The 144,179-nt window shown below is 41.4% G+C and overlaps 5 protein-coding genes across 10 annotated transcripts in view; 2 read left to right on the forward strand and 3 right to left on the reverse strand.

Moving 5' to 3' along the window:
- Positions 1 to 8,549: 8,549 nt before the first annotated feature.
- RARRES1 (retinoic acid receptor responder 1) lies at positions 8,550 to 20,252 on the forward strand. The gene is made up of 6 exons (XM_074834368.1): positions 8,550 to 8,819; positions 15,895 to 15,957; positions 17,985 to 18,159; positions 18,822 to 18,958; positions 19,627 to 19,689; positions 19,784 to 20,252. The coding sequence occupies exons 1-6, from the start codon at positions 8,598 to 8,600 to the stop codon at positions 19,940 to 19,942; spliced, it is 819 nt and encodes a 272-aa protein (XP_074690469.1). The 5' UTR covers positions 8,550 to 8,597; the 3' UTR covers positions 19,943 to 20,252.
- Positions 20,253 to 22,660: 2,408 nt separating this feature from the next.
- GFM1 (G elongation factor mitochondrial 1) lies at positions 22,661 to 47,004 on the reverse strand. 2 transcript variants are annotated; one of them, XM_074834365.1, is made up of 18 exons: positions 46,887 to 47,004; positions 46,089 to 46,241; positions 45,280 to 45,412; positions 44,865 to 45,069; positions 43,979 to 44,095; positions 43,265 to 43,415; positions 39,153 to 39,307; positions 38,142 to 38,226; positions 37,028 to 37,165; positions 36,244 to 36,345; positions 35,564 to 35,620; positions 35,022 to 35,159; positions 33,974 to 34,056; positions 26,990 to 27,152; positions 25,756 to 25,900; positions 24,838 to 24,998; positions 23,898 to 23,951; positions 22,661 to 23,104 (listed from the first exon to the last, which is right to left on the reverse strand). In XM_074834365.1, exons 1-18 carry the CDS (start codon positions 47,001 to 47,003, stop codon positions 22,973 to 22,975), a joined length of 2,289 nt encoding a protein of 762 aa, XP_074690466.1. In that variant the 5' UTR covers position 47,004; the 3' UTR covers positions 22,661 to 22,972. The 2 variants fall into 2 exon arrangements, with proteins under 2 accessions (XP_074690466.1, XP_074690468.1); XM_074834367.1 differs by lacking the exon at positions 46,887 to 47,004 and adding an exon at positions 46,374 to 46,631.
- Positions 27,722 to 34,449, forward strand: LXN (latexin). Its single transcript, XM_074834369.1, has 6 exons — positions 27,722 to 27,898; positions 28,740 to 28,802; positions 29,370 to 29,544; positions 30,122 to 30,258; positions 32,272 to 32,334; positions 33,640 to 34,449. Exons 1-6 carry the CDS (start codon positions 27,770 to 27,772, stop codon positions 33,733 to 33,735), a joined length of 663 nt encoding a protein of 220 aa, XP_074690470.1. The 5' UTR covers positions 27,722 to 27,769; the 3' UTR covers positions 33,736 to 34,449.
- A 1,385-nt stretch (positions 47,005 to 48,389) lies between the features above and the next one.
- Positions 48,390 to 65,124, reverse strand: MLF1 (myeloid leukemia factor 1). 5 transcript variants are annotated; one of them, XM_074834361.1, is made up of 8 exons: positions 65,017 to 65,124; positions 59,559 to 59,721; positions 56,535 to 56,579; positions 54,378 to 54,464; positions 53,397 to 53,525; positions 52,147 to 52,306; positions 51,439 to 51,571; positions 48,390 to 50,522 (listed from the first exon to the last, which is right to left on the reverse strand). In XM_074834361.1, exons 1-8 carry the CDS (start codon positions 65,061 to 65,063, stop codon positions 50,420 to 50,422), a joined length of 867 nt encoding a protein of 288 aa, XP_074690462.1. In that variant the 5' UTR covers positions 65,064 to 65,124; the 3' UTR covers positions 48,390 to 50,419. The 5 variants fall into 5 exon arrangements, with proteins under 5 accessions (XP_074690462.1, XP_074690461.1, XP_074690465.1 ...); XM_074834360.1 differs by having other exon boundaries at positions 54,378 to 54,467; XM_074834364.1 differs by lacking the exon at positions 65,017 to 65,124 and adding an exon at positions 60,303 to 60,374 and having other exon boundaries at positions 54,378 to 54,467.
- Positions 65,125 to 75,906: 10,782 nt separating this feature from the next.
- RSRC1 (arginine and serine rich coiled-coil 1) overlaps positions 75,907 to 144,179 on the reverse strand; it is a 173,479-nt gene continuing 105,206 nt past the window's right edge. Inside the window, exons 7-10 of the mRNA XM_074833870.1 lie at positions 110,077 to 110,145; positions 79,481 to 79,587; positions 78,445 to 78,591; positions 75,907 to 77,611 (exon numbers count right to left, since the gene is read on the reverse strand). Coding sequence (XP_074689971.1) covers positions 77,519 to 77,611; positions 78,445 to 78,591; positions 79,481 to 79,587; positions 110,077 to 110,145 — 416 coding nt within the window. The 3' untranslated portion in view covers positions 75,907 to 77,518. The remainder of the gene's footprint in view (positions 77,612 to 78,444; positions 78,592 to 79,480; positions 79,588 to 110,076; positions 110,146 to 144,179) is intronic.

Below are 144,179 nucleotides of genomic sequence, written 5' to 3' on the forward strand. Positions count from 1 at the left end.
CCCACTCAAATTTAATGGCAATGGAAGCTGAAGAACTTTCTCCTTGTAGTCTCTCCAACTGGAATTAATGTCGCTGAAAATTACTGTTTAGTGCTCCTCTACTGTTCTTCACAAACTGGTTTTTCCTTGAGCTTTAAATGGCTGAAAGTCTTTTAGTCATTCTTATTATGGGATCAAAGCTTTTGGTTGTCACTTGGATTTTTTTCAGTATAAACACTGTTTCAGTGACTATAATGCTCATGAAAAGTACCACATTGGCCACGCTGAAGTCTGTGCTTTGTAAGTGATGTTTTTTCTCCATATTTTCTTTAGCCCTTAAACCTAACAGAGAGATTTCCATTTTGACTCCACCATCATCCTGCTGATTAAGCCCAACTACACAATGTGGAGAAATAAACACAATAGTTCCTATACGTTTACATGAGGAAACAAGTACGTATTTGTCAAAACAGTATGACTAATCAAGAAAAAAAGATCATTTTCTCAGAAGATCTGGGAACATACAGTGATGCAGGAAAGGACAAAGAAGGAATTATTCCTAATCAGAACCAAGAAAATGAGATTATCATAAAATGGAGCAATGATAAGAAAACTGTCATTGACCAGTGAGAGACGTGCTGAGAAAACAAACCAATCTTTAGTACATAAAGGACATAATATATATATATATGAATTACTTAAAGAACTGGAGACAGTTGCTCTGATGATGTTATTTCATATTTGTCTAATTCTCAGAGTAAAAACACAGTTCCAGTTTATTTTTTATGTCACATTAGTAGTACCTACAATAACCAAATATGACCCTTGCAATGAAAAAAAAAGAAATATAATATGGTTTTTGAAGGTCCTGAAGAGTAAGCTGCCTTTATTGCTATCAGGGTGGTCAATCTGCTTCAGGCCTGTATCACCTGGTGCTACAGGAAACCCCACAGAAGAGTAAAATTAGCAACCTGCAAAGTATCATCACACCCTTTTATAGGTGTGAGCTGAAAATTGGGTAATTACTAACATAAATACAGATTACAGAATTTAACTTTGAGCAAATCTTAAAAAAAAAGAAGTACAAAGTTCAGTGTGTGAAGATAAAATGCCACACATAAATCAGTTAATCTCTGAAATGTCTCCCTGCAACAAAACTTCTTGCCAGAGAATTAACAGTAAGTTCTACCTGTTTTCCAGCCTAAATAACACCCCTAGCTAATCAAGGGAACCCTTCAAGGAGGAGTATTTTTTTGTGCGCATTTCATCTTTTTTGTCTGAGACATGTTATAAATTATGGGGGGAACATATTTAAAAATTAGGATCACCTTTTAGGTTTGTCTGCCCAGAATGGTCTGTGCAGGAGTGACAGTGTAAGGATTGTCCCCAGCTGTGCTTCTACCAGTGTTTTGCCCGTTTTGGCTTTTGGTGAGACAAGCCAGGGACCGTGCAGCTCCGCATCCCCAGCTCCTGGGGAGAGCAGACCCCTGGAGATGGTCGCTGCAAAGGCCAGAGAGAACAGCAGTCACAAAGGAGAGGGCAAATGGGAGGATACAGTGAGCAAGACATGGAAAATGTGTTTCCTCTCAATTGTTACTTCTGCTGGATCCTTTCACACACGTCACCTTGCGAGTAAGACGGTTTGTGATACAATGTTGTGGAATTTAGTGTAAGAATTCGCTCATTCGTCCACACCTTATTTAAAACACTAACTGAACCGCCTTTCCCTTATTGTGCAAATATTTAATGCCTTGTTTAAACATTGTGCAACTAAACACTTCAAAAATTATTGTTCTGTTGCAATAGTTATTTAACAGTGACATACATTGAATCTTTATAAAACCAGTGTCCAAAAAAGGCAGTATTTCAAGGGGATTTTTATTGCTATCAGCTATGAGCAAATGTTAGCCTCAAACAAATCAAAATAGTTAGTGTGTGGGGCAAGGGGTGGTGACTTAGCATCCATCTGGGTCTGCCGGGAGGAATTTAATATGAACAGTGCTTTAGAAGCTCCATTTTAGACCCCATCTCTTGGAGATCTGGAGCACTGTCCAGACACCTCTGGAGAGGCAGTACAGCTGTGAGAGCTGTACAAAGCAAGGAAAGACTCTAATCCAACCTTTCAGCCCAATCTTTCAGCTGAGTTCCTCTCTGGCAGCCATCAGTGGTACAAAATACTCAAACAGGTGCATTTCCTATCAGCATTTCATCTTTAAATGGCTGCTTTAATTTCTATTTAGCTTTAAACAAGCCTGAGCATGTGTTCAAGATCCATTTTTACAGTTTCACAAGGCAGAATTGTGATTTTGGTTTATTAATAGGTATTATTTATTGCTTGTGTTTATTCTTGGCTCTGTCTGATTATATCTCACTGGGCATGTAAGGGATTTGTTTGCTGGGGCTGCCTATAAACTAAGATTTCTCTGTTCCATACCTGTTCCATAATAAAAAAAAATATCCAAACAGGTTAGCAAAATGTTCTGTGTCTCCTTTTAATGTTAGAATACCAGTGATAATAATCTGCAATGATTTACTCCCCCTGGTTATAATATATGGGCTTTTGCTTTTCTTGAGGTCATTTCATATATATATTCCAATTTTCTAGCAAAATACAATTTCTGATTCCATTATTTCTTAAATTTAGCCATCTGCTATAAGCCTGTCTCATTTCTGAAGCCCAGCAACCCCCAAGCAAAGTCCATCCCAAGAAATACCCTCCAAACCTTTCCTCACTCTTCGGCCAGACAGGCTCCAGAGACGCTGGCACCGCAACACGCACAGCATCCGTCCTGTACACCTGATAAATGTTAAGAAACTAAAAATAACTGTAAATGCAGTCAGTCTTAGCTTTGGTGACTATTCCCCGAAGCAGATGACTTTAAATGTGGTCCTATTATGAAATACACCCTTAAGAAACCCCCGAAGAATCAGTGGTGTGTATTGCATTAGTGGGTTGAAGCGGTTGAAGACGCAGCCTGGCGACAGGCTGTTTCACCCTGAATTTCCCGTAGGTACCTCCATTACAGAGAGAATCCAAACTGCACATGCTTTGGGTTACTAGAATCAATGCTGGCACATTTATACTGCAACCACTGTTAGTATTTGGGGAAGTACAATAAAAGAGGATGCTATAAATGCTCATGTGCTTGAGAATTTTTGTGCTTCTCTGTTTCACTGGGTTCACAAAGTTTTTTTCTGCACTGAAAAGTTTGACACTGTAAAAGGTATTGATTCGATACACTAAGGTTGAATGAAACACCATGTGGCTTCAGACACCTTCAGAAAAAAAGAGTACAACGGGAGATTAAAGGTGATTTACACCATCAAAGATTGATTTTGAACTGCAGGAGCCTCCGAGCAGCAAGACCAGAAGTCCTGATGGATAGCTCACTGGAAAAGTTTGCCAACAGCACAGGGGTGGTTAAAAGGAAGCTCTGAAGCTTACCTGTGACCGTTTCAATTTTACAGGATGGTGACATGTGTTTTAAAAGCAACATAAAAATATACAAAATAATGGAAACAGATAGCATCAATCAATTTGCAGGTTCTGGGCCAAAAGGCGTTACTAGACTTACTTGACTGACATAGATATCGTAGTCCCTTACATGTCAAGTGGTGTCCCTGCACTGACCCACATAACTTGCATTTAGTGGTGGCTTTCAAGTCCTTTCACTTCTCTTCATTTCCTGGCTCTAACAATTCTGGTCAAAAACAATCCGGTAAGTTAACAGGAGACCAAGTCAAAGGCCTTGAAGGTAATTCATGTCACAGTGCGTATTTATTGGCTTCAACTGCTTTCTCTCTCCTTATTTATTTTTCTGTTAGTTCCCTATGGAACTATTACAGCTGCACAGCAAACTTCCTCATAGGCCAATTGATACACAGAATACACAGGTTTTTAGAAAACTTGTCTACTGTACACTCACTCAAAATACAGGAGACTTCATTTTGGCTTTAACATAGCCTGCCCTTTTGTAAAAATGCAACATATCGTATATTGTGTGCACTAACACCTGCAGAAAAATACAGTCTGTGTTGAGTCACATGTATAAAACCCACTGGGAAAATTCTGGTACCTGGGTGTACAAGAATGGCATCTGTCGCTGCTGACACTGAACATATACATTTGTCTTTTTAAAAAAATCCTATCCATAACCAGAAAGATTTAAAAACAGTCAGAAGCCTTCAAAACCAAATTTCCCTGAAAAAATGAGCCACACTAAAACATACATATTTTTATGCCTATGCTTAACCATAGGCAAGGTCAGCCCAACAATGCATTAGAAAATCACCTATTCAAAGCTTGATAAATCCAGCAAAAAAACCTGGAGACTAATTACACAGAAAATAAGCTCTTGTGATTAATTATTGGGAATAAAATCAAGTCATAATTATTGATGGGGGGGGAAAAAAGCCATAAACAATTCACTTAAAATCAAGTAACAGAGCTTGTTTTTAACTACAGCAAGTTGCTGAAATTAGAACTAGAAAAGTTACAAAACAAAATAAACTGAAGTTTGTCCAAATTCATTGTATTATATTACAGTCATCTGTTAGTGATTATGAGCCAGTGAGGTCTGTTGTAAAATGCTTACAAAGGATATAGAAATAGTCTTCAAATATGAAGCAAATTAGGAATAGCTGGCCTCTAAACAAGCATTTGATGTACGAAAAAAGACGGTAAGAAAATGAAAACCTCAGAATGCTTTTTAGACCAGCTGCTGCAAACAACCCTCATTTCCATTTCTAAAGGGTCCAAGTCAGATGTGACATAAGCGTGATGCAAACCACCGCACAATCTTAACATTGGGAAATTTGCCACGACGTACAGTTTGCTAAAGGAGAACAGAGAAAGGAAGAGTGAGAGAGGCTTATTAACATGTACCACCAGCACCATCCTCTTTGAGTCTGGACCGACTTAACTGGAATGAGAGGTAAAAAGATATTCTGGAAGGACAAAACCTACATGCATCTCATTCTAGCTAACCAGAATATATGTGTCACTTCAAGTTAGATCACTCACTCTGGTTCCCTTTGTTCAGATGGTACATGCTGTAGAGCTTCGTTTTCACTGTCACCAAAAAGTCTGAAGCACATGAGCAGAGTTGAGCTTGAGGCCTGGCTGTTAGAGTATGCACTTGCAGCTTTTAAGGGCCCCATAAAATCAGGGCTTAAAATAAATACATTTTCTAAATGTTGCGGAAGCAGCAAATGCCTGTGTTTGTACATATTTAGGAACATCCCCCCAGCCCTGACCTGGACCTGTTCAGCAGTTGAGCTTTTATTTTCCCAAGTCGAAATGCTTTGTAAATTCAGAGTCATGTTTGATCAACAGCAAATTATAGCAACATAATCTCTGCAGCAATTTAGGAAACTGCCATGGAAATTCTTTTTTGACCCTGCTTTGTGATACAGGTCCTCTGTCCTTGTCATACTGACCCTCGGGTCTCAGTTACTCACAACCTCTTTGTTGCACTCGGGAGGAAGGAAACAACCACATCACTGACAGCGATGCTGACTGAGAAAGCAGGAAAAGGAGGAGAACATATGAGGGAAAAGGAAGTACATCGAAAGTTACGGATGGGGTCAAAGCCTGGCAGCTCAGGCATCACGGGTTTGCACGCTTTTCCAGTACGAGCAACAAAGAGCCAGATCTACAAGCTCTTACCTCTTTTTAAAGTCTTACCTCTCATTTGAACTCCCACAAAACCTGAGGCATCAAAACTGTGAGCGTGAAACTTCTGTGCAGGGTGGTTTTACTCCTTTCCTTGGACAGGGAGAGCTGCAGAACATGAGTAGACCCATGTCATGAGTCGGAGAAGCTGGCCCCTCACCTCCTCCCTCCTCACCCTCTGCTACACATCCTGCGCCAGAGCTTTCCTCATCAGCGATCCCTGCTTCACCTCGCTGCTTGCCCTTCTGTGGCCTGTGCCTCCCCTGCTCCCACGACATCCTCAGCCGCTCCAGAGCGCTGCTGTCAGAAATGAAGTGCGTGAAGCGAACTGGTTGCATCAGGAAATGATCGGCGCTGCTCAAACCCCTCCAGTGTCAGCTAAGGAGAATCACGCTTTGTATTTCATTTTAACAGTAACATCGGAGCTGTCATCGCAGCGAGAATAAATGAGAAAAGACTGGATCTTGGTTTCTTCCAGCTAAACAGAAAATATTAGAGACAAACATGGCCAGTGTCCCAATAAGGAAAATATTAGCCTGCTCCCTCTGCAAAATGTTATAAACACTTCCTCATAAAAATATATGAAAAATGCCGTTACCCTCTAATAAGCAGCTGTGTGACTCCAGATACATTAACTAAAGCAGTGCATTGTAAAACTGGGAGACCTGTCAAATTAATCTAAAGTTAACCTTTCTATATGGGCTATAACTCAGGTGCAGATGGAAAGTTTGGTCCCTAAATTAGATAAACTTAAGTTGCTGCATAGGTTATTGGCAGTGTCAGTTAAGACTGAAGGCAAAAAAACCCCAAACTGCTTAACTCCACATTTTCTCTTGGATGCTGAACTTACTGAAATTGAATTTACCAAAACTTTACTGTCTTCTAGTATGACTGGTATGACAGAACAAATTATTTTATTTTCTTTCTTAATACAAGTCCTGGAGCCAGCTGTCACACGGGTTACACAGACTCTCTGAGGATGCAGACGGAAAGCTAAACAACGTCAAAGAAAGAGATGGGAAAAGAACACGTTTGCATTTTTGTCTGGAACCAGTCATAGCGTATTACAGAAAAACAACCATTAATCAGCAAAAATAAAGATGAAATTAAGTAGTGTTCAGAGCCTGGCCTGCGCCTTGGGGAAACTGGACTAGTTTGAGGAAGAGAGATCTGCTGAAGGTTACTAACTGCCCAGAAAATACCTCTACCATCTCAGGAAATCACAGAGCCAGAAGTGGTGGGAAGATGGGAGAGTACTCCTGGGAAGCACTGCCTATCCTTGCCTCTTCCTTACAGTCTTTGCAAAGCGAAGGTGCTGTCAAAGGAGATTGGGCTAGATGAGCTCTTGGCCTGCCCCGGAACGGCTGTCTTCATCTTACATTTTCACTCAAAACACGGCCCATTTCTCTTGTGATACTTCAGAATTGGTAACAATTTGTTAACAAGTGACAAAAAGGAATAAAGGAAGCTGCAGAAGGGACAAAACAGAAACAGCACGGGGTTTCTGGGAAGGGAAGGAAAGGAAAAAAGAGAGGAACTACCTTTGCATCTGCTACCCCAATGTAAAGAAAGAAAACAGCATGCCAGAGAATATGAAGATAAAAACTATTACTTATTGAAAATATTTCAGGAAGGAAAATCATAATCACCAACAAAGTCAGGGCAATTAAATGAGTTGGGTGGCACAGACAATGGTCTAAAAAAGAATGTTATTATACCTTTATTGTAATAATTCTCTCCCTCGCTTAGGAAAACCTCAGAAATACTGAATTTCAAGTTCTATGAAAAGCATTACAGTAATAAAGGCAACTTAATGCTCCATGAGAGGCGGTTTGAGTCTTTAACCAGAGTTCTGATTTACTTCTTTGACATCCCAGCCCTGAAGTATGCCCCAATACACACGCAGAAGCATAAAAATAGATTCCCAGCTGTGCATATTAATACCCATCTGCTCAGATGTTAATAGACTAGGTCATTAAAAAAACAGCATTTTTTAACCCAGGAAGTACTGCAGTCTTTTACGTTAAACCACATTCAGTCTTTCCGAAAGAGATGCTTCCAGGAGTAGCAAGGCAGAGGGCCAACTGTATCCTAAAAATCATCTTAAGGGAATCTGGCTGCTGGGCTGCTGTCTCAGTTCATTTTCTTCACACTAGAAGAGATATGACCATACAGGTTCCAAAAAACTTTGCTTAGTGTGATTTATTTCAGAGAGGAATGCTTCCTTCTGCTCCTTGTATGCAATTTTTGGAATATTTCAGCTGTATCTCAGGGAAACTGTGTCTCTCTCTGAGCAAGCTTGTTTAAGTTTTGGAAGCGTTGAGTAGTAACACTGAGAAGGAATTAAGTCGTTTTTTTCCACATAATTACCTGTATTTGTTCGGATATGTTATTATGATTGCACATCTCTCTTGGAGCAGCAGTCTCTCACCTCACATAGGCTCCTCTCCTGGATGAGAGGGCTGGGGGCTGTCTGAGGGGAGCTGAGGGGCCTCAAGTTTTAGGAAGTCTTGAGTTGTTGCAACACTAAGAAGGAAATAAGTGGGGGTTTCCACATAAATACCTGCATTTCTTCTGATATGTGTTATTATAATCGCACATCTGTCTCGAAGCAGAGTCTCCCACCTCACATAGGCACCTCTCCTGGATGAGAGGGCTGTCAGACAGCCGGGTCCCGGCTCCCCTCAGACAGCCCCCAGCCCCCCTTCAAACGCTCCGGCTCCTCTCAAGACTCCCCCGGCCCCGCCGAGGCAGGTGGGAGGGATGAGGGGAAGGGGAGTAGCCGAAGAGCCAGGAGTTTCCCCGAGCGCTTCCCGACACTGACAGCGGGCGGAGGGAGGGAGGGCGGGAGGTAGCGGGCCGGGCCCCCCGCTATTAGTACCGGCCCTCGGCGGAGCCCGCCTCAGTGCGGAGCCACCCCGGTCGCTCGCCGCCTCTCAGCACCATGCAGGGGCTCAGCGCCGCGCCGCCCGCCGCCTTCCTCCTCCTCCTCCTCAGCGCGCTGCTGTCGCCGGCGGCCGCGGCGCCGGGCGCGGAGCGGGAGCTGAACCCCAGCGGCCGTTTGGCCGCGGGGGCGGCGCGGGTGGCACTGCACTACCTCAACTTCCAGGCGGGCTCCCCCGGGGCGCTGAAGGAGCTGGGGCAGGTCCGCAAGGCCACGCTGAAGGTAGGGGGAAGCCGGCGGGGCAGGACGGGGAGGGGAAGCGGGGTGGCTGCGGCTCCGGAGGAGCGCACCGCTGGTGAGGGGTGAAACTCCCCAGCCGCGGTCTTTAAAACGACGCTGAGAAAAGTACAGTCTACAATAATTATTATAATAAAATAATAATTATTATAATAAAAGAGTGGGGCAGCGGTGCGGGGCTGAGCCGCCCTGAGGTTAGGGCGGCCCCGCGCTGGGCGCCGGGCACCTTCCCGCCTCCCTCAGGGAGCTGCTGTCCCGCTGCCCCTTCCCTCAGGGAATTCGGGGCACCCACGTCCCCTCAGAGAGCTGCTGTCCAGCCGCCTCTTCCCTCAGGGAGCTCAGGGCACCCAGTTCCCCTCAGGGAGCTGCTGTCCCGCCCCCCCTTCCCTCAGGGAATTCGGGGCACCCGGGTCCCCTCAGGGAGCCGTTGTCCTGCCACCCCTTCCCTCAGTCACCTGGGTCCCCTCAGGGAGCTGCTGTCCCGCCACCCCTTCCCTCAGGGGGCTCGGGGCACTCAGGTCCCCTCAGAAGGCAGTGGGGATCCACCTCGAAAAGTCATGATTTAAACAGTACCCAAATCCAAGCCCAGTGCCCCGTAGGGTGGTTGAGGTTGCTCTGAGTGCCCTGTCCTGCAATCAAAAGCAGCATAGCGCAGATGAGAGAAAGAGGGAACCGAGGCACATGGCAGGCACGTGATGGAAAGAAAAGAGTTTGATAGGGAAACATTTTTAGCAGAATCGCTTCTGGAGCGACCATCTACTTTGTGTGAGTAGCGACAGAAAGGACTTTGGCTTTCTACCTCTGGAGACCAAGAGTTTCAACTAAAAGGCAGTGCAGCTCCCATCAGAAAACCTGCCTTTCTCTTCCAGAAAAACATGTCAAATTGAGGTGACAGAAAGAGGTGGGAGTCCTAGATAGGAGCAGCTACAGGGGCAGAGCTTCCACATCACCAAGAGCTTGTCAAGGATGCTCAGAGCAATGCCCAGGGTAGGCCCAGTGTACCTACATCCTGTGCCCCAACGAGCAGGGCCACTGCCCATGAGCACCGTGCCGTGCAGCCCTTCTCTTCCTCTGGCCATGGGTTTGGGTTTTTTTTTTTTACAGCTTACTCAGTTTCTGAAAGTAAGAAAACAGGCAAAAATTTTGGGGGAACATTTGTCCAAGGCTGTAGATCCTGGAAGGAAAGCACTACCTTCCTGGAGAGCTGAGGAGGGTCTAAGCTATCGCAGTGGATGAGATTTAAAACCCAGCCCTCTCATCTGGTCTTTCTCTCCAGGCTAGTGCTGGGCAGCTCCCAAAAGCGAGGGCTGGTGGTTTTGGATTCCCAGTCTGAAGTCCCAAATGCATGACTGGATTCTGGCTCTGGCATCTGAAAAGGAGATATTAACTTTTCTCCTTCAGCATCTGCACAGCTTGTTCACCCTCACTCCTAAAATTGAGAATAAGATGGTGTAGTGTAAAATTTTCCCTTTCAAGAAAGAAGTTCCAAGCCAGCCTAAAGTGGCTTAGGATGGATTGTTGCGGTCCTTAGAGCATTGAACTTGAGCCTCGATCTTTCACATACATCCCAGCTGACTGTGGTTCCAAAACAATTTCAAGTCTGCGTTGCACACAATATTTACCAGGCCAGTATAATTTCCAGTTAAATTTGACAGAACACAAACTACTGCCTAACCATTCCAAATTTGAGTATTACTTTGTGTAACACAAGGCTGAAAGATGGCATCGGTCATGCTGCCTGTTTGGGAAGGCAAGCACGATGTCCTGCTCTAGATTTATCTGAGACCATACCCTTTAGGTTATCTCACTTCTCATCATCATTCCCAACACAACAGTACACATATAGTGTGATAGGTGCTGCTCACGGATGTGCTAGTCGGGCATTTCATTCTTCCTGTGAAATTGCTGCAGACACCCATGACAAAAATTGGTATTTGATACTTCTCTCGAAACCTGCAAGTGCTCCTTCTGTATTTACTGGGCACTTTATTGGGTAGTGCACATACATATATATTTACATATACAAATACCTGTGCCTCTTTTAAAGCACAGCAGCGTGGCCTCTGGGAGCAGCGTGTGCTACTGGAAGCTACTGGTCTAGTAGAGACATATCAGAAGTACAGGGTTGGTGCAGATCCTCTTTCCAACCCCAGTGTAACTGACTAGTTGTGAGGTAGTTCTGGTTGCGGGGAGGGAAAGGGATTTTTTCTACCCACTATCAGCCACCTGCCTTTTAATATAGGAAAGAAAAAAATTGGTTCATTATAGAGAAGTGAAATGCTTCATTATTTCCTCACAGTACTCAATGCTGTAGGAGCACACTGTAACCACTTTCTGCACTTTATTTCCCCTTTTTCTTTGCACACTCTGTGAAAACAAGAGGAGAAATGTACTAGACGTGGTGACTTCCTTCTTTCCTGTCCTCCACTGTGAAAAATGAAAAGAATTTCCTGGAAGGAATGTGCTATATTATGTGAATGCAAGAGACAGAAATGTTGGGGGCTTTGGGGTTTTTTTGTTTGCTTGTTTTTTAATTTTTTTTTTAAGAAGGCTAGTTTCCTATTGGTTAGTATATTACTGGATCTAGTAAAAATAGGATAATTTTATCATGGAATTTAATCAAGAGCACTGTATTTTAAAACTAACATTATTAGCCCACTAGCCAATGAAACTGTGGTAATCAGAAACAGGACTGGAGACAGTCACCGGTACAGTAACTCTTAAATGTGAAGGATTTTTCAAGTTCAGGTAAAATGAGACTTCAGTGCTTTTCTCTCCCAGCAACAAACAGCAGGGATACACCAAACATGTAATAATTCCTACCTTGCCATTGGCTGCAGTTTTCTTTTTGTTGTCCCTTCTCATTCATGTGGGTTTTTTCTTAAGTGAGTATCTTCTAGGAGACAGCAGCATGCATCTTATGGAATTGTTGACAGCTGCACTTTAAAATACATTTTTGAGAAGCATTAGTGTGTGCCAGCTGAAGATCCTAGAATTCAAGAGAGAAACTTTCACAGCACTGACGTAGCAGTCTTCCATACCGAGCTGTCCTGGAAATCCTAACTAAGCAGTGAACCAGGAGAAGTGTAAAGGTAAAGCTAGGTAATCTCTTGACTAAACTGCAACATTTGCTTAAATTGGGCTACAAAATACAATTTTACAGATGGATGTTTCACTTCACAAGCTCACCGTGACAGAAAACAGTGCAATACCAGAGCTATGGTCCTAATATTAGAAGTCAATTAAAAGTTTTCTACTTATTTCCAAGAGCCAGGACCCTACGTTAGGGTGGGAAAGGTAAAATCAGTGGCAGGATAGGTAAATTGTCTAGGGCAAGCTAGAGAGGTCGAGAAAATACCCATCTCTGCTGGTTTTTCCCTCCCACCTGGCGCAGCCCGAGGGCTCACCCACGTCTCCAGCACGTCCGGAAGCCCCAGGCCACCTGGGTTGGCTTGCGGGGACTGTGGCAGGGCTGCGAGGGGGGAATCCCACCAAACACCTCTTGTACTCCTCTCCAGCAGTGCCAACATCTCCGTGCTCAGCGATCGGGTCAGCGCGCTGGTCCAGAGACCGCAAACTGGTCCTGGGGAAGAAATGCTGGTGGGAGAACACACAGAAACCTGAGCAAGGGGTGAGAGAGGGATTGTGCATTTCCGTGCCAGTGAGGAGTCTGAGCAGTGTAAACCAATTGCAAAACCACCTCCTTTGGGACCTGGAATGAAACTACTCTTAAACAGCTCTTCTGGCCTTTATAGTATTAAAACTCTGTCATGAAAGTTGCATTGATTTTGAGCCCGGAAATAAAACAATCCCATGACCCAGATATTCAGTGGAAAAATGAATTACTCACTTGTTTTCTTCTCTTTTGGACACTTCTATCTTTGGCTGCTTATCAGCCCGCCATCACTGTGTGACGTCAAATATTCCTGAGCTCTTCTTTAACTCACACTCTGTGATGGCTTATAGTGATGCACTTTGGGATGGCAGTGGAAAGTAACAGTGAAAATAAAAGCAATGTTTTTCTTAGAAACTAGAAATACTTTTGTAAAAGTTAAAATTGTTTCATGCCAAACATACCTTCTCCCTCTCCCCGGTAAGGTCAGAGCAGCCCTCTGGTAGACATACCCAGACTAGTATGTGTTTTAGCTGTGCAGCACCACTCAGAAGTGTTCTAGGCGAGTGGTACTGCTGTGGGGGAGTTGTTGCAAATGAAGAGACAATATCCACTTCAAAACCCACATCAGCACAGAATTATGTATTTAAAGCAAGTATGTACCAGGTCATTTGTCAGGAAGCTTTCCTACAGCCCTTCTATTGAGAGGAATCAGAAGCTGAATAATTAGTTTATAAAAAGTTCCAACCGATTTTGTTTTCTTCATTAGTGCTTGGTATCAAGGAAATGCAGTGAAACTGCTGAGATGTTTTGTCAGAATCTGATTACTATTCTCAAAGTTATCACAGCTCTAAAAATGATTTTTTTCTTTAGCACAACAGGTGACACCAATGCAAGAAAAATAATATTGGAAGAATAGTTGAATATATTTTAAATGACCCAATGTGCTGGACAGAAAAGATCCAGCTTAACTCCAAAAAAGCTTCCGTTACTAAGACCCTGATGTGATGGGGCGTGTGCAGCCAGGCTGCTGCACTCTGCCCCTCGAGGAGAAGGTTCAGCAGGAAACCCCCTCCGCTGTCACCAGCCAACTCAGAGCCGAGTCTCTCCCGCTTCAGGAGCGGTGTAGTCCTGCCCACTCTTGCAGGTTCTCTCATCTGTGGTACTGACGCCAGGAAAAGGAATAAGCCTAGGTCAGTGCGCTTAAAAAATACCCTTACTTGATCAAATGAAGAATGTGAGAAGCAACAGTGATAACACCTCTTGGGTAGCTTTACAATAATTAGAAATTTAAGACTTAACTGCAGTGATTATCACGAGAGATTAGACTCTTCTTTCAGCACAAGTTACTGATTCTTTTGTAAACCTGCATTCCAGAAAGCTAGTTTTTACCATTTTGCTATGCTAAGAGTGTCTGCTCATGTCATAATCTCTGTCATTTTGAGGACAAGGTTTTAGCCAATACACAAAATGGGGACAGGAGAGGTGGGAATGAGGAAGCAGAGAAGAGATGATAAAGGTCTGACCTCATCATTTCTCCCTTTCCTCCATCCCCTTCGTGGTTGATCTGGGTCCAGCTCCAGACTTGCCTGATTGTAAAGCTTCAAGAGGGGCTTTTATAAAAGTAGAACAAGTGACTAAACTGATTTCTGCTCTTATCTGCAGCATGTAACCCTGTGTACATACTAAATGCAGGTGCAGGGCTGATGGCCTTGCCCTGGGAGGGAAATTTGCTGACATCACGCTATTAATAGCTTCCTGAAAGAAAGTGTGATGGGAACACAAAGGCCCAGGTTTAGATAAATAAAACATGCATGTTTGCTTTGGGTTCTAATCTTCAAAATTATGCAAATAGCCAGAATTCTCCTCCTGTTTATCTGAAGAGTATTGATTTAAAAAACAAGTAAGACTGACAAATGAATGCTGTTGCTGGAATACAGTAATTTGACTTATGTACACTTTAGAAGGCAGCTTGTTCTCCAGTAAAATACAATTTCTACACACTACATCACACGTGCCGCGCAAAGGCACCTGTGTAACTATATATCCTCCACTAGCAGCAGACAGAAGCAAGAAGAGGCTTGAGAAGGGAGAATGCCTCTTGTTAAACCAGGTTTAAAAAGAGGTTTATGACAAGGGAGAATGCCCCTTATTAAACCATTAAATACGCAAAAGGAATAAACTTTCAGGCATGGAAGTGACCTGGCTTGTATATCAGAAAGCTTGTCTGATAAATCACAGTTTAGCATACAGAAAGACTTATTTTCTTGCATTCATTTTTGACTGCTTTCAGCAAAGGAAAGGCTTGGAAACATACCAAACAGTTAAATGACACATAATGTCATTGTACAAGGAATTAGTTGAATAAAGTTTTCTACACTGTTTGTTACTCAGACTCCCCAAGTCAAACATACAGACATTTCAAAAATTAATGTAAAAGTTGGTAGGAAAGTAAGAGACTGACTAATGAAGTAAAGAGCAGATAATGCACATATTTTTTACTAGGCTCTGCTCTTACACTTTTGAATGAGACATTGATCTTGTTTTAGGATAATCGGTATTTTTCATGGCCAACGTTAAAAGCTAATTTCTGTTCTGGCATGCTTGGGGCCAGGACAGTCTGTCATATCCCGCACCAGAAATACAATTTGTTAACTAAACCATTTCTGTCAGAAACAGGAAAAAAACCCCAAACAACAACAAAAAAAAACCAAATCCAAGAAAATAACGTATTTCAAAGGTGTACATTTCTAAGGCTTTTCTGATGTTTTGGGCTACAAGAGGTACTTCTGGGCTACTGGCTGCCTCCCATCAGCAAGGAGTATTCTTTAATTTTTCCTTAACAATCATCATCTTGGTTAGTTGATTGGGCAACTTAATGACTGGTATTTTCAGGGCAAAACAGAGCAGGCAGATCAGAATCCTGCTCTGACATGTTGTGTAGCGAAATTAAGTCTTTTTCCAGTCACAGCAGAAAAAAAACTACAAAGGTTAGCATCCCTAAGATTAAATTAGCCTGTGTAATTCCTGTTCAGCTGTGAATCAGTCAGCAAGAGTTGATTCATTTATCTATTCAAGGGCACTCTGATAACCTGTGCAAAAAATACCTCCTTGGAAGCTGAACACTGCCTTGTAGTTTTATTATTTTTAAAGTTACTCAGTATCAATCTGTCCTGTGAAGGACTTTGAGCTGCGTTTTTCTTCTTGCATATCTCTGTGAGGAAAGGCTTTAAAACAGCCCTTAATTTAAGGCTTATTTATTGCTGGTGTGAAGACCCTTTGTGTCTGCTGCTAGGATCATCTCATCTGACCGATTTCCTGACGCAGCAAGGCCACGAGGTAGCCATTTCCTGCCGTTTCCCCCCTCAGCGCTCATGGCCACACCTCGGCGAGTTACAGTACGTAAGGATGCAGTGACACTGACAGCTGAACCCTTCTCTCTTCCAGAGCATCCCCGACTCCGGTCACAAGTACTACCTGCAGTTCACAACCGAAGACTACAAGAACGGGGTGAGTTGATGGTTCTCCACACTCCAACACTGTGTTAAATGAACATCAACATCTCCAAAATGGGGGACGTTTTAGTGCTCTTGCAAATGGAGCTTTCACAATGGTGAAATATGCTTCTACCTGCTTTCTACGGGGCACGGGTTGTTCCTAGGGTCACCCACAGAATCCCAGAATCATCTCGGTTGGAAAAGCCCTTGAAGCTCCTCCAGTCCAACCATGACCTCACCCTGACTGTTCTCAACTCCACCAGATCCCTCAGCGCTGGGTCAACCCGACTCTTCAACCCCTCCAGGGATGGGGACACCCCCCTGCCCTGGGCAGCCCATTCCAATGCCCAGCAACCCCTTCTGGACAGAAATACTTCCTAAGAGCCAGTCTGACCCTGCCTGGTGCAGCTTGAGGCCATTCCCTCTTGTCCTGTCGCTTGTTCCTTGGTTCAAGAGACTCATCCCCCCTCTCTGCACCCTCCTTTCAGGGAGTTGTAGAGGGCCATGAGGTCTCCCCTCAGCCTCCTCTTCTCCAGACTAAACCCCCCCAGTTCCCTCAGCCGCTCCCCATCAGACCTGTGCTCCAGACCCTGCACCAGCTCCGTTGCCCTTCTCTGGACACGCTCGAGTCATTCAATGGCCTTTTTGGAGTGAGGGGCCCAAAACTGAACCCAGTCATTGAGGGGTGGCCTCACCAGTGCCAAGCACAGGGGTCAGATCCCTTCCCTGTCCCTGCTGGCCACACTATTGCTGATACAAGCCAGGATACCATTGGCCTTCTTGGCCACCTGGGCACACTGCTGGCTCATTATCAACCAACCCCCCCAGGTCCCTCTGACTGGCAGCTCTCCAGCCACTCCTCCCCAAGCCTGTAGCACTGCTGGGGGTTGTTGTGGCCCAAGTGCAGCACCCGGCATTTGGCCTTAGTGAAACTCCTCCAGTTGGCCTCAGCCCATCGCTCCAGCCTGTCCAGATCTCTCTGCAGAGCCTCCCTACCCTCGAGCAGATCAACACTCCCACCCAGCTGGGTGTTGTCTGCAAACTGACTGAGGGTGCACTTGATCCCCTTGTTTAGATCATCAATAAAGATGTTAAACAGGAGTGGCCCCAAAACCCGGCCCTGGGGGACACCACTCATGACCGGCCACCTATCAGATTTAACTCCATTCACCACAACTCTTTGGGCCCCGCCCTCCAACCATTTTTTTACTCAGCGAAGTGTGTGCCCATCCAAGCCACAAGCAGTCAGTTTCACCAGGAGAATGCTCTGGGAAACGGTGTCAAAGGCCTTACTAGAGCCAAGTCACCCGAGTATCTCCTCCACCAGTCCTCTGCTGCGCTGGGGCTCAGCACACCGGCACTCCCCACTTTGCTCAGCACCTGAAGAGGTGGCCTTGTTTCACCTCAGGCAACCAAGCACCCCAGTGAAACTCTGCAGCAGGGCAAAGCCAGTGTCACAGTGTGGTCCTCATTATCCAGTCGGGGCTCCTGCTGTGTCCACACGCCAAAATGAGAATAAAGAGTTGACAGCTGCACATTCTTTTTAATTATAACCCCCCTTCATTCTGTCAGACAGTTGTCATTAGCAATTTTACTGTAAGCATCTGCTTTTCCGCTACACGCGTATTTTATGAAATTCAGATTATTTTCAGAATTTAATATGGAGCATTAGACTATTTTTGTTTCAAGGCTGACGTATCATACCACAAAAGTCCCTGTTATCAATTAATGTTACTTCCTGAGAACTCTCAAACATATTTCCAAGATGACTTAGTGCATTTCTGCTGCACTTTAATTAAAAACTTCTGTTAAATCACTTTAGCCTTGTGGTTTTAACCTATTCACTTTTCTGGGAAAAAAATTATATCCTTCTAAAGACTTCCTTGACCCCTGTACAGCTTCATACAAAGCACCCCACTAAGACATATATGTACTCCACATGTATACTTCACCTGTTAATACCAAGAGCTTTTTTAAGAACATGTTGCTGGTAAATAAAATCTTGCTTAAAGATAACACTTTTAAATTCTACCTTTACAGGAAAATGCTGGGAGCTGCCTTGCTACAGTGCTGTATCGGAGGACAAAGTTTCCGCCTGTCGTCAACATCAAGTGCATGCATACCAAGGACCAGAAACAAATCCAGGAAGAGGACAACAGACTTTACCAAAAAATTAGGCACCAAACCAAACCAATCATTGGGAACAATATTCCAGGTATATTCCTCCAAATAATCAACTGTATTTCATTTTATCTTAAAGAGCCTGGGCGCTGTTAAGAACACAAGCAAACGTAGACACATTTTAAAAAGAGACATGTATTTACAGTAGCACCCTAAACCATAGAGCTAACTATCCAAACAATTCCACCTCACCAGCGATTCTTGGGCAGAAAAAAAAACCTGCTGTGTTTAGCAACAACGGTGGTCAACACGATGTTGTGAAGGTGTTTGAGACTTAAAAACAAGCCTGTGCCATTTTATATTCAACTAAATGCAAAATGTCCTCAATAACAGCTCCCCTAACCCACACACCTCCCCCAGCGTGGGTGGAACTTCCCAGGGGATGACTAACAGAACTTTTCCATACTGGAAAGGGAGCGCTCCGGTCCCGCTTGTCCTCCCAGCCAGGTAGGGATGGCGGATTTCTCACCTCCCGGGGGGACCCTGCAAATAGTCTCTCTTGGCAATTTCCGTTCTGTCACGCTTTTACGCTTGTACCGTGACTGCAGGTTTAGCATCATTCTCCTCCCTGTTCAAGACTGTAAGATGCTGGGGGGAACAGTCGCTCTGCCAGGCAAAAGCGCTCTGTGAATTATAATTTTTCTGCTGAACAGCCAGAATTAATCATATTTCTGTTACTCTCTTTCCCCCTTGCAGACAGCTATGGCCACATTGAACCTGCCCTGGAGCCAGCATGGGCTTTGGCTGTTGCTGGCAGCAGTTACATCATGTGGGAAAAGTCAACAGAGAGCCTGGGTTACTTCCTGGCACAAGTGAAGTCCGTGAAGCAGTGGGTAAGCGAAGTGGAAATTACACCTCTGTGTCACAGAACCTAACAGTTTACCAAGCAGCAGAGAGTAAACCAGCCGCCCACAGCTCCCGCTCTCTGCAGCGGGTACGATTCTCCCCGTCCCCTTGTGGGGCATCTCCACCTCTGGACAGGTATTTTATCCAGGGTTTGGTGGAAAAATGTTACTCATTTGGACAAAATGTGGTTTTCCTTTGCGCGAGTGGATCTGTTGGCTTCTGGGGGTTTAATCGGGAGATTTGAACGTAGGGTCCTGCAGTTCAAGTCGCTCCTCGTGCCCATTGCCACATGCAGAGGCAGCGTCGGGTGGTGCCTGGCAGACACTGGGGGAGCAGCTCTGGCACCACAGCAGCAGTTCCCAGAGCTCTGTTTCCCTCAGGCACCCGGGATTGGCAGACAGCATTCCCTTTGTGCTCCCTAGTTATTTTGAATGCCATTTTTCCAAAGGAGGGATTAATAGGCAGGTAAGATTCTCCAATTTATCTGAGGGTTAAACTCTCCTGTCAGAGGGCTGACGCAGAAAGTGCTCCCCATCCCAAACCTGCCTCGCTCCCTGCACGACCTAAACGCCCTCAAGTAAAGCAGAGTAGGCTCTAAACTTCAACAATGTAACTTGTGTTCGTGACCATTTTCTTCTCTTTGATCCATGCCCAGATAAGGAAAGATGATTTTATTGAGTTTGACTACACTGTCCTACTCCATGAAATTCCAACACAGGTAAGAAAGCACACATGTGTTAGTATCTCCTTTCATCCCCAGAGAAACAGCATAAAGATCATAAAAGATGTGTATTTTTAAATCTCTTCTCCAGGAAATTATTTCATGTCACATGCGCCTCACTTGGCTCCCGGGTCACCCTCTGAAAGTGAAATACTTCTGTGCTTCGGAGAATCAGGGGCTCGAAGATGGATCGGGAATGGAATCTGGATCAGCTGCTGGGATTTTACATGGAAAAGGAGCAAATTTTTAAGAGAGATTGTTGGCTTTATGTATAAGTATTAAATGAGAAAATCCTTGTGTTAATAGACCTGGAGTTGTGATAATTTTTCTGTACAAGTCGAACAGTGAATTTGAATGCTTTCACTAGTCTGTTCTCTTGCAAAATTAATTCCTGTAATTTCTTAAATGGCAAGACTCACCTTCTGGAGTTCTACCTAAAAACTTTGCTACTACACATATACACAGATAAGCACACGCAAGTTGATTTTATGTCACTAACTTAGAGTAACATTGTTTGTAAACAAAGTTAATATATTTGGATAAAAATCTTGAGAAAAGTATTAACCTGTCGCTCTATTTGTCTACTAACTTTTTCTCTATGTTTTGGGATGCATAGATGCTGGTTTTTAACTTACATCTCCAATAAAACAAGCACCATTACGCAGGGTCGAGGCTGCGTTTTCTCTCATGTTGCTGCCGTTTGGCCCCGGCGCTTGTTCCAGCTTCGCCCCAGCGTTCATTAATTCCAGCTTCGTCCCTTCGTTAATTCCAGCTTTGCCCCAGCATTCATTCATCCCAGCTTCACAAGGCCCCACAGAAGCCGGTGACCAGCGTCACCATGGCCCTGTCCCGACGCCGTCCCTTGCAGTGTGAGCCGACATCAAAAGGAAGCTTCTTTTCTCCTATTTGTGAAGGTAACTCTGAAAATATTATCGATGGAAGGAAAACATGTTTTCTCGTCTCCCCACATCCGCCACTGAACCCTGCAAGCAACCGGGGTGTCCAGGAACACCTTTTCCCCCCTTCACCCCAAATCCTCCGCTCGGTTCCCAGCAGACCCGCCGTCCCACCTTCGGTCCCTGAGATTGTGCCAAACTGGCCCCCCGCTGCCATTTTCTTGCCCGTTAGAAGATTTCTACCAGGTGAATTAACCCCTTCCAGTGCGTGCACCTTCCTCAGGAAGCCAGGCAACGGTTCTGGGACAGCCCTGTCCTTGGGAACTCGCAGCACACCGTGCTCTCCCAGATCTGTAATCGCTAACGATGATTGAAGAATTCACCACAAAGCTCTAAATGGGGGATATTTAGGCTGGGTGATTTGTTAACCCCCCAAATTCAGGCATTTTCCGCAAGTGTATTAGAGTCTGAAATACGTTTTCTGACTGAAGCTTTTGGTCACAGCACAGAACAGGCATTACAATAAACTCAGTGAAGCAGCATTTCACATCCTCTTGGTGTTTTGTGCTGGTAAAAAAAGAAAATTCTCATCATCAAAGCATGAAATCAGAGCTTGTAACAGCAACATTTCTGTAAGAAACTGGTGACGAAAATATCTTTTTAGAATTGAACCAAGAAAATAGTATGGATTTTGCACTTTGGGGCTCTACTTTACCACAGTTTTGCTTCCTTACCTTGGTTTTGCCTCCGCTCTCCAGACTGGCAACAGGATCGGGCACTTCTGGCGCATCAGAATGATTAATTGTGCTAATGAGCAACACAGACTCACATCCATTAAGAAACTGCACATTAACTTCTGGACAAGTAGCAAACCTATTGGAATTCAAAGGCAAAATTTCCTCCAGCTTTGTTAGGGCCAAGACTTCAGTCAGTGGATCAGAACCTAAAATTGTACAGTTTTTACTCAAGCAGAATTCTTGGTGGCAGTTCAGACGGGTTCCCAGTGAATTCTTCACGCTGTAAAACCACGTGTGGAGCCCTTCTGTGAGACACGGGCAGAGAAGAGCAACAGTTCTCTCCCATCTTTGCTGCGAGGAAGAGTCCAACTGTGCCAGATATACCAGGAGCGCTGCCTAAAATCCGGTTAAAGAGAAAAAAAAAAGAAACAAAATCCAGGGTGCCCCAAAAACGAGGCTCTTACTAGTGCTTCTGTCCTCCTTCCACTGTCCCGCAGACCCCTTCAGCCTCGCCCTCGCCAGTAGATTTTTTTAAGAAAATCTCCAAATGCCAGAGAACCTGTAGGGCTTTTCTTGAAACGAGTTCCAGCTGAGGATTTTCACAAAAACAAAGCTACAAATGTAAGGGAATTGAGAAGGATTTGGCCCAAAGCAACGTCTTACTCACATACAACCGATGCAACCAAGTTCGCAGTTACATACCCCTGACAAATCTCTAACACGGTACTTTTTTTTTTTCCAAGGTTAAAATAAATAATTTTCAGTGTCTTTCTGTGAAGGCTGAGGAGCAGCAGCCCAGCCATTACAGCTCTATCTGTGTCTGGTAAACATCAGGCGCAATCCCGTGCCAGGAATGTCGCTGGTTTTGAACTGGAACTTCATTCTCTGTTTACTGGAAGTCTGGACAAAATGCTGTTAGGCTGAGTCGGGCAGGAACAGAGAGCACACAAAATTCAGCGTGGATCTTCTGGTAGCAATTAAGAAAAAAAAAAAAATGATGCTAATATCATCTCTTTCTCCCCTAACTATAATGTCCTTGTTATATCTGTTTTCTGCAAGTGAGCAAGATCTTTTCAACTGATTCCTATCATCGGCAACACGCCCTCTGGACTGTGAGATTTGGGGAAAAGGCATTTTTTTGTTGGGTTTTCAAACAAAGAGCCACGAAAGCAAGCCCACAGACTAAATCCATGTTGTTCAAAGCTTTGGAAAGAGTTAACATCTACGTACGCCATCACCGACTCCTTCCCAATGCCTTGCACCGTCAGCAACCTCCGCGTGCCGTTCCCGAAATTACAGAATTACAAAACAATGCCTAATTACAAAACAATGATGTAGCAAGTAAAAAAATAAAATTATTTTAATACAAATGGATTAAGACAAATTTCAAGACAAAATATCATCAGTGTTTTAACATTTATATATTTTGTTCTTGAGCAGCATTTACATGGGAACAATTCCGTTGCAATCTCCCGGTGGGTTCTGAGAATACCACAAAGGATGATTATGATTATGATGAAATTACAAGTCCAAGTCCCAGCGCAGCCAGCACTTACCCAGCCGGCCTCGATTGCTTCTGCGGCTTGAGCCACTGAGCTTTCAGAGAAAAGCGTGAAAAACTGTTCAATATGCTCAAGAGGAGAAAAGTCAGCTCTTGGCTTTGCCCTTTTTTGCAGGAAGTCGCCCTGTTGCTTCGAGGTATTTGTTAATTATTTCTTCTTGAGTGCTGGGCAGACATGGTTGATATTTACAGTATTCCATTGTATATTCACCCTTTCCCTGGAGAGTTGGAAAAAGACAAAGGGAGGATGCTAAATGTGCAATCCTACAGCAGCGGGCCACACCTCGTCCGTGAGGTAACACCCAATTATCACTTCCAACGATGTACGCAACCGCCGTGTACGTGCAATACATAAAACCACACAAGCAGTATCTGAGCATTACTTCTTTGACACAAGAGTGTAAGATTGCCCGTGGTCCCCCTCTCATCAGTGTGACAATTCTGCTCAAAAACGGACAACGATCATGGTGTTAACAACCAACCCCCCGGGGCGCTCACAAATAGCGGCGCTTGCACATCACGAGACATGGAACAGCAAATTGTACGTCGCACAAACTCACCCTGTTCAAAAGCTTTCCACGAGCACGAAACTACAGCCGTATGTACATCTTAGTAATGCAAGCACTGCTGTCAAAAATCTTCTACGGGCACTTCTGTCACTGAAGGAGTACACCTCAACTTCTCTAGCCTGTGAACCTAACATCTTTACTCACACCTATCACTTCATATTACTTACAACTCTGAATCTCTTCCCTCCTCAAAGCATGACAGGAATTTTTGGCCAGAAATGACACAGCTAATGATGGCTATGTTAATTAAAAAGCAGTTAAAGCAACAGTAAAAACTCTAAGGTTATTCTCCTATTCTGCGTTTGATTTTTACCGCTTTTACTGCTGCGTATGCTAGGTGTGTGCTGATGCAAATGAGCATTTACAGAAATAAAGATGATTTACAGAATTAACTTGATTTACAGAAATAAACACGTTCTAGCAAAAAGTACTGAGTACCTACCTCTGTGCAAGACCTCAGCTCCGTGGCATATCCAAACATATCGTTCAGTGGCACCTAAAATCCAAGCAGACTATTCTTGTAAAAACAAGATATTTCTCCATCAGCTTTGGGTTATCCAGTTAATCTCAATTACAATATAAAGAGTAAAATCTGGTGCTCTTTGTAAACAGCACTGACCTAATTATCTATTTTTGTAAGATACCTCTTATTTCAACAAATTTATATCCACGATGTGTTTTCAGCGGGAAACCCCACAAATCTCAGAGTCTGAATGCACCAGACACTGAAGTGTCCTGAACTCAGTGATGTGTCGCCCAGCAAGAGATCATAAATCGTCTGAAATATCTGATGACTGCGGCTCTAAACACGATTTAGGGAGCAGGAGCGACGCAGCATATCATTTGTCGTTAGCTAAGGATTTGCTGAGGTGATTTCCCCTACCCCTGCTGTTAGACGGACACTTCCCTACGCCCTGACACGAGAACAAACATGGTTTTGGAAGGGACATAAAAGCAGGAACACTGAAGACAAGTCATTTGCATTTATCTGTAATTATTACAGTCAATGCAGGTAACAGCTGAGAAAAAGATCTTCCCCCTGAACCCTGTCTTGCCACACAGGTTTCCTTCACTCTGAGGTAGCACCCTCAGCCCATCTCAGGAAACCTGAGTTCTGCTCCTTTCTCCGCCACCCTGGGATTTCGGGTTAGTAAATCGGCTTCTCTGGAGCGAGATTTTTAAAAGCTTCACTGATACTGCACAATACGCTGCCAGGAGCTGAAAATTAATGTTATGCTTATCCACTGAAAAACGGATGTTATGTTTATCTGGAGAAAAACCTGGCTGCAAGTTTACGTGTATTAGTCAATAAATGAAACAGTAATGGAGTCGAAAGGCAAAGTGGGAAAAGAAAAGGTCAGGAACCAGCGAACACCACAAACCTCAGCGTAGAGAGTGAAGTAACCCTCTATGCCATCTTGTCCTGTGATCACTCCATGCCGGCGATTAATTCCAGCTATCACTGCTCCCTGGAATTCGGTGGGTGCCATCACCTCCACTGCCATAATGGGTTCCAGTATACGCACAGCGGCATTTTCCATAGCTGCAGAAAAAAACTTAACTAAATAACCAAACATCAAGAACAAGCCTGGTGTACTTCGAGATACCCCTATGCATAGCAAAGGAGTGTGTTGTGTTACATCAGTGGGGGAAAACAATAACTGGCTATGTGGAACTCCACCTCCCCGGCTATTTATTCCTGAGACTGCAATGCTGGGAGGCACATGGTTTGAGAAAACGTTCTTTTCATACCCGTGTAAGGATGAAGCTGTTGGTGTTTCTTTATTCTAGGAAAACAGGATTCCCTTCATACAACTACAGGAATTATTGCGCCTCCCTCAAAATTTCTATAAACTCTCACATATATTCCACTCTGCACAACCAGCCAAACTTTAAATGTCTGTATGGATACACCAGGAAGTAAATGAACCTATAGAAAGGAGGTCCTGGAGTCTCCTGAGCCAAGGAACAAGCGCCAGGACAAGAGGGAATGGCCTCAAGCTGCGCCAGGGCAGGGTCAGACTGGCTCTTAGGAAGTATTTCTGTCCAGAAGGGGTTGTTGGGCGTTGGAATGGGCTGCCCAGGGCAGGGGTGTCCCCATCCCTGGAGGGGTTGAAGAGTCGGGTTGACCCAGCGCTGAGGGATCTGGTGGAGTTGGGAACGGTCAGGGTGAGGTTTATGGTTGGACTGGAGGAGCTTCAAGGGCTTTTCCAACCGAGATGATTCTGTGAGGTCATTAAATGTAGCTCCAACAACAAAGTAGCCAGCAGGACTACGCGTTCAAACGACTGGCTCCGTACCTTGCTTTAGGGCTCCTTCTCCTGCTCTAATGAAGGAGATTTCATTGGAGTCCACCATGTGATGTGCACCATCATCCAGGACGAACCGCACTCCCGATATCCTGTGCCCTGATAGCAGCCCTTTTTCACAGGCTTCTCGGAAGCCCTGTCAAATAACAGCTCCAAGTTAGTAGTTTGTTGACCAAAGCAAAGCTTAAAAAAGAGTAGCACTAACAACAGCCTGTGAAAGACATTAAACTTAAAAACCAACAAGAACATAAAAAACCCAAAACCTTTCACAATTTTTAACAGCAATTATGTATCTCCCCAACGGACCCTCTTGCTTGATAAGCTGATGGAAGAACATAACAGTGGGGAAAAACCTCTCATTCCCAAGGATTTGAAAACTTTGTACTATCACTCTTTGGCACCTCAGTTTGATACTGATATTTTTTAAAAACAGAAATCCCGTAACAAGCGAAGAACAAGAAAAAAAAATGTATTCAGGATTTTGCTTTGTTAAGGGACTGTATGATCAAAACCCAAAAGCATGCTCCATGTGGAAAGAACTACTCTAACCACTTGACTGAAGAACAAGATTCTTTTAAGGCTGCATGCTTTTTCCAGGATTTGGCAAAAATCTTTAAGTGTTGCATCATGGAATAATGAAGGAATTATTTTTGGTTGTTCCATTATGATAGGAATTCAGAGATCATGGTAGGTATTACTTAAAGCAGTATGTGATAAATTATACAGTTACAGAGAGGCAGACACAGAGGAAGCCTGCAGAAGAGATGAAAAAGAGAGAATATTTGGCAATTCATGCAGAAAATCTAGCTTAATTACAGTTTTCTACAAAACTGGCCTCAGAGAAGTCACCAAAAAAGTCACATATTTTGGGGTTAAAGATGAGAATCGTGTGGCCACAATCAAGAGCAGAAGAGGGCCATTAAAGTTGGATGCAACAGAAAGAGGCTTGTTTGTAAGAAAGGAAAGCTCACCTTTTGCACTGAGGCACTGCTATGGAAATAGAGCAAGCACACACCACCAAAGAAAACAAGCAGCAGCTTCTAAATTAAGTGGAAAACCTAGGAATGTAAGATATTAAGCAAAGCCACGCAAATTTGATTCTGCTTCCACTGAAGTAACGGGAAAAGCCTCCTTGCCTGGGGCGAGACGGTCTCAGTAAACGTGGACAGTATAGCAGGAAAACAAAAATCAGTATTTCTTATATACACACAAAAACGCTTTGTACCTTTTCAACAGCAGGTATGAATTGTTTTGGAATATTTGTGCCAACGGTTCTGTCTTCAAACTCTAATTTTGTGTAGTCCTCTGGATCCAGGGGCTCAAGAACACCTATAACTTTGCCATACTGGCCTGCTCCACCCGTCTGCTTCTTGTGCGTAAATTCAAACCTAAGAACAAACAAGTTTCCCCAGAATAAGACGTTACTCATTAAACAAACCATGCTTTAACCACAGTCTTCTAAGGAAAAAGTTCCCATTCTGCATTTTGTTTTATATTGCATTTGGCGACGTGTAACCAAAACGGCTGAATGCCATGACAGCGGCTGAAACAACAGCTGAGGATATTTAATGCCCGAAGAGGGAACTCCACGATTCTTCATCTTGCCACTGGGAAGCTGTGAGATCGTGATGAGTCAAATCACTCAGAAAACCACCACAAAAACAAGCTGCTTCTCTGTGTGGCAAGCAACGCTCATAAAGCCTCCTCACCTTTAGGCTTGTGCTTTTTATTGACTGAATAACAAGGTTTTTTTGGTTGTTTCTGCACACACCTAGAGTTTTGAACAAGAGGATCATCAAGGGGAAAAGCGGCGAATGTGAACTGTTAAATACTTTTTAAGTGAAACTGAAGGGATTAAAGGTCTCTCTGAACAACCCCCCCGCGGGGTGCCCGGCCCAGCTCCGGGCGGGCCGGGCCAGGGCGGGGGCGGGAGCCGGAGCCGGCGGGGCCGCCCCGCTCCGCCCCGGTCGCTTCCTGCGGGAGGAGGAAGCGGGTCCCCGCCGCCATGGAGCTGCTGCCGGGGCGCTCCACCGCCACCCGGGCGGCAGCGCTGGCCGCCGGCTACATCTGCTACCGCCGGGGCGGCCCCGGGCGCGGCCTGGCGCTGCGGGCCCTGCGCCGGGCCTGCGCGGAGGTGAGGGCCGGGGAGGGCCCGGGGAGGCGGCGGCCCCCGGGGCGGAGCGGGGACAGGGCCGCTCTCCGGTTAGCTGCACGGCGTCTCCGTGGCGGGATAAACTGGCGGGCTGTGAGGGGGTGAGCCCGCCAAAAGCACGTCCCACAGAGCGGACTATCCCTGCTCCCTCAGCTCAGGCTGACAAACCGACCCTGGCCGCCCACACTGCCCTGGGTGGGTCGGTGGTTACCAGCTGGTTAGTTACCCGCTGGGTGGTTACCAGCTGGTTCGTTACCTGCTGGGTGGTTACCCGCTGGGTGGTTACCTGGGCGGGTGGTTACCAGCAGGGTGGGAGCGGGGCTTCATCAAGGCAGCAGCCCCCACTGAACCAGACTTAGGGGGAGGATGATCTTCTCCTGACCAGGACAGGCCAAACTCTGTCCCTCCTGAGCTGTTCTAGATTTGGTGGTAAACCTGCTAAAACAGGGGCCATAGCTAAATGAACCTGCTTAAGTCATTACCCAAAAAATATGATGCCCTGATACAATTCATAGTGAAGAGCAAAATGGACTTAAGGCAAGGAGCCTCATTAACTCTCACCTCAGTGTTTAACCAAGCAGCACGTTATTGCACACGATCACACAGGGAGCCCAAATATGACAATTAAGTAGTATCTAAGACTAGCGACAGGCGAGCAGATACTCCTCAGGGGATATTAAATGACCGATCTTAACACAGCAGCCAGAAATAAAAGAAGATCCTAACTTTGCACGAGCACCAGCGTGTTTCACAACTACAATCTTTTCCACAACACAAAGTAATGTTTTAGGAAAGCATTAAGAACATTTATTTTCTTTTTTAGGACATCGATGGTGTTGGGCATAAGTACCATCTGGAATTGGAGTTAGAAGATGTCCTTGACAAAGTGAGTTCAGATTTATCTCATACATTCTGGGGGCAGAAGTTGGCACTACTGATGTGTAATAAAAGCCATCGCTTTGTGCTGCTGATCCCAGCTGAGGCCAGCGGACACAGCAGTTGATAATGCTTGGTATCGTGTTTCAGATTTTACTATATTGCAAATCAGGCAAAAAAAAGGCTCAATTTTATCAAAAGGGAACCCCCATTTCTTACACCATAAAAGCCCCGAATGTCTGGTCCCTACCACTATGAGACAAGAAAATGCCTGAAGGATGACAAGGACATTTCAGTGTCATTCAATTTCAAAGTGAAGTTATTTGAACAGCACAAGTGACATTCTGCACCACAAACATTGCCTTTTCTATCACTGCAGAAAGAAAACTGCTCTTATAGCATATTCACAGAAATACTATGAATTTAACCTTGTCTTAAATAATCACAAATCTCTATGGGCCAGTCTCACAGGAAACAGCAACTACATAAAGAAAAAAATACATTTTAGAAGTGCAAGTTACCAATATTATCTATGTATCTAATCAAATATTAATACACCTAATTATCTCTCTAACAGGACAGTACTGTTAACTGCACTGCTGAGGTTCTTTATCATCTGGGCAACAAAAACATTGCTCCAGATGTGCAATTCACACTTGAAGGAGAACTTAAGAACACAGATGAAGCAGATAACGTATTCTACAATCGAATCAAGAGCCTGGAAAAAGAGCTTGTGGCAGAAAACATACCAGGTACAGAGAAGGGGGCTGGGTGAGAAGGAAATTCTTGAGCCCACATCCTTCATGGCCAGAAGCTCAGCTGGTGGTGGTCTGTGTAGGAAGCCAGGACCGAGGGGGATCAGGCCATCAGCCCTACTCTGAACACGTGCTGCTTCACTTTCTCTTACTCGGGGTGGTGTGTCAATCACAACGCGACTAAATCTCTTCACCATTTCTGAAACTAGAACCGACGTGTGATTTGCATGTGCCTGTTCTTGAAAATCACCTGCTACTGTTTCCTCTCTCTTTACCAGCACCCTGCTCACTGTTGTGGCTGGCCCTGGCAACAGGGCATCAGACACCCCGAAGGTAGTACTAGGGTCTGCTCTTACTTTAGAGCAACCCCTGCCTTGGAGACCTTACAGAATATATGTTAAGAGAAAGAAGTGGGAGGAAAACGCAGTGGTGATGTAGCAGCTCTTCCAAGATGCTATGGAAGATGTGTGACACAGCAAGGAACGTAAGGGAGTGACTTGAGGTGATAAGGTTCTATTAACGGCTGCAACTCCCTGAATCTTGCTTAAAGGATATCGTTCCATTTTGTCTGCAGACAACTACGGCAACGTGTCCCCAGAAATGGAGCCCATCCACCTGCTAGCGTGGGTCGCCTCTGGCTATGTGATATGGCAGAACTCGACTGAAAACACAAAGTTCCAACTTGCCCAAATTAAACATGTGAAGCAAGTGGTAAGTTACCATCAACGCCCTGCAATAAATATAGTACGTTGGAGCTAAGCAGCTGTGTGTGTACTGGACTACAGCTGAAGCAAAGTTCTTAAGCAAGAAACTTCAATTTTGTCTGAATTTCTTGGTCTGGTTCATTTTTAAGCCGGTGTTTGCTTTTCCTGCCCCTTTCCTCTACCAAATCATGAAGGCTTTCACTGATGGCTGGAGTGTTTATTTCCATCACCACTCCTCTCCATAAATTTTGCTTATAGAATCTGTGTCTTCTTGGCAAGAGCAGTATTCTACACTTATTTAGTTAACATTGACTCTTCCACTCGGAGGTCATCACGTTGATTACAATTTTATGTTACTTTCCTGCCTCTCATCTGTAAGTGCAGGCCCAGCTGACAGTATTCTTGTATCTGCATAACCTGCACTGGAATACTGTCCTTTAGCTCTTGATCTGCACCTGATCTAGCAATCAGTCACAGTAATACTGCTAGACATCTCTGCGTCTAGACAAATACCAACGGGCTGCACCTCAAATTCAATAAAACACAATCTGTGTTACTTTTGTTTCCAGTATTGCAGTCTCCATCCATTTGCTAGTTCACCTCAGAATGCTCAGAAAATATTGATGTAATTCCTCTCTCTTACCAGCTTTTAAAATTCTGTTTTTCTCAGACTTACTAATTTTAATTATTTTGGGGGAGGGTAGAGGAGGGGAAGAAACCTAAAATTAATTTTTAGTTGAGCTCTTAAGACTTACATTAGCCTGATAAGCATCAGTTAAGTTTACAATAAGCAAATTGAATTCAGGAAGACGTGTCACAAGAAAGGGAACAGAATACTTCAGGACAAAATATTTTCTATTTTTGCTTATTTCTGAGTGGTTACAAGTGCTGTGCTTATCTTGAGCAGATCTGGATCTGCCCTAAGCTAAGAAATAAAAGTGACTGGCAAATCTCACCATGGCTGTTCAAATTAATCGAGTCATTAGCTGCCACCATCAACAGGCCTTGCAGACTTCTTGCCTGGAAAGGCTTAACTGATAAAGCAACTTCCTTTCAGAAAAGTTATCCGAGCAAAGATTTTGGTTTTGCTTTTAAATTAATAGAATGCTACAGACTCTCCCAGTTCTTCTCTATTTGGAGAAAATATGCTGTGAATTAAGAATAACTCCTAAAGGGATGGTCAACTTTAAATTCAAGGAAATTTAGTATGTAAGCTAGGATAAAGAAGCAGGACTTTGTATTTAGAAAACCCAGTACATCAGGAGTCTTCAGAACAGACTTCCTAAGCGCGTATGTTTTTCCACTCAGAACAGCCAGTGGATTCCCCTGAAATTCTGGGTGTGAAGGAAAGGCAGGAACTCATTCTGGGAGCACGATTTGTTATCGTTTTGCTCCCTCTGATGGCTATCTGAAAGCAGCTCACAGACGCTGCAGGGCCATGCACGAGCAATATCTCAAAACCCTCTAACACACCGGATGAATTTAAGGATGAGGCAGACAGAAGACTGTTAAACTAAACCAGCTGTCGCCTCTCTTTAGTGATTTTGTTCTTTTTTTTTTTTCTGAAGAATAGATACGTAAGGAGTATATTCCAAAGGCCAGCGGGTATTCTGCCTCTCACACAATCACTGATAACTTCTTAGCCACTAAAAGGCCTCTGGAGTTCCCTCCAGGTCTTATCCTACTGACAATTTTATTTAGATTATTTGGGCTAAACTGACACTTTATAGAATCAGGTGTTCCCTTCCCAAATGAATTCCTGAAGTTGAGATGTATCGAGCTTCTTCAAGGAAGGAATTAGCATGGTTTTAAGTTTCACAGTCTCTCAAATTTGGAGTTCACAGAAATACAAAACTCTCTTTTCATTTTGCTATAGTGAGTAAGCTCCATCTGCTTTATTTGTCAACAGGAGCTGCCAGTTGTATCGGAGAGTTTTTATGCCAACTAAAGAGAACTGATCCACTACTTTTAAGGTGGGGGGAAGCCCCAAATTTCAGCCCTTTTCATCTTGTCTTTTCAGAAAAGAAGTGATGAATATCTTGAATTTGACTACAAGATTCTACTTCACGAAATGCTGACCCAGGTAAAGTCGTATTTCTAAAAAGGCTTTTTTTTTTTGTTTTAAGACTGCCAAGTGCATAACCTCCAACTCCAACTCAGTCCTGCAGATCTGGGGCGGTCACAGTTAGCAAACCAGGAGAGGTTAGAGCAGCCATCACATGCCTGTCTCAGTGTCTGCCCGTCTGCAGGCAGGAGACACCAGGTCTCCATCTTGTGTCAGCACACGGTAATTTTCAGCTATTTCCAGGCCCTCCTTATGAGTGGCAGGGATTCAATATCACAGAATCACAGAATCATCCAGGTTGGAAAAGTCCTTGAAGATCCTCCAGTCCAACCATGAACCTCACACTGACCGTTCTCAACTCCACCAGATCCCTCAGTGCTGGGTCAACCTGACTCTTCAACCCCTCCAGGGATGGGGACTCTCCCCCTGCCCTGGGCAGCCCATTCCAACGCCCAGCAACCCCTTCTGTAAAGAAATATGCTGGTCATTCATGGCTCTCTCCTCTTGGGAGATCCTATTGCCAAACTGGCTGGGGATACAGGGAAGAAGCAGCTGCCAGCAGCCTGGCCAGAGCTGCAGAGTGCTTCTATGCTAGAGGACAGCGTGCTGGACCAGTACACAGAGGCAGCGCCTACCCCAGTAGCTCACAGAAGAAAGCAGCAGAAACTTTGGTTCCCAGAACAGTATTTACATTGTATGCCATTCTCCATCATCATTTTGCAATCTGAGCTAGTGCTTTCATAAGAAAAACACAGAAGATTTGAAAGGTTCTCAATTGTGCAACCTCCTATAATAAATCATCCACTGGTAACAGAGACCTCACTGCCACTTCTAGCTCCACTGCTTCCAACCCCACTGCACTCTCTGTTATCTTGGGGCATCTACAGTGGTTTTAGTTCCTAAATTTTCCATGAAGAGCAATTCCTGAGAAGTAGTAGCTAACTAAGAGCAGAACAAAAGCACAGGTTCCTCATTGTGCTCTGTTTAGTGAAGGGGCAGGTGCCCCAAAACATCTCTAGCACTAACGGTGAGAGGGGTACTCCAACATGGACACGCTCGAGCTGCAAAACTTGCCTAGAAGAAAGCAAAATGTAGTTGCAGCAGCGTGGAGCACAACACAGGCCGAAAAAAGCTTGCAGGAGAAATTCAGCTATTTGGAGAGGTCACAGGACGGTGCGTTACAGTGCTTACCCTGCACTGTTACTGCTGCTCCATCAAACTGCTTACAATCAGCCCAGGTATGGCTGGATCACAGCACCAGTCCCATTCAGTGTTTAAAGAAAATACATTCTTACTTCCCCCAGTTTTCTCTTCTACCCACAGGAGATCATTCCCTGGCAAATGACAGTTCTCTGGCACCCCCAGCATGGTGTTGAGGTGACACGGGACAGCCGTCAGCCAAAACAGGCATCGGAATGACGGAGCCCCCGACACTGCCATGGAAGCTCAAACACTCTGATGAGCATTTGAAGGGAGGGCAGATAAGTGATGAGGGGGGAGACGCAATCAAGGTACAAGACAAAAAGTCCTTCCTCAGTTAAGCTTTTCCTGTACGTTGTGCTTTGATCTGACAATGCAAAAGGCACTTTCTCTGCTACATGAACAAATTCTGCATCAAAATAAATTTAAAAAACTTGTTACCAGAAAGAATACTTACGGCACAGGTGCGGAGATGCTCTCCCTAAAGGCAACTTTTGGCTTTCCCATGATGCAAGGGCAACTGTATTCTCTTTCCATTCGCTGCAGAAAAAAAAAGCAGAATGAAATACAGGGTTGTTCCACTGGAACAATGCATTGGAAATTATTCTATTACAGATCTTTCTGAAGTAAGAAACTTGATCAGGGTTAACCAGTTTTTTAGTTTGGGGTTGGATTGATTTTTGGAGTCTCGGTGGGGGGGTTTTTGTTCTTTAAATGTTGTAAATTATTCACTGTCATTCTGCAGTCATCCTTGATTAGGGGCTATAGCTTTAGATACAGGGAAAGGGAACAGCATTAATTAGTTTACTCAAGTTTTCCAAGACAAAAGCCATCTTTTCTTCGATCTGTCAACATTCCATATACATCTATTGTTAGACTAAAATAAAATACAGACATCAACTTGAAAGAAACAAATAAATCTCTGTAACTAACTATTTTCTCCTGCCTACATCATCTCTTACTATAGAATGATACATTTAAAAACACAGAATATTTCTCTCTCCCATAGGAAATGGCTAATGGTAAAATTCATTATAAGTAAAGGCTGTTAAAGCAAAACATAGTGCTTAATACAACATTTTTTCATGGATTTAAACCAAAAAGTAAAATTATTGCAGGCAGAAGTTTCATTTAAGTAGATTACAAGCCTTCAAAATAGAACCCCTGGACAGAAGGAATCTTCAGAAGTTGACTAAGAAGTGAAGCTCTTCCCCAAGCAGCTGGTATTGTTCACATTAATGCCACAGTGCTTTCTGCTGGGAAGATCTCAAAATTGTTTTGACACGATGACCTTGATTTACACAAAAGCAAGTGGAGTTGTGCATCTGCAAAACATCCTGTAAACCTGACAGGCGCCTGGGCACCGACTTACAAAACAGGGCGTGAAGGCTGGCATCAGTTAGCCCATCTGCAGATAGATTTGGGTCTCAGCCAGAAAGGAAGGAGAATTCTTGGGTGGGAAAACAGTCAAAAGGAGAAGCTGTGGAATCTGCTTTCCAGATTACCTGGGCATAGATTTCCAAGTGCAGTTCCCCCATTCCCGAAACAATGGTCTCTTTGCTCTCATCATCAAAATGGATTCTAAAAGTTGGATCTTCCCTTGTAAAGCGGTTCAGGCCTTTTGAAAATTTATCAAAGTCATTCTGAAAAGCAATTACACACATGAGAAAACATTAACTCAACACCCAGAAGTCACACAACAAAAAAGGCCTCACATTTTCCTATCAACTGCTTAGCACTTCTAGCCTCATGAGGTTATTTTCTGAAACACAGCCATACATTTATTGCTGTATTTATCCCTCCAGTTACTTCAAGTCCACATTCACCCAGGTCAAAGACACGCATCTTCTTTATGGCTAAGTGATACCATCTAACACAGTCACGCTGAGTTATTTGAATGGCTTCTTAAATACTTTGGACAGAACATTTTAAAACACGGCTCATTTTAGTCTGTAGTGCCATATTTAACTGCTAACCTGCATAAAATTATAAAAGCAGCAGAGGAAAGGTAACTCGGTGAGGAAAAGGTTGATTCACAGGCTCCTACCTTGTTGGAAGGCTTCATAGCTACTGAAATGACAGCATCAGGGATGTGAATTGATTCCTGCAACGACCACAAAGGAAGAGATCATACAGTCGAGTTCCACTACACCTGGCGATGTAATTTCTCCAGAAAAGTTTGGTGATGAGAACTCAGGGTTACAAACAGGGATGACTGCTTTGCTCATCTGGCTTGTATCTAATACTAAAGTGTAACAAAACGATGAGACTCTCCTGAGGATTACTACAAGGCTGTAACCGCCAACCACAGTATTTCCAACGCCGTTTCCTAGATGTGAGTTGATCTCTGGATTTCACACTAGTTAGAAGACTCTGCTTCCTATCAGATTTTGTAAATAAATAAAACTGACATATTTAAATACCTATACAAACACGTAGCTTAGTATTTTGGGGTAACAGCATCCACTTCTAACAGCCCAGAACAGTTTCCTAACACTGAAGTAATATATTTGATGCCAAGTGTATTAAACAGGAGTGTATCTCTCTTGCACATACCGTACTTCTCTATATTCAGGCTCCTTCAGGTATAACAAATCACCACCAAAAATATTTGCGGTTGCACATACATCAAAAAATATTTAAACTGAACAAACAATTACAAACTCTTACAACAAAATCCCGGTAAAGTCCAACGCATCAGGCATAGAGATGCCAAGGGGTACTCACCATGGAAATGTCAGTACTGGTTTTATCCGTGAACGTATCACCGCTAGCACAATCGATTCCAAACAGCGCACATATGTCTCCTGCATAAACTTCATTTACATCCTTAAGAAAGAAAAGTTTACTACTTAGATAACACTGAAAGATTTTTTACAAACTACAGCAGGTTTTAAGAAGATATAGAAATACTGTGTTTAAAAGCTTGAAGTTAAGCTCCTTTGAAAATTCCAGCTTTGATAAAATGCTCAGTGAATCTTCTCTTTATTCAAAGCACAAAAAGGAGGCCACAGCTTGGATGCTAACTTATTCTAGTTTAAGGACGTGAAGCAAGCGACATGCTGTGTTTCAGGCAGTCCTGACCCAGCTATAGAGTTCAGGGATCTTAAACAGGAAAGGATAGTATTTGCAGTAGTTTGAGAATCGATTTTTAGTTTAAGAATTGTCTTCAATAATCACATGCAAGAACACTTTTTTGTGTATTTTGCCAATCCTATTTCCCCTCTCCAGAAGTATGGAATATGGGGATAATGGCACAGCTGTCTTTCTGTAGCTGTCACCTCAAAGCCATTTTATAAGACTTCTTGGGCAAAGACTCTTCCACTTCAGTGGAAATAAAGACACTAGAGATCATTCCAGTTTCTTGTAGAGCTCTATAATGTGCCACAGGCAAGTAGGGATTAACAACAAAAGCAGGAATTTGACAAAAAACTTCACCGAAAAGTGAGAAGCTTGTTTAGTCCAAGTGGCTCAGAAGGCAATCCGTGCGGATTGTGCCCGGCACGCTCACCTCCATGTTGTCTGAATGCATCCGGACAAGTCTTTGTACGCGCACTTTCTTCCCAGTCCTAGTATTATAGATATAATCAGATTTCTTCAGCATCCCCTGATAAACTCGAATGTAGGTTAATTGCCCAAAACGGCCAGCCTGGAATCAAAATTCATTCAAAATCAGATACAATCACTCTGGGAATCAAGACCTCTACTAGTCAAAGCAGCATCTGCGGTGACTGACTAAATGTTTCTGGTTTTAATTTACTCAGGAAACTTTTGCTAATCCAGTCTCAGCTTTCCCTTGGCTCTGGAACGGAACTTGGCATCTCCTGGCAATTTTCTTGACTTCACCAATTTTACCACTTCTAAATCTTCCCAACAGAGGCAAACGTTAACGAGCAATTTGGCCATATGAAAATCTGAACTGCTACCCTCTAGGTAGCAAACAACTTGTTTGGTTAAAACTTTTTTTCCTCTCCGACTCTCTCATGTTCCACTGTCTTCAACTTAAAAGCAGGATTTTTCTCTGAAAGTATTTGAAATAAGCCCACAAAACCTGCAAGCATTCAGGTTTTAACTAAGAAAACCATGAAGTATTTGAGGCACATAACCCATTTTAAACCTTCCAAATTGGCAACGTTTGATACATTTGTGGATTTTATGGTTGAAATCAAGTCTTTTAGAAGTAGTTTAATTTAATTTAAACATAAACTGATTTTAAAATCTGTTCTATGTAAGTTTTGGTAGTACCATCTGTTTGGACTTGATCTGTTTTCTACTCCAATCACAAATAATGAATCTGGATACCTTCTTTCCTCCTTCAGGGTTAACACAACACGAGTACAACTTTTACTCTGCAGAGGTCAGACACTGGTAGCGTGGGAAACTCTACCATATACACAAGTGACCAAGCAAAAAAGCCATCACACGCACAAGTAGATACACTGAAAACCCCAAACTTTAAATTAGTGTGCTTTCCCCCCCAAACAAAAGGCATTTCCCAAGCATCAGTGACAAGCCAGCAATAGTTCAGGGCAAGCAGGACTGGCGTACACCAACGACTCCTGCAGGAAACGCCCCGCGTCCCTACTGGTTTTGCTGCATTAGGAAGGAAAATGGTAACAGCTTACCTCCAGTTTAAAAGCAAGGCCTATAAAAGGCTGGGAATCATCTCGAGCAGAGTTTAATACAAACTTGTTTTTGTCCTCAGAATCCCTTAAAAATAGGGATGGAGAGAGAGTTTATGTTATGAAGCAAACACAGCAGCCCAACCTCAGAACTTCCCAAGGGCCTTCAGTTTCCCAGGTTTTTAATAGAGACTTAAAGGTGCTCACATACGGAGCTCCCATACACTCAGAAAGTCTCAGAGAAACTGCAGCAGATCCCAAAAAGGAGGTCAAAACTATGACAAATATCACTACAACTATACTGCCATGAAAGCAATTAATCATACACTCAGACAACTCATGTTTTAGAGTGAAGAAAGAGACATTGCAGTAACTCTCTGACAGCGCTCACGAGCCACTTGAGAAGTTTTAGTCTGTCCCAGGAGGCAGATCTGAGAGGCAGCGAGAGACACAGCTGCAGCAAGGACCTGAAGGTCAGGTAACCACTGGGAGAAAAAGTCATAAACTCTATTAATTAGCATAATTTCTATTTAGCTATTACATTGTCTGAACAACTCAAACACCTTAAAAAAACCTGATGGCCACCCCTCAGCTGGGACTGGCATGTTAAGGGCTATTTACTGGCTCTAATGTTGGGTTTCATGCTTCTTAACTGTGAAGCACATCTACTTCAGCAGACACGTCCCACGAATAAAACACTCTTTACGCATTTCAGATGTGTTCTCTCCTCTACTATAGGCATGGTTTTAAGGGTTGGCATTAATTTTAAAGAACTATCTCATCAGATAATAATTTTTCAAATTTACCATTTAAAGCGTGTTAAAAATACCAGCATAAACAGCCACCCTCAAATGAGAGATGAGCTTTCTCTATTTTGAAAGTTTATGCAAAATTATGGCGGCATTATTTAATACGAACGGTAAATGTATTGTATTGGTAATGTTTCCTGCTATATATTACACTGCTTTAAAACCTGATTCTAAGACCACTTCATATGCCTATGACTATACTTACCCCTGGTTAAGAATAGCGTAGTTCTCAACCTCTGAAGGATTGGGGAGGTATTCCAGGACAGCATCCAGCAACGGCTGTACTCCTTTGTTCTTTAAAGCACTTCCCACAAGTACTGGGGTAAAGGACTTCTTCAGTGTTGCTCTTCTGATTGCAAGCTGTAAAATGTCAGTTATATCATGTAAAATATCATTACTCTCCTCCTGCAACAGCTTCGGGAGTCTGACACAGTACCAAGTCAGCAGCAGGCTAGATTCTCTCTTTGCTGGTCACCTCTACTCCTGGAGTAAAGTAGCTGCTCCCACAGAATCTCCTGTACAACCCCCTACACAAGAGCCTCCCATAAAACTTGCTCACCAGAACTCTAGAGAAGTGGGAGATTTTTTTTTTCCCCTCATCTTAAGTTCAACTTAAAAATGAAAATGCCTAAGATAAATATAATGATAACACAAAACACTTAGAGGAAGTTTCTTGATTCTCTGCTGGTAAAGTCAGGATTCTTCGTTTTTGTTTTAAATGTCTCATTCCTCCTATTTAGTTATGTTGGGAAACAACACATGTTTAAATTTGCGAAAGTAAGATGAGATGCTTCGATATCTTTATGTAAGACTCTTCTGAAAGAGGAAGTTAGGCAGGGAAGGGATATTTGGCTAAGTGCCACGCTCAATGAATCATCATTTTTTAAAGAATGTTTTAAAAGCACAACAGAAGAACCTATTCACATTCATCCACAGACCAGCTGTAGTTGCACCAACTGTCTTGGGAATCTTTCCGGGACGTTGTAGCAAACTGAGCAAGATGAAATAACTGCACAGTAACCTCACGCTTCTTCAGTGCCTTTCACCCAAGAATTACATGTTACAAAGCATAACTGAGCTCCAACAGCTTCCGGAACAGTGATCGTAGCTGTCTTCCATAAAGGTGGACAGAAGTTATCTGCCCCCTGCCCTGCTTTGCAATTAATTACTGAAGACTTCCACTCGGCCCCACCTCTCCCTGCCACTAGAGGATGCCACTTCCCTGCGTTTACCGAAGGCCTCGCTCCAACTAAATCAGCTCCTCTCTTCTTTGATAAGCTAAAAGAAATCAATTCTCCTTGATAAAGCAAGATAGTTAACCACATCATCTCACCTGGGAGTTATTTAAAACACCCAAAGACAGACGGTTAAGGTGTCTTCCACATTAGCAGAAAGAGCGTAGTTCCTTAAATTTGTTGATGTAATGACTTCACAAAAATAACGCAAGGAAAAAATCCTCCTTCAACAATTCTGCTCATCCAGCCCACGCCTGTTCTCAGATCCCAGAGCGCTGTACTGATGCCCGGTGTTTTTATTTGGCCACGTTTTCAAATGAAGCAACACGACTGCAATTTATCCTCATCCACAATTACCTCAGGGAAAAAAGTAATTCTATTTTCACATGAAGATTATTGTCACCGAGTGCCCCACTGAATACCTGCGGCACATCAGTTCCTTGAATGCAGCATTATGGACAGCAGCCGATTACGGGATGTTTAAGCAGCTGATCTTCAGCAAACATCATATGCTACGACTGTGGCATCCAGGAGTGATACTCAGCATCATTTCCACAAAAAGATATTTTCAGTGGAAACTTGGCTGCTGGCCACTGAAAGAAAATCCATCTTCAGGGACATATTAGTACAAATTAACCTGCATCTGCAATACTATAGCCATTAGGGCAGTAATTAATTGGCTTTCAGAAGTGGGAAGCAGAGGCATGCTGAATAGACAAATTTATCTTGGTAACAGATTTCCCTCCCAGCAGGAGCTATCAAAAATAGCTTCTTGCTCAAAATCTCTCACCTCTTAGAGCAATACAGCATATTCACAATGGTACCATTCCCTCTGCCAGGTGAAGGACAGATCCTTACAGGTCTCTAAAATTGCTATTTGTGTCTTTATCAAAGTAAGAAGGGCTGCTTTGCAACAGGAATAGCTCAGATTTCATAAAATATAATTTAATTACTGGATTAACTAAACGCCTGGTTATCAATATGAGATACATTTGGTTGGTACATCAAAAAAAAACCCTTTCTGCTTTCATGTCTCAAGCCAAGCTGGGATATGCAGATTCCTGCACACTCTTCCTAGAGACATCAGTCCCCAATAAATCACCCGTACAGCCCAAACTATTTTTTTTAAAAAAACCTCCAAACCCAAGGTATGTAACAAATTTAAAAGCAATCAGGGGTCATGAAGATTCAAATAAAAAAATCTTAAGGGGACTTGCAACACCCATCAGCTTTGAGGGACTGCCAGTCCTCTATATCCCACAGATAGAGTGAGCAACTTCCAAGAAAGGGAGCACCGCAAACCCTAACAGGGAAAGGACTACTGCAGAGGCGCTGCAACCAGGCCAAACCCTTAGAAGAGGACTTAAATATCAAAGCTATGTTTAAAGTAGCAACCTCAGTGATCACATCAGACTTGAACTCAGCTGGCCTAGCAGGCTCCACTCAGAAACAGCTCCTGCTCATAACATTTACGTCTCAGTTCGGCTTGATGTCTTCAGCCAGCAACTGAAGCACTCAGCTGCAGGCAAAGAAAAGCAAAAGGAGGTTGCAAGTGCCATGTCAGGCAGGCTCCAGGCCCCGGGAGACTCTGTGCAACACCAAGACAAGCTGTTCTAGCTCCAACAGCAGCTCTCGGAAAAAGCAGTCTGCCTGCCAGGCTTCTCCCACTGCAGCAGGCTCGTCAGGCCTCACTTTTTTATTTAATCCCATTAAACAACCAGTCCCCTGTAGCAGTTTTAAATCTTTGACTAATTAATAACTATTAACAGCCAGCACTAGAAGATTACTGCTCAAGTTAACTCCCAACACTAGCAAGAGGTGGTGACGAACAACATGATGCATCACAGAAATCCTTGCACCCAGCGTGCGTTAGGGGCAAAACCCACATTGGGATCAGGCCTCAGCGCCGTTCCCTCACACCGCAGCCTGCCAAGACACAAAGCCCGGCAGCCTGCTGTGTGTCAACAGCTACACGCCGTTGTCTTGAGTTACACACCCACCCCAGGACCGCCTGGTAAATGTGAACCAGCTTAGCACTTCTTCTCCAAGGGTCCATGGCCTCAGATTGCCTTTATGCTCACGGCACGGCAGAAGCAGGTCCACGTGCGACGCAGGCTAGGATAAGCCAGGCTTTTGCACCTGTCCTGACTAAAGCTAACACCACAGGAACTCAAGAGGCATCATTACTCAACTACAAACCTTCAAGGGACTGCCATCCCAAACAACTCGCTATGGTACGTGTAGGTTGCCAAGTCTGACCTAAAAGGGTCTAAAAGAAGGAATACATGCTCGTCTGTGTGTGTTCCAGTGCCAGGACTCACATACAGACTGTACGACTGCAACTGCTCTTCCCAGGCCTCCCTGAACCTTTTATTATGTGGAATGTGCTTGAAGCAACGGTGATACCAAACTATCACGACAATGAGTAATTTTCAGTCTACAGCCATCTGATTACTCCTGTGAGCATCCTTTTATGTTGGCACGTTTGCTGTCTGATACCTGAAGTATTTCATAAAATAAATCAGGTATCAATTTTTCCCCCTCTTTCAAGAAATGCAATTCTCTTTTTTTCTGAAAACTGTATTTTGACATGGATTCTTTTCTTCTAGAGTCTCCATATAAAGTCATTCCAGTTCCCTTCTTGCATAGAGCTCTTTCAACTTAAGATGTAATCAGTACAAATATAAAACAAGGCAGGATTTCCTAGGCACAAAGACGACTCACAGCATCTCAACAACTGACTTGCTGTGGGACATGAAGCAAGTCACAGCCATCGAGCCGCAACAAGGGCAAGAGAATGACAAAAATGACTAGAGAGACCTTTGAGCCATTTGCTGGTCCCTAAATGACATGCACAAGCTCAGACTTTCCAGTGCAAACCAAAAAAACAAATCTGCAATGGGCCCTCAACTGGAAGTGAAGTGGGAGTTCACCTGTGGGAGGTGACACTCATTCCAGAGAAGCGAAGCAAACAAAATTTCTTCAAGACGTCAAGAAATTTTTTACTGGGGAAAGGAGGAGGATAGGGACACAAAAGAGCGAGGTAAGAGAGCTACAGGAAGAACCACCGCAATCACATTACCTTTATCTCAGCAGCTGTAGGAATCTTTTCTTCCAAAAACAGTTCCCCAAGCTGATCATCTGAGTTAGCAACACATTCGATCAATTCCCGACGTCTCTCCGCAGCCTCGGCTCTAAACTCAGCTGGAATTTCATCATACCGAAGAGTCTGGCTACACATACATAAATAACATCACCACTCCAAAGGAATACCACGTGAATCCTCCCTTCAATCACTAACCATTGTGACGACCCGTCTGCCCAAGAAGATTCACCATAGACATGGATATTGAAAAGACATCACAGGAGAATATCAGTCTGTTCTCGTTGGTGCTTTAGGAGAGGGTTTCTTCCCACCCCAGCAGGACTTTGCCAGGAGGCAGAATAACCTGTTCAACAGCCTCACCCACCCCTGATCTTCACCCCAGTAAGCTCACGCCAAACACACACTATCAGTTCCCGTTATGAAGCAAGTCTCCCAGTTCTGAGTGTGGCAAGTGTGGCTACCACCCCTTTGCGCTGCTGCAGTCAGCGAACAACTCACGCTGCAGCCACTAAACCTGACCCTCCAGAGTCGTTTCGCTGTAACCTGAAGAGCTGAAGGGTGATACCTCAGCAGAAGCCACATCCCCACCTTTCCAAACAGCAGGCTTTTTCATCTCTGAAGAAAAACTATAGGTAATTCCTCACACAAAAACTAGTTCCAGCTAAGAAATACGCAAGTTTCAAAACTCACCCAAGTGCACCATCAAAATATATAGCTTTTTCTTCAATAAGGTCTATAACTCCTTTAAAGTTTCCCTCCAGGCCAATTGGAATCTGAACAAAAGCTGCATTGTGTTTTAACTTGGATCTGAAAGAGTAAGCAAATATAAATTAGTTCAAGAAAAAAGTCGTTTCTATATATGTGCTCCAGATGGTCTTTGAACAACACCCCACTCCTACAAAATCACTATGTTTTGTTCTTTGGACAGTGCCAAAAATCTACCAATACTGATGAAAAACACCTAGTTGCATTTTAACCTGAGCGACTGCCAGCCCTCTATATCCCAACAGATCCAGTGAGCAACTTTCATGGGAAAGGAGGCAGTGCAAACTGGTTTACTATTAATTAGTTGATCATGGGAGTTGCTTCTCCCTTAATACATATTAATGCATGTATCTCACAGATCAAATTAGGCACAGAAAGGCTGCAGGTAAGGAGCAAGCAGAACTCCTGCTATCCAAACTAGAAACTCTCCAACCCTGTGTCATCTCCCTGTAAGCTACAGCACGTTTGCTACCAGGATCTAGGAAAAATGAAAAAACTGTTTTCAAAGTGGCTCCAAATATAGTTCCATCAATAAAGTAAGAATCAAAACCCCAACTCCATCACTGCAAGCCTGGGCTGACACTAACATTTCTTTTTCTTAAGAAAATGGAGACTTGTTATAGGTCAGATTAAGATTTAACCTCAAGTCAGGCATTATCCTCCAAAACTGCGATGACAGACCCCACAAAAGAATACTTTTCAATATTATAATATATATACTATATAATTACATATAGTATATAATCAATATATTAACCTGCTACATGAATAGTCCAGAATTATTTCACCAAGAATTTTAAATGGTAAATACCTCAATTGCTGTACTGCTCTGGTTGGACTAGAGCCCAATCTGTCCAATTTATTGATGAATGTTAAAAATGGCACACTGTAACGTTTCATTTGCCTGTTGACAGTTATTGTCTGGCACTGAACTCCTCCAACAGCACAGAGAACCAAAATAGCTCCATCAAGAACTCGCAAAGATCTCTCCACTTCAATTGTGAAGTCCACATGTCCTGAGTAAGAAAAAACCCCCGTTATCCATAGATGACAAAAGGTAACCAGAAATTGTTTTCTCACACATGCAGAAAAAGCAACAGCCAACAGAAGCAGTCTCCAGCTCTACAGAAAGTTAGCTCAACTTGACTGATTAACACAAAGATGGCACCATGTTCTCTGTATACACGAAGGAACAGCAACCTTAACACCTTCAGAACTGCCCTTACCTGGTGTGTCTATGATGTTGATGTTGGTGTCTTTCCACATGGTGTATGTTGCTGCAGACTGAATTGTGATTCCACGCTGCCGTTCTAGCTCCATTGAATCCATGACAGCTCCAACTCCATCCTTACCTTTCACCTTAAGAAAAAAAAAAAATTGAGTCCAAGGGAGTTTACTAGGAATTTTGCATGTGCAGGAGTGATGCTTTATACACCGAGTGTCATCTTTCCTGCAATGAAGAAAACCAGACATGGCAGAATTACTTAGAATTCCTGAACTACAAACAAGTTTGATTTTTTTTTTTTTTGCAGCTGCACCTCCAACTTTAATGTATTTTGCTCTCCTAATTAGCATTGCTGAAAAAGGTTATCAGAAATCTGTGGGAAATTAGACTTCACTGTGAACTTAACAAAAGAACATACCTGAAGCTAAAAATTACATCCCTATGTCCCTTGTTTCTCTCAGTCATCTTTGACTACATCAAAAAACCCATATATCTTCCATTGTATATTTACCATGGAGATGGTAAGGGAGCAGCAAGCCTTGAAATAAGATCTGAAGTGCTCTGAAAGAGCAAGAACACTGCAGTAAAGGAGGGATTATACTTTCTGTCCCCTTGCCTTCTGCTTATTTTTAAAGGGATATCAAAGAACTCAGTGGATTTTTAGGATTCCTTCTCCAGCTTGGCCAGAGGAGCCTCACTGGACCCACCAAGTGTGGCTCCCTCACCCCATGCGCTGCACCCTGCAGACAAACAAATCACAGCAGTGTTGCAATGGCATCCAGCATGCGCTGGGGTCCTCTGCAAACCGACCTCGTGCATTTGTGCTATCCTGCCCGTATAGAAAAGGATTCTCTCCGTTAACGTCGTCTTCCCCGAGTCGATGTGGGCCGAGATCCCAATGTTGCGGATCCTCTCGTTGGGAAGGACTCCTGAAGAACAGTGCCTGCAGGAGTTCAGGAGGAACTGAAAGGCAAGAGATCGTCGCATTTTTAGCTAGGAGCAGATCAAATGCAGCTCACCATGGGACAAATTTCCAATCACCTTTTCTACGGCAAATGGGTCATTTATAGCAAAACGCCTTTTCCAAACACTCACAGCGTCACCTCAGAGCTCTGTGCTGCACTCGAAGAAACCAGACAATCCCTCCACGCTAAGTCTGGCTTTGCCAGTCCAGCCTTTCAAACCCCGCCGTTATGCTGGCTGCCCTGCTTTGCCTCCTGTCGATTTGACCGAGTCGCTGCACGTTTTTCTGCGGATGATGCGGTGCTTCCAGACGGGTCTGTCCTCTCCCCGCCACGCTCCTCTCCCTCCCAGCCGGCCTTACCTCCCTCCCGCCACCTCGGTAACGGGGGAGGCCGAAGCGGCGCCGGGGCGAGCCCGCCTGGGCACCCGACATTTTGTGTCCGGTCTCCCCGCCGCCCGCTCGTCCCCGCGGTCACCTCGTCCCCACACGGGCGGGCTCGGCCCTCACAAGGCTTCGCCGGGCCCCAAGGGGCCGCGTCCCCGGGCCTCCTCCGCCGGGCGCCCGCGCTGTCCCGCCCCGCCCCGCCCCGGCCCTGCCCGCTCCGCGGCAGCCACCGCCCCTCCCGAAATGGCCGCGGGCGGTACCTGTTGCCGCTGCCGGAGGCGGCTGGGCGCCAGGCCGGCCCTCAGCGCCCGCAGCATGGCTCCCTCCTGCCGCCGCCACCGGGGCCAGGCCGCCGCCGCTTCCGGGGCACCGCGCATGCGCGGCGGGGGCCGCGCCCGGGAGGCGGGAAAGGCCGCCTGGCCCTGAGGGGGAGGCGCTCAGAGAAATGGCACCGGGTACAGCGCGTCAGAGGAAGGGGGATGAGGAGGATTCCCACCGGCTTAGTCCTTACGGATTTCTCGGGACTGAGCCCATTAATAGTTTAATTAGCGACCTTGACACGGGAATTGCCTTAACTTTGCCCCCCAAGGAGACGTGCTGTCTCACAACCATCTTCTTAACTGACTCTCTTTTAGGCTGCCAATCACAGCACGGCTATTTCCTACGGCTATTTCTTCCATGAAGACTCTGATCAATTATCAATTTGATCAATTATCAATTTGATCATCGATCAAAGTCTTCATTAAGCACTGTAAAGGTTCTTCAGAAATGTCTGCCAGCTGCAAGGCTCTGGTAATTGCACTATTATCTCCCAAAAGTAGACAAGACAGCTTATTCTTCAGTTAAATCCATACTACCTTTTTTTTTTAAAAAAAAAAAAAAGGCTGTATTCAGTCACACACATGCAGCACTCTGTAGTGCTCTCTCCGGCAGTTCACTGAAGTGCAAAAATTGGAGTAGAGCCTTATTACCAGAAATAATACTGTCCAAGTCCTTTTGTGAGAGAAAATGCATCTATAAAATCTCGGTTTACGCTCCTGGAGCTCACTGAGGACAACAGTTATCAGGTTATCAACGAGTATCAAATGCCAGGTGACCATTCACAGGTATATTCAGCTGAAGGTCACTAATTAGAAACAAATACAGAACACCTGTATAGCAGCACTGCATGAAAAAGGGGAAAAAAGCTCCTGATGTGTAGGAGAATGCTGTGCAGGGCACAGCTTTGAGTTTATAACGCTTTGAATGTTGTGTTAGAAGAGCAAGAGAGGTCAAGTTGCATCAGCTTCAGGGGCTGGGATATTCTGTTTGTGTATCTGTAGTGCTGATGTAGTTACTCTGCACAACTTCCCCCTCGTGAACACCACCACGAAGGAAGAAATGCTCTCATTTGGTATGGTGTACTAAGGTTCATGGCACAGCTCAAGGAAGCTATAGTATTACCTATATTCACAAATACAAAGAAAAAAAGATTAAAAATCCACCCCTATTGGGATTACACCAGCACCAGTTAGTGTTTCATACCAGAGAAGCCCCCAAGAGCCTTTCTGAAGCAGCCTGGCCCTCTCCATACTCAAGTCGCACCCCAGATGTCTCCTAGAAAACTTTTTTTTTTTGTGGTAAATGCATGTTTGCCTTCTGGAAACTGAGGGGCATACTTTCCCTCATTGCGTTGCTATTACTGTCACATAACATTTCAAAGCAGCCCAAAATAAATAATGTGCAAGTCATTTTGTGGTGTAGAGTAAGCCAGACAATAACCATAAATAATAAATAACTTTATTAAAGAATTAGTTTCAGATGTGCTACATAGAACAGTTTCTTTTGTGTTACATTTTAGAACATTGTTTTGCATAACAAAGTAATGAATATTAGCCTCTTTCCACTGTAATTTTAAAACCATGGTATGTACTTGGGTTAATTACATATATGTATCTTTTTTTTTATCTCAGTAAAGCATAGATGGAAATCTAAGTTGTCAGATGACTACTATTTTCTGTTAAATAGCAGTGTCTCTCAAAAGATTTCTGAAGTTACGACACAAAACACTTTTCTGATACTTATTACTGGGAAATTTAAGTGACATACCTGGAAAATGTCCATGGCCTTATATTCTCAATGACATTTATTGCAAAATTAATGTTGTCTTCAGGGTATGGAAGATCAGGCCCTGGAGTTGTACTCTTTAAGGAGAGTAGAAGCATCCCTTAGATTGAGGGATTGGCAAGCCTGGCTCTGGTATCTCAGGGTTTCAGCCTGTCCTTCTGTCAGCAGTTGCTACTCCCTTACCACCCACTTACTCATAGCTCTCTTACTGCTGCTCCTAGAATGGCTCAAGAGCAGAAACCACTAGTCTTTGCTCTAATAGAGGAGACCACCACTGCATTACAAAAGCAAAAAACCAGTTGTCTTTCCCTTGTCAGAGCTCTACAAAAGTACTTTTGATTATTTTTGCACATTAATAAACAGAATTAAATAATCTGGGGAATCTGCAGAAAGATACAATTTAAAGGCCATTTCCTTTTTAGCCGAACAAATGTTAAACTTAAACCTATTTTCTTTTATCATATAAATAGTGCCTTTTTTTTAAGGCTACACTACAATGTTTTAGCTTTAATATATGCTATAGTGCTAATTATTTCTGCTACAAGATGGGGATCCATTCTGTGTAACAAACCAGGACACAAACTCAACACTTTGAATACAAAGACCCTTCCTGTTCTCAGTCCCACAGCTGGCTTTCCTCTGCAACGTCAGACTCTTTAACCAAACAATGAACAACAACAACAAAGGAGATCAATGTTTCATTTCAGATCATTCTACATCCACTACAACAGGACACACAAGAACACAAACACATCTCATCTCAGCTGAGGGGGGACATGGTTTGCTGTCTGCAGAGCTCTTTTAGCTTTTTAGGACAGAAGAAATGGTGTAATCATTCGTTATCCAGTCAAACTACTGCCTACTCAACCAATTTCTCCCACATATTTTTCTGATTACTAATAGTTACAGCTGAGTTTGAGGACACAGGGGTATTATTACAGAAAAATTAAAAGCTACTAAAGAGAACCTTCCAAGAATGAAAAATAATGGGCCATCTCCAAAGTAAATATACAAAGGATCAGAAATACAAGACCGACAGTCTAAGCACAGAAAATGAGATGCAAGCACAGCTTATGAACATAAGAACGCTGAGAAACTAAAATTTAAAGTATTTGACATCTTAGTATTTCCTTTCACTTTTCTTCATGTTAAATCAAGGTGAATCTGGGGATTCTATAACAATTTACAGTATGATTTTAAATATATATATAGTGGCTACAGCGTATTCAAATTGCTATTAATTGCTCTATCATCTAGAACATTAATAATTATTTCAGCCACACAAAACAAAAAGAGAATTTACTTTCTGTGCAAGTTATAGTGTGGGAAAAAGTAGTTGCATTACCAGGCTTAATAAAAAGTCTGAGACTGGTGCTGTTGTAGCAGAAAAATCTTGCAAGTCAAAGTTGTTTTTTTAAACAGAATTAGTGATAATCCATTAAAGTGCTTTTAAGTGGGAAGTTGTTGGGTTTTTTTTAATTTACTGAAACTAGACAGTTTAACCAAGGATGTGAAGTTTTAAAGAACATTCAGTTGTCAAAAGATCAGAGTAGCAAGGCACGCTAATACTTACTAAAACAAAAAACAGAGATTGGTCATATATACGTGTATACTTATATGAACATAAGCAATGCAGCACCGTTATCTTCTCTGAAGAAACTCCATTCAAATGGAGAATGGAAGCAATTTATTTTTTGCTGCTTTTGATGGGAACATGTGTTCCTTTCACATTGAGATTCTCCAAAGAAACTCTGGGCTCCCTGGAACCTGCAACTGCAAGTGGCTTCTCTCTGAAACAAACAACAACAAATAGGACGTGAGGGTGGGGGAGTATAAATTTTGTTAATTATTTATGTGGAGGTGTAGTCATTTTAGTTGTAAGGCAGAGTTGACTCTCCCTCCAAAACTACTTCTATGGTGGTAACAATAGATTGAACTGTTTCCTCATCCTGCACCCTCAAGAAGAAAGAACCAGCTTAGTTTGAAAACTGAAATGGAAGGTAAAGTAGCCTCTGTAAAAAACCTCTAGAACTGAAGAGGTGCTGGAGGGAGAGCACTCTGTAGTTTACAGCAGAGGAGCGTTCCCCTTCTGTAGCATTCCCTACCACACAACTGATAAAGGCATCACAACTTCCCCAGCACGATCTCAACAGGAGAGGAAAAAAGCTGAAGCTTGGCAGAGAGCAGCCTATGCCAGGGCACTCCTGCATTTACAGGTAAAGTCCTCGCTCCTGAATTTAAGATTAGAAGAGGTCTCATTTGAAACCTAACCCTGAAGAGAGGGATGTCTGTCTCCAACTATGGAAGGTATCTTTCCTTTCACCCAAGAGAACAGATCAACCTAGCCCTTAATCAGGATTATTCCTTAATGCAACTAACCCAGTTTAATGGCCGTAGGGGCAGCTACAACATTTGTACACAGTTGAGCTAAGAGAACTGGCATATTTCTCTAGAAGAACACTTACCAGTTTAGCCTATCAATTTGTTAATTTTCAAAGTCAAAATTCCTAAATTTCTTCAAAAATTAGTAAACAAAATACTGCCTTACACTCTTCATTGTGGCATCATGAGGAAAGGAGGAGTAAACCAGGCTATTTCCTCCTCAGATTGCCAGTAAGGATCGTTTGTTCATGAACAGATTGCTTCTGAATTAAGTTTTCATTCTGCTGCTAGTATTTCCTTATTCTGGTAGGAAACTATTTTTACCTTCTTAATCCACCTTCCGTGGGTATGTGATGAGTACTTCTGTATTTCGGGGCTTCTAAAGTATACTTAGTTCTAGATGGCTTGAACTTCATAATCTCTTTCTGCCACTCTTCATCAAAGGTCTGGGCCTCAGCTGAAAAACAGTTAAAGTTTACTTTTTAATAAATGCAAACAGGATGGAAAAACACATGGAATGAAAATCAGAGGTTTTTTGGACAATCTTTTTTAAACTTGGGGTCCATGATTCTCCACGTGGCCTGCAAACTATTTCTAGGGGATCTATAAAAGACAACTAAAAGCTTACTGCTTATGTTTGGAAGACCAAAATAAAAAAAAAATCTGGAAGTCACCGTGTTGTAAAACATTTTAACCACACATCTCTTAAATATGTATGTCATATTAGCCACAAACACACAGAGCAAATAGTAAAGTTCTGTTAAAAGTTTGTTTGAAACCATCAAATATCATTAAAAGTACTTTCAAATATGAGCAGCTATTGTACAAACAGTGCCAACCGCATTGTAGCATTTTCAAGTCTGACTGGTTACTTTAACTGAAGTTGTCCAAATTTATATCAACTACGGAAACTTGATTTGCAGACTTCCAGACTGTCTGAAAAACAGTCCCTTTTAAGATGTCTCAAGCTGGAACTTCAAAATCTTTATGTGAAACAGTGTAAAGCCAATGAGAGAACTGCAAAGTGCATACTTTCATCCAGGTTGATGAATTCTTGGTTCATTTCTTCATCACCAGTCTTGCTGTTCTTTGATTTTTTAATGACATGAGCACGATCATGAATATGATGACCAATAGCCATTTTTTCCAGTCCACTTTCAGAATCCTTAAGTGCTTTTCTTGTCTCCTTAACCTGTACAAAAAAGGGAATTAAGTGTCCTTCAACCAAAAAAAAAAGTTTTAAAAAAAATCCAGTTTTTCTTCCTGAAGGTTTTATATCTATCTTTTGAAAAGGTTAAGTTTCATGGGCTTTTCCAATTGTCTCCTTTACTGTATTGACTGAAAATACACCAACAAAGCACAGATCAAGTCTATTTTCTTTTTAGCCAACAGACAAAAAGATTAAACAAGAACACCTAAGGCTTCTTAGGCAACTTATACACTGGATCTTAGTTGTGGGGGGAAAAAAAAGCCTAGTCTAAATATACTACATGCAGACAAGTCTTCAACATTCTCCTTAACAACAGAACGAGTAACAGCCGATGCCAATATTCCCAGCACGAAGGGACAACTAATTACTAAGTTGTCATGTTGACTGCCTTGAAACCCAGGCAACCACTTATCACTGTGTTCATAGGTATATTCTTAGAACCTCTCTGATAACTGAGTGTCTGCTTGAGCTTGAACATATCCCACAGCCAATCATGCTCAATGGCCTTTACCGCTCGCATATAGTCTTTCATGAACCTTGCTTCAGGGTTCAAATTCAAATTCAAATTTCTTAGCAGAATTAGATGCAACAGCTGCAAGGAAGTCAATGAAAGGGCATCTTCATCCACAGCGTTACGTAAGCATTTAAAAGTGCTTGAGTAAAGGGGAGGATTTGAAGCCATGTTTTGCATAGACAGACCTGCCTCTTGCTATCTTGTATTTTAGACAGAATTTTAAATGTACAAGAAGAGGATTAATTATAGCAAAGAGAAAGACATTGGAGACCGCCTTGAAGATCAGCTGTTCCAGCACTTGATTTTTCCAGTCTTTGATAGGTGTACAATTTATTTAGAGGTATACTTAGAAGCATACAAATTACAAGGAAGAAAAGTGCACTTTAGCTTAGGAAGCCTTTAATATAGAGCAATATTTAAACAGACATATATTTTTCTAAATTATAAGAGTAACTGTCTCCAGTAAAAGGAACCTGAAGGAAACTGTGCCTTGGTATAGGTGAACTTAAATTCTGATAATTACATACCACCTTTTTGCTGCATCTCAGGACTACTTACACCTCCTGGAGCTGTGCGTGTCTGAGCTGAAGCTTGGAAAACTTTTGGTGGTTCATCCCCTATTTTGGAGTATGTCATCACAGAGGAGGAGCTGAACGTGTGCGCATCTGGATGGATGGACAGGTCATCCTACAAGCAACGTACATTTCTTTTATTAATAAAAGTTTAAACTTGTGGATAATAGGTACTTCTTACATTCTGAGGCTGTCTTATTATGAAAAAGAATACCCCTCTGAAAATTTAACCCTCAGTCCTGGCACCATAGATGTGGTCTGTGGGAAGAGACCTTGGCATTTGATACCTCCAGCCTTGTCTGGCCACAGGTCTCCCCGCACCAGGAAACACGACAAATAAAAACCATGGGCAGCAATAAGCAACTGCTCAAACATTTGCCCTGGCACAGTTTAGTAGTGAAGATAAAACCTATAACATCAGTCTTGCCACATACAGTATATAATAAGGTGTGTGAGAGTTCAGGTGAAACAGGACTTGAGCAACAACAGTTACAAGCCATTTTACAAGGCCAACAAACCACCATAAATATACTTAGCAACACTTAATAGGTATCAGTGTTATCTTCATAGACTGTGAAGAAGAAAGCAGCAGAATTGCAAATCAAAATCGGAGGAAGGTCTAATTACAGGGTGGCATTTAGGTGTTTGTGGGTTTGTTGTTTTTAAGCGTACGGTAACACTTTAGACTGCTCCTTCACTTGAGGTGTCAGCTCTGGCAACAGCCAGACACCAGATAACTTACATCAGTTCTAACCCCTAGAGAATCAAGCATACATTTAAAGTACTGTTGTTAGCAAATAATCAGTGACAGCACAGAGAATTATGACCATGATATAGTCTGGGAGAAAAAAAAAAAAAAATATTCTTACTATCTGCTTAAGACTAGTAACATTTTTCTTGGCAGGACTTTGAGTAACATGCCATTCTCCAATACAATTAATTTTACAACAAATTTTTAAAAACTTACAAATTTCCTTTGCATTTCCAGCATACTGTTTCTCATATTTGACATCATCCTGTCCATTGCAAAAAAAGGTTCCCCAAAATCTGCATCCTGCTAGAAGAAAAGACATTAAGATTAAAACACAGTCTCCTGCCTCCTCAAGTGCTGAAGCTGTTTTTCACATGCATTTTTAATGCAAATCAGACCATCAAAAAGGTTTGCACAGACTGCCATTCATAGTCGTAGACAAGCCAAAATGCATCTTTTCAAATGAAAAACAAAGCTAGCACGGAGAGTTTGCTTGCTAAGTTGGAGCTACTAGAAAGAGAGAAGTGAAAGATTTGACACTCAAATGTCAAAATAAGCTCATATTGTGGCCAATTTACAAGAACTATTTTCATATACCTTCTAACCTAATTTTGCTGTAAAAAGTACTATATGACCCTCCATGCCTCAATCTATGGAAGACCAAATTATCTCTATTATGTAAATCCCTTAACACCTATGGAATCACACTGAAACTGCCTCCCAGCAGACATAGCTCTTTGCAACAGTAGTGTACATTACTCATAAAAGGGCAGTGTGGAAAAATCAGAGAAACATAAATTGGTATTTTAATGGCAGCTTAATTATTTGATGCTATAGATGCATCCAACAAACCATTCATTCGTTATTTTTACATGAAAGCAGAAGATCCACTGTTGCACAAAGCACAGCTACTAAGACAGGTTGACATGCACAGAATTTTATTACTAGGATCTGTAGCTGATGGCATATACTGACCACGCTGATGAAAGCTACCTTTGGAAGAAAACAAAACAAAAAAATAGACAGGGAGACGGAGCATGCTAATTAAGAGTGAGCACCGCATGCTGCTCGGTGAGCTGGTAGACACACACACACGCTTCACTGCTTCCCTGGGCAGCTGCTGTGCCACCACCACCACGCTCTGGTCTGCAGGTACCAGGAGCAGGGAAAACAGCTCCCAGGGGCTCTGCCAAAGCCAGCAGCTTTGGGAAGAGGCTGTGAACCACCTCACACATTACAATAGCACACTCCCCGCGTTCCTCCAACTACTGGAAACATCTAAATAAATTCATGTAAACAGCTATGGATTTAAAGGTTTAAAAATAAAAGCTGCAGTTTAAGCACAAAAAGTCAAATTGAGGCATAGAAAATCTTCGATTTGTTTCTTGAGTAGCAAGAAATCTGAATCCTTAAGGGCTATTCAAAACCTCTGCACATTATAGACAATTTAGGGCACCAAATCATCACAAATGTCAGTAACTCCAGAAAACTGCCTTCTACAGTTAGAAATCTGGATGATGACCAGCGATACTACACAGGAATCAGCTGCACCTATGGAATTACATGCCATAGATTGGGGAAGGGGGAGTAAAACCATAGCCTGGGCAGTTAATAGCAAAAGATCTTTGCTTAGCTAATACAGTTTACATACAGCAAGTTGCCAATTTGTGCCTCTGGAAGAGATAATTAAACAAGTAATACTTTGGGATCGGAAAATTCAAAGACGCATGCTTATTTTCATCTGCTCTGCAAGTGAGAGCCACTCTCTAAGCTACTGGTTTTCAAACTGAGGACTCCTTAAAGCCTTCCAAAGTAAGCAAAAAGCTCCATGAGGTCATAACAATAAACTTGTTTTTCCTCAGATATCTTTTACAGATCTTTCAAGATATTCCAGACCTCCAAACTACAGCTGAAAACCATTCCAAGCCCAGTTCCAGTGGAAATTCTGTCTTAGCTGTGACCAGCACTACAGGTCTTGTTGGTAATCACAGATACAGACACACCCCAAGCTACTGGTGTCCAACTACAGGCAGCACTGAAAATTGGGGGTCTCTCCAGGAATTATTTCATCTCTCCAGAGATTATTTCATTCCTATCCATCAGAGATCAAGCACTAACGGATACATCACTGAGTAGAAAAGCCAGCTGCTCTGTAGTAGCTTTTCCAATCATGGTATCAGCGTATTTAGTCTACCCTAGCATTTAATAAGGAAAAAAAAAATATTTCTTGAATTATATTGTTCCATATAACTAAACACCAACAGAAGCAGTTTGCAAGCACACTGAGACTAGCCCTTGTCCATGCTTTAGCTATGCAGACAGTATACACATACTATCAAGAGCTACAAGGACTTTTGCTCCTGGGATACTAACCACTCTACCAAAGCCTGCAAACGGCATGAGAGCGCAGCTTGTGGCCTGGAAGAAAAAGGTTCTTTTGGTTATTATACCCGTTATAAGACCCAGCAGAAGTAACTTTCATATACAGCAGGTGATATTAAACATTTCCGATCAAATAAAAACAGGCACTCGAGAGGACCTTGGTAATTTATAGTGTGCTACAACAATGTAATATGAGGTAGTCTCTGGGTATATAGAAGTAATATAACTAATGATATTGGAAAGCGATAGCTGTCACCACATTTAATAAGCCATATTCATACATATGTACTAGAAGCACTTAGAAGCTAGAAGTTGAGAAACACTTGTATACCGTAGCAGTTTTTGTACTAAAATTATTTAAAACATGGCACAGTGCTTCAGAGATCACCCACTTCTCTGAAAACACGTCATTCTTCTCAGGCCACAGAACGCCTTCACTGAAAGTTGATTAAAATCAATAAATCAGTAGTCCCTTTAATGTAAATTTATGTAATTAAGTTTCAGAAGGCTGGCATACAATTTTAGAGCTTAAAAAATTAAGTGATGCGGGCAACCTGTTCACAAGTACTCATTAGGTATTACAAGAGATTAATGTAAATATAAAAGGTATTTCTCCAAAATATCCATACACCCCTTGCAATAAACAAAATGAAGTCTAACTTGTCAGCAGTTTCAAAGGTCACTGCAAACAAGTTCTAGGTAAATCTATCATCATATACAGAACCACCCGAAGACAAATCCCCCTCGAGCAAATTATATTCTTCTGCAGTTGTATAAATAGATGTAGCTATAAACACTGGCAAATACAGTTCCTGTTTGAACAACTGATATTGAATACCCCTATATGACAGGGCAACAAGATGCTGGAAAACACACTGATGTTTCCAGGAAACTAAGATTGGAGAGTTATATAAAAGCCTACCTAAAGAAAGACTGGTTAGACAGAAGTCCCAAACACTTTACAATAACTTTAAGTACAAAAGGAAGGAATTATCCAATTCTTGAATTCCTTTATGAATTCCTTCAGATTGCAGTTCTGTCTAACATGTAGTGATAGAAAAGAATATAATATATATCAAGTGCAAAAGAACATCCTCAGAAATATAAAGTCGTTAGTCATATAAAACAGAGTTTATAAACTTTGCAATACATACTAAAAACAGTTGCCTAATATATAGGACAATCAGCTATCCAAACCAAACAATACTATCCCTTAAGATGTTTTACCCCATTCCTCCTGCTCATATCCTTTCCTCCTCCTTCCCTCCCTCACAGAGGCTAAAAACTGACACTGCAAGCCTGCTTGAGAAAGGAAAAGCGTTTTCAAATGTGAATGCTGTATCGCTGCACACTGAGTTGCTGCAAAAAATTCTGTTCCTTGTAAAGCAGTTTTAGGCATGCTTAAAACATGCAGTTGAAACCTAGAATTACAGTATCAGTAACCAGTACAGGTGATTTTAACAAAGTGTATTTTACATGGTAGTAAAGATACCCATCTTTTCCTACATAAAAATTTAACTATTCTAAGTGTTTGAATCATTTCTGGAGGGAAACCAGTTTGAGACTACTATAAGGCTCAAGTAATCAGTGCTGAGTCTTCTGTGATACCTGACAACTCTTAGGTGAAACATGAGGAACATCAAAAGATACTGGAAAGATTTTTTAGCAGGTGTGGAATTCTTTTGTGCTTATCAAAATAACACAGTGCTCTTGTACCTTTAACTTCTTTCTATAACCAGAGGGAAAGGTCTTTATGCCTCACGTTTAACGCTCACTGCCAAGAACAAGGGACGCAAACCCCTAAGCTATTAGGGTAAGGTCTGACACGTTCTTTTTCTCAAGGAAAAAGAAGCCTCGTCTGGTTTTAGGCATCTACTGAACGAAGGCCTAAGAGTCTGCTTCAGTAGAGGAAAGATCATGCCCTAATTAGATCCAGCAGCATCTATATTTGAAACTAACTGGCAGCGTATGAGCACAGAGGAAAGAATCTGACAGTTACCCTTTTGACTTGTAGGTGACAGTCTGTGTTTCAGCTATGTTTATGAGGCTCGCTCTATCTAGGTTTGAACAACCACCACCAAAACTGGCCGAGTTCCACAAGCCCTTGTCATCTCTCTTGTCTTCCAACTGTTTTTTAAAAATCAAATGCAGTTCATTAAAGTAAGAGATCATTCAGCTGCAAAATATTTAGCCTGGTGGAGGGAAAGGAACCAACTTCAAACACATATCCTTTCTAAATACAGCAATTAAATAAGGTTTAGCTACAGAAGCTTAAGATCTAATTGTCCTGCACGCCCAGAGAGTTGAAAAGATACTTTATGTAAAACATAAATCGTTGCCAACTTCCCAGTTTCAGGTGGTAATTTACAGAATGACTAGGTTTCATATCGATTTCCCTAATCTTTAATTTTTAGTCTTATATCTAGGGGAAACATTAAGCATCAACCCAAACACAGAACGTGAAGCCTTTATTCACAGTTGAAACAGGGTTTAAAATATCTCTGTAGATACTGTTTAGGTGGCTGAAACACAAGTTTGTGTTAAATCAAACCAACATAAATAACTTGACACAAGATACTCAAGTGCAGAGCGAAGATATAAACATACCAAGGTACCTTTTTAAGCAAAGTTAGCAAGTGTTCAGAGAAGGCTCTGTCATTGGGCATTTTTAATGCCTTTCTGTAATGGAAATATAGTATTTATTAAACCAAACATTTGATAAATGTTTAGTTTGTTTCATTAAATATTGTATATTCAATGTTCAATAACAGACAGACTTGCTACTAGTCCTAACAGAAGTTTGTCAGTGTTAAGTAAAGGGTAATTAAGGAACCAAGAGAGATGTTATTTACATTCTACTCAGCCACGAAACAATCTGACCAGGGTTGCGATAGCTGAGCCAGGCCTCTATTTCCACTGGACCAAACTGAACAGAAGTGGAAATGTGAAGCCAACTATATTACTAATAAATGTAAATTCCATGTAGCAATCCTTCGAGATTAAGAAAATACTTACTCTGCGATTTCCTCTTAGAGCAACCTGAGAGTCCTGGCGTGCTCTTCGATCTACTGTTCTCTCCCCACCATCTGTTATACTGAGGAATGGATCTCGTCCAAAAGGATCAGAAAAGCTTCTCATCATCTGCCGCATATATTCATGGTGTGCAGCAAAAGGATCGCTGAAAGAGAGATATTTCGCATAGAAAGTCATTGAGGTTTATTCCGAGCTACATAATACGGCTCTGAAATTTTTAAAACTCAATTTTTTAAATCATTCCATATGGTTCTTTATGCAAATTCTTTAACAGGACACAACTGGGCAATCTCCTGTTCCTCACAAACTCTCACTTGTTTCACTTTTCTTCCCAACTCTGAAGTTGGTTGGGTGTTTTAGTCTTTTTGTCTTCTCAGCTGCTCTTGGGTGTCTGTATTGCTTTTTCTCTTTCCTCATCTTTTCCAAAAACATTCCATCCTTTGCAGCCATCTTTCACTCCAGCCTATGCTTACTATCTGCCAGGAACTATAAAGCTGACCTATATTTTACTCATCACTACTTCTACCTCCAACCCCTAATATTAAATGGATTATTTTTTTCCTCTCCTTTGTCCACTTTCATTGTCTAAAGCTTTGCACAGTACTACTTGCTGATTCATTGTGTCCCACTAGATTTTGCCCCCCCACCCCTCAAATTTATTTTGCTGGCTGCTCCCATTCTACTTTTCATCCTCCTTGACCCACATGCTCAAAAATGTATACTAACCTCTAAATTCCAGACAGCTCCATCTCCTTTACTTTAGTCACCCACATCTTTGCCTTCCCTTTCCTCCCCCTCCACAAATCATTTTCTCACATCCCTTTTCTCTGCTTAGGAAGAAAAGAGTCTTACTGGCTTTTTGCTTTCCTGTTACTTTCCCTCCCCCCTCCTCTCCTCTTTCTAAACACTCAACCTCTGTTTCCAAAAACCTACAGAACCCCACCAGTAATCCCAAAGCTTGGCTTGCAGGTAAAACATTGCTCAAGTTGTTCTCCCTTACTACTCACTTAATTCTTTGCATTCTCCAACTTGGACAAGAACTAAATATTTCTGAGGCCAAAAGAGGAGCCAAATACGATTTTGTCAGAAGGACAATATAGAATCAGTATTGCTGCCTGGGGTCCAAGGCTACAAATTATTACTTCATACAAAAAACGTGCTTCATTTCCTCCCTTCATCTCCAGTCTAATTTTCCCCTTTGCTATTCCACTGAAAGCCACTTTATTAACATTAAGAGTCATTTCCCAGGTATGTTTACTTAGACTTAATAGCACCTCATCTTCCTTCCTATCAATTTCCTGGCACTCCCCAGACACCTCACACCCTCATTCTCTCCCAGGCACTGCAACCTTTCCCATCACATCTCATGCCTCCATGAAGAAAAGCTTCAGGATGCTCCTCTGACTTCAACACCCAACCATCTCTTAGAAGTCTCCTGAACAGCTTTTCTATTCTCCCCACCCCTTATCTCCAGTCCCATGAAAACTAGTTTCCACACCATGTGGCCACTTTGATCTCTTTGCTTTGTACTGTCTTTGCATGCCAAAATTGCATTTATTTTTATTTTTTTGCCTTTTAAGTGAAGAAGTAAGGTTACAAACGTAACGCCGGATTAATTTTCAAACAATATCCCTTTAAGCTATGCACGTAACTCACTCCAGCACACCCCAGAAGTAGTTTTACCCGTCATTAAGCAGACCCTAATCTACACCCTCACATGACTGCTAGCTTTAACTTCAATCCTAATGTGATAAGCAGCTCGCAGACAGCCAGCAGCCCCTCACCTTTCACAGGATGAAGACCAGATGGAAAAAAGTCACTGCAGAAGCCAAGGCAAGGGAAGCACAGTACATACCTACTTACATCTAATCTATTTTGACTCCCCAAACTTCAGATAGGTTTGGTTATCAAAATACAAATAAATATGAACTGTATTCCATCAGTAACTTATGCATAACAAAATTTGTCCCCAGTCCCTTCCAGTTCAAAAGTAGGACACTCATAAGTTACCTACAACACAGCATAAGCAAAACAAGATTCCACAGATTTAATGTAAATAAGAAAAATTGGTTGAATTTGGTGTGCGTAACATGCTGCAATACATCTCACCTGACATAAAATAATGCTTCATACCTTGTGAAATTGTCCTTTTTGCCTTATTCCAGTTTCTCTGGCAACTTCTCCTGGCCATTCACCCTCCACTACATCTATTTGATACACACACCCGCATCTAGAACTGTGGGGTTTTTTGTTGTTTTTTTTAAAAAAAATGAAAGGTTCATGAAACTATTCAGAAATACAGCTTCTTACTGTCAAGACAGGGAAGTAAGATATAGTGTGGACTGACAGATTTAGGAACAAAAGTAAAGTCCCTCCCAATTCCCTAGGGACATTTTAGGGAGCCATTCATAAAATGATCTAGTGTTGCCAAGCCTCAAAAGAAACACTATATAATTTTGGTACACTCTGGAGCAGGGCAAAACCAACCTAAAGTCAACAGAGAATCTGTCTGGAAGACAAGGCTTCCAAGGAATTAAACCTACCACCTTGATGGCTCTGATGACTGAAACTCAAGCTGTAACTACAAAAGGAGTGTCACCCTCACTATATATATTAAACAAGTCAAAGGCTCTCCAGTAGAAGATGCAAGATCTTAAAATTCTTTGCTCCAATCACAGGTTTTATAGGATAGCAACAGGTGGAGAACACTACTTTTAATTACCACCAATCACATCTGACTTAATCTGACCTTTTTTAGGGGGGGGTAAAAAGATACTTTTGATGAGACAGACATGATTTCTGCACGCTTCACACTATTATACCATAAAAGTGATGGGGGGGGAGGAAAGAAAGGGGGTTCTGTAAGGGTTTTGCACACAGAATTTGTGCCCTTCACACGTTAAGCACTGTAAGGTATTTCCAAAATTAAGTTCTGAATGGAGATAAACGATTTATACATTTGTTGTTCCACTACTCTGCAGTAACAAAATCTTGTCTAATGAGTAGTTTATCTGACCTTCACCTGACATTCAGGTCTTTGCAGGGATCAATAAAGGGAAAGAACATGTGCAGCCTCTGAGACTGACAGTCTCAAACAAGTCCATCTGCTGTATGGAGAAAGAGACCTTAAGGCGGCTGATGCTGCTAGCACGTACACAAGTGAGGATTTTCACTAAGATGTATCTCACTTGCTACATTCTTTAAGCTTAAGCTCCGAAGTTTAAGGCTCTGTGTTCCAGCTGAAACCCTTTACCGTGTTCTAGTGAAAGTACGATGTTACTCCTTACTTCAGTGGGTTTCTGGTCAGTTGAAAAACAGTGTCCTAGAACAATAAATTCAGTTTACTATTTTTGAAAACTGTACTTCATGTTAGTGTTGGCTTTTTTTTTTTTTCCCCTTTTTACTTAGGAAGTTATGTAAGCCTGAAGTTGCAGAATCCCGCTGGAGATAACACCTGGAACAATAAAACAAAAGCTGTGTATTGGTAAATTAAAACCAGATGCCAACTGTGCTTGGCAGAGAAGACACAACTCCTGCACCTGCCCAGGCTATGAGGGATGAAGCTCAGCTGGGCCCGGGCAGCATTCTGGCTGACTGACTGGTGCTTCCCCAGGGCAGCTGCTCACAGATGGAGACATTTCTTTTAACCCAGGCACTATTTCCAGTTCAGCAGTCAAAAATCTCTCCTTATGAGGCAACAGAAACCCGTTATTACACTATTTTGGAAGCTAATCTTATCTGAAGTAATAAGCTCATTTCCTTAACTATATGCAAAACAGATTTACAAGGACAATGCCAAGAAAATGAATCTCGGTATCAATCTCTCATCTCTTTCACACACACTCCCTCTGTCTTTTGCAATCTTTTCTTCCCTACAATTTTAAACAGCATCAGTGGCTATAATAAAAATGCACAAATAAAATGAATAAATAAGAGGAAAGAAACTGATATTTCAAAAGCATGCTACAAATTGCTACAAACAAGACTTAACTGCCATTATTATTTTAATTTCACACAGAGGATTTGCATAGTGAAGTTTTCTGCATAGTGTATCCTGCATATAACTGATGAGTTGTTATAATAACGCTCATATTCCTAGAAACCAAGCATCCTAATCCATCTTGCGCGGCTTTAGAAACTACCCCACTGCTAGGGACGTGCTTTTGCAGCTCAGCGGTAGGTTCTTTAAGAGGTACAAATGCAACCTCAGCTAGAATATCCTGTAACTAAGAGATAAAGTCAACAAACCCACATCACAAGGCCTGATGTGTTACCCTTCCTTGTCCACCCACCAGCGTTACCCCTTATCTTTGCTTGTAATTAAGCTCCACATCTTTAGAAAAACTAAAATCATTCAGGCTCCTCCGACTTCTCCAATCCCATTCTTACCCACTACAGATTAGTTTCTGACAAAAGACATAAATTGGGGCCAGATAGATATTTCAGCAGTTTGGGCTATCCCAGCACTCTAGGGGAGCATTTGCACAACACACTACTTAGATTTAGATTCCAGTGGCAAACTTAAGATTCCCACAGGAAATAAACCGATTTCAGAATTTAATGCGCAGACATGCTCTACCCCAAGCACTACCGACGTGCTCATGATATAGAGACCAAAAAAACCCCACATTTGCTGAGCTAAAGCATCAACATCCACTCAGGAAACCAGCACAAGGAGCCAGTTTGCCTTTACTGCTCTCACACACAGGTTTGCAAAGTTTTAATGCAAGAACACCTGGTGTTATCTTTAGTGTATGCATCGGCAACAGGAGCTCAGAAAGTCTACAGGAAAAAAGAACAAATAAGTGGAGAAAAGCTAGAACATCTAGCACCTGCCAACTTCTTAAGAAACTGAAGAAAAAAAAAAAAAAGAAAGTCAACCCAAGGGAGATGAAGATTTCTTCTCAGTCGATGTCACTATGAAATTACGATTAAGCTCTTCCCCTCCAACTTTTTAAGAAACTGAAGGAAAAAAAAAGTGATCATGAAAGTCAGACCAAGGGGGGTGAAGATTTCTTCTCAGTCAATGTCACTATAAAATTATGATTAAGTTCTTCCCTGCGCTATGAGACAGTCAAGATTACAAGCGTTACTGAAGAGGGGAGTAAGAGACAAGTCTGTGGTATTTAAAATCGCTGGCAACAATCTACCCCCCTACACAGTTTTAAGGAACCCCCCGTCCGACCGTTGGTGCCGGGTAACCGGAGGAGCGCGGCTGTACACCCCACCGCCGCTAACCCCGCACAGCCCCGCGTCCCTCAGCGCTCCAAGCCCCCCCGCCTCGAATCGCTCCTTCGGGGAGCGCGGCGGCCTCCCCGCCGCCTCAGACCCCCCCGGCCCGACCCCTCGCAGCCCGGCCGCCGCCAGCGGTGTGACTCCAGGGGCGGCGGCTGCTCGCCCGCCCTCCCCGGAGCACCGGAGGCTGCGGCCGACCCCTCACCGGAAGAAGGGGTCCTCCTCGAAGCAGCGCCCCAGCCCCCCGAACATGGCTGCGGCTCCCCGGTGCTGTGAGCCCCGCCAGCCCCGCCGGGCCCTCACGGTGGCGCCCGCTGCCCCACGTGACACCGCCCAGCGCCGCTATTGGCTGCCGCCACTGTGACGAGCACGGAGGGGGCGGGGCTGGCCGGGCGCCGCCGTTGCCGTGGCAACCGGCGCCGCTTGCGCGGCCCCGCTCCAGAAGGTTCGGACCGGGGCCTGGCGCGGCCCCATGCAGAGCAGGGGTGGGGGGGCCCCACGGAGCGGGGACCCCCACAAAAGGGGGATCCCCACGCTCCTGCTCGGGCTGCCGCTCCCAAAGCCTCGTTTTTCCCGGCGGAGGCCGCGGGGTCCGGCCCCGCGCGGCCTTGCGGGAGGCGCAGGCCCCGGCGGGGGGCGCAGGCCCTGGCGGGGAGCAGGCCCGGCCTTCAGCCCAGCTCCTGTCAGGCGGTGGCGGGTCGGGGCTGTCGGCCCGGCTCGGGCCGTTGCCCCGTCTTTAGAAATTTTGGAAAGAATTGTATTTTTTCCAGTAGGTGGCAGTAAAATAAAGCGACCGTGTTGTGCGAGGCGGGCCGCGTCCCTTTCCCAGCTTGGCCTGAGCGGGAGCCTCTGGGCGAGCATTGGCACCCCGGTGGCCTGTGCTAAAGCAGCCATAAATAGCTGTTCCAGCCGAATCTAGCAATGAGGAAAAAACTGAGGCCGGGATGGAGGAAGGATATTTGACCGCCGTGGCCGCGGGTGGCCATCGCCGCCGTTTGTGGATCGGGATTACCTTTCACTCCACACCAAGCTAAGCACTGACAAGGCGTCTCCGATTTCTGAGGCTTACGGTAGTTGCCTTCTGGCCAGCAGTTCATTCTGTATTGCTTAACTGTACCGGCTTTGGGAGCCAGGCTGGTTAGGATTACTGGTTAGGCAGAAAGGGAAAAAGAGCTCTTTGTCTTCTTGGCAGGAAGAAGCAGTCCCGTGGCCGGCTGTAAAGGAGAAACCCCGCATCAAACCCTGTCGCTGGGTATGGTTGTCAAAGGAAGGTTCCAGTAAAAGAATGGAGCGAGTGCATGGGGAGCGTTATCTTGGTTTGCTGAAGAGCGGAGTGGTTGTGAACATGTAGGGGTGTGTATGAGAACTGTGGTTATATATAAACTTACTTCTGAAGGAGGGCAGTTTGAAAGAACCAGAGGTATAGGAATCTTGCCTTCATTCTTCATAAAATGGGAGAATTGTGGAGAAAAATGTGATTGGGAAAATTCTCCTGCTCTAGAAGGCAAAGTTTCTCAGAGCTGTGAGCCCGGGGGGTTGTTTCCTCCCTTGCATCTCCTGTCGAGAGGCAGGTGGAGGCTCTTCCCTCCTCACATCTCTTTCAATATCTCAGCTTTTAGGGGAAAGCTAGAAAAATGTGCCCCGGATAACCAGGTGGGAATAGAGAGCATCGGAGTATTTATATGGCAGTCATGAAAGTAGATCCTTCGTTCCACTAAGATCCATCATGCTGCAGAAGCAGCTCTGCCGGTATTTGGCCCAAAGTGGAAAACCGACATAAAAGATGAATGAACTGAGCCTGCAATATTTTTGAAAAATATCTGTAATCGGGTGAGCATTGATTTTGCTGTCTACTGATGTAGACTTCTCTTTAGATCCTAGCAAGTGGTGATATTGCAGCCTTAAGATGCACTCCAAGTTTGAGCAGTTGTTACAGTGAAAACGTTTATACTGAGTGACTGGTGGGCAGGGAAGCATGACAGAAAAAGGGTTACCCATTGATTATCCAGGTGAAGTCTGTGAACTGTTTGTACATTTCTGATGAAAGATTAGCAAATAAAACAAATCAGGCGGTAGTCATGGAAGTGAACTCTGCTGCTTTGGGGCTTTTTGTAACGAAATCTCGTGCCGGTTATGATGTTATCAAAGAACTTTTTTATTGCTCAGAGACAGAATTCAAGCTTTGTTTCAAACCACACATGAAAATATTACAAACATTGTAGTAATATCATCCTCTGCACTGTAGTTAGTCGTTCAATCCACAGATTTTAAAGCTCTTTAAAACTCCTCTGAAGCTAGAGCGTATTCATACTAGAAATGCAATAAGCTGTAGCTTTGCCATCCTGATTAGGTCATATACAGTGCTCATTTCTTAATTACTTGTCATTATATTCTGACTAATAGACAGATGCCCTGGATCAATTTGGTTTTGCTATTATAGCGGTTCATTAATATCCAGGACATGGTATGCTACTTGCTACAAACCAGCAAGGTGAATTTTCTTCAACATAATTAGCGCATCAAATACAGAATCCTGCAAATTTTTATCCTCCTGGAGCTTTATCTTCTCAAAATGTTTGTTTCGGTGTGGTTAACTTGTTTGCAGTCTTCTACCAAAACATAACTAGGTTTTTTTTTACAGTATTTATTTACGGTTTCTGAACACAGATACAAAACCGACTCCGAGTTCAGTTACCACTGTGTAGCCTTGGTATGAATTCAGCATTGTAAAAAGAAACCTCTTCTGTGCAGCGATGAAACAGAAATGTGGAGCTTTCCAACAGCTGTTCAGAGCACATCACATCATCTACATTTTGCTATTTCATTTTACACGGACTCCAACTCCAAAAGATGAAATTTCTTTCCAAGTCAGAGCAGATCCAGAGCTGGATTACTGTGCAGATAACCGAGCAATAGGAGTTCCAGTTATTGTTAATTTTTTGGCTGCTAGCGGGAAGATGGGCCCTGTTAGAAGTGAGCTCATTATGAGAGGCTCACTAACACGATAAAGTCAGTACTCTATTTGCACAGAGTGATATCTCTAATTGCTCAGGCCTTCTTATGGTTTGTGTCTGCTTGAGTTAGATTTCTTTTGTGCAGATAAAAAGACTTCTGTAAGAAATCACCTCGGTGCTACAGCACTGTCAGTCTGGAGGGCATCTCCAATGAGATTAATGATGTCTGCCTTAATATAAGAAAACTTTGCATAAATGAGATTATGGTTTCTGCTGAAACTGCCAACTCTTATTCATTTGCAGTAAATATTATCTTTAATTAAAAGTTTTAAGGTATCTTGTTCCTGAACTAATGAGATCTACAGTGATTTCCCTTAGGAATTAATTTACCTTCTTAATTCTTATTCATTTTGGTGATATGACTATTTAAATCTGATTCAGACTTCAGAGCTTTGTTGAACATATTCATCTAGAACAAAAGGTCATTTTGCCATATTGACGTTTTGTTGGTATTTATAATTCTCTGTTCTCTCTCCATTCCAAAGATATGTGTTTAGGTTCCTGCCCCAAACATTTTCTACTAACACTTGTGTTCATCTTAACTCTTGATGCTGAGTGGCTCTTTTCCACAGCTATTTCACTTTGGCTGATGTTTTCTGTTCCTTCCAGAGTATGAATCAACTATAGTGACACTGAAAAAAGATCCTGATTGTGACCAGATTATTTAGAATAGCACAGCGATGTAAAATACACTAAAATATGTGGAAAATGTTTGGTGCCATTGCTGAGAAATACCGGAGTATTTCTGCCTTTATATCTGGGTAGTCCTCAGCTACAGTTTCTCTACAAGGATTATTTTTAACCAGTAGGGATGCTTAACACTTGGAGGTGAAAATTGCATTCCTGCGTACATGTTTGAATAGGCAAAGCGCCAGCCAGCAACTGGTTTGTGAGAATGAGAGCCAGAACCCATTCGAAGGTTGTACACCAAAGGACAATATTGCCAGCTAGATTTTAAAATATGTCATTATTATAACTAAATCGCAAGGCTCCCTTGTTTTAAAAATAGATACACAGCAAAATTAAAAAGTAACATTAAAAAGAAATATCTGGTTTGCATACACAAAGAAGACACCAAGGAAAAAAGAATGACTACTTCTTATTCATTAGCAGGAGACTTTTCTACTGCAATCTAATCTGAATCATCCTCAGTCTCTTCATTGGTGCTCGGAGATGCCGGGTGTGACACTGATGAACCATCAGATGGTTTAAAAGTGCGGAATTACCCTAGTGAAGTAAATGGAGCAAGGGAGAAGTGAAACTATCTCTCGGTGTTGACCAGAGGTGGTTTTATTCTTGTCTCTGATGAAGTAGAGAATACTGCAGAAGTATATTGTCAGTGTTAAGTAGGTAAGTTGAACCATATTTTATGTAAGAAGCAAACTGGGGAAGATTAATTCCTGCTTTTTATAGGAAGAGATTTCTCTCTTTTACCATTATTCCAAAATTTTCCATTTTCCCACCCAAGAATTTGTGATGGAAAAGATTTCTGTGTACACTCCGAGACTCTCTTCGGGCTCTGTATTTAATTAGGAAATGCCTTTAAAATCTACTGTTCTGCTTTTGATGTTGATTGAAAAAAATGACTATTATACATCGACTGGAGTAGAAACTCACGGCTGCAGGAGATTCCAACCCTGCACTTGCACCGCTGGTGGGTCAGAAACATGTTTTGTGGCATCAGCAGAGCGTGCGCTGGGACCAGCTATATATAGAATTGTCACCGACTTCTACAAGTTGTTGATAACCTTCCATTTATAACTTACTCGCAGACCAACTTCCTCCCATCACACACAAATTAGAGGATTATCAATAATGTATGAACTAATAAATAATGCTTGCGTGCCGTTGTCAGGGCAACAAATATCATTTAGACTGCAAGAGAGATCCTCATGTTGTGGCAAGTATATTTGAAGTCTTCCGTATCTGTAAGGTGAAGTGAAAGAATGAGATTTTTTTTGTATTTCTTTGAGGCAGCTGAAAGAAATGGTGAAGTGTATTCTGTTAGATTCGCAGAAACATGAGAGATTGGATCCCGTTTAAAAATCAGTATTTTGTTTCATTTACTTATTTAATAGCTACAAACAAACCTACAAACAATGTAGGACTTGCCAGAGCAGATTACCTGGTAAGCCTGTGTGGTGTCCAATGTTGTATTTACAAGTTACCCGGGTAGATGTTTCGTAAGAAACTGCTACAAAGCGCACAAGATCCATGTGCAACGCAGCCTGCCCCTGGCCTGTCGCATCATTGTAACACAAACACATTTCCCAGAGCTCCAGGATAAGCTTTGGTTTCTTTTTAAAAGTAGATGGATGTTACTTTTCAGATCATCCATACAAGCAATAATCCACTGGAGTTTCTTAGTTTTTGGCTTTAATTACATCTTGTAGCAGCGAACTCCTGAGTTTAATTTTTCATCACCTGAAACGGCATTTCTTTTAATCAGCCCTAAGTTTGCGACCTTTCCCTCTATCTTCTGTTCTTGTTTTACTTTTGCAGAGTGAAAACTGAGGCATATAAATATTCTTCTTCTTAAAAAAAGAACAAGAAAAAAGTCAAGACCTGGCCCCAGTGGGAGCGTTTATCGTTGATTCCAGGATTTGATCCAAAAATAGTATTTGTTTAAATGGGCTCCGTTGCCATCATGTACAGTAACTATTGATTGACAAAAACTTTGGCAGCACACATTAAAGTATTAGGGAGCAGAGGGAGCTTTGTTCCTGAGTTACTCCAGTAATTTGCAGCTACCTCATTTTGCCATTCCCAGCGGCCAAACGACCAAAAAATACGTGTTGAAGACGCTGAACTTGAACAGTCTTCTGTGAGATGACGTATTTATTTCTCAAATCCTGGCAACTTCCCTCTGGCACTGGGAAGGAGAGAAAAAACCAAACTGCACTCTAGTCTCAGCACCGTGGCATCCACAAATTGTTTTTCTGATGATTGGGGCAAAGCCCCTTGGCGTTTGCTTTGGTGCTTCTTTCAGCTGGGCACTGGCCAGCAGCAACGCGCGCGGGAGATCGCACAGCCTCCGCTACAAACCTCTGCACCGAGAGGAGAGACCCTGTGCTACCAGGCGGTGTGTTGGGGACACTTCCCTTACACCAGAGAGAGGAACAAACTGCTGGCACCAGGAGGAAATGCAGCGGATGTGTTCCCAAAATCTTTATCAGGTTAATGGGGAAGACTGCTCAGAATTTGGCCGAGGCCTCAAGCTATAAAATCAGACAAAGAAAAATGCAAAATGTATAGCGACACACCCCCAGGGCTATAAATCAGTGAGGCAGCCGGAGCTGCTTGATTTACCCAGCGCCTGCAAGAGCCAATTTCCATCGGAAAGTAAAAAACAAGCTGTCCTCCTTCAGGTGGTTTGCACCAGCGTGCAGCCAAATTTCTCCACTGTTTAAAACTGGTGACCACAGTTCGGACAGTACCGCGTGTGTTCAGGTAACTGAGCTCATCCCAAAGGTCTTGCCTGCCTCAGGCTGTTTGTCTCTAAAACTAAAACTGAATCTTGCTAGCTGAGCAGACATTATTAAAGCCATATTTAAATCAGTCCTGTAGAAAACAAGTATTTTAAATGCACAAGTTATCACGACTTCAAGTTTATACAGCTCAGAATGTGACTAGTTTCATGGGTAAGGCAAGAATTAATTGTTAGTTTTAATTGCCAAGAAGAGTTTTCACTGTTCACCTAAAGAGAAAAAAAAATCCCAGCTTTTATTACCAAATACCTTTTAGTTACATTTGTTGCAGCCCTTCCAAAAGCCTAGGAAAACCTTCAGCTCTGTTTACCTCACTATTGAGAACCAGCACAGTATATCAAAAATAGGTCCTTTCCCTGAACTATTTTGGAAAAAACTAGTAGCAGAGAGCTCAGGGCTCTGATCAGCCCCGCGCTGTGCGTTTCCATGTACCGCCGAGCAATGTCAGAGGCAAGGTTGAAGGTAATTTGAGAGGACTCAGACAATCAGTGCTCAATCCCCAGTCAGTTCTGTAAAGCTCAGCAGTTACTATTTAAATTTAAAATGTATTGGCATAAATGAGGTAGCCTTACTTCTTACAGTTAAGTTCTTTTACAGGTAGGCTAAAAGATGCAGTGCAATTTCCAGAGGCTTAAGCGTATTTTTAGTGGAAGTGGCCTTTTGACAGTGTTGTTACAAAGCTGATTACATTCCATCTGTAACGTCGGCCCAGTGCAGAGTCTTTGGCAAAGGCAGTTTGTTATAAATTGTTCGTAAATGTCAGATAAAAGCATCGTTCTACTGCAAGCAACTAGAGGTAGACATGTAATAACATTTACATTAATATTTTATTTAAATATATATTCAATTCACATAGTCGCCTAGCTCTGTAACTTGTATGAATACTGAAATAAGACGACAACATTTTATAAAAAAAATGGGTTTTTTTATAAATTCACTGAACAGGTATCCAAAAATGCAATTCAACATTTTTACAAATGTTAGCAGTATTTAGTTGCCATTAATAATAATTAATGAGGTTTGTTTATGCCTTCCTTTCAGAACTGTAAGAGGGGAATCCAGCCGCTGCCTCCCGAGATGTGGAGACCTGCAGCGTCCGGAGGAAGGTGCCCGTCCCTCCCGTCGTCCCCTGCTCCAGGAGCCGGCTGGGCCGGGGAGCGAGGGGCAGCACGCCCCAAGAATCCACTTTCCCTTCCTAGAAACTCCCCCAGGGACTGCGCCACATAGACAATATTTGGGGCTTACCTTTCTGAGCAGTATTTTTTATTTGAAAAGATTTGTAAGGCAACAGAAAACTATGAGACAAAGTGCTCTGCCTTGGTACCCTAACTCCAGCTCTGGTTAGGAAGGAAACAAGGCAAATTCAGACTGTGTGCATCTCATTTCTGTGGCCTTTCTAGACAGCCACTGACGTTCTGTGTGACAACTGCTCCAGGATGGCAGAGATGTCTAGTGGGAACGAGATTTGTACCGTGGCAGCTCAGCAGAGACGACACCTTTTAAACTACAGCCTTTTCAAAACTCTGCGTTCAAAAATGATGCCCAAGGGCCAAAAGGCTTCTCACGTCATTACTCTCCCTGCAATTGTGAAGCCCCGGTCTCTGTTGTATTTCTGAAGAAGCAAACCGATAGCCAAGTAGCAATTTTCATTGTAACCTGGGTTTAAATTGTGACATAACCATTTCCAGCTCACGAGGCACACACCTTGATCTGGGGCGGGGGGAGAGCCCGGCGGGAAGCAAAGCACAGCTCAGCGCTGGTGTTAGCACTGAGTTCCCTCCTCCCCTTGCTGGGCTGAGCTTCAACTCCTGCTTCCTTCCAGAAAGAGTAGACGTATCGTGTCACATCTCACCCCGGAGTGGCAATTCCAGAGTGACTCAGTGTCTAAGTCTCGCTCCCCAGCGTCACAGAATCCGGCCCAGCCACTGCTACTCTTTTTTCCTGGGTTTTAGCAAAGGAGGGGAGGGAACAGTCAGGACAAAAGAAATTAGGCAATGCTGCACTAAGTCAAAATTACAAATGGTGAATATTTTAATTTCTGGAGTAATAATACTTCTAGCATTGCTTTTTATTCCTGCTGCAAGCTGAAGGGTCGCCGCAGCCCGGTGTCATACATGGATTAAGTCATGGGTTCAAGCTGATCTCTCCTGAAACAGGTTTCCAGAGTTCAAGGATCTCCACTAAAAATAACTTGCTTCTTGTAACTTGACAAATGGAAAACTGTAATCGTCGAGAAGGTTGGTTTTGGGTTACTGATGGAAAAATGGCCTTCGGGATCATCCAGTCCTGCTCATATCGGAGTGACTGAAGCAGAAGTAGCAAAATTTGATCTCCCGGCTGGCAGTGTTTTCTTAGATACCATTATTTTAGTAGCAAACATCTTTCTAAAATGTTGTAACAATAATTATAATTTAAAAACTAAACACAGCTCCTTTTCAAGCAATCACCATCATAAAAAAATAGCTGTGGAGATGCTGGATGATTCAAGAAATCAGAAAGGGCTAGTGAACGTTTTCCCTAAAAGTTATCAAATCAAAATCAGCCTGGTTTGATTTTAATTGACGGTGGCTGCTCAGCAGGCTAAGTGAAATGAGTTTGCTAATGTAATTTCTAGGGGTAGAGGTCTTTGCTGACTACCAGAACTCTGAGTGGCTCGAGTTACAGCATTATCTTTTCACTCCTACACACCATTTGTCTGAGTCAGATTTAAGGTAGTTTGGCATTAGGAGGAACTTTGTGTTAGAGCTGATTGTATCAGAGACACCCCGTCATGAGTCCTGAATGACAAAACCATGTCACCGCTGTCTCTGCAGACTACAAAATGCAGCTAAAAGTCCTGGGCTTTAGTTGGATAACTAACAAACAGCCGCTGCTTTCCCTTCCTTAATCAGGAATCCATTCGCTTCACCAGGAGCAGGGAGCAGAGTGGAAAATACAACAACAACAACAAACCTTTCCATAGACAAGAGTCCTAAATGCTAAATGTGAGAACACCAGAAGCCCTTAGAAGCAAAGAAACTCAGACAGTAGGATTATTGTTGAAAGGCATCATTCTTTTTTGGATCAGGAGAAGTGTGGGTTGAGAGTCAGCAGTGCATTTTTCCAGGTTAGTGGTGATTAATTTGTACACATCGATATGGGTTTCATGTCCGTGTTACGACACAGTTAATTAAATCTGTATCAGGCTGATTAGGTAACACATGCTCTGTTTTCCTCAAGCACGAAGGCCCCACACGTGGAATGGTGCACCTGTATCTGGACACAATCCATTTATAATGTGTCCAAATCTTGTAAAATAATTTTCAGCAGTGAGTTTGCCAAAATTCTCCTTAGTCGTGCATAGCTGGTTACAGAGTGAAGTTTATTTCTGATGTTGCTGCCTTCTTCCGTATTTTATTTCTGATACTCAAATATCTGCCTACCTTTGACAGGAAAATGAATAATTTATCACAGGATGCTGTTCAAGTAAAAGCAAAATAGTTTATGCAACTTGAATCAAGAGTGCTGCAGTCTAAACACTTACTCTTACAACCCTACCACTGGCCTCATACAACCTTTATTCTACTCTGCCGGAGCAAACGCAGCGGATCAGCATCTATTTTTGCTGAAGGTTTACGCTGTGGAATCAGCGACAGCAGGTTCTTGGCAAGGCAAAGCCCTGATCCAGGGCTCAGCTTCGCAGAGCACTGAGCCTCCCGGCAAGCGACTCCTACAAAGGGCCACCCACATCTCGCTGATGGGGGTTTTGAATATTCCCCTTGGCTTTACACAGCGGGGGATCCACGGCGCGATTAAAACTCACTTGCAAGACGCAACATCTGGCCTTGCTGAGGTCGCTACTCAGCTCCACGTGAGCTCCCACCTCCAGGACACGCACCTGAGCATCACCGACTTGCTTTAGGTGTCTCTAGACCTCTGCAGTGCATGAATTTGCAGGTTTGTAACAAGGATAGTAAGTTTTCTAACCTACAACCGCTGGTATCTAGGTAAAAACTCCACGCTGGCATTCCTTCGTCTCCCAACACCAACTTCATAAACTTCAAGTATGCATAATGAGTGTTCAAAGAAAGAATTGAGATAGGGTGACAGAATATAGGGCCTAAACCAGGACAAACCCTCTTAAACTGTCTCCACACAGACACTGGAGCAATAAACAACTTACGTATTTCATGAAAACTACAGAGTTCTGAGTATTTATTGGTTATTCTCATCACTAATCTGCAACTGGAACTATAAAAATCAACTTCATAATGATTTGCTCCGTGTTTCAAATTATGTTTGGCATATTTCAGTACATATCTCTATTCAGTTCAGATTATCTAAATACCATTTCCATTTTCTTTCCAGATCTTGCTCACAATTCTCCCCCAGCATAGACTCCCTGGCAAAATTTAGTTACTGATTGATAAGCAATAGTAGGTACAACCCCATTATTACCACTAAGTCTTATTTTCTAATGACAGACCAGTTTGTTGAATTTTTTAATATCCTATAGGGTTGTGAATTACATAAAAGGAATCACTTTGTATCCAATAAAAACACCAAAATTAGCCAACATAACATGTGACAAAAGAGGAATTTACACCTGTACCGTACATGAAGATCAAATAGTTTTTATTCACCATGAAAGAAACACAGAAGATTAGAAAACAGAATAATGACAAATATTTACCATTTGGAAATGCTGAAATGAAACAAGGGAAACATTTTTTTTTCCACTTTTTGCTGCAGACAAGGTACTCTTGAACACCAATAGCCATTTTAATGCAGGACCAGGTAAAACTAACACTGTTCATAAAGAAAAAGTAAAATTGTGTTAGAATGCAAATTTAATACATTTTCCTTTTACATTGGTGATCTAAAATTATTAAGACAACCAAAGTACGTTTCCAGAATCATCCTCCTTTTTTTTTTTTTTCCACCATAGATCTGAGAACAAGGAGAAGAACACTAAAAAAACCACCGTATGAATTTCTTGACTCGCACAGGAAAGGTGATGCAGGTAATTTCCAGTGAGGTATGTCCAGGGCAGGGCGGGGGGCTCAGTTTAGTCTTCTACTGAAGTAATAGTTTTCTCACAGCTTTGCTAGATACCTGAGAAGAAATACTTTTGCATTTTATTTGGTTGATCTCTGGCATTTAGTTAGATAATGGACAGATTTTTTTTTGTAAGTATACTCAGGCTAAATTTGCTCTGTTCAAATAGGACTAATCTTTCATTATTTTAAAGTCACACCTAGTCAAATGGAAGTGTCGTAGGCTGCAAAGAGTTGTTCTGTACAGAAATAGGCGTGCCAATATCTTGTTCAACAAAGGTCTGTACCATTACGCACAAGAATGTTTATATTATTTCCCATTTAGAGTTCATAGAAAGCTGTCCTTTCCAGATTATCAAACATTTTAATGCGCTTAAAACTGCTCAGAAAATAATATTTCTTGAAACCTGCTGAAAACTTTACGGTTTTGTTTAAAAGGAGAACATAACTTTTTCCTTACATCTGCTCCCGGATGCCAACAGTAGTGGGCAGATGTTCAAGGAAACATAAAACATTTCTTTCTGCTCGAGCCCACCAGGAGTGAGGAAGCAGGCTGAGGCTGGAGCAGGTGGGGGAACGCACCCATTTTGAAGAGCCCCTCAGCAAGGAGACTGTCCCCAGACATTTGGGATTCAAAAGCTGCTGGAATGGAAGGAAGGAGGGAGAGATAACAGCGGTATCGCTTGCCCTAAATCCTCCCCCAGCTGCAGCAGATGTAACAGCCCGGGGTGGTATTGCCTGTGCTCCTGCTGCCTGAGTGCTGCTAAGTCTGAACTTTCTTTGACAGCCTTATTTTTTTCATTTATCTTTAAGCTGCTACATGGTTATATATATTTTTTTGATTGGGAAGTATAAAATTACATCTCCTTGGGCTGTCAGGTTTTTTGCACCCTGGAGGAATTCAGTACAAAAAAAAAAAAAAGAAAATTACACTGCTCTGATGGCCTTCCCATCTACGGCGGGTAGCTCAGCAGTACGAGTCACCCAGCAATGAGTTCGGGAGAAAAACAGAGGATAGAACGTTCTTGTTTATTCAAATGAAATATTTATTCTCTGTACAACTCATACCGAGTATTAAAATCCCCTCAAAAGAAAGAAATAAAACAATTTAATGGTAGGATTTCTTAGCATTCGTGGAGAACTGGTATGTGATGGTCCCAGCGGTTGGCTCAGGCCACCGGACTGCCCATCAGCCTTTCCTGCCGAAGAGCAATCAGCCTCTGAAACCACTTCTCTTCTGCTTCTGCCTTCTCGATGAACAGCTGAGAGACAAGGGGGAGAGGGGCAAAAGTAGGCACAACTCATTAACTCTCTCTTTGTTACAATCTGTTGAAATATATGTCGACTATTTCAGTGCCCAAAGAAAAAGCCCAGTTGCACAGGGGTGTTAAAGTACAAAGGTGATATAAATACATTAAGTAGAGGTAGGGACTTAATAATTGGAAAGCCAAAACATCCCAATTTCAGTCTCCTGAAACAGCCAGTTCACCGTATCGTACCGCTCTTGACCTTCATTAGCTATGTTCATTATACAAAACTCACGTTAGTTTATTTACTGCAAGTCATTTTAAACTTGATAATCCTTAAAAAAACTCTACTGTAAGTAATCCTATTTCCAATTACAAGTGCTCACAAAGGAATTTGCATAAGTTTAGCCACAATAATTTAAAATTATCTTAAGTTTGTGATGTATTTAAAGCTTCATGATTTGGCAAGTTTGGCAAGTTTTGAGTCTTCCACCAGGTTTCCAACTACAGAAACCAAAAGCCATTTTTCCTGAATTTTTATTGAACAGGAGTTTTTATATAAACAGGATCTTAAATTCCCCTGCATTAAACTAGCATGCTACTCTGTTATAAAATTTGTTTGTAAGACTCCATCTCTGGTGAACTTCTTTTGTTCTCTGTTGGATGATGTTGGATGACGCAAGGAGCGTGAGCCTTTCTGAGCCAATGAGAGGCCCATTAGCTAACGATCTTCAGACCACAGGTTATTTGATGAGCAGCCCAGCAAAATGGTTGTTAGGTGACATGAACCTGCTCCCATTCCATGGGCTGCTTTGTTCTAAAGAGAAAGTAAATATCGACACACTTACGTTTGGATGCGCTAAAGAATTATCATCTTGATATTTGATGGCAGTAGGAATATTGGCAGGTGGTGGCTCTTTTTCAGGAGCAGATGCATCAACAGTTCCCGCTCCAATAGTTACAGGCTCGTACTGTAGTTCAATAGGCTCTACTGACTAAAAAAAAGAGACATATCTGAGTGTTTTATCCTCAAACTCCTTAACCGAGCACTCAGCTTTCTTCCCATTGCAACACGTGCCCACAAAACCTCTCAGCATGCTTAGTGGGACACTAAGTCTGGACTAAGAACCAGACTAAACACACAAACTGAAAAAAAAGTTATCGCCAAAGGCAGTGTGAGAGCTCGTGGCGCCGTAGCTTTGGGGTTTTGCATCACTTTGTGAAGAAGCTGCAGGAATTTCTCGGAGACTTCTGAAAAGGCAAGAAAATACATGTTCTGGGGGAAAAAAACAGTGATAATTCAAACCACCTCGCTGTCAGATGGAAAACCTGACCAAAACCTTTGCTTGCATACTTCTAAAGACCAAAGCATCCGAGTTCCCTAGAAGAGTCAGCAGCCGAGCTGCAGGTAAAATTCTGAAACCTGGGTGTCTCACCTTAGGTTTTTGGAAAGCAGTCTGAAGACAATGATGTTTTGTTTCAGGGAATAAATATGGTCTTAAAGTCTGGCTTCAGTCAAGCAGAATTAAAAATACTGATCTCTACCTTTAATTGCAATGTAAATGATTATTTTCGGATTTTAATTCTTCTGCTTTCTCTAAAAAAAAAAAATCTTCATTTTTTAAATGATTTAAAAAGAATTTTAAAAAATCAGAGTTGCCCAGCATAGGCAGAATATACTATCAAAACATCTGATTTCATTGAAATTCTTGCATGTTTAAATGCATTCTTGTTTGAACACCACACCAAGAACACAGGAGAGTGGTTGGTGCGCTTTAAGATTGTCAACATCGATGCTCTTTCATCAATGGAAACTCTATTAATAGCGCAGCTTCCACCCGACTTTGAAAGATTATGCACAAAGAAAAGATATTGAAAACTTACCTTTTTGACTTCTTTACTCGATCTGAATGTCTGTGGAACAAAGGAGTCACTTTCAATAGCTTCAATTTCTTTTACTCGTTTCACTTGCTCTACTAGGGTGGCTTGGTCTACAAAGAGAAGGTGTAATGTCAGTATACATTAGTGTAAGCCTGCGCTAAATGCCGTGTCTAAGCAATGCCTTGAATATATTTTACAACAGTACATACCAGAAAAAAACCACTTGTAATGCAGCCTAAAATGCTCTGTTACAAAGAAAAACTCTCTTCTTCAGTAAAAATAACTTCAGTGAGTTGGCCGTTATTGTTCCAACGTATGATATCATTCAAGATGGTAACTTAAGAATTTGCTAGAAGATGTTCTTGCAGGATAACTGCTAGATTTATGGCATGAGGATTTCCTGGAGAAGTTAAGGATTTGGCGATGGTGCAGACAACTCAGTGGAGTACCATCTGTATGTAGTAGTAAACTCCTTCTGCTTGTAAGGAGGTGAATTTGGCTTAAGTCACAGATGTCCCGAAAGATGCCATCATCCGTGTTCTCCTCATGTTAAGAGTTACATTTTTAGGTGAATTTGACCGAAAAAAAAATCTTAGAATCTGGTAAGAAAATATTCCTAATATACACACTAAATATTATGTGCTCATACGATTCTCAGGTCACAAAACTGCAGCAGAATTGAGCAAAACTGCTTCTTTATTGTACCGTGAGATCTTACAGTGCACGTGCATTCCACAAGGCACTTCTGAATCCCAGCTTGAGATTTTATTTTGACGAAGCAAATGCAGCTCCCAGTGACGTTACAGTGAAGAAGAGCAGCTCCTGCCAACCTTGCTATGAGCTGCACTAAACGCGTAACCGTGTCAGGTGGGTTTTGTGAGTTCTTTCACCACTCAACCAGATGCTCTTCTGGATGGATTAGACTGGTAGGAAACTACGAGCATTCACAAAGCAAGATGAGCTTCTTTTTAAAAATCAAACTCCTGAGGGATGACAGTGAAATTTCATGTTACAGCTCTGCCGATCTAAGTTGCCAAAAGGATGATCTGACTTCTCGTTCCCCCTCTTCTTTAACCAAAGCGATTTTTATATGATTTTAAAAGAATTTTTAAAAATCAGAGTTACCCAGCATAGGCAGAATATACGGTCAAAACAGCTGATTTCACTGAAATTCTTGAAATTCATAGTCTGTATTAGTAATAATTTGAAATGTCACTTCAGAAATAAAATGTGCATTAATCCTTTAGATGCCATCCAAAAATTTCACGCACACAATAATTAGAAACCCCCAAGAATCAGATAAAAGAAAAAGTAACTCGCCTGCAAGCTCTGCGTAAAATATTCCTATTTCTTATTTCTAAAGACAAAACGGGTGATGAAGCCCGCTAAGAATTTAACAAGTATTGAAACAGAAGCATTAAATGACCAATAATATCTTGTAAATGACCCATGGGGTCCCTTGGAGGGTGACGGCTGACGCATCTGACACAGTCCAGGGAAACGGGACATCGTCTCCGAAGCTCTGCTGATCTGAACACAGCCTGATCTGGTGCAAACTCTCTTTTCACTCAAATTTGGTTTTCAAAGGTTTTGTACCAGTGGGTTTGACATCACAGTGGGCTTATTTGCACCGGCCGGAGTTCAGAGGCCAGCTCTCTGCTAACGCCACCCGCAGAAACTCTTTTTCTAGGTGGCTTGAAAGGAAACACAACTGTGTCTGCTCATGGCTCTGTGTGGCCGAGGGAGCTGGTACCCAGGGGGTGAGCTCATGGCTCACAGAATCGTGGTCTCAAGAGACAAAGTAAAAAGGAGATTGCCAAGAAGATGAGGAAAAAGCAACATAGGATAAAACAGTGTATTTTTTCAGATACCTGAAGCTTAATCAAATATTCCATGCATACACAAGAATACGTTAAACCCTATCTAAACCACAAATTTAAATAGAAGAGCAATTGTAATTATATATGTGTAGTACATACATACATACGTATAACAGATTACATTTCTTGTTCTAAAGAAACCAAAGTACATTTCGAGTCAGGAAGAATGCTTGCAGACCAAAAGAGCTTGGAGAATTATTCAGAAACTCAGAAATACTGAACTGTTTCCCTCTATACAAAATTCTAAATCCAAATTCATCTAGATACACACATAATGCTGCAAAATACTTTCTATTTTGCGCAAGAAAAAAATAAATGTAACTTTCAGCCTTTTGTAATGACCAACCACTGAAAACTCATTTCAGTCTATTAATGACAAGTAAGTGGAGCTTCAAACGGGCAAATGGACTAATGGCGGCTCAGAAATATTCCTGGAATGGACACACACACAAAAGTAACAACCTTGTTTTTTACCAACAGGTTGTACCGCAGAACTGTTTTATTCTCAGTCCTGGGCAGTCTGGCTTGTTCATTAAAGTCCAACTGACACAAAAGTATGTGCCTTCCTCTCCGTTTCATCTTCTGCTTCTTCAGATTCACAGCTCAGTTAATCTTCCTTACCTGCTTCTACGTCTAACTGCAGTGACAAGCAAATCTTGAATTCATTTTGCTATTTACATGTTTACAATTGCATGTTTACAATTTTAACCAATTTATCTCCATCTTATTTACTTATGAAAACCATTTGCTTTATACATCGTACACTGGGGCCAGCCTGAAATGGCCGAGGTGCCGTATCGGGGAGCAGGGGAGAGTTTGCTGTGAGCAGCATTTATAAAATAGGTAAGGTGGACAAAAGAGAGGAAGAGATGGAACTTTCAAGCAGCAAACAAGAAGCTGCCTCATTGCTTAAAAATTATTCAGGAATATTGTTTAGTCTTTATGGATACGTGGATATGGATATTTGGCCCCTCACTCCAAAAAGGCCATCAAATGACTCGAGCGTGTCCAGAGAAGGGCAACGGAGCTGGTGCAGGGTCTGGAGCACAGGTCTGATGGGGAGTGGCTGAGGGAACTGGGGGGGTTTAGTCTGGAGAAGAGGAGGCTGAGGGGAGACCTCATGGCCCTCTACAACTCCCTGAAAGGAGGGTGCAGAGAGGGGGGATGAGTCTCTTGACCCAAGGAACAAGCGCCAGGACAAGAGGGAATGGCCTCAAGCTGCGCCAGGGCAGGGTCAGACTGGCTCTTAGGAAGTATTTCTGTCCAGAAGGGGTTGTTGGGCGTTGGAATGGGCTGCCCAGGGCAGGGGGGGAGTCCCCATCCCTGGAGGGGTTGAAGAGTCGGGTTGACCCAGCGCTGAGGGATCTGGTGGAGTTGGGAACGGTCAGGGTGAGGTTCATGGTTGGACTGGAGGAGCTTCAAGGGCTTTTCCAACCGAGATGATTCTGGGATTCTGTGATTGTATTCTATAATATGACAAATGGAAATATCAGGAAGAAGCTAGTTCTGCCTGTATCAAATGTGCAGGAAGTCAAACACACTGAGCCTGGATAACCCTGCCCGCTTCAGACGGGGAGCTCAGATCCGACGATGTTTTCAGAACTTCACCGGAGCCAAGGCCAAGGTGTGTGCTCCTGCAGGACACACATGGGGAACGGGATGCGAATTCTCCCCCTGGCAGTGTCCTCAGCTGGAGAGAGGGTGATGGCCAGGAGGGACACAGCTCAGAGGTGCTGGCTCCTTGCGCGCCCGGCCGCACGCCCTGGGGGGTTTGTGGGAGCCTCCGCAGAGCTTCAGCTTTGGCAAGGCTTAGGACACGAGCTGCACTGCAGCAAAGCGCATGAGCACATCTTCAAGCCTGATTCTTTTGAGTTTAGAAGGAGAAAAAAAATCACTTGCTTACAATTGAGCTTATGTTTAAAAGTTCCCATTGCCTTGCTGCTAAAGTCCTGTTTTAAAAAAGATTCCTAAGGATCCCATGGGAAGTATAAAAGCAAATCTACTAATGCCCTACTAGGGAGAGGGAATCATCGTTCATCATGCTCTTGGGTACATCTGGCCTGAGAGTAAATCAAGGAATGAGAGTACCTGGTAGCCACGGTATTAAAACCAGGTATCGGAGAAAGGCAGGTGAATGTAGGTTTAAAATCAGTTGCTCAACTCTTATTTCACAAAACCTATGGTCAGCTCCCAGCCTGTTATAGCATCCTACGTGAATCTTACAGAAACCTATGGGAATGACAAATTATTAAGGGGGCAAAAATCACTAAATGTTTAGAATTACATCAGTGACATTAACTTGGGGAAAATGGACTGGAGGAAGCATAGCCCATTAGCGTATGATTTTTTTGACAAACACATTATTGGTAGATAAAACGACTTCCATATGTTGTTTGTCAGATGTCAGTAGAAAGGATATGTATTTCATAGTAAAATCAAAAATAATGGAGTCAGAAAGCTAAGAGGCTACAGACAAAAAAAAAAAAAATCAATACTAACTCATTGCACAGCAAGTCTTTTTACCGTGTTATAGGGAAAAAAATAAACTACATCTTGTATTAGGGCTTGTTGAGGCCGTTTTTTTTTTTTACAAAAAGGTGATTCTAGCAGCAGTCACAATTACCATTCCTGTCACCAGCTCCCTCCCGCTGACGCTCGGCCGTGGCGATCCCACGCAGCAGCATGGCCGGGGAACCCCCGGGTTTAAAACATCGCTGTTTATGCCCCTTACCATAAAACTGGCTCTATTAGGGGAACATTCAGTTAATGTAATTTTATACTATTCTAAGGATTTTTGCCTGTTACTCCAGCCACGGAGGATTTAACTGGGAACGCTGTCTGTCAGAGACGATTCAATATTTTACGCTTCCCATCTACATTTACATCTATTTACATCTTCCCATATACACATAAATATATATACATACACACGTCTTTTAGAGCTGCTGTTTTCATATTGAATTAGTCTGTATTAGCGATAATTTGAAATGTCACTTCAGAAATAAAATGTGCATTAATCCTTTAGATGCCATTCAAAAATTTCACACACACAATAATTAGAAACCTCTGAGAATCAGATAAAAGAAAAAGTAACACTCTGTGTAAAATATTCCCATTTCTTTGCTTATTTCTAAAAAAACTGGTGATGAAGCCCGCTAAGAATTTAACAAGCATTGAAACAGAAGCATTAAATGACCAATATCATCTTGGGAATGACCCATTAAATAAAACCATATTTTAAATATTTCTTATAGAAACTTTAGGTGTAAATTCATAATGCTTTCTGGATTCATTGCTAATCTCTAATCCTGACCATGAAAATGAACCCATGCCTTTACCTAAAGAGTTTTCTTTCAAGTGGGTCTAACTTATGAATCAAAGCAATGACATAATAAACCTAAAATATTCCTCCAAATGTATGTTTCTTCATATTTTATTAATTATATTTAAAGGGATAGAGCTGGTTAATTTAACTGACCTGTTTACAATATAATACATTAAGTAATGTGCTTTGAAATATTTGCAAAAAAAAGTTGCTATTTTTTCTGCTCTTTTGTTTATGAGTTGAGGATTAAAAGAAAGCACAAATAGATACCAGACTAAACAAACCAGCTACAGAAGAAAATATTTTCCCCTTCATCCCATTTTATTTAGGGTTAGGCTTAGGTGATGTTGTATAATTTTTATACAGCTGTATGGATACAGTAACAACTGCATTACAGAGCCGTATGTTTTCTCAACAGACCTGTGGTTTTTCACATGCCTGGTGCTTTTTAATTGCTTCCTAGTTTTACTTAAACATATCTTAAACTGACATATACTTAAACTGACATATTCCAAGCAAAATGAGGTTTTCATCTAGACAATTTGCAGCAGAAGAGACAAAAAACTACGTGGCTTTGAGACATATTGTTTTCTACAGCGCGTTGCACCGAAATATTTATATTTAACAAAATGAAAGCACGGGGAGGAGGAGGGAAAATCCAGCAGGACGGGTGGGATTCACTTCATTTTTGTTACCTCTAGACTTTACAGAACTTGGAGCTCTGGTTTTTACGTGGGTTTTTTTTTCCCTCCCACCTCAACTCTTTGCGCAGGAGAGGCTCAGCAGTGGCAGCGGGGGGCTGTCCCCAGCCCACAGGGGTTTGTGGGTCCTGGTGCTCGAGGTCTGAGGGTGCTGGGGGAGGGGGGGGACAGCCCTGAAGGCGAGACCTCCCGCACCAGCCAGCCAAGTTTTTTTACAGAAAACCAGAGCAAATCAGCCAAGAAATGAACCACTCCCGCAAGCTTTTGTGTTAACGCGGTGTCCCCCCTCCTCCTCCTCCTCCCGCAGTGTCCCCCCTTCTTCTCCTTCCCCCCCGGCTGGAGCCAGGTGAAAGCCCCGGGGGTGATGGGAGCCCTCCCAGGACCAAGGGCACCCTCAGCCCCGTTTTGGGAGCCGGGGAGGCGAGCAGGCGGCCACTGGGCCACCAGCCGTTAGAGGGAGGCACCGCCACGCTCAACGCCCGCCGCATCCCCGCCTTTGTCTGAGGCGTCGGGAAAATTGCGGATGGTGAACCCTGAAGATGCTGCGAGGAGCCCGACGGGAATTTGGGATTCGCTTCTAAACAGCCTCTTCCCTCTTAGCAACTTGAAGTCACGATAAAAAAAAAAAAAAAAAAAAAAAAAGGCGTGATGCCGCCAAAGTTTCCAGACCCCCTTAGCTGAGTCGAAGCGTCGTTTCAACACCTGGCTGCGCTGGTTCCTACCTGGTGAGATTTCCAAAGGAAGAACTTTTTCCAGCCAAAGTCCCAGAAACAATAAACATACCCCAAAATGAGCAACTGTGGCCAGAGGAAGTTTTTGTTGTTAATCTGTATTCTTCAAACTTAATTGAAATGCTCTGGTACTACAATTATAATGTATTAAAATAGCATGTTGTGTGTACTCTAGTACTTACTAGTGAGAGTACTAGAGAGAGTAGCAGCGTACTTACAGTTTGCTATTTTAATACGTTATAATTATAACGTAGCTCTCCCAGTATTTTAAAACAAGTCTGGACACTAATAGCTTTTTCTTTAAAAAGAATGGAAGTATTGGGTATAAAACCAAGCGGAAGCCACGATGGGAAACTTTAGCAATTAAGTTCTGAATTTAAGAACGTTTAATTTAAGCAATTTAAGAACATTTGGGTTTCCGCTCTAGCCACGCATTTAACCTGCATGCAGGTCACCTTCACCACTGCGCTTTTCACACACGTGCTAGTTCCTACATTCACTCACATTTTGAGGCCTTTTAGGGTATTTTTGAAAATATTCCGAGAAAAAGCCAAACTCGGCTAATAAAGTAGTAGGAAACAGCCCTAATACGCTCCAAACTGCTGGATATTTCCCTTTCTTTAATAGAGGGAGCAAAAGAAAGCCGGGATGGGGATGACGGGGCGCGGGCTCGGGGGGCCGGCAAGCTGGCTGGCCGCCTGCCCCCCCCGACCCGCCCGCCGGGAGGGCCGGCACAGGGCACACCGCATTTGTCACTGTGGCTAATATCAGAGATACTCTGCTTTTTTTTTTTTTTCTCAGCACACAAAAGCAAGATATGTAATTCAATGCTCAATTTACCCTTGTCTCGTAGGAGATTTTTCCCCGCTAATTGATAGAAATTAAGCCATTAATCAAGCCACTAGCCATCATTCAAACCAGGGAAGATGAATACAAACTTTCATCATAACCACCTTCCCCATTTTAGTGTTCATTAGCATTAATTTTTAATGCAATTATGCTATTCTTTTACGCTGAGCTCATAAATTACTGCTCTTTTGTTGCTCGCTGGCCTTGTAAAATCCAAGGTAATGCTTTGTGCTCTGATCTTAAAGGCAATTACTGGGTTCTTCTATCTTTTATATATCTCTAGCCCAAATAACCTCTATATTGTATGTACAAACTAACGAGTGTATATATTACATATACGTATAATATATAACAATTTGTCTATGTTAAACCTATACACATATCTATTATACACATGCAGATAAATAAATGTATTTCTGCACCTAGCCACACCCCACTATACACAGGGATCCAACTGTACAGAAACAACAGAACCAAAGTCCTGCCACATTATTGTGGCAGAAAAAAAATGGGTGTATTGTAGGGTACGGTGGCAATGAGATTAGTAGCTGAGCTCGGGCTGTGGATGGGACATGCTGTACGACGTGTAGGACAGTGGGGCTGAAACTTTGTGGCTGTGAAGGCTTTTCCATGGCCCATTTTTTGTTTACACCTCAAAATGATGCTAAAACCTGCAGACAGGCGATTGCACGTGCCCAGTGGTTTTTTTTTTCTACTGCATGTTAGAGAGTGGTATCATCCGCAGAGTCTGTCCAAGATATGGCATTAATATGTGGATTTTACCAGTTCCAGTCTCACCCAGCGAGACGCGGTGCCACGGCGATGCTTGGTGTCAGTAACTTCCATGCTTTTATCCCTGTCCATATATTGATTCTCAGTAACGCATCAGGGGAAATGCACAGCAGCTACAACCACCTCTGGTTGCCCTCAAACACTGAATACAATTTAAGTGGCTAAAGGAAAAATGAAATCTAGATTAGCAAATTGCTGTTTGTTTGGTTTTAATTATTTTTCTGCTTCTTTCCTGGGCCAGGCCTTTAGCTGGTAGATGAAATAAGGCCATTCACACCAGCTAGATACCTGTCTAGCACCAATAAAATATGATCCACGTTTTTAAAATCCCATTTCATCTAGGCCTTAGCCAGCATAAACAAGACAATTCTAAGTCTCACACTTATCCCATAGATTCACGCTGGTCTCTCAGAGAAGTACCCATTTGACATGCGGTGAGTACACAGGTAATGGCACGGCCACCAAGATCAACAAAACCCCATTTTTTAACAGCAAATAAAAGACTCCACGCAAGGGATTGTGGTTTAAACAAATGGATACAACTTCTGATAATTTAACCAAAGGAACAGTCTCCCCTGGCTTCATAGGCTCCTTAACTTATCCATTTTTTTGGGGTGAACACGGACATGGGCTGCACACCGAGATGCTCGAACTTGCTGCTTCACAACGCAGGCAGCCAGCAAAGCACTGAACAGTCTCGTTTTGCTGTGCAAACGCTGCCCAAAACGGTGTGGGCAGCAAAACACACACAATCCAGTCAAATCTTCAATCCGACACTCTTTGTACCTACTTTCTCACTTCAGGTAGGTAGCGCAGAGGTCCAGGTGTGAATATGGATGTGGCTGTCACATGTAAACTGCAGCCGGCCAAATAAATTAACGTTATTTTGCAATTTCGACTCTCTGCCTTATCCCCAGTCTATCAATCTGCCTCTGATGCAGCTTATAACGCTACAAATCCTGAAACAGTTTTCAGAGCCTCACTTCATGAAAAAAAACAACCCACAAAGCAAACCCGACCCAAACCAAAGGAAGGCAGCAAAGCAGGCTATTTTCAGAATGAGAAACCTGCCACCCAGGCTGATTACCTTGGCCTACGATGATTCCCCAATCCCAAACATTTTTCTAGACAAAAACATTCCTATTTTTCCTCCCAAGTTTGGTAAAAAATAAAATTTGAGATACCAAAAATTCATTAGCCAAAGTTTTTGAGAGGTCTTGCAAAACGTACTTAGAAATATTATTTTAAATCCATACTGATGACCCTTGTTAGGCCATTGCTTAAGACTTCTTTTTACTATATATATAGATTATACGTTGCCCTGGTAACCATACTTTTAGTAAAGATTGCCTAACCCATCCTGCTAGATCCTGCTTTGAGTTGCTTGCAAGTTTGTCAAACATGAAATGTTTTGGGTTAAAGTCTTCTGTGCTCGTATCTAGCCCACACTTAATGCTCTGCAGAAGATTTTGGTCCAGCTGGTCCAACCGTTTATGAAGATGCAGTGAAACGACACTGATTTACCCATTATTGGCAAACTTGACCTTTAAAAATTCAGTTACTGCTTTTTCCCTCCTAGTCAAAATCCACCCTCATTTAGTCCAATCATAATACTTGGAAATCCTGTTTGCTCCCGCTTTACCAAGATTTCTTATTTTTCAGCCCAAAAACCTGATGATTGGCTTAATATACACAACATTGCACGGTTTGTTTTGTCCAACACGTACCTACAAGCTTAAAACCCCAGACTTTATTTTAAATGCTGCTGCTGCTCCAGATGATGGTGAAGAAGATGGTTTAACAGAGCCAGGCATCCCTTCCTCTGGAGCTCTCCGCAGCTCCCGAGGTTGGGATGGAACCACGCTGAGTTCTCCAAAGTTGAAGCCCTGTTGTACTCTGTCTCTGCTCTCTTCTTAAAACCCCAGAATTAATGATATTCACTCAGCTCACTGGGAAAAGCATTAATGTTCGTGACATATTCAGATCCTGGAGTGAAGAACCCCCAGAACAGCCCATGAAGAAATTCGTAATGCTGCTTTTAAGACGAGGTTTGAATAGCTACAGTCAAATAAAGTACAGATCTGCATAGTGAATAATAAGAATATACAATAATTACTAGTTCCTATTAACTAGAGACTGTCCAAAATGCAACAGCACTGACTGAGGCAGAGACCCTGTGGAAAATTTGCAACTGTGCACTTAAAAGTCGTAATGCTTGATTTGGGTTTATTCCTTAATTTCCAAGCGTTCCATTTGTTTTAGTGCAGAGGTGTGGTTTTGGGTGTGCCAGAATGTACATGTGCATTTGCACCCCCCCAAATGCACTTTTTTCTAGGCACAGCTCAGAATAGGGCCACAGAGATAACGCACAGGTTCAAACCTCTCCGCTAACGAGTACATCACTAAATGAGACACCAAAATAAAAAAAAGAAGGGATTTCTTTTTACATTCTTTAGGAATATTTCTCTGCTCCAAACCTCTAATTTAGCTGATCCCATTCACCCACTTTGAGGACGGAGCCTTCCCGGGACAGAAACAATTTTTTTTTTTCCTTTGTGTCCTTCCTTTTTATGCAGCAGACGATGAACCCCATATCCCAGCAGCCAGCCTAGGTACTGATGTAGCCCACGGGCACCACTCGTTAGCCCTAAGCTATATTTAAGTGTAACTGGAGAAACATGGGGAGGGATGCTGGCTAACCAGGATGGGCTGGAGGCAAATCAAAGACTAAAAAGAAGGGGAAAAAGCCCCTTTCTTACAATGGTTACTGGAGAAAACAATTACAATAAATTCCTTCTCTAGGGAATATGTGTAGTGAAGTAATTTTCCCCATGTCCCAGTACACAGAGCCCCTGAAGGCCTCTTTCCTGATGGAAAAAGGCCTTGGTACTGATCGAGACGGGGTAAAGCCTCCCTCCAGCTTTCTGTTGCTGTTGGCACAAGTACTTTAAGCCAGACTCAGTCCAAGAAAACCTAAACCCCAAGCGGCTGACTGTACTATTCAATTTTTTGTTTTGTTTTTAATCAGCACAAATCTTCAAAGGGAGGGCGTGCGGTCGGATCTTTCGGCAAGAGCCTTCACCCGCCTTCAGCCCTTGGCCGGGGAAGCCCCAGCACTGGCCACCTACCCAACTCCTGCAGTTCTGGAGCTTGGGACAGGACTAAGCGTTAGGCCTACGGACAAGGCTCAGCCTGCTGCTGCTTTGCCCAGGGCTCATCCTGGCTGTACCATCAACCCAGCTCCTGCGGACACACCATGCACTCTATTTACAGTTTATTTGCCCTTTGCTGTGTAGTTTTGTTTGTTTCTGTAGCATCTGTTGGCTTCTTTCATTTTTCACACACTTCTCCCCTTTCAAAAATAACGTTCAATTAATCCTCACCCTTGTAAATTTTATTTTCCCCGTATATTAAATATATTTTTGTCTAAATCAAAAAAGAAACTGATGATTTGGAGACAAATACAAAGTGGTATTTAATTGCTGGAAGGAGCCTATGCACAATGTGGTTTTACTGTCAAAATGTAAATCTGGGAATTTTGCCATGTTAAATTATAGGAACACAGGCCCAGGAATGGGGTAATACCTTAATGCTTCAACGTGAAGGAAAGAAAACATAACTCAATTAAAATATATACTGTGGGGATTTTTTCTGACACTCTATATACTTGGGAAAGCTGCCACCTACCCTGACCTTTCTGTTATAATTATGTATGTCATCTTAAATATCATTAATTTAGTCTGTATTTCACTCATCCTACATGTTTACTAAGCGTCTGGATTTTTTTCTTTGACTTGAATAACCTATCTTTTTCCAGTGAAGAAAAATACTTAAATAAAACGAATGACACAGCTTTCTTGCAATTACTTTGGAGAATAGCAGCACAGACTTAAAAATAATCACTAGCAAGTATTTAGATGCTTGATGCTTTGAACATATATATTTCTTTTAAATTCAGTGTGATGACTTAACCGTGAACTTAGAGGAAATGCATGTTTCTGTGGGACTGTAGTCTAAATCAAAAAGATAAGGCTCTTCTGACTTGCAAATAATTAATTAATTTAAAGTCCATAGAGCCACTTCTCATTTACATTGAGCAATGTACTCAATTACCCCTCTAAGTATATATTTTAGCATAAAATGAGACTACAGTTATGGTATTCTTACTGATATATTTGACTGTTCCTGCTTTTTAACTCTCTATTTCATAATGTTTAATTATGAAGCATGTTCCTTATAACTAAACAACTAAAATAGCAAAATGATCTTAAATGAGACACAACTTTTAAGAAGCATCCCTTCAAAATGCAGATAATTTTCTACTGTCATTTTTCAGAAAGCCCTGCAAGCACCGGACCCCGGCAGAAATCACCGGGCCCCATTTCCATCACGCTGTATCGACACAGAAGGAGAATGAAAGCAGCTGTTTGTACACTAACGATCAGTCCATCGGTAGAGTTCAATAAGCACATGAGAGATTACATAGTATGCACATCTTTAAGTTAAAATAATCCTTATTTTTTTTAAACGGAGTAATGATCAGGTTGAGTGCTCCTCCAGCGACACCAGGCTGATGGGGCAGGGCGAGCCCCACCACACACAGCGTCTCTGAAAGCCCCCACCTGCAGATTGTCCTTTTCTTATTTCAGGAGCCTTAAAATATGGACTTGGAAACCATAATCCTTCATTTATAGTTCACAAGGCAACTCTTTTCAAAATCTCAAAAGTTGATCCCCAGAATCAAACCAAAGATCCCCAGGCAGATCAAAACCTGTATCTCGGGTAAGTTGGGGCAGCAGCAGCTTCACCACAGCTACAGCTTTTGGGAAGAGAAAAAACATACTGAGATTAAAATAAGACATCACAAGTTTTGCCCCTCATAAAAATGTATTAAAAGGGAAAAGAAACCCTCTCCCCAAAACTCCACTCAGAATTTAAAAGGCTCTCTCCCTTTTACTTAGAAACAGCTTTGCTTTAAATTTTCACAACTTAAACCCCACAGAAGCATCTATACTATTTAATAATTTTCCAGCTGGTAAATTGATTTCTTTATTTCTTTATTTGCTTCTAAAGCAATGGGAGCACCACTCTGGTTCTGAGGTTCTCCCTTTGCATCACAGACACAAACAACACAGCTAACAGCTCTTGGAAATTTGCATTCCTGCTAGAAGCCAGAAAGTAGAGTCTTTACCTAAAAAACCTGTTTAAACCACTGTAAACCACACCAGGACTCACCATGGGACAGCATGTCATGAGTTTGCTGAGTCTCTGCTATCACCACCAAAAAAATGCCCTCAAAAAGTGTCATTTTATGTCTAGAGCCACTGTGGAAGCTCAGGTCAACTATAAACACACCAAAACATTATGAAACTGTTTCTGGCGGTGACGGTGTAATAGTTTTTGACTGAATTGATTGTTCCCTGACAATATGCGACTCAGCCTTGCAAATGCATCAACGCTGTAATGAGGAGCTATTAAGTCTATTGATTTTCTGATTTCAATTGATAGCTAACAGGCCAAAGCTACACATCAATATTTGCGTAACTAATACCCAAGAGCTAACAATTTTGACAAATGAAAACCTCAATAGACCAAACAGTGCAAATTAATGGAAATTTAAAGACCAAACCTCAGAATTTAAGTGAAATACTTAATGAATGGGTAAATATGCCTTCTACCTCTGCAGAATTCTGGATTTTATATGGTAAATAAGTAAATATATAGAAACTGCCAGAAGGATGCTCTTTTCTTGGTACCTAAACCGAGGAATTCTGCAATACAGAACAGCAAGTCCAAGATGTCAGCTCCTAAAACCAGATTGTTTCAAAATGAATAATTGAAAATTGAATACTCTTGAATAATTTGCTAAATCAGACAAAATACCTGTATATTGCAATGGTACAAGCACATCTCCAGATTGCACATTTCTGTATATTGTTATTATCACAACTGGAAACCAACATCTCACAGTCCCCCCTACCCTGGAGCTTTCTTCTGGTTTGGGGTTTTTTGTTATTTTTAAAAAGAAGCAGTAAAAATACACTTATAGCTTCCTCCTAAGCAGGACAAATTTTGTTTTTGTTTTTTTTTTTTTTCTTTTAATAGACAGAATGAATGCCCAAGGTAGAGGAGATGATGGTTACCTTGGCCATGCGTGTGGTGTCTGCACGTCCTGCCCCGCTCTGTCAGAGCAGCTTTCTCCCTACGATCCAACTGGAAGCATCTCCCCCCCTTCCCTTTTCTTTGGACAAAATAAATCCAGTCCCATCACCTGCTGTCCACCACCCGTATTTTCTAGATCTCTGACCACTCTCCTCATGCTCCATCTTTGCTGCCTGGGATTATTCAACAGGCTCGTGAGAGGACTGAAAAATCAGATCTTTTTACTCTCCAAGACAAGGACTCCCGTCCCTTTTGCTGCCCACTCCTTACATACACTGCTGTTTATTTTCCCTTTTAAAAGCAGCTTTTCAATACATAGCTATAAATTCTTTTTTAAAATGATTGAAGTCAGATAACTAATTACGTGATTGCTTTACAATCCCATTACCTTAACTGATGCTTGTCTCAGACTTATCCTTTAGCACAAATAAATGCCATAAAGACGACAGTAAAATACCCAACATTAATGAAGTACTGAAGCCATTTTGATTTTTCATCTGGCTTAAATTTTGAAGACAATTTCAAGACTTTTAATTTGTAAAAAAAGTCATAAATTGCCCTGTGCGAGAGACCATAAGTTTATATGTATTTTCACTTTTAGAAGTAGTTAAAAACTGGGTATTTGATGGTCTGCAATTGGCTTGTATGAGTGTGCCCCACCTCAAACACCTTTTCAAAGACAGCAATAAAACAGGACTAACGTGCTAATTTTTCATCCAAAAAAAAAGAAGTCTTTGAAAGGATTTGAAATAAAATATTTTCTAACATGATGCTGATGAAATGCACTGACTTATGGTACAAACCCAGGAAAGCAAAATACCTATTTGTTAGTGGAGTTCGTAGCTTTGAACCAGCACTATCTACTTACGGAGGGAGAACCTGCTTAGCACTTTACCTGCTTGGGTATCTTTACAGATGAAAAAGTAAAACTTTAATTATACCTGCTGTATTTCCTAAAATAAAGTTACTCAAATTACCAGCTTCAAAATTATTTTAATATTTATGCACATGTTGTTGATGTTATAGCTCTCCTTAAAGGATCCCATGTATTAATGTGCTTCATTCCAGGAGAAAATTTGTAATTTTTTCCCTTCATAAAACACGTTGGAAAAGAGACAAACGCTGCTTTGTATTTTAATATAGAGGCACAGCAACACACTTGCACAGATGATAGGGAAAGTTGTTATTTTTAATCTACTTTTCCTTCAATTCTCTTAGAATTTCCCCATAACCATTCGCAGGCTTTGGCCATTGCTTCTCTCTTCCATGGATTTTCAGTCAATGTGTGAAAAACCCCAATTTTAGACTATTCATATGCAAACAGAAGGATTAAAATAAAACATTCTTCTTTCCAGGTGAGGTACACGTGTCCATAACACTGAACGAGAGCGGCAATAGCCCAAGCAGCACCCATCCCTCCATAACAGGGAGCTGGCTCAAAGCAAATACAGGCAACACCAACACGTAGGAGCTGTGTGTTTGTTACACCACCAATATCTGTGTTTCCACTTTTTTCTAGCATCGAACTGCAATCGGGTAAATTAATCAGCTTCCACACTTTTTCTTCAGAGGCTGCAGTGTCAGTTGAAATCCTATCATCTCAGGAGTTGTGAGCTTGCCGAGCTTCAGCACTTACCCTAATTATGTGTTGTTTTTAAGCTGCCTGTGCTCAGTTTCATCCCCAGGAACCCTATTTCCAGGGACTCTGGCTCCTACGGATTGGAAACCCCGTCCCTGCAAGTCAATGTGCCTGTGCACCAACAAGAAGTTTGGGAAACACGATCCCAGCCCTGCATGCAACGCTGGTGAGCACTAAAATATACCACATTTATGATAAAAAACTCACGGATCCTTGCCCTTTTCTTTGCTGTTTCTGTAATCACAGAGGATAAGCTTTTTAAATTGAGAGATCTGCAGGTTGAACATCTTGCTAATGGCCAGACCACTTCATTTTAATTTAAATAAATCTAATAAAGGGAATTTTTATTTTTTAAAAAGTTTTCCTCAAAAATTTAGTTCTGCAGAGTACAAGTATGCATTAAAAGTATATCTGGAAGAGCCCACCTTTTGTGTGCATGAATCACAGCAAGCATTCAGGAAGAAGCCTTCATAGTCAAAGGCTATTTCGTATCAACACAACCCTATTTTCTGCTCATGAAACTTCCATTCTGGTTCACAATTTTTTACATAAACCCAGACAGCAAGTGGGTAAAAGGCATCCAAGACATTTTGAGGACAGATTGGCCATCTCGTGAAGGAACTCAGCGCAGTACATAATGTTTCCTAGTGGGAGATACTGGGGACCTTTCCTGATCAATAGAGCCCTATATTAGCACACTTCTCATTTTTACAACACCTAAACTGGAAAACAGCATTTAATGGCTCCTGTAGGTTTCCTGACAAACGGCCACTCCATCTATTGTATTTGCTTTATTCCCTTTAGAACTTCATCTTCAAAACCGTATTTTACACAGACAACCTGCAGCCAGAAACCCAGTAAACAAAATTTGAAAAGCACAATACAAATGGCAACCTTAGAAAAGCACGGGGGGGAAAAAAAGGTGTACAAGCATAGGATTTCTCCAGCAAACATGAAATATTACGTGCTGCAGAAATTGCAAGATCAGTTTTCTCTCCTCCACTTATTCCCCCCTCCAAGAAACCCCAGTCCCCGCAAGCATTGGATGCTTGTGACAAACCAGTCGGGTTCCAACGGTGATTTCATTGCATTAGATTAATGCACACCGCCCCTGATAATCTTTGTCTAATTAAATCACGGTGACAACATTCCTAATGGCTCCAAATTCCACTTGATTGCAAACAATCAGGTTTGTTCAGCCCATCAGCAGGAGGAGATGCCACTCGAGGTGCCCTGGGGTGGACGTGGCCCTTGTCCGTCCCGCTGCCCCCAGGGCAGAGCTCAGGGAAGCTCATGGACACCCCCGCCCCACGGACACCCCCCAGCTCAACCTACTCACCTCAGCAAGAATTGACTCAAATGGTCTTAAAATAATCGTAGGAAAAAATCAATCTATCCCAGTTTTTTTCCTAAAACCCTCACACTGTTCTTTTGACAGTTTTTGCTTAAAGTATTTCTAAAAATGACAACTATTGCTTTTTAGGACCTTAAGGGCAGCTGGCCTAGGGCTTTGTGCTTACCTAGGGTTAGGCTGTGAATTTAACAAATATTTAAGTTGATCACATTCCTCAATATCTTTGCCACTGTTCCAGCCCTGCTACCAACAAATGACTCTTTATTGATAAAGGGATATTTTTACCCAAAACACTGTGCAACCTCCACAAGTTAACAATGCTGAACAGCCAAAAATCTTCCCTGTGTCCTTACCGAGTCCCCCCGCTCTTCCCCTTCTGGCACAGGCATTTCCACTTCTGAAAGATGCCCATATATTGCCATAGCCAAATGGGATATCATTTCCCATATCTTTAACTTCCCAGATCACTGATGTTTTAAAACTTTATTAATGTCAACCTTGGATTTAAATGCTGTCACACCACATGTATGATGTCCTTCATGTAAAACTCAAGCATGATTTCACTGGTGGGACTTGACTTTGTCCTTTTAAATGCCTGATCTGAAACCTCAGCTGGGCTAGAGACATCCATAGGCAATTTCCCTCTTTATTTATTCCGTTTATTCCCCCTATATTTTTTCAATGCTTTAGGTTACACAATAGCTCAGAGGAGCATTCCAGTAGCAGTAGAAAGTTTTCTCTAAATCATTTCTTTCTGCACATACTGCAGAATGTTGATATTTTGCAGCACAGCCTCTGCATTTCCTGACAAAACACCTTACAGAACCGTCCCGCCCCTTCCCAGTGGTGTCAAGGTCATGTGCCCAGTACAGTGACTGGAATCAGACATTAAGGAGGTAATTAATCAATTCCTTCTAACTCAGTACACAGAAAAAATTACAAACTGTAATATCATGTGACCAGCGTTATAAAAACACACATGAATAAACTTAACCCTGGCAATGACACGAAGAATGTGCTGTTTCACTACATTAGTGGTTCCCAATTCAAAATTATTCAAGAAAACATACTTTTTAAGAGCAAGAGCATTTTCTTTTCCTTCCTTGCCAAATTTTGCCAATAAAGAAATGTGCTGTTCCAACAGACCTTCCTACCCACTCTTTTGGGAACTTTGCTGGTGCTATGAAAGCAGAAATACATTTTGTTAAGTCAAGTGCTTGTTAAGACCAAGCTGAATTGGGGCTTCCAAATCCAAGCTACCCTGGCCACGTGCAAACGCTCAAACTGAGCTGGAGAGTCCGTGACTCCTTCCATCCCGTGGTTTGCTGAGCATCCCGCTCACTGCGGCCGGCGGCTGCTCGAGGCCCCCCAGCGTGGGGGAAAATCACGGAATGGTTTGGGCTGGAAGGGACCTCAAAGCCCATCCAGTCCCACCCCCTGCCATGGCCAGGGACACCTTCCACTAGCCCAGGTTGCCCAAAGCCCCGTCCAGCCTGGCCTTGAACCCTTCCAGGGAGGGGGCAGCCACAGCTTCTCTGGGCAACCTGTGCCAGGGCCTCACCCCCCTCACAGGGGAGAATTTCTTCCTTAGATCTCATCTAAATCTCCCCTCTGTCAGTTTAAAACCATTTCCTCTCATCCTATCCCTACCCCCCTGATCAAGAGTCCCTCCCCTTTCAGTCCTGGGAGGCCGCTCTAAGGTCTCCCCAGAGTCTTCTCTTCTCCAGCTGAACCCCCCCAACTCTCTCAGCCTGTCCTCACAGGGGGGTGCTCCAGCCCCCCGAGCATCTTCGTGGCCTCCTCTGGCCCCGCTCGAGCAGGTCCGTGTCCTTCTGCTGTTGGTGCTCCCAGAGCTGGACCCAGCACTGCAGGGGGGTCTCCGAGAGCGGAGTAGAGGGGGAGAATCCCCTCCCTGACCTGCTGGCCACCAAGGTGAGTGGCAGAGGAGGGAGCACAACCCCTTGGCCGGGGTACGGGTGCCTGAAGCACCAGCAGCACCGGTGCAACCCGACTGCATCACACCCGGCAGCAAATCCCCAGGGACCAACCTGCAGCAGGACGGGGCGCCTAGACCGAGGGAGGGCTCTCCAGGGAAAGAAGAGAGGGAGGGATGAAATACAAAGGGGCAGAAGATGATGGGCAGGCACAAAGCAGTCTAAAATTTAAGAAACACATTTAAAAGTAATTCTTAATAACAGAAGGCTTAATAAAAAGCCTGGAATTGATTACTTAAATAGCCATTATCTATGGGGGTCTATTGATCCCCTTCGGATTCCTCTGTTGAGGAAGAATACGGCCAGAGAGAATGGCCAGTAAAGATGCCACGTTTCATACTGCAATTTTATCTTTCACATTTTTTGTTATTATTTGGATGCTTTCCCTAATATGCTGCACTACGCCACCGCAACTGCACAAAACTTCCCATTTTTATATTATCCTTGATTTGTTTCTGCTTACTTTTAATTATAAAACGTCAATAAAAAGATTAAACACACATAAAAAAAGATCACAGTGTGTGCCAGATGCTGAAACATCCTCCAGAGACTGGAAGCGCAACACCAGGTGTTTGTGTCAGACTAATGAAGCAACATTCGCACACAAGGGACACAAAGGGTGGAGCTGCAGAGACTTACACTTTGCTTAAAATCTACCATTATGAAGGCAAAACTGGAAAGATTTGAATTTACAATTTTGATAAGAGAGTTAAAAAAAAAATCATGTATCTATACTAAATATATTATCTATACTAAATAATCTGGAGACTTAACAGACTGAGTTCAGGGCACTGCCATAACAATGAACTTCAATAAAATATATGGAACATAAACTATGACCTAAGGCAGTAACTAATGAACTTAAGGGCATCCTAATATATTTCTGTATCATTGAGTAAAGCACTTTAACTTATTACAGCTACACAGCTTGACCTCATGCAATCAAATCTTTTGGTAGCAGATTCAACCTGTGTTTTTAATATCAATTACATCAAGGTACAGGCTTCTAACTTTTACTAAAGGAAGTGTTAAGTGAAATGGCTGCTTTGCCACCAATAAACTCCTGGATAGATTCTCCATGTGAGAACTCTTGTCCAACAGGTTAAAGATGAGTATAAAAAAATAGAGCTTATAGTTTGGGATATGTGCAGAATTTATAATTAAGGGATCTTCTAAAAGTTGAGTCCTCCAGGCTTTCTTGTGCATACTAACTTTTCTTCCATGACCCCCCCATCTCCCAAAATCCATGCAGGCTTTACAAGGCACCCGCTGTAGCCAAGGCACTGGGATGAATTCATCCTGCTCGGTAAGCCAGGCAGGGTAGGATGTAGAGAGGAGCACTCCGTGCAGCTCCGTCTAGCTACAGAAAACTTCTGGTAGGAAATTCTGATCTCAGTTTGGTGCCACGGAGAGTTCAGAAAGGCGGTACGAGCTTCAAGGACAGCAGTAATTGCATCACGCTGGTGAAATACCAGGCAGCACACACACACAGAAGGCACAGTAGAAGCAAATCTTCTGATGCTTTCAATATCTAATTAAACTGTCTTACTCAGTAAAATAGCATTTTATTCACAATATTTAGTCAAAAGGGAGTTATCTGAATGTCGTCTTCTTCTGAATTTCTAATAATACTACTGAGAGAAGCTGAAACGGTAGAACAAGAGGCTTCCAACACAAACATGTAGCTCCGAGACTATGCAATGTGTGGGGTTGAGTCAGGACAAGGATTCACGCTGGTTTAATGATAACGCTTTAGCCAAACCAAATCCAGACTTTGAGGCACTGAAAATCTGGATTCAAATATTACAACTTGGGCCCATTGCATTTATATAAACCACATTCCATACATATCCCATCAATTAGTTAAACATTTACCATTTCATTTTCTCTACCCTTCCTTCATGGCAACCCCTTACTGATGCTGTCCCTTGGCAGCTTTGAGTTAAATGGCAGAAGGTAGTTGAGAAAATGTTGAGATTCTTCCCAAACTGATCAAAATGACTCCTTAAGTAGAGGCAAGTTATCTTTCTTTTTAAAATATTTTAAACTAGATTGACATATCTATTTGATATGAAATATAAAGACAGGAGAAAAGATACTTTAAAATCACCTGTGTGCACATATATGCTAATTTAATGAAATCCATAAAATATATTGGTTTAAAAGTCCATATAGGCTACAGAGACACATCATATCAGTTGTGCAATGCATAATTTTCCTGCCCTGATTTAAATCCTGTTAATCCACATGTTCCAAAACCTGCCCGAAAAGGTTGGGGGCGTTCCCTGCCAGGACCGCTGCGAGAACACTTCAGATACAAGCCCCGTCTTCTTTGGGCTTGAAGAGTTTAACTTCCTTGCTAATGCCAGGCTAAACCTGCAACAGAGGTGTCACTAAAGCAGCACGTACAGCTCAGTAAAATCTGTGACTAACACATCAGAGATTTGTTTTATTTCTCTGTTTAAAGGACAATTGTCTCCTGGTGCTAAATGCTTTAATGCCTCTCTTGCTTGCATCCACTCGTTCCTCCTGCCCACGTGGGCTTCATTTCCAAGCCTATTCAAAATGATATTTTCCAAGCATGTGCCACATGACTTGTTCATATAAATGGAACAAATTAAACTGTCTCCACATATATCCTATCACATTTGTAGCCCTGATTTCTCTCCATAACACGTGGCCAAGACACCGTATTATCTGCCTGCAGAGGTTGACCTCAGGATATTAGATTCTGCCACATAGCTCTCTTGTACTAAACCGAGGGGAAACACTTAATCACCCCTGCCTTTTCAGGAAAAAATCAACTTTAAATTTGCCATGATGAAAAATCAATAAACCAGTAATTGCTTGGCTTATCATTGCGTGGAGGAACAAATTGGGAAGCGAAGCTTAGCGTCCACACAGATTTCAGTGAAACACACAGAGTTTCAGGATCACTAAGCCAGAAAAGGAAAAGGTCTCAGAGTGATAATTAAATCTACTCATGCTGATTTTCTGCCAAATTTATTTCCCCAGAGTATATAAAAATGTTTCACTGCTTACTGGGTAGGCATAACTAATCAATTCAACACTGGGCCAACACACACGAGAAACAGAAAATGCAAATTCCAGGATAAAGGCATCAGGACAATACCCGCCCTAGCGCAAGCACCACCGTCACATCGATTTACCTATTGATTGATTTCAAAAGAACAAACCATGTTTAGCTGCATTCTAATAAACTTCTTTTCCTCATTATCTGATGTAAACCTTTCTGCATGTGCATCTCCGTCGCGGACAGCACTGCTGCGAGTGCCGGCTGCGCAGCAGCATCCCCAGCGCCTCCTCCCCACACAACTGCAGAACATGTGCTTCGTGACAAGATGCATTTTAAATTGAAAATTTAAAAATATTAGTATGCGTGGTATACTAAGAGAAACGATCCCAAAATCTCATAGTAATGCAACCCAACACATCTGAATTTTCCTCTCGCAGCACGTCGTGTGCTTTATTTCAACTATTGCTATTACCCATTTCAGCTACTTTGAATTTGGCTTGTCAGGCCTGGAGTGAAAATCAAGTTTGACAGTAAAATCCCCTTAAGATTCTGATGTCATTTTTCAGGCAGTCCCGAATGGAAACAAGTAAACAAAAACAAAGTAGAAAAGCCCTCCATTGAAAATACTCATGTAAAAGTAGTGCGTTTTTTGTTAATAGACCTAATTTCATGCAGCAAATTAGCATAGCTCCAATGGAAGTGCAAATGTAATCAAACTGAAAAATTCAAATGAGACGGAGGGAGCCTTTTTCTTTCTTTCTTTGCTTTTTTGTCACAAAAAAATCATTTTGGTGTGTGTCCTTCAACTGGCTATAGGGACTATGGTAATTAAAACATTTAAAACAGCACAAGCCCCCAGTCTCTAATCTGGAGCTCAGGTCAGCTGTCTGTAGATTCTAATTTGTCCTCGATTTGTATTCATGACAGGAAAACGCTGCATATTTAACAGCAAACCAGCAGGAGGGGGCATTGGTGGGCTTGGAGGTCAAATAATTTGATTTCCGAGCAGATTACATGTAACATCCAACATCTAATCTCACACCTGATTTGGCAATAAAATTACAATAAAAGTAATGTTAAGACATCCTCGCCATAGGGTGGGGGGTGAATAACCAGTTTTCATGGGCTGAGAAACAATTGCTTTATTTGCACGGTCGGTTTTGCTTGCTGCAGCAAGGAAGCTCAACTTCTGAGTAAAGGTTACAGCGGTGTCACAGGCACGTGCTGCCTACACAAGCTGACAGCTCAGAAATTTCCTTTTGGAGAGTTATATTTAAAACCATCAAATGGTGAATCTTGGGAGAATTCAAAATTTTTTGAAAATTCAAAATTTAGATTTGGGGGGGGCAGACTTTTTTCTTTAAAAATGACATTTGAAAATGGTTTCTAATTTATTGATGAATCTACAGATATTATAGGCACTCTTGTTTGAAGATGAAGACAGAATAAGGTTCATCAGGCAACAACTGCCAAAACACAGGGCAACTTTTGTAACTGCACACTCCTTGCAGGACTTAAACAATTTCATTATTAACATTTCAACCAGAAGGGCTTGGGGGAGCGGGCAGGGAATCACTCTGAACAATTATGCACATAATAAAATAGTTGTGTGAATTTAAAAAAAAAAAAAATCAAACAGAATTGATTTATCACTTCCCCCCCCCCCCCACTTATGCAGTAGAAGCTAATCCAGTGAGAATTTAATGATCAAAAATACACTAAATTGCTCTCTACATAACCAAAAATAGAAAAGAAAACAAAACCTATCAGTCTAAAGTGTGTATAATAATCGCAACGCTTTTTGTACAAAGCATGGGAATGCTGGGAATAGGAGAAAGTAGAAGTGCATGGCTGTCCACCTGAGTCACACCTCCAAGCAGCTATAGGGAAGCTGTGAATTACAAAAGAGCAAATCAAAGAGGGTTCAAAATTGGCTACAGAAGCTGTAGGTGGAAGTCAGAACTAAGACAAGTTGCAAAAAGCTCTTTTTTCCAGCAAAAGATGTCAACGGTACCCAGCAGATGGAAGCTGCGTGGTTGCGATGGGAAAGGGAACACGCTCTAGCACACGCACCACGATGAATGCAAGAAGGATGAATGTCTTGTTTGTAAATACGCATGGGACCAAAACTACACAAAACTGGTGGTTTCCATTGTGCAGTTTCTCTGGCTATCTCACATGGGCTTGTTACGCTTAAATGCTTGATACACGATTTAGCAAGACCATTTCTTTTCCAGTGAAATTAAAGAATTTTGTTCTTAATTGGTAGCTGACCCCTCAGACATATTGATGAATTTTACTTAACAAGCTTCTCTTCAGGAAACATTTTCTATTCATTTTTGAACAGTATAACATCCTTACAACTATTTCAAAGACACCACAGGACAGTTTTTATGGTGCTTATTAATAAATTGAAAAGAAATTTTCCTCCTGCTTTCGCTGTAAATTACCATTGTTTCCAATTCACTAACCAACCCTTTTTTTTTTTGTCCCTTCGCCTTTCCATAGTCGCCCTTTATAATCCCTGTCGGCGAAGCAATTGCTAGCATATGAGCCACTCACAATGGGACGTAATGAAAAAAACACGCATGTATTTTTCAAAACATACGCTGCAAATTTGTGCAAGTGGAGACCCAATCACCTCACCCCGAGGAGCCGCCGGGGCCCCCGGCCCCCAGCTGGGAGCCTGTCTCTCCAATTTCTACAGCAAATCTCCCATTTTGATTTTAAACGCGGTGGGTGGAATCGCTCTCCCATGTGCCCGGCTCCAAAATTGGGCACCGGGGTGTAAAGGGGGCACAGGGCTGGTTTGGCCCCTTCATCCTTCCCCTTCCTTCCCTCTTGGACAACGCACGCCCGGGCTGTCCCGCTTGGCCATTTGCCTCCTCTTCTTCAGTATCATACACACCTTCTCCAAGTAGGATTAACTTTGAGCACAGACTAATTCCTCTTTGCATCCCATAGTCCCAAAGTAAAACAAACTAAATTTTTGGAACATTTTGATTTTGATTGACATTCATTACAGCCATGGATTCAAAGAAGGGTAATTTTCCCAAATTACATTTTGTAGGTAGACCCTGAATTATCATTGCGTAGACATTAATTAAATACTTCCTGTCACTTGGAAAACTGTTTTAAATTTTCCTTACTGATAGATATTATTCCACTAACCCAAAATTCGCAAAATTGCCTTTGAAGCAGTGAGAACTGGCAGCTTTAAACATGTTTTTTCTCAAAGATAGAAAAGCCAACTTGAGGTATTTTAAGATAAACTTATGATGTTTTATGAAGTAGTTTTTCCAGTTCCAAAGAGACTTCACCGCACAGACTCAGAGCTGAATTGGGATGTCTGGAACCTGGGAAAGATGCTTTATTTTTTCAGCTGCCTCTATCTCCAGGTGAGTAATATCAATTCAGCCGTGATGCTGACTGCGCCTGGGTCAGCGGGTGTAATGCAATTCTGTCGAGGGAAATTAGTCCTGTATGAAGTCGTGAAAGATACACGGAGCTTTAACTCAGCAGAGCTCATAACTTAATTTTGAGAGACTTGGTAGAGATCCCTAGACCAGAAACACTGAGCATCTACTAAAATACCATCCTTATCACTATTACATAAAATATATTTCTATATATCTCCCTAAACGTTACATTCTGAATATAGCACCGTGGTAATTCATACACCGTAAAAGAACCATGGGTTAGTAGGGGGGTCATCTAACGCAACAGGCTTAGGTGACTGTCTTCTAGTTGCATATTCCCACCTCATAACCAACCCCAGATCAGTCCCCGATGGATGATTATATGATCATATATATCATCTCCCTCCAGCCTTTCTGAACAGACCCTCCGGGCAGCGAGCGAACCCTGTAGCACAGCAGCACAGCCAGATGATGGAGGGGTAAAGACCCCAGCCAGCAGATAAGCACCCACACAGCTCTTGCTCACTGTCCCCAGCACGACAGGGGACAGAACAGGCAGAAAAAATGAAAAAAAATAAAATCAATTGTGGGTTGAGATAAACACAGTTTAATAACCGAAGGAAAGAAGAATAAAAAAAGCCCAAGCGATGCTCACCACCTCCCACCAGCAGCTGATGGCCGGCCAGTCTTGGAGCAACAGCCACCATGGGGACAAGTAGAATAATCACTTCGGAAGAAGTTAGGAGAAGCAAAAATATCTGAAGAAACTTCTACCCCAGTCTCTTCCAAGCGCTGTGGCAGAGAAAAGGAGCTCTTTCCATTCACAGTTCATTTAAATGATCGGAAGGGGAATTTAAGATTTCAATTAGCATCTTGCAGACAAGTCAGAAAAGAGATCTCCTGAACTTTGAGCCATCTGGAGCCATCACAGGACAGAGACCACTTCTCCCGCAAGAACACAACGGCACAGGAACAGAAAAACAGTTTAATAATTCTAGATTTCTAACTAATTTATTAAGATGAGAGTCATACAATCTTGCTCCACCTAATCCTCCTAGAAAGCTCTCGAAAGCCTGTGCATGGCAGATGGAAGCTGTGTTACAGAAGAGAGCAAAACAACTGTATTCAGAGCCCTGATCTTATGAGTGGCCCCTTGCTACTAAGAAAAGAGGGAATTAACATCAGTGAGCCACAAGATGCTAGGAGAGCAAAATACTGGGAATATACATGTGTTGGCTTTTCCATTTGCAGTTACTGATTTTTACTGGGTTTTATTTTTATATATATAAAATGTACGTTGTGATGCCTTTTTTAGTGCAAGGGAATCTTTTTAAAGGCACAGATGGCACGCTGGTGTCTACTCCCTATGGAAAGTCATCATAGATAGATTTCTAAATCATGTCCCAAATCTTATTATATTTATATAAACCCACTCTGCTTACCGTATCCACAAGACAAATTAGAGGAAGTATATTTTATTTTGCAAGTGTTCTGGACACTATATTAGATACATTGCAAAGTATTTGAGGAATCGTCACGCTCAGCTGCACGAGGGGAGCACCGCTCTGAAGCGCTGTCATTCCAAACTTGGGACTTATTTTTATTTTAAAGCATCCTGGATTCCTGTCCTACAGACAAAAAGACCTCTTTCATACCCAATGGTCTATTTAAGGAGTTATGCCAAGAGCTTAATATCCTCCTGATGGTGGCAATACTCATTTTGGGGACACTCCTGGAGCCTTCCCATCCAGATGGGATGCAGGAGCATCAGTGTGTCTATCATCATAATTCCTGCAGTGCACCCCAGCTAATATCATTAGAAAATTAACATAAAGTGCTTCCTTCAGATGTAACGATTGCCCAATACTCTTTGAAGTGGAAGAAGCTTAGCATCCATTTCACTGTTTTTTAAACATCATTAAACTAAAAATTTATTACATGTGAACACCTCCAACCTCTTTCAAACAGAGAGAGAAATGCAATTGATTAGTTCAAGTTTTTCAGAGATAATTACATGGTATTTTTCATTTTTGTCAAGCACAGCAGGAGCTTCGGGTAGAAGATACTCAGTAAGACTTGAACATTAAACCTAAAACTGTGCAGAGCCAGCAGCAACAACTTTGTCAGGACCAGAATAAGCCTATAATTACCAGGAACTTGGTATGAGTGAAAGTTGACTGCCAAATTAACCAGTCCTCCAAAGCTGAGCCCAGTGGGTGGATAGTGGTTAGCACCAAACAGAGCATTAGCTCCTAAAGCTGGTAAAAGTGTGCTAGAACAGGATTAAACTGAAGAACCAGAGGTGGCAATGACATCCACTGTCAGATGTGTGAATTTGGGGAATTATGGATGGGTTTTTTTAAGCAGTCAGGACGTGTTAATTGCTTTGGATTTACCTGATAATGCAAAACAATGTTTTCAACTATTTTCAGGAAAAAAAAACTCAACCAAAACCAAAACCAAATAAAGGGAATCAATCGCATGAATTTTTAATAGAGATTACATTAGAGTTTTGAAATACATACTTAGCCTACTTCACTGTAAGTCCCACAATTTGGAGCTTATTAAAGACATCTAAATCTAGAAACAAAAAGGGGGTGGGAAATCATGTAAAAACGTATAAATCCTGTAGGATAGAAACCAGTTGAATAAGACCTGAAAAGTATACTTAATTTTCTCATTCACACATGTGGATTTAAAGAAGCTTGTTTGTATCTGAAGTGCAAATAAGCTTTAAATTGCCTTCAGAAATTATTGAGGCTGCAGTTCCAGCTAAAGAAGAAAATGGGTGAGGAAGAAAAATGGAGAAATTTGATTGTAATCAAACAGCACCTGAAGTCAGTACCTAAGAATAGATGGCAACGTGGAAACAGGTAGGATGTATTTTCCTAATTCAAAAAATTCACTAATGACCTGTTCCAAAAATCAAATAAATACGTAAAAGTTCAGAGCCTTTGGAACTCTAAAAGACTGCAGCAGCTCAGACCAAGATATGGAATGTCAATTTGGGGAAAGAAATGCAAGCAGGGATTAACTGTTTGAGATCACTTGGTCATTAGGAAGGATTCCTGGAAAATAAGGGTGACAAAGCAGGATAAGGAGGAATCTTGTTGTCAGAAAACTGGCTGGATTCTTAAATAGTGGTGGTTAAACATAGCGTGAGTGGAAGGAGAATCAGGCTCTGGTACCTGGATGGTGTAGGAGAGATGAGAAGAGATGAAGGCATGATAGATGCAAAATTAAAGCTCCTGTCTTTACCCTGAAGTTCAACTTGGTGTGCTCAGAGAAGGGAAAAGAGAGGGCAGACACAAGGAGACTTTCCAGTAAGATTAGAGAGACTGGAAAGAAAGATGATGTTTTGGAAAGACTGGACGAGATGACATAGTAAAATTGGAAACATCGCTACCGTCCCCTTCAGGTGTTTTCACCATTTGCTACATAAGCAACCTGTTACCTCTTCCCTTTAGCATGACTTTTCCTGTTCTGGTTTAGCCTAATGATTTTGTTATTCCATCACACTGGGAATTCAAAATATTTCAATCTCTTAATTTCTCCTTAAATTTCAAGCTGTCCTAAACAGCTTTACTTCATATCACTCTCCCCCATACACAATGTCCTTGCCCTAACCAAAATATGACTGATATTTGGGCACAACACTTATTTTCACAGTAAATGAATCCCGCAAAAGGACAGCTCTGAAAAACACATGATCTCCTCAAACATTATTTCATCTTCAAACCTACGTCCTGTTTATTGGGTGGTGAAAATATTGAGTGAACATCCCTGCAATCCCAGGTAGGTAGATGAGGGGCACCGGGCAGGGAGAATCAGGAACACAGTTACATGGAGATTGTTGAGTGTATGAAATAACAGTTACAGCCTGAAACCTATCATCATTTAAATCAAATATGCTGAAGAGAAAGTTCACTGCAGCGACCAATGTGTCACAGCATGTATTTCTAGAGTAAAACCACTGCAAGGATGTGAAGACCTTCACTATATTTTTTTACATTTAAGTCAATGCAAAAAATAATGGATGTCACAGTTAAATGATTCCTTTTAATCTGAACAAGTGAGATATTTTCTCTGAGACAGGGATGTCTGTCACAGCTCAAGTGAGAAACTTTGAGGCTCCTTCGATTGTTTGCATTGGCTTCGTCACACTGTTGGAAATGTCTTTTCCCATTACTCACCGTCATACAAGCAAAATACATTTGTTTTAATTACCCAGGCATTACACATTAACTTTCCACCTACTGTATTACAAAGGAAAACAGCTCAGATCCTGCCAGCTTTCAGTGCACCAAATCTCATCGAGAAACAGATTAGCTCACTTTGTGACATCATACAGACTAAATACACAGACAAAATTCACTGCTGCGCTTCCTGTTTTAATCACACAATATATCCAGCACGCGAGCCAGTGGCTAATCAGAAGGTCTTAACATATAGCTTTGTCTCAAATTATTAGGTTGCTTTAATGGCAGCTAAAATATTTTTTTAAAATCTGGTTGAAATTTCTGGTGCATTTAGCAGTTCTTGTTAAATCTTACAGGTGATGATCTGGGGTGAACCAAAGGAGTGGCAGACCGGCCATCGCCGTTTCAGATGCCCTTGTAAGAAAATCACGCAGCCCCACTGGAACTTAGTCCCTTAGAAATAAGTTTCTGCCTTTACTGGATTTTAGTTTGTTACTGAATTAAAAAAATTCATTACCTTCCTCCTTTTTTTTCTTCGCTTCTTCTTCGCTTCTCTCTTTAGCCTTCAATGCTTCATCTGCTTTAGCTAAAAAGAAAAGAAATACAACAAATGTTCTAATTAGTTCATTTATCTTGCCAATCAACATTTCCTGGGGTTTAATCCCAATTTCAGATTCCTTTTTGTAGGTCCCACAATGAAGTCGATGGGCACGAAAGAACAGAATTTGGTTCTTACTGTATTTTCTTTCAAGATGTTACTACAGTTAAGACAAGAGCACAAACAGTATTATGGAGGATAATTTTGGCATGCAATATTAGTTCAGTACAATTCTCTGCATTCATTTATTGTTAAGTAAGACATTTAAGAGTTATTTTCTTAAACAGAAGTCTCCCCACCCTACTTGTCCCCAAATCGAACTATGAAGAAACAAATGCAGTGCATTTAGAAAAAGATTTGCTACCATAGTGAGTAATCCATTAGAACTCTTTTGAGGATAAAACAGAAACAAAACAATGTTTTCAGGGATGCAGAGTTGCATTTAAAATCGGAGTCAAATACCTATTACTTAGTACTAAATTAGGTAGTATACAATCTTCTCTTCACTGCAAATCGTAGCAGCAGTACTTTATTCATGTTATGACAGTATTCTTTAAAAAGAATCTTTTTCCCTCTAGAAACCTCTTCCCTTATTACTTAATTATCTACTAGTTGCTCAACTGCAGGGGTTTTCAAACACTTTACTACAGATGTTAAAGAAGATTAAAAATATACAGCACAGTAACAAGGGACTATCAATATACTCTGTAAATTAATTAAATTTCTGTTCTAGCACATCATTTATTCCAAAGCATTAATGTCTCAAAGGAGCCATTCTCTTTTATTGCCATCTCACTGCCTGATGAGTGAACTAAGTGAGAATAAGTCTCTAATAGCATTATACTTGATGAAATATTAAGTTTTAAAAAGTATCACCATGTCAAAAGGAAAAGAACCAAAAAGAAACAGAATTTAGAATTTAAACCAGGCTTTCTTATGTAATAAAATCACTGTAAACTGTGGCACAAATAGCAAACGCTTACTTGGTTTTGCAGATACTTACTCCCACCACCTACTGAATCAACCAGTAATTTATGAAAACAAAATTCAGTTCAGGAGTGGGGTCTGAAGGGGTCTTTCCGACCCTGGTGTCTTTTTGCAGCCAGTAGCTACACCTTCTTAACATATACAACTTAAACAGTGCTCTTACGACAATGATAGAAGTCATTACATAGACATCTGTTCCCATTTACATCCTTTTATACATATTTAGACTACATTTAAAGTCATGAAATATTAAAACTTTTCTGCCAGTGAAGATCATTACAAGATTCTATTAAATTAGATAATAAAAACAAACTGCTAGTAACTCTAAAGACTTTTACTTCATTTACACTTTATTCTCCCTGGTAAAAGGACAAGGATAATAGAAATTCCATTTAAATTCAATTTTGGTTATATGTGTAATTGTAGATATACCCCTTGAGTCATGTAAAATGCTCAGCTTATGTTTCTTTCAAATTATCCCGCTCAGATTCACATTCTACTCCTTACAACTGTCTTCAATATGTATTAGCAGAGCTCATTAGGCTGAAATTTAATAATGCAAACATCAGGTGGATTTCAAGAACCTCCATTATCAACACAAGATGGATTGCTTATATAGCTCTTGGGCCAACTGGGCACAATTTAGATTCAATAAACTACCATGCCTAAATCTGATTTATCTGTGCCACTATGCTACTTTGTTCTTCCTCACCGATTTGTTGCTGCACAGGAACAATTCATTGGATCTCTCAATGGTTATCCAAGGCAAAAAAATATGAAAACCCACATGAAAGATGTTGCTGGTCTCTGCCTACATTTCTGGTTTGTATTTGTTAACTTTAAATTGCTAATTTCCAACCCCTGTAACTATAGTTAAAACTTCTAGCTGAAACAGAGCTCTCCTTTCAAGTCCTGGGTAATTATATGGACAACGCAGCAATTTAGGAAGTATCATGAGGACAATTCTCTATACAAAATTGCTCATTAACAACAATTTAACTTATCCCATAAATCTACAGAGCAGTAAGTCTCTGAGGTTATAGGGCATCATCCATTACGACCAACAGAAGTCACTGAAGCCATGTGTTGCTTTAAGAATTTAATGCTAACAATTCTCTTAAAATACTTTCAATTCTCTGTCATGATTCACTGGCAAAGCTGCATTAAAACCTGAGTTTTATTTTGATCGAATCAAGTTGTGATTAAACAACATCAGAAGATCCTTACCACTTATTTCAAGGGTTCTGTTCTGTGGACCACTACGCCCTTACCCTGTATTTCAAGGTGTGTGAGAACACATGCTGGCCACTTAAGACTTAAAAGCACTTAAAAGACCTGATATTTGGAAGAGAAATCCGTTTTCCTGCAATGCACTTTCCTTAAGCCAGAGAAGGACAGACAGCTGCTTATCACCCCCAGCAGATCAAAGAAGTCACTTCAGCAAAAGTCTGGTTTTAATTGATCCAGGTAGTTGGAGTGCTGAGATTGCTCCTGAAACTGGGCTTCCTGCATGGATAAACAGCTAGCATGACAAAAGCCTGACTGCTTACAAAGCTTTCTAAAATATAAAATAAATAAATAAAGAGGTGCTCGAGCTTGCAGCGTTTAAGAGCTCATCCAACCCCAGATAAAATTACAATTCTATTGATTTTTTTTTCCTCTGAAGGATGGGAAAATGACACACGGAAGATGTTTGAGATGTTTACCTACGCTGAAATAATAAAGTTGTGAAATGCAGCTATTTGCTAGTAGCTAGTGGACTATTAATAAAAGTACAACAGGATGAAAAAGAATTTTAGTCATTTCCAGGTGTCCCCTACAGAAGTGCTTGTTGTTCCAACCTGGCTGGGATCAGCGGCTCGTTGTGCTGGATGCAGCACAAAGGAAGAAGAAATAAAGCCTAGCTTTGCAGTGAGAATAAACTATGAGCAAGGAATATGGACAAATACTCAAAGAAACACAATGCAGAAGTGGAACAATATTGTTAAGTTACAACAAAGGCACTAACATTTAATTAAAACTAAGCTACATTAAGCACCTTCTCTGTTATTAAGAAAAAACAAAACTAAAACCAAAACACCCTTCATGTTTCCATATGCACTAGTATCCTAAAACTGAATATGTTAACGCGTTTTAAAACTGAGATTAGTTCTTTGATCAGCTTCATTTCACCCTGATAACCACATAACTAGAAGCAGCTCAAGCCCAAGCTGGCAACTCCCCTGGCGTCACGGCCCTTTCTGAAGGAGCAAAGGCACTGCTGTGGATTTTGGGGAGCAAGGGAGGCTGCTGGCAGGAGAGATCCCTAATGGAAATGCAGGTTGCCTGCCAGACCTGCAACTTGGGTTCCTGTTGAGGAGCAATTATTCTGTACAGATCAACAACTGCGGATCAATGAACAGTAGGTAATTCCCTGGGGCCACGATCGGAGGGAAGAACCAGGTCCACTCCTTGCCTTGCTTTAACCCGTTCAGTACAGAGCTGCAATGCCAGCTGGGCTTTGGCTCCTGGTAAAAAGTGGGGAGAAAGGAAAGAGAAAAGACAAGAGAGGCAAGAGAGGCAAGAGAGGCAAGAGAGGCAAGAGAGGCAAGAGAGAAAACAAAAAAGAACATAAAAAAGAAAAAAGAAGATAGAAAAGGAAACACAAAAGGAAAAAGAAAAATGGATGATTTTATATGCTTTCCAGTTTGGGAAAGGGGGGGAGGATAGGTGTTTCTATGTCTCCTTGATACTAACTATAAACTGACTGTGAAATTTTGGAGATGCTCCAGCCCCCCGAGCATCTTCGTGGCCTCCTCTGGCCCCGCTCGAGCAGGTCCGTGTCCTTCTGCTGTTGGTGCCCCCAGAGCTGGACCCAGCACTGCAGGGGGGTCTCACGAGAGCAGAGCAGAGGGGGAGAATCCCCCCCCTCGCCCTGCTGCCCACACTGCTCTGGGTGCAGCCCAGCACACGGGTGGCTTTCTGGGCTGAGAGTGCACATAGTTGGGTCATGTTGAGCTTATTTGACATTTAACAGTTACACTACTACTTGGTGCCTTCTTTCTTCCAACCAACCATCTGAAGGCATTATCTAATTCATGTGCTTCAATCAAAGCCTACTGAACTACAATTTCCTCGTAACTATTTAACTTCACAGTTTCCATAAATAGTTTAACAAATAGTCACATTGATAATAAGAAAATGAAAATACCCTACGTGGTGCAGCACTTCATTATAGTGACAGAGCATGGGAGACTCCCAGGTGCCCAGGAAGCATCAGGGAAGCCCCAGAAGAACCTGAGGTTCAATTACAACTTGTCTAACATCAAGTTCCACTGTACCCTCCACAGCTTTGAAGAAGCAACTTTTTCAGCCAACCAAGATTAGACTCATCCCCACAGATAATAGATACATTAAAGCCTGAGAAAAATTTCTCTCATCAGAAGCCCTTGGTACTATGATTAAAGAAAAAGGATGGTCACCAAAGAGTGAAATTTTAGGTGGAGTGATAAACCTTCATGAACAGGAGGAAAAGTACTTTTTCTACTCCTTTTCAAAATGGAAATGATCATGCTTGTATAACAAAAATTATATAAATTGTTTTAAAAGGTCCAGCTTAATGACACTGCACAAAGGAAAACCAAATTACCAGTGGTGAAATGCAAATTAATATATTAATAATTTGAACAAGTTCCCAAGTGCAACACACATGTAACCTCAACCAAACTCTTAACTCCTAACACCCCTGGGTTTCTTTCCATCTGTTGCGTGCAGTATTTTCTAAAGAATTTCAGAACCCCCACTTTCAAAGAGTTTTACTCAACCAACTTCCAGCTGCTGCCATGCTCCACGCCAAGCATGGGTGGGACACCTCACGCCATCCCAGGGACAACTGCATCAACTTCACACCATCCATATCACTAAGGTAGAAAGATAAACGCATTATCAGATGAACCGTTGGTGTGGAAACGGTCACAACTGTCCCAGAATTGCAACGTGCGTATTTTAAATGGCGACACGGTATTTCGAGTGGCAGACTGTCCGGGATGGTAACCTTGACAAAGTTCTGGCTATTTTGAACTCCCAAAGTTCAGCCAAATCAGTGAAGAACCAGTGCAGTGAGGTACTGGGGCATCTCATCACCAGGCGTGGTGCCCCAGAATGGCCTTTCACCATGAGCAAATAGGTACAGCACCCTGCTCACCTCGTGGGTGAGGCCAGCGTGGGGTGGACATTGGGGACAGAGTAGATCCTCCCTCTGTGAAGAATGGCAACACACACCCACACTAGCTTGTGCCACAACTTTGAGCACAGCAAGAGAGCAAAGCGAAGGTAGTTTGGGTATCAAAATGCCCTGTATGCAAGAGGTAACCAAGAGAAAGAAAAGATTATTATTGAGGAGACGCATCACGTGCACATGGGAAGGAGCAGGCAGAAGCAGACTGGCGCCTGAACAGCCCCGTGTTTTCAGAGCCGAGTATTTCAACCCCTATTTTCACAAGATTTTGCAGCAGAGTTCTGTCAGAATCCCTAAAATCAGTGCTCGAACCACGGTCTGTATCTAGAAAAGAGTTTAAACAGTTAAAATTACAGTGTGTGCAAACATACCTTCAAGTTTTTTCTTTGTCTAATGCTATATCGTGAAATAAAAAAAAAAAAACCTCAAATATCTTAATGCATTGCTCATGATTGCACAAAAAGTACTCTTTTAACTATACTGTTAAACTATAACTGGTTAATTCTACTAACGATACATTTTCTTTGCTGGTTACTTAGCCCTGCTAATAGTTTTAACTTTCTAATCAGTTCACATGGCACTAGGAGCCAACGGCCACCTTTAGCTTACCACAAAGATGTACAAAAACACACTGCAAAAATCAATAGATTCTGTATTAAAACATGCTGTCTTACTGCATGACATTATGCTAACAGGAAATGTTGGAACAATCTCTTTGGAGACTACATCTGATAGAAAAAAAAAAAAAAAAGCTTTTCCAGGAAAAAAAAAAAAAGAGAGAAAACAAACGGTCTTCACAAATAAATCATCTTCTAAATGGCATAAACGATGTGCATCAGCCCATCTCTGCTTGAGAGCTGCTAAAACTGGTGGTTTTCAGTGCTTTTGTAAAGACTCAGTGCGTGGATATCATCGTTACTGCTCCAGTTAGTTCTATGAGAAACAAGTCTCCCAAGCCACAAAGTCCTGCAACACATGTATAATATTATTTTCTCTTAATTATTGAGTACAAGAAAAAAGGAAAATCAACAGCAACAAAAATGAACTTTAAAATCGCAGCAGTTTCTCTTCATGTATTTTGCAATACAGCGAGAGATTACGATTTTCCCCAGGCTTTCACTATCAATTCTTCACCTGTAGATAACCGCAGTGTTCACCTGCGTTAATATTTTTGGACAGGTGAATGCAGACCTGTTCACTGCTGGTGGGTACTGCTGAAGAAATTACTGGGTCCACAGCCCTGTGGTCTCTGCGTGTGGGTACCAAGTGCCCCGATGTATCTGGAGGGAGCACAGGAGCGACTCAGCCCCTCGCTAAAAGGGGAAAACCCTGACAGCAGCGAAGGCCAGACAGGGACCAGCCTCCCCCAGGCCGTGGGTGCCTCCGGCGCTGCTCCCAGCAAGCGGGACGAGCCGTGCTGCCTTCTGTCAACAAGGCCATCGAACAACATGCATGGCTTCCCAACCAAAGCCCAGTGGAGGTATTTATATTCTAAAATAATTTGAATGACTTTTATTTTCCAAAAGAGCCATACTGGAGAGTACTGCTGAGCACGACATTCCCTCTTGTGCTTCAGGTGGCTACACTTCGATTTTGGTAAAAGCCAAAATCACACTCCACGTAAATAAGATTGTTTGGGAGCAAGATACGGTGCCGGAGTAGGATGCTGCACCGCGGTTCAGCAGCTCCATCAGTGACAGCCGGTGCTTGCACCCTCCTGGGGCGCAGCACTGAACCCCTGGGGTGGTGGAAGTGCTCAGGGTTTGGGAAGGACAGAGCCTTTCCCCAGTGGATGGGCAAGTCATTTGGAGAAAAAAAAAAAATAAAAAATATCAGCATAATTGTGGACTTCTGAACTCTTCAGAGTTAAAAATACAGGCTCTGCATTTCAAGATGTATTTGGGGAAAAGAAAGCAGACAAACTCAAAAAACACATATGGACATTACATCTAAAATGTAGCCAAGCCATCCACAATGCTAATCAGAAAGACTTAACCATTTTTTTTTTAAACACAAACATTTTTGCACTTATAAAATATTCATTTAGCTCACATATAAAAATACAAGTATAATACATTATTAATTTACAAGGCCTTATTTAATTTACATGCTATTTTTCTCTAGTATATTAAATTTATCAAGGCTTGCGGAAATCCTCCCTGCTGAATATTCATATACTGACATGTAAAGTTATCTATTATACATCCGAAAAATTCCAACACAAATTCAAAACAACTACTTTCTCAGATATTTCCTCAGACAGGAACAGGAGGCGCAGAGTCCAGTAGCTGTTCAAAACCAGAAGTGACACCACCACACACATTTTTATCATAACAGATTTATGCCATTTCTCTACATTTTTGTCTTTTTAGTCTGCACTAAAATAACATTTCCTCAAAATTTAAATAGTGGAAACATTCCAATGGCCCCTTGTCTAGTTCATCCATGGATAAGGGTCCCCTAACCCTGCCATGATGGCTTCATTTAGCCCTGTCTGCTCTAATTACATGGCAGCTGAGTAATACGTTACGATACCCAAACATGAGAAGTCCCTGCCATTGCTGACCCAAGTATTACGTGTAATTTAATTATGCCACTGACTGTAATTACAGATATTGGAGAGGCCCGAGCGTGGCGGTGGGTGCAGGAGCTGTGCACCGCTCCCTTCTCCAGCTCTGCGAGTCGCCGTTACCAATTCCCCGTAAGCACAAATCTGTGTGTTTTAAGCTTCCCCTCTCTCCCTGGGGAGAACACCCAGCACGGCATTTGGCAGGGAAAAGTTATCCCGCTAATTCTTCCTGGCATAGGGGTGTGTTGCAAGTTATTTTTCACCCCTTTAGCCCCATTCCTGCTCAGATCCCTTCCCGTCACGATTTTGGAAAATATTTCCTTACTTTGGTATAACGTCTTACACTATGGTGCAACTAGTGAGTGTCTATCTACTAGCAGCCATGTGGTTTTTCCAGACTATTAAACATATTTTTGGTAGAAGATATATCCAGTAACATGGATTTGCCTCAAAAAACACAAGCAAACCACAAATGTTTTCTTCCTCTTATTCTAACATTGGGTATAACCAATATATTAAGGACGACAAATCCTTTAACGCCAACGAGGCAATTTTTCACTAGTTTCTTTTTTTATTTGTTACCATTTTCAAAATGCAGTTTGTGGCTAGCCTGTTGAGTAGGAATGACACAGGGTGATGAGAAACTACAGCATAAAAGAGAGAATACCTGAAATCCTGTAAACCTGCATACCGTAAAATAGCAGAAGTTATTCTTAAGTCAAAACGGGTTAAATATTAAACAAACTTCTCTAGAGAGAGGGGAGCACGTACATCCTTGTCCAGAATATTAACATGCTGGTCAGAAATCTGTAAGGAAAAAATACCCTGAAAAGGGACAAGGAGTGTTGGGAAGCAAAAGGTAAGAATTGACAGATAAAATTCCGTGCTGGCAAGCGGGGCTGACCTCCCCAAAGACTTTCCATATCCTGGTTACTGCCTACTGTATTAAGACTGCCTTTCTCATCACTTAATGCTTATTTTCATCACTTTGCTTAAAATATTGATAATCAATTAGGGCTACGTCTGTTTTGCCACAGAATCTGTGTCACAGTCTATCAGACTGTCAGGGCCAATTCAATCCTCATTCAAAGTTAATTTTTTCTTCATAAATCTGCCTTTGGAGGAGTCATTAGGCGCAGAAGATAGCCCGAGGTGCAATCACCTATTCTCTTTCATTAGCGGCAGGCAGGGAAGGTGAGGGAGATTATTAGAACTTTGGAATGATCACAAAGCAGCGTGCTGCCTGTCAGATCCCCCCAACATTTAATTCATCTCGCCAACTCGCCGGCGCGCGCTGCCAATAGTTTTAAATGGACATTATTCATGAACATCTGTGACATGCTGAATATTCTGAAGCGGGAATGATGAAAAAGCGGTGCCCCCCTTTGACTTGAAAATTAATTCTATGGTCAAAACAATTAGGAATATAACAAACACGTTTTGTGATGTTATTTTTAGTCCTCCAAGATATTCCACTTAAAAAGCTATTATTTCAGAAATATAGGTAAACATAAATGTGTCCACTCTAGATGGGCTAGAACAGTATTTTATGGTATTGAAGAATGATGTGCATTTCCCTTACTATGGAAATAACAAGTTGTTGGGTTGGGCTTTTTAAGCAATTACAGAATTAGCTACTTTCACTACCTGGTTTGTTGATATGTTTCTAAAATGTAGCCAAATGAGATGACACGTTGGATTTTAATACGATGCCATATTAAATTACAGCACGCTTTACTCATGGTGGACAATCACTTGCAGTGTGTGAAACAGATTTCCAAAATCAAATATATTTTCTGCTGCTTCTCTTGTTAAAATGAGCACGCTATGGCCATTATAGTATTTTTAAGGTAAGAATGGCAGAAATGTTGGTACAAGAGACTGGCATCCACAGAAATGAAATAAAAACCTTACAGTCTCTATGCAGTATCTCTTAATACTGGCAAGGGTTTTAAGATGCAGATACTTTAAGGAAAAGTAATTTACATCTAATGAAACAACATCAAGTAGTTCCTTGAATTTCATTATGAAAGTCAAAAGAATAGTAATTTACATTTTCTTCTGTTATTACTATGAAAACGGTGTTATCATTAGAAAACTTCTCACAGCCCCCATCACTCTCCTCCCAAAATATTCTCGTTTTCCGACTGTCAAATTAAAGGGCCAGATCCTTAGCGAATTCAAGCTGGCACAATTCCACTGACTTCAATAGAGCTAAGCAAATTTACTCCAGCTGAGGATCTGGCACTAAATATTTATAATAATAATAATAAAGAAGACTTAATCAGCAGATCTTGGCTAGGTATATTCATCTATTATTTAGTGCATTTCTAATTTCTTTCTTTCTTTCTCACACACTGTTTCCCACACACATCTGATAAAAAATCCAACTGAAATATGTTTTAACACTAAGGATTAATTGGCTTAAATTGCTTCCGTGGCTCCTGACTCATTGCAGTGGATGCTTTTAAATATTGCAAAGATTTGCCTCCATCTCAGAAAGACCGTACATTACCAGCTTCGACATCTTGTAGTCAACTAATGTTTCACCAAAGACCCACACGCCCCAAACCTCAGCTGAGCTCAGGAAAATAGCATAATTGGATGCAATTCTGGTCTTACCTGATATTTAGTCCTGGAGACAAAATTATTTCTTAGAATAACTCAGTAATTTCAATGGAAATGTTTAAATGGCACCTTCTACCTGACTTTCTTCCGGGGGAAAGGTGTGGGAAGAGGAAGGAAGAGCTTGGGAAAGGAAAAGAACGGCCCGAAGTTAAACATTCCCCTAATTCATTGAGCTAAAATGGCAGTAACATCTGGGAGAGAAAAAATACAAATTCCAGAAATATAAATTCATGGAGTAAAGGATGATTCTTTGCTATATCCTTCAGGAATATTTTCAGCTCAACTGGAAAACTGAGAAGTGATCAATATGAAAAACTCCAACTTTGATTCAACTTCTTTAAATTGTTCTTAAACCAATTTTTAAATTCTTAAACTAATTTGTAACAGAGTCATTTCTTTCCCCCTCACACACCCCAGATGGAGAAATGAGAGAACAACAGAGGGTCTCCTATGGAAGCAGCTGTAACGGAGCTGTTGAGCAGGTGAAAGGAGGAATGCTTTTGTGTAAATTATTCCTCAGATTGCTTCAAAATTGTTTGAATTTCTGCTCTTTGGCCATTACTGCACAGAGAATTCTCCTACCTGTGTTCCAACTCAGCAGCAGTGGGCTGCCCTCTTCCTATGCCACCCCTGCACCACGGGGAGGAAGAGAGGAATGACCCCGGGGTGCTGCAAGGCGGGGAGGGCTGCCCCTTCACTGGGCTACCAGGGAGCCTTCCTCACGCTAAATGGGAGCCCAAGCCCTGAGGGGGAGAAACGTGGAGCTGCAAACACCACGGTGGGAACCAGGCAATTCCAGAGCGAGGGCTCAGAAAGCACCTTGGCCTTCCTCCACCCTAATTATAGTTTATGCAGCCAAGTTACATTTATAGTGAAATGGCAGCTTTTATCCAATCTGTAAATTTACACTTTCCCTTTTTCTTTCCAGCCAGGTTGGAGGGCACAGTTTTGGCAACCTCACATCTCCACAGCAGCACAGCACTACTGCTCTAGTGAACTACAGGTCTTTCATTAGAAGACTTATGCAATCAGCATGTCTAACTGATGGTAATTTCTATCTCTTAGAAATAGGCAAAATACTTTTATGAATGCATTTTCTAACCATCATCATGTGAAATGCAACCTGCAGGATGTGTAGCAGCATCAGGCCTGAGCTTTGCTATTGTTCTTATTGCTATCTGGATTTTGGCAGGGGCAGACTGGATCCTCAGGGCCTTCTTTTGAACATCCAGGAATCTCATGAAAATATAATTCCAATAATATAATAATTCTAATAATTAATCTCAATAAAAATACTGACCACAAATATGAGGAAGGTGTAAATTACTAAGGTGACACCTGGTTAACCTTAGTCCGAAATGAGACCAGTAGGAATTATAAGCAACAAAGAAGAAAAAGCCATAAAAATAAAGAAAATATTTCAAAATGGAAGAGCTGATATGCTCTCAATCTGGTTGAAAGCCACCCTTGAAAATGCCCAACATTTGTTCAAATATGTCAGTCTCAGAAAGGGGGTGATCATTTCCAGAATGGATGCAGTCTAGCCCCACAGAAATTCACATTTTTGGGAACAGTATGGGAAGAATCTCAGAGCCTCTGAGAAGTTTCCAACATAGCAGAGAAAGCTGCTTCAGAACAAGTAAACCTTAACAGCAATGATGGAGTCTTAAAATTTTATATGAGAGCACAATCAAATATTAAGAGAAGAAAAAAGTACATATAGGTAAAGCAAACTTACTCTATGCTTGAGCACAACGTAACAGAATAAAAGTAACTTACTATTGCCATTTTTGAAAGGAGAAGTACACTTGGGCTATGTATCATGTAAAAGTAAATAAACTGTATTACATTAACATCTTCTCAGATCTTAAAGAGAATATAATGTCAACGCTGCCAAGTGTAACCAACGAATCCTCACACACCACCAATTAGCCTCATCTCCCCTTCTTCCCCTCCTTCTCCTTTTTAAAAAAATCTTACTTTCTTTTGGAAACCATGGTGGGAAACTGGCTGAACACAGAGGGAATTTTAGTACCATACTGCTGATTTGTTTTGATGCTTGTCGTGCAAAATTAAATGAGGAGGCCACAATATCAAAACAGGTTTGCATTTTAAGTTACAGTCTCTTAAATTCAATTACAGCTATAAAACGGAATATAAAGGAGCTATCTTGAAAAGAAACCAACATGTTTTAAGCTACATTATGTGCTCTTGTGAAAGTAATATTTTTGTATCATATGTATTATCAAATAAGTTAATACCTGTTATTGGGATGAGAACTTTGAGAGAGTATGTAAAAATACTATAGAATGTTCTTAGTCTTGATGAAGAAGGTGGTTCTTTATGGAAATTTATGGAAATCTGTGAGCTTGCTACCTCACAGAAGAAATGAAAATGAAAGAAAGATAAATAAATCACTTACTAAAAAAACCAAAACTATGGGAGAGATGAAAATTCTAATTACAAAAGTTCAATAACTTTTTTTTCTATAATAAAACTCAAGCCAAATGAGTCAGAAACATGAAAGCGATAATTAAAATTATATAAAATTATAAAATTATAATTAAAATGATAATTTAAAATTGCTGTGGAACATACACATACAAAGCTGTTATCTTCTAACCCGTCACCCACAGACTGGTTCTTTTAACACTTTGGTAGACCCTAAGTCACTTTTGAATGGTCTGCTTTAAATATAAACTTTGAGATTCCTCTAAAACTAATTAGAAATAACAGAAGGTAGGCAACACTGCAAAACAGAAGTCTGAAACCCCACTGCTAAGATATAGGAGACGCCTATGGTCTTGATGCAACAAATGCTTTTAAAATCATCACTCAAATTGTGGAAGATTCACTTACCCTTGCTGACTTCAGTACTACCAGGAATCAGTCTTTTCCTTTGAGGGTATACTGCTTAATTCATTCAAAATTGTTATAAATGTGCATCTCCTCCTGAGCTGGGAGGATGACGTGAAAATTAATTAAAACCAAAAGCCACCATACACTGTTGTTTAAGTTCCACGGGATAAACCCAGGAATTACTTGTTGCTTTCAAAATACACTAACTTAGCCTTGCACCCTGCAGAAGGTAGATGGTTATGGGGACAATTTCACAGGAACAAATCGAGACCTTGGTAAGGAGCAGCAGGTTCAGCATGCGGCGTGTAGCCCCTTGCCCAGCAGATCTCAACCAAGCTCTCCAGCTCCACGGACTGGGCCCCATCCGACGTCCCACCCTCCCAAGGAATCTGCCCCTTGTGTCCAACTACTGACTCTGTGTGAGAAATTAGCTTGATATTTTACTAACCACATGCCTTTACAAGAAAAATATAACAGCTACACCATATAATTTCACAAATAAATTATGTTACTTTGAAAAATATACTTGCTTGCTTAAAATACAATCACTAATAAAAATATTTAAATAATTTCTGGGAAAAAACCAGCAATGCATTTCAAATACAATTGTCATTGCAGTCTGTATATTGAGAATGACAGTCGGCTTTTCTTTCTGGGGTTAATAGCAGAATTCAGCCTGACAGCTTGTCAGCAAACTTGAAAAATCCAGTCACAAAACTTAGATTCAAAATGAGCCCTTCTTTCATCTGCCAATTTTAAAATGTCAGGAATCACCACGTTAAGTGAAAATCAAGTAGATGACAACTAATCTGGCTATCGAAAGGAAGCAATAAACCATGGAGTACTTATAAATGATTACGGGGAACAACACTGAGAAAAGCCAAACCAGCCCAGAGCACCTTGTAAGGGCTCTGAGAATTTTCATCTCATGCTTTTGAACCAAATAAAGACATAACAAATAAAACTGTGTAAGTGGCTCCCGTTAGCAATGCTGTCAGCACAGACCCATCTATACAACTGTGGTAAAAAGTCTTTCTGGTTTGGCAGTTTCACATCCAGTCTCACAGTAGCTTTTGAAAATAAACCTTCATAATATGTGAATTTAATTCCCCTCAGTTACTTCTGGGCACTAGCCCACAGCTACCGCCTAGCGACCAACAGTCTTTTGCATTAAGAATAATCTTTGACTGCTCATCTGCACTTGGAAACCACCAAGAAGCATAGCCAGATTTGCTGTACCACATAGTCCAAATAACAACAAATTGTAAAGATAATTATCCAGATTCATTTCCCTGATCTTACTGGTGCAAGATCCAGGTATCAGCTGCAGCCAGACAGGACACGTCGGGAAAAAATATTGACAATCGACTCCAGCTAAGGCAGCCAGGGGAGAGTTCTATGGCATATAAAATTATTCCACATATGGCCCCAAACAGGTGATGGAAACAACATGTACTCATTAAGAAATGTTTTTGGGTACTTCCTAGATGAAAAATGGACAAGCTTTATACCTTCTCTGTGTATTTCTCAACACAACCACTTACTAAGAGACTAAAGCGAAATTTTGGGTTTCCTATTGAAGAACAAAACTACTAATATGTAGAAGACAACACTTGTATATATCTCAAAGACAACAACTGATAACATACAAATCTACAACTTTTTTCCACTGCACCAAGATCTAAACCTCAGGATACCTTGTAAGATGATTTACCATCATTATTTATCATTTATACAGCATCTTTGCTGAAGGCACAGGCAAAAGCACGCTGCTAAAGCTGGCCTAATTTAAATTGCAGTTAACAATGTTGGAGCCCCAAAGCTTACTCAAATTTCCACCTTCAGAAATAAAATCTTATAACCTAAAGATATAGCTAGAAGGGCTGATGAAGACACAGCAATCAAATGCTGCTTAACCATGTTTGTTGAAAACCGGTATTGCTTTCCCTCCTCACTCTTTTATTTGCAATGAAGTTCCATTTAAGGAAGAAGTAATAGTTATTAACTGCAGTTTAATCTTAAATCATTAACGGATAGCATTATAGAAGACTATACATTTTTTAATGCCAGGCATTGCCACACGTTGCACCTCCTTGTGCTGCCCACCACAATGATTTTAATGTTTGGACTAGCTGATCTTCAAGGTCTTTTCTAACCTAGGTGATTCTGTGATTCTGTGATTTAGCCCCACTCCCCATCGCTTCCCATGGCCTCCCCACAGCTCCTGCCCTGCTACACCGAGACCGGTGAGGGGGGAGCCTGGCTCTGCCCGGCCTAAACTGTCCCCTGGGAAGGCTTGCCATCTGGCCTGGGGTCACTAGGAGTGCAGAGCTTTTAAGAGAGATTTGGACCACGCTCCAAGAAGCTGCCTCGTAGATCTCAATCTGTCACATACCCCATGACGACAACGCTGCTCCCAGACATTGTGGGCTACCGGGAAGCGATGGAGTGTTGCCCTGTTGCTGGTATGCTGGGGGACTCCACCATGTGAACAGGAGTACTGCATAAAATAGCCCCCCCAGACCCTCAGTCTTAGGCTCTCAAAGTTAGGACACATGATTTAAAACTACCTGAAGGTGGTACTTATCTCATTCCTGATATTTCCACGATTACCATCACCGTCACAGACTGGAATGAAAATCTCCTCTTCAGTGGAGGGTCAGTGACAATGCAGAACACGCACCCTCCCCACCTCAGTTACACATTTATCTTGGATTTGGAGAGACTGAAGGGTGAAGATGTTATCATCTGCATTTGTGGGAGCTGAACGCAATGAGTGAAACTGCACCAGCTCAAGGGGTGGGTCTGGATTTTCAAAGCACAGCCTTTTAGAGGAGCAAAACTTTCCTGTGGTCATAAACCAACCACAGGGCGCTCTTCCCCTTGAAAACTGCCACCACCACTTTTCTGCATGACTTCTTATCTCACCAGGCTTGGCCACCTGGTCTAACTTGGCATCCTCACCGTAGGAGATGGGATGCGTTTGTTTGGGCAATGCAAGTTTTCCTTGCAAGTATAGTTTTACTGTACTTCTGACTGTAAGTGACGGAAAAATGCGTAAAAATTCTGAGTGCCTGAAACACTACAGACCTGTCTAAAGCCCATTTAAATAAGGAAACTCAAAACTAATCCTTCACAGAAATTTATATTTTTAAAAGGATTAAAATTACTTTAAAATTGTTTTATTTCAACCAGCTAGATAGAAACAATGCCCCAGATGATGAAGATAATGCTTTGTTTAATAGATTCTGAAGCTACAAGATTATTCCAAAAACCAAAGGCTGGAATAAACAAAGATTATTTCTTCTATATGGAGAACATGCAGTCTGGCTTCTTTAAGAGTGTCTGAATCCTTGCTCCACCAGCATGCCTAAACTGAAGAATATTAGGAACCCATTCAACTTCAGAGAGACTATTCAACCATGCTTAAAACTTAGTCATAGTCTTAAATGCCTTGAATAACAGGGAAGGTGTTAGAGAAGAACATCATCTGTAGCAAAAAAGATGGAGCACAAGTTTCTTGTGATGAAAGCTCTACAGGAAAAGGGGATAGAGTGCATCTAGACAGCACTGTATAACAAACGATTTGTACCAAACATGGCCACATCAAATTGAATTAACTTCCAAGCGTAAAATTACAATTGTAATTACAGTTGCAAAAGTACAATGCAATGCAAACTTAATCAAGAATGGAGCACAATTAATAGACAAATAATGGTGCAAGAACCAGGAAACATTTTAGGGGATTTTTGAAGAAGGAACTTTGTTCAGCCTACTCATGATAATTTTCCACTTTTACCATGATGTTAATGAAAAAAATCTTTGTGAAGCAATAGAAAACAAAAATGATCAAAAAATATACATTTTTTTAAAATCTACTATAAGTCCACGAACACCAAGACATCGTTAAAGAAAAAGCTGCTCTTGAGTATTGTCATCAGTGTTAATATGAAAGATTCACAAAGATACTGAATGGGCATTGGAAAAATCAGGAAACGATGAGGTGGAAAACTTCTGGGTGCAGGCACAGGAAACTCGCAGGATTTACTGTGCGTTAACTGCAGAATCATAAGACAGGCATCCAAAAGAACTTGACATCTGGCACCAAAAGGGGGAGTGTGTGTCAAGGAAAGATTTGTGGGAAAGACTTACTGCCGATGCCAACACACACTCAATTACACTTCTGATAGCCTTGAAAGCAGCGCGCACAAAGCCCTGCGAAACGCGGAGTTCTGCACTAGAGCACTCGTTCTGATGGAAGAAAATTATGGGAAACTATACATTCTCTGCTTATATCATTAACTACTCTAATCATTTACTGTACACAGCGTTATTAAATATTCCCCCAGGATAAAAGGGGTAAATATATTGCTTAAATATTCGGTGGCTGACTGTAAAATTTCATTCCAGATTAACTGATGAAGATGAAGAAATGCTGCTGAAAACAAACAATTTATCTTCACTATGCACAGCAGATTGCTCTTGGAATTATGCCAGAGGCTGTGTGGGTTTGAATTCAATAGCTGCATTAAAAGAAAACTACACCCCTACTACACACCAGGCTGAACATCACTGAATAAACAGTTTGCTGCAGCACTGCTTAAATAATTCAAAAAGGAATTTTGGGTATCAAACATTTTTCTGAAGTATTGTATCTCTTAATGTACTTCAAATAAATGCTTCTTTTTAAAACTATTAAAATCCATTAGAGTAAATGGGAAAATGGAAAAGTCAAAGACTCAAAAACCAACAAAGGACTGATTTCCAGGAGAGGATTTAAGAAAGATTTGTCATCAGTGAGAAAGTCACTTCCAAGGGCACGTATCTTGTAATATACACATGCATTTGCACTTACTCATCTGCAACCTTGAGAGACTCCAACTGGCTCTCGTAAGTCTGGACAGCATAATTTTAGTTCAGACATATGTGCATCTATATATTTATATAAAGCTATAACAAAGTAATAAATAAGCAGCCTTATTCAACACCAGAAATTCCATAAACTTTCCCCAATTAGATTTCATTTCCAGCTAGCTTTAGCTTGCAATTGGAGTGCTCTGCAAAGGCTGATTTTGTAGTTTACTTCAAAAGCATATTTCTCTCGTTCTTCGAAAAATGTAAATAATTTGAAATATTAAAACCTCACTAAATGTTTAATGGCATATAACTACAACTATGAGGAGAGGGAATGCACATCAAAGACCTTGCTGAATTGGTGGCAGTGCACCTCTGCTGAGGCTCGTCATCCATCACCTGTCAAGAAGAATACAGTTCTGAACTTATACGTGCACCTACATGGTGTCTCTATATCCTCTGCATAAAATCTGCTCTTTCAAATGGAGATCTAATGATTGTGATGATTCATGTTCCTTAATTGTATTGCTCAGTAGCCTTATCAGAGCTTCTAGTAGAACAGAGAAATCACTTCTGGTAAAACTTTAGGTGACCTAGGAAAACTGATGAGACTAACCCTACGTCTACAATGGCAAATAATGCAGCACAAAAAGAGTGAATCCAGAAGCCAAGAGGCTGGTGCCCAAGAGCCAGTGCCTTCTCTGTGCAGATTTCAAGAGCTGTCACTCCAGACAGCTCGAGCAGAACTAGTCCACACAAACCACGCACCCAGGAACAGCTGGAGGACAGGAGGCAGGTGCCAGGAGCACGCCGTCTCAATGAACATCCTTCGAAAGGAGCTCAGTCCATGTGCTTCAAGACTTAAAAAACTTAAAAGCATCCTTCTGGTTCACATGACAATGCTAACATACACAGCACACCCTCAACGAGAAGATGTTTTTCTGCTCCATGTCGTATATCACAGCTCAGGATGTAACCTACAGAGTAAAGCTAAAACTCGGAGAAGGTGGCAAAAATCACAGGAAAGAGCGTTTACTCACAACATGATGTACAGAAAATCATAGTGAAGTAATGGGTCTAAGGACTGAAAAGTGCATGTTCAGAGCTGATGCTTAGAGATCTCCAGCGACCAGTCACAAATGTCTGAAGAACACCAATTCCCAGAACATCTCGCGAAAATAGTGACATGGTTATTTAGAAACAATAGTTCAACTGCTTTGGCTAAAGACCAAGCTCATCAGTTCTTACACTAAGGTAGATGTGATGTAAAATATTAAATAAAAAGCATTTAAAAGAATGATGAAAAATTATTAGGGCTTTGTGAAGTTACACTAGCAGATGATCTTAAATCTGGGGAAAACAAAAGTCTTCCTGTATGCACTGTACAGCAAGAACACCAGCTGCTGGATATTTAACAGCAGTGTACAACCTAATTTCTTCCCCAAAATGGAAAAAAAAAAAAAAATTATTTTTAGAGGTACATTAATATAAATCAATAGTCTTGCTTTAGTGTTGTCTGGGAAAGTTTACCTATAAAGGGACAGAAAAAAGGTGTTTAAGGAAGGAATGTGTCTCATAAGCACCTCACAGCCAGAAACAAATCCAGGTACCTGACACAACCTCGTCCAAACTCGCTTCTTTTCTTGCATGAAGCAAAGACATTGTTCACACCTGGATTTTCCTTGCCTTTGCAGGGCTGATTTGCACTAAAGATACTACTTACTATGGACATTTAGAAATATTAAAGTTCAGACATATAATTAAACCAGCATAATTAAAAGAGAAGAATTTTCTTTGCTGGCAGCAGTCACTGGTATTCTAGACTTCTGTAAGCACAGAGTTGCCCTGAAGTCAAGGCAGCACGATGCCAAGCACCGCAGCATTTGCTCTCTGCCTTTCACAACGAGGTGACCAGGTCACCAACGGTAGTGTCAAACCAACCAGAGCACTAAAATAATGTGTACGACAGGTCGGTCTCACCTCTAACACTTTTAGGGACGGCATCCTGTTCTGAGGATGGGAAAAATGTGGGGGTTTTTTGGTCTCGAACCCTGAAATCTCATGACAGATCTCCTCAAGGCAGAGATCCAAATTTTATGACAACACCTGAGGATTTATACAGGGTCTGGATGACCTGGCAGAGCGCATGATCTGTAAGTGGATGATTTCTGGACAACTTAAGACTGCTAAATACTTTCACAGAATATGAAGAACAGATCCTACTCTTACCTTTGTTTTTAACACCTTTTTTCTTGATAAGATGATGGCAAATAATATTCACATGAGATAAACAAGTTTGGAACCCATGCAAAGGTATTCCTGAGTCCGATACGGCAACATTTTGTGGGCAGAAAGTAAAGTTTCTTGCGCCCCTCATCATACACGCAGCTTCATGTCATAATCATTGTTCAAGACTGTGCTCCAGCAATATGTAATACTTCTCTTTTAGATTATGTCTACCTATGCACATTTCAAAAAATCATAGCTTGTCTTTTCATCAAAGCTTCTTTCAAGATAATACCATTCTAGGATTATTTTTTAATTTTGTACATATGTTGCAACGAGAGTAACAACTATCTCTGAAAAATACATTTAACTGCTTTAATTACCATTTTCTTACAGTACTGATTTCAACTGCTTTGAACAAGCTAAGATCAATAACAACCAGGCTAGACTAGTTTTGAGTCCCCATGATAAAAATAGGTAATAAACCGCTACTGGTTAAAGAGGATGTGCTGTGCGCAGGTCAGCTCAAGGTCCCAGGTAAACATCCCGTCTGTGTCCTGGAGCCACGTTTCCTGCGTGCCTCCTCCTCTCACAGGGTCCTCCTGCTCGGCTCTAAACATCGGGCCATTGCACCCTATCGATCTTCTTTAAATCTCCAGAATAATAAATTTCAGGACAACACAGCGCAAGCTGACTAAAGCTCTTTAATTACATCACTGCTGAAAGGAAATCATTGATCAACGGCATTATGGGAGAATCAACTGCCCCCCAAACCAGATCAAAGTCAATGAAACGGCTGAGTAGCTGCCCCATTTGGGACTCTTCCCAGATTAGTGCCCATGGACAAGCAAAAGAAACTCTGCTAACACATGCTGCTTACTCCGGGTTTGAAGCTCTCCCTGGCAGGTGTCATGCTCTAAGCATGGTTTTTGATTACTCTAATTAAATATAATATTATCAACAGATCTTCATATTGATCCTGAAACCCCCCTTCTAAATAGAAAATTAAAAGCTCTGAGGGAGGGACTTAGAGGCTAACAGGTAGCTTTAATGATTTTAATCTTACACCAGCTTTCTCTACATTATATTTCCTAGAAGTATGATCGATTTCTTACTACAGCAAACAGAATTTTAATATTTTCCTTCATTAGAGTAACATTAGCTACTTTGTTACCAGCTAAATAAATTAAAAAAACCCAAACACCACAAACAGCAACGCTCATCCACTTTTTAAACCAAGACTAACAAAAATTAATTAAACTAGTTCACGTGAATAGTGACCTTGGGTTTTGATTTTCGATCTACTTTAATAAAAACAAACTTATAGGCATAAGGAAATATTTATCTTGATATAAAGTAAAAAGTTTCTTTTCAGCAGTTAGTGACTAAAAATGTTTAATTATGATTATCTGCATATAGCATATACGCTCTTATGCACATTTCATGTACATGATTAAAAAAATGAGAAAATACTCATGAAATTATAATAAAATTCTACTAAAAAGGATAAGTATTTTGAATTTTTTAATTATTTCTTTTTAAGTTTACAGTGCAATGGGGATGTTTCTTATTACCAGGATCAATTACACATGAATCAAATCATAAACGACTATATAATCCCCCAACTTTGTCCTTTAAAACCTCATTTAGCATTATTACTTCTCTCTGGCAGGAGTTGGCCACGCGCTAATAGGCACGCGCTGCCTCCATGGCACATCTCTCCTCATTCATTTCCTATTCCCTCAGGTGGTTCTCCTTGCTAATGCCCAAATGGCATCAACCTGTTGTTTAGCACATCCATGAAAAGGCGAGCCTGCTGGCTAATTTACCAAGGGATTAAAGCCCTGAAACCACTTCAATCTGTTACTCTGTCTCGGTGTAAAAGCCCCTGACAGTCAGGCTCCCAAGCCAAAGGGAAAAAAAAAATATCTCATTTTAAGAAAGAAAAATTCAAAGTAGGAAAGTAATGCTTGCCCATGCCAAATACATCAGGTGCAGCTGCACACATTTGCAGCCTAAAAGCTAAAAAAATGGGGAATATCAAATGTTGTGATGGTGCTAAGGGGATTTTTGTGTTCAAATATGCTGAGACTGTAGTCATTAACAAAATCTGACACTTCGATAATGTAAACCATGCCATGTTGACCGCAGTGGATGTTAAAAGTTCTGCACAACTCTAGTTATTTCACCTCATTTTTAAAAATTTTGTATTCATCTGTGAACACATCGGTTTTATTTCCACACTCAGGGGGGGCAAAGGGAGAGGGCTGCACCGCTATTCCTCTGGCGACAGTCACTAAAGCCCCATTCCCCAAGGACATCACCATTGTAAACTGCTATACTGGACACCCACAGGATTGTTAAGCTAATAAAATTAATAGTATTTGTCAATCTTGGCAGGAGCAGGGCTGTCAGCGAGGGAAGGGGATGTCTGCATGTCTGTAAAACCAGCTCTAAGGTTGCACCTCAGCCTTCTGACGGTGTACCCAAGTAAACATCCGAGGTCAGGATCCAGCCCACACCGACTCGAAGTCTTTTCCACTTTCTTCCTCTACCCTCACAAGTTTATTAAACAACAAAGCCATCATTTTTTAACACTTTAAAAAGCGAGTGCAGTGATTCATAACTATTTCATAATTAAAATTTTATGGCAAATAGATACAGCCATCAGTCATCCAGTCCAGTACGTCCAAAAAAAGTGAGATTTCAATTTATAAGCCCATGCAGTATTGTATGAGCTACACTGTATAAAAACACATTTCAAAGGAGTTATTGAACTGGGGAAAGCAAAAGTTGGGGTTTTTTTTCTTTTTAAATCAAATACAGAGTAGATTATGAATTTGTTTGCACATCACAGCAGCTCCATGCAGTGACTGATATTTAAAACGGAGAAGAAATATTATCCTCTTTCTTCTTCCAGTGCTACACTAATAATGTCAGGTAGTATCCCTGGTACTTCCCAATGCCAAGAATACAGATTTTCTGGAATTACAAAATGTCAGCAAAAAAAAAAAAAAAAAAGGGCATGTCAGCGCCAGGGGTTTCCCAGACAATGAAACCCTGTAAATTGGTGTTTGTAAGATATGCATATTCAGAAATGTTTAACATAAGAGCATGATACTCTGGATCCCATTTCAACACATTTGATTATAGCGATGACATGGAATTCTCTGACTGGCAACCAAAATAGTCAAATTAGTGGTCTAATAACCAGAAACACACACGTTTATGGGTTTCCAAGATTTGTACTGAGCATCTCAGTTCTCATGAGCTGTAGGATCCATCACTGATACAGACTTAAAAAGAAAGATACTGTTTAAAGCATGAATCAGGATGATCTTACCTATTTAATTTACACAGCCAGCTCATTTTAGTTACAAAGTAAGTGAGTGCAGATCAGTTTTACAAATACACATTTTCCTCACTTTGCAAGATCTGTAAAACCTGCTCCTTTTGTATAATCTTTCTGTGTTTTTTTTTCTTTTTCTGTATTTAATAGGACATTATTTGTTTAGAAATACAATAAACCCAAATATTTTAATAACTGAATGTGTTCTAGCACACATTCTTAAAAGGATTCTTTTCTTAATCTCATAAATATTCCACATCACCTGGGAAATAGCCTTCTGTTGGAACATACCCAGCTATTAAACTAGTTTTGTTCTACAAAATGTTCTGGTTTGAGGTGCAGTGCATGCTACGTGGCTTTCCAAGAAATATCTATTTTTAAGATATAAGCTGACATCACATTCCACGTTTTTCTGCATGTACCCTAGTGCCAGATGAATGTCGTTCTCTGTAAGAATATTCAGGGATTCCCAATACTCTTTACAACTATAATACTGGCTGTCAACATTTAAGATTATTAATCAAGATGAGAAAATATATTGCGACTTGCATGGAAAGGTTGGCATAAGTTTTTCCAATGAAAATTTCTACTTGGAGAAAGAATTGGCTATTTTCACCAAAAAAAAAAAAAAAAAAAAAAAAAGCAGCTAAACATTAGACTTGCTGCTTCAACAAACTATTATTACATGCTTCACCAGTCCATTAAAGAAAGTAATTTAATCAGTTTGTATTTTCTCAGTAAAATCTCATTCAGAGAAATTTTATTGCCAGCTATCTAAATAGTAAATACTTATTATCCTCTCAAAATGAGTTTTTGCTTGCCAAGGGCAAACCCATCGCTGTTATTGTAGTGCTCTGTCAGAGAAACAAGAAGTTAAAAAGGTTATAAAGATACCATTAACGTCATGGGACTGTCTTGTCAGGACTCAAAAGTGCTTAGTAATTGAGGGTTTTATTCAAAGTGTATTAGCACCCATATAAACGGCACAGCTAATATGATGCTTTAGGCTTTATTTTGTTGCAGCCCTGCATAATCACCTACAAACAGCTGAATACTGTAAATTTATCTGCTGAAGAGCACAGCTCATTTTATCATCTGTTTCTAGGCTGAGTCTTTGAATAAAATGTCAATAACATACAGCTTAAAGGCAGAGACGAGGTGCAGCCAGCCAGGGCCACCAAGCAAGCTCTAATGGCAACTAATTGGTGCCGCAACGCGTCCTCTGCGCAGAAACACAGTGCGGGGAAAGGGGACGCGCGGCGGCTTCATTCCAAAAAAGCACATTTCTCACCACTAAAGATGCTAGGAATAAGCTTGTTCAGTAAGCTTTTAAAAAGTCTACCTGTACAGACACACTGCAGCAGAAACCTGGAAATGGTACAGCCCAAAAGATAATATTCCTTAGTTATCTTTATAGGTGATCGTAGCGCAGCAGGGCCACTGCAGCAGTGTCCCTGGGCAGCAGGAAGGCTCCCCGGCTGCCTGCAGCCCCTGTTCGGGTGGCTTCAGATCACTCTGCCACTTGATCAAGTTGGATTTTGGTGGCAACCTTGATTATAATTTATCTCAAACACTTGACAAAGACAGGGAACAATAATAGAAGTAAATAAAAATCTCTCCTCTCACCCCCAGTAAATCTGCTGCTCTCGATACACATCTACGTGAACATGTGAAGAGTCACATTTCTGGCTGAGGTTGTAACAAGGTCTATGATATTCAGAATGTATGTTAACAACTACAGGCATTTTATAAAATACATAGATTTAATGCACACATTAAAAATGCATATGTCTAATTTTTAAATTTCATACTTTAAGCATAATTTGTTTGAATAAAGTAACATCATGTGAATTCTGTACTTCAACAATAGCTATGAAAAAAGATGCTTATTATAATGAAAACTTAAATTGCATACAGACCAAAAAATGAATGAGGAAGTACGCAAAAAAAACCCAACCCACAAAAACTTTCCAGTTCTAATGTCATCTTTCTTCAAATGCTCATAATAGTGCTACTGCTGTACCCACAATGTTCTTAACCTCCCCATCTTCAACCAGAAAGTGTGGTGTAGCAGAAAAATACGTTGAGGAGCAAATTTGCTTCTAATATATGTACTACAGACAGAAAGAAGTGTGTGAGGGATTGTTCAATGGTCATATCAACTTAAAGCAGACAAGCTAAAATTCTAAGCACTAGAAAAAGCAAGACAAGCAGCACATCTCATCTTCTGCCATGCTGTAACAACCAAAACATAGGTCAGCACTGCAGGACACACTCTAAAAGTAGATCCTTTCATGGACAGGGCCCCCCACCTGCTGATCAGAACTTCAAAATGCCTTTGACTTGCATAAAAGTCCCATCAACAAAAGTATGTATATGGCCACAGCAGGGACAAAAATGTCACCAGGTATGAACTCCTGCCTGTTTAGAAGTGCCAGATTGGAAAGTGCAAACCAATATTTCAAACATCAAACCAGGTATTTTAAATTGTGACTTGAGACATCATTAAGTACTAAAGGCACTGCTGAAGCAAAGGAGCATGGGCTATTCTCAAGTTCTTATTTACAGCTAAAGGAAAAAAAATACATTTTCCTTACTGAAACGCTTGCCAACGTCATTGCTGAAGTCTAAGTTGGTCAGTCAGAGGTTTACTAGATGTCATCAGTTCCAAGTACCATTCATAACAATCTCACGTCTTTCCCTGAAGTCTAGAGATTTCCTTTGCCAGGCATACAACATTTAAAGACAGACAACTGATTTTCAGATTTTCTTCAGGAGCAGAGGATGCTACACCATCAGCTTCAGCAGCTCTAATACAACCAGTTTTGAAACATTCAGGATAGATGTTGACAAAGGCAGGAGAGATGTAGGCAAGAAAAGAAGGAAGACACGTGAAATGGAAGTACTGCAGGTTTTCCTACACAGTAAGTAAATAACAATTTTGGTTAATTTTATGTTTCACAGAAAATAATTTGACCACCACCACAGTGAATAAACGCAGTTCTGTAATATAGCCCAGGATGAACTTAATGTAGGATGATGACAGAATGATGTCCTAATAGGGTAATTTGACTATTAGAACCTGTTTATTGCAACTTCACTGAACTGACTGAGCTAAAATTTGACATGCTTAGGTGTGCTTCAGTTGATTTTTCTGGGGTTTGTTTATTCGATTTTGCTTTGAGGAGGGAGGTAAGTTATCTATGCATAAGCATTTTTGAAGACAGGGACAAGGACAGATGTTTCATCTCTGTAGAACATGCTGGGGATCTTCTCTTTATGAAGCTCTACAGCCCCCACCATTTGCAAAAGTACCTTTGATGCAACATGTTCCCATGAAATTATGCTTAAATTTGCTCAAGTTGTTAGCCTATGAAAAAGAGATTACTGGGGACATACGCAAATCGCTGTAGTTAAATTCCCTCAGATTTCTTCTCTGAGGAGGCTTAAACCCAGAACTGAAAAATGAAGCTGAATTTTCTGTAGGGTTTAATCAAGCTGGGCCAGGCTGGGCACAAAAGCTGTGAGGAAGAGGGAGTTCTCTGGAAGCCTTTCCAGCCTGTTCTCTGCCTGTGTGAAATTCTTGATTGCGTGAGATCTAGTCCAGGTAAAAAAAGGCATACATGAAGACAAACCACTGGTCAGAATACAATATAAAGCTGTTAGCATGGACACTGATTCTTGTGGTTCTGCATACTCCGATTTTGCACCCATTTGTCCTGATCAAGTAGTCAGGTGAACAGCACTAAAGCTTTTTTAAATAAGTTTGCTCTTCCTCTCTGCGCTTCTCTTACTCTGCTGCTCGTAGATGCCCTAACCTTTCCCTCCCTCCACATCTTCTCCTCAATGTAACTTTTATCTGCTTTATGCTCTTCAGTTTACCACAACTTATTCCCCCCTACCCCCCCCCACCCCTTAGTTTTACCCACACTTCAGACCAGAATATGCAGAAACAAAGTGTTACTGCAAGTTAGGAATATACAGGAGGCAAAACCAGAGTTGCAGATGGGTACAGCACCGTGAGCGAGAACAGAGACAATTTCCAGAATGAAATTCTGCTTCGTATTTCCAAAAAGCAGTTGCTCATATTTCATATTGACACACTGATTAATAGAAACACTGCTAAGAACACCATTTATAGTATTGCCTTTTCTTTGAAATAAGCTACTAGGCATAGCTTCAATTATTATCAGGTTTCAGTGCAAGTTCTTTCTATTAAAAACCTTGATAACACAAGCAAATATAGACATCGCTGCCTTCCCCCTCTGCTTCAATGATGTATAAATACATAACAACATAACTGACACTTTATTTAATCTCTACTGACTGTAGCTAATGACCCTCACCCTGAACACGGCTCCGTTCCTACAGAGCTCTGCACTCAACTGCTCCGCTCATGTAGGACCAGTTCAGGGTTTCAAGTACTTGTTCTTTTCCAATGTAAACGTGAATAACCCTCGTTTCATAAAGAGCTGAGAAATCCACGACAGAGTCTTCCCTTCATGTTTTCTTGCCTTGAGTTCATAGCAATGGAATCACAATTTCATCTTGCTCAAAGAGGCTCACCATTATAAAATCATTACCATTTTTCAGAGAAGACTCTCCAAGGGCTTAAGATCAACAGCATAAAATGCCCAAAACCTTTATGACAAGACTCTGATTAAATTTTTTCATTGGGTATTTTAACAACATAAAGGGATGCATGATGGCTTAAACAAAGAAGCCTGCCCAGAAATCTTAAATAATAAATTACACTATAGCCATAGAGAAAAGCAATAGAAAGGGAATTAAAGGGAGGATCTGACATAAAAGCATACAATTTGACTGTTCACATTAGCTGTGTTTCGAAATACTTGGTTTTTCTTACTAGGGTAATCAATACAAGTGATATGGCAAAGGACACAAGTTTTCATTACTCTTGCCTTTTATTAAAGACACCATTTTGCCCTTTCCCATGTATCACAGTGCAATTCTTTGATAAGCTTGTGGCAACATGGTCGAAATCATTGTCTGCAAATTTAATTCAGTATGAACTTTCCTTGCTTTTGCATATTGAGTCGCATTTGGAAGTGGTGAAGGAAAGTCTATCTTTTCATTTTAAAAAAGAAGGCTAGAGAAATACGTATATATCTCTGTGTGTGTATACTTATACATATGGTTTATATCTGCCAATACACTATTCAAGTAAATAATAAACACTGTCTCCACCATTATATCATTTAACTGTACTTAAAAAGCATCCAGGGTGATGTTTTAACTCACAACTCAGTCTCTCTCTCTCTCCCTTTCACACCCTTTGGTTTAGGATCAAACAAAGATTGCTGGTGCTTGTTCAGGTCTCCCTACACAGCTAAACACCAGACAAGGAATTAGTTTTAAATGTTACAGGCAAATATAGCTCCAGGCAGTTAGTGTAAGTTTATTCATCACATATTTAGGAGATTTTTTTTGAATAAATTCTCTGAATGTGCTCTTCAATTGTTATTATGCGAAGTTCTCAGAGTAGACCATGGGAGGCTTCTAGCTAGCAGGTACTTTTTTCAAAGGGAAAAATATTCATTTGTCTATAGATAAAATTATTAATACATATAATATACTACTTGAAGTAACTCAGAGACTGGAGCTGTATTCAGTCTTTGAAACAATTATTTTGAATGAGTTAATGAGGAATCTGTTAGAGGGTAGAAGTGCATTTCAGTGCCAGGATGGGCAATATCCTACCACAGACAAAAACCTGTTCTAAGTTTATTCTGGTTCTAACTCCTGTTATCCATTAGGCATATTACTGCCTGATTTGGCATGTATGGAAGCAACTCCACTTGTCTAAAGAAAGAGACATATTAGTTCTTCTGCAAAAACAATCTTTATGCCCTTTTTTTTCTTTTCTCCACACCTCTGACATGTTTTTATATTTTTCTCCAGGTACATTTGAATGCTTTTCCATTTAAAATTAAAAACATAACTAAGTTCTGATATCTACAGGTAGCAGCATCCAATGAATGCAAGTAGTGTTAGCTGTGAATTGTGAAGATCACAGAGTACGACTTCCTCCCCCCAAAATGAAGCAATATAGAATGGTGGCCTGAAAACAAAGAAGTGAAACATCAGATAAAGTTCCTGGTTGTACCACAAACATCCAAACGATCCAGGAAGAGCATTACCATTTAAAACAGACATACAACATGTATGCTTTTGACACTTCAGAAAAAAAATGTCTTGGTGAGAACAGAAAACAATTTTTTTCTCCAAAGACTGCATTTTCATAGTGTCACATATTTTCAAAAAAGTTTCTCAAAATACTGAAGAAGCATGGATTGTAGGTGTCTGTCTTCCAAGGTATTACGAAAGTACTTGTTCTAACCTTTTTTACAGAGCACATAATTAATTACCTTTAAAGAGCAAATTTAAAAAAAAAAATCTTTTAGAATAGCTAAAACTGAAAAAAATTCTCAAAATAATAGTATTTATTATTTTTAAAAGATACAGCCATCTTATTATTACAGAAGTTTAAAGACTGCTTTTCAAGAGCATTATTCTAGGCAGAAAATATTGTCGTATAAAAACCTTTCAAAATAACTAAAGTAACCAAACACGCCCCAGTACACTTTTTTTAAAACTACTGATATTAAAATTTCATAAAACAAAGAAGTATGAACAATAAAAAGAAAACCAATAATGCCTATTTTAATAGAAGTTCTTGCTGGTAGTCTCAAAAGTGCGAAAACTCCTCTTTAGTCATACAAAAGTTCCAGTTAAATGATAGGTGGTCATCCTTATAAAAAGCCTAACACAACTGCACCACTGGGCGGGGGGGGGGGGGGGGGAAGTCTTTGCAAAACATCCACTACTATATTTTAAGATTTATTCAGTTGACACCTCATAATCATCTCTAAATCTAATGGGACACGAATGCATTTCATCACAGATGAAAATCTTCAGCGACTGCCAAAATGAAAATAAAAAAAAATATTACAATCTAGTAGTTTGGCTTGCAGCATGCATTAATCAGAAATCATAATAAATCCACATGCTTCTTCAGACAGCACATTAGTCAAACAGTTTTGTATGATAACGACATTGACTAATGGGCTCAGAGTTAGAAGGGTCAATCATAAACTCATCAAATGCTTCATTTAATTTCTTAATTTGGACAAACACAATTTGTTTATGGGAAAGATATCAGGTGTTCTTGAATGAATAATGGCTATGAAACCAAACTCCATTAATCAGCTCTTGATTACAAATGACTCAGAGATTGTTTGTTCTAATTTCATTCATTTGGGTCAACAAAGAAAACATGAGCAAACGAAACTACTTGGAGAAAATGGCACACTTAGTTCTCCATATTTAATAAAGTTGTGATAAATATTCTTTCAATAACTGTAAAACAAGAATTTTATTACCCACATTAAATACTACTCTTGGTTCAAGAGAAAAAATTAATATACAGGATTTACAAGATCATGTAGGCATGAAACAAGATCTTCAGATGCTGGACGACTGTACTGCTGAATTCAGGGCAACATGCTTCTATTTCAGGTTTTCCTGAAAGGATGAATGTGAAAAGCACAAAAATGGCAGGTTTTGATTTCCACTTGCTATGAAATATTTCAAGAAAATGATGCAATTTAACATCTTCAACAAGTAGGCAAGTGAGCTTAGCGGAATTGACAGGGAACTATGAGGAAAAAAAGGCCCTTGGACCTGTGTATACCAAGATTCACAAATTCCTGCTGTATTTTCCAGACTTTACGATTTTTAAATCTAGCCTGTACTTCTGCACACCATTAGCATTCAGGAATAATTCTGCACTTTCTTACTGTGCAGAAGAACAGAAGTAGGTTTTCAAAGTTTGTTAGTGAGAACTGGGGCTGTACTCAGGAGGAGCCATCACCAACGTCGTTACAGACACGACCTTCAGATCAGGAGATCTCAGTACGTGCCCAGGAGTGGTACGAGAGGAGGATTTCCTCCGATGACCAGTATGACGAGACGCAAATTCCAACAACCGAAAGACCATCTCTTGGTGGAGATGCCTTCGTGTTCCTTCTGCTCTGTGACAGAATGGACTGCACTGTACAGCACCAGTGTTAACTCCATCAAGATCTGGCTCTTAAACTTCAGGTATTTTGTGCAGTAGCAACGACAGAAACAGAAATATTCATCTTTGATTAAAAGTCTGACTTCTTCTGTGAGTATGTCCTTAAATACAAGGATAGCTAATTCTCTATCTGCAGTTCATGTACCTCCACTTTGCACGTAGCAATGCGTATTTCTGGACAACCATGAAGAGCTACCTCTCCCAGTTGTAAAATAACAGCACATAGGGCACTACTTACCAATTATACCTTCTAATCTCAATCTAGAGCCAAGAAGGAGATAACGATGATGTGGTCACACATGAGACCAAGTTCTGGGACACGGGCTTCATTCCCATTCCGTCACAGACTACCCGTGACTGTTGGCAAGTCATCGAAACCCCCTGAAACCATTGCTCGACCTCAAAAGGACACTGTGATCTAAAATCCATCGATAGATAAGGAGTATTTATCTATTAAATTATAGGTGCCTTGGAAATGCCTATCAGCTACAGCATGAGCAAGGCCTCCTATAATTACCTCCACACACAAAAACCTGCAGGAAGCACAATCACAACAGTGTCCCAGGACATTTTCTTTCTTTTCCATTTATTTTTCCCTTCAGCAAGCTGAGTGAGAGATTCTGGCACGCTTCACAGCTTCATATTAGACAGAGAGGCCCTGAACATTTAAACATGCAATTTGTGCCCACCAGCCCGAGCCAGTGCTGCTGAGCATATCGAGCACTTTAAAGCCCTTTTCTGGGCATTCATGCTATAAAATCCAGCCAAACTCTCCAGTTTCACTTGCAGAAAATCTAAACTGAAGGGTGGTAAACATCCAAAGATTTACAGGGTAGACTGTCATGACGTATTTTAGGGGCACACATTCTGGCTAATGCTTTAATGACCACAGACCAAAGCAGGCACCTCTACAGAGAAGATGGCGCGACAGATCGGGTAAAGTATGAGAAATAAATACTTTACTATCAATATTAAGACATAACATTTCCCAAAAGGCATGCTTAAACAGAAACTAGCCACACAACCACATATGGTTTCTGCAGCCAAAACAGTGTATAATTAAATTACTGGGGAAAGTTGCTAAATATGAATTGATATAAAACTCAAGCTAACTGAAAAATTGTCTTTGACTTAAGATCAATAGCAGGACTGAAAGATTCATCTGCACATAATTAGCACACATATTTGCATCAAAATCATGTATACCATATGCTACAATATTACTGAAAACCCATTAGTTATAATGTAAGCCTGAGATACTTTTGTTTCTTGGTAGCATTAAAAAAAAAAGTCTCAGATAAAAATCTGACAAAAAAATAGAAATTCTAAAAGCTTTACAATTATTTCTAAAGGCAATAAATGTTCATTAACTAATAAAGTTACTGTAAAGTCTACTTATAGCCTCTGTTTTACATTATGGCATCCCTACATTAGCAAGTACTCATTGGCTTCTTAAACTAGGAAAAAATATACATTCTACAAAAATGGCCCAAAGCCTTTCTTTTACATCTCTTGTAAGAACCTAAAAGAGGTTCATGAAGTCAATGGCTTTTAGACACCAATACAATAGTATTATAAGTTGCAGAAGTGAATTATTTTGTTTCAAACACATTTTACTCTCTACCCAAATTTGTGCAATTAAAATTCCATATTTTTTCAGTAATCATGAAAATGAAGTTGAATTAATTATTGATGTAATTATTGATTGATCAAGCGTTTACTTTGCTCACCAACTACAAAAACCAGCTGCACTTCAAAATCACATACTCTGTAAGGACAAGACCATTAATATGTTAAAAAAGTAATTACTTGGAGTAATGACTCTTTTTTTATATAGTTGTCACTTTGCATGTAGAAAGTTGTGGGGTTTTTTTTTTGTACTCCAATGAGATTATGTAGCTTTGCCCAACAAATTAGGAGCAAGTAATGTATGAAGAAATATATTTAATGTCCAGCTGTATAAGCACTTGTGCATGGCTATGAAGTTCATTGGTGTAGACCGTCCAGGTGAGTTCAAATATTTTCTGCATCTTTCTGAAACTCAGTCTTAAAATACCTGCAATTCTCATAAAACACACAATAAAAAAATTGGGCACCATAAATTTATGCCAATATACCTTTTCTTGATTTTTTTTTTTTTTAATCATTTCATTCTTCTATCGCTCAGTTTGTTCGAAAGTGCTCTTCCTGCTGATGTCATCAACTACGTGGTTTTTGACAGGGAAATCTGCTG

This window comes from Strix aluco, chromosome 9, assembly GCF_031877795.1.
Source record: "Strix aluco isolate bStrAlu1 chromosome 9, bStrAlu1.hap1, whole genome shotgun sequence".
NCBI classification, from domain to species: Eukaryota; Metazoa; Chordata; class Aves; order Strigiformes; family Strigidae; genus Strix; species Strix aluco.

Bases quoted from the DNA above. Each gene is read 5' to 3' on its own strand.
- RARRES1 (XM_074834368.1), top strand. From the start codon at position 8,598: ATGCAGGGGCTCAGCGCCGCGCCGCCCGCCGCCTTCCTCCTCCTCCTC. The intron at 18,160-18,821 runs GTATATTCCTCC...TCCCCCTTGCAG, and splicing joins CATTGGGAACAATATTCCAG to ACAGCTATGGCCACATTGAA. The intron at 18,959-19,626 runs GTAAGCGAAGTG...ATCCATGCCCAG, and splicing joins TGAAGTCCGTGAAGCAGTGG to ATAAGGAAAGATGATTTTAT.
- LXN (XM_074834369.1), top strand. From the start codon at position 27,770: ATGGAGCTGCTGCCGGGGCGCTCCACCGCCACCCGGGCGGCAGCGCTG. The intron at 30,259-32,271 runs GTAAGTTACCAT...TTGTCTTTTCAG, and splicing joins TTAAACATGTGAAGCAAGTG to AAAAGAAGTGATGAATATCT. The intron at 32,335-33,639 runs GTAAAGTCGTAT...TTCTACCCACAG, and splicing joins TTCACGAAATGCTGACCCAG to GAGATCATTCCCTGGCAAAT.
- GFM1 (XM_074834365.1), bottom strand. From the start codon at position 47,003: ATGCGCGGTGCCCCGGAAGCGGCGGCGGCCTGGCCCCGGTGGCGGCGG. The intron at 35,621-36,243 runs GTGAGTACCCCT...TGGTCGTTGCAG, and splicing joins CCAGTACTGACATTTCCATG to GAATCAATTCACATCCCTGA. The intron at 25,901-26,989 runs GTACAAAGCGTT...GTTATTTGACAG, and splicing joins TCATACCTGCTGTTGAAAAG to GGCTTCCGAGAAGCCTGTGA.
- MLF1 (XM_074834360.1), bottom strand. From the start codon at position 65,063: ATGTTCGGGGGGCTGGGGCGCTGCTTCGAGGAGGACCCCTTCTTCCG. The intron at 53,526-54,377 runs GTAAGTTTTTAA...CGTTGCTTGTAG, and splicing joins TGGAAATGCAAAGGAAATTT to GATGACCTGTCCATCCATCC. The intron at 52,307-53,396 runs GTAAGTAGTCCT...TTTTTTGTACAG, and splicing joins CACGCACAGCTCCAGGAGGT to GTTAAGGAGACAAGAAAAGC.